The sequence below is a fragment of the Aegilops tauschii genome, chromosome 6 (assembly GCF_002575655.3).
Source record: "Aegilops tauschii subsp. strangulata cultivar AL8/78 chromosome 6, Aet v6.0, whole genome shotgun sequence".
NCBI classification, from domain to species: Eukaryota; Viridiplantae; Streptophyta; class Magnoliopsida; order Poales; family Poaceae; genus Aegilops; species Aegilops tauschii.
Window position 1 is genome coordinate 109,247,356 of NC_053040.3, and position 144,179 is coordinate 109,391,534.

A 144,179-nucleotide genomic window follows, 5' to 3' on the forward strand; every position below is an offset into this window, starting at 1 on the left:
CGATGAGGAGAGAGTAGTCCACCCTCGGGGCTGAGTGTTTGTACCAGTAGCTATGTGTTTAATCTCTCTCTCTCTCTCTCTCTCTCTCTCTCTTGTGTTCTTGAGATGTTACGATCTTGATGTATCGCGGGCTTTGTTAATATAGTCGGATCATATGGTGTTTTCCCCTCTCTATCTTGTTGTGATGAATTGAGTTTTCCCTTTGAGATTTCGTTGTTATCGGATTGAATACTTTTATGGATTTGAGAACACTTGATGTATGTCTTGCAATTGAATACTCGTGGTGACAATAGGGTATCGTATTGATTCACTTGATATATGTTTTGGCACTCAACTCGCAGATTCCCGAGGTGACATTGGGGTAATCTATGCATAGGGGTTTATGCACGTTCTTGTCTTTGTTTCTCCGGTAGAAATCTTGGGGCACTCTTTGAAGTTCTTTGTATTGGATTGAGTATTATGAATATGAATTTGCTTTGGTGTTATTTTAGTACGAAGTCTAGGATAGATTGAACGGAAAGAATAGCTTTGTGTTATTTTAGTACGAACTCTTGAATAGATCGAACGGAAAGAATAGCTTTGAGGTGGTATCGTACCCTACAAACAATTTATTCTTATGTTCTCCGCTAGATAAGAACTTTTGAGTGATTCTTCATTGCACGTTGAGGGATGGTTATGTGATCCAATTATATTAGCATTGTTGAGAGATTGCACTAGCGAAAGTACGGACCCTAGGCCTTGTTTTCAAGCATTGCAATACCGTTTGTGCTCCGTTTTATCAATTGCTACCTTGCTGTTTTTTATTTATTCAGATTATAAAAATATATTTCTACCATCCATATTACACTTTTATCACCATCTCTTCGCTGAACTAGTGCACCTATACAATTTTCCATTGTATTGGGTGTGTTTGGGACACAAGAGATTTCTTGTATTTGGTTGAGGGTTGTTTGAGAGAGACCATCTTAATCCTACACCTCCCACAAATTGATAAACCTTAGGTCATCCACTTGAGGGAAAATTGCTACTGTCCTACAAAACACTACTCTTGGAGGCCCAACACGAGTCTACAAGAATAAAGTTGCGTAGTAGACATCAAGGGAAACGAGGAAGAAATGCAGAGAAGAAGGGGATCGAACGAGGTGCACTGTACATTGCATCGGCTTCGACGCCTTTTATGGAGTTGCTTCCGAGTGGCTGACCTGTGGGCCCGAGAAATCTTATCATATCTCGCAACAGACGCTCGCCCGATTCGTGGCGAAAAAGGGGGCGCAGATATCGAGGTGCCCTTGTCTACTCGCTCCGTTTACTGCGGCACACCCCCCCGCGTGCTTCTCCAAACTTTCAAATCCCGTGAGATCCGGGAACTGCAGAACAATCAATAGCACCGAAGATTTCACACTCTAATTCACTCGAAGATGACCAGCATAATTCACTCGACGACCTTTGAATTGATCAAGGCGACTGAGACGAGGTTGAAGCTTTAGCGTGATTTCCAGACTCCAGTGAAATGCCTTCGAAGCATGGAATCGAGTCGGAACCAGCTTCAACCCTTCTTCACTCGGACCACAATCCATTCGGGGGCTAATGACGATGACATGTACCTAGGGTAGGGTCATAGGCTTGACCTAGAGGCCCTACCCAAGGACACTGCCCTAGAGTCAAGGACATTCAAAGTACAATAGAAGATACCGACTTAAATCACCTTGGAGTGCAATCCACTCGACCAACAGTCCCACTCGGATACCTCAATTCCACTCGACAAAGATAGAGTCACTCGACCATATGAAGAATCACTCAGAGTACAGAAGATCTAAAGCCACCCCAGGATGGCAACGGGCAGGCGTTCACTCCTTTGTCTTAAAGGCCATCAATAGTCATTTATAGCGGACGTTACCAGTAACGCCCCTGTCTTAACTTACATTGAACCCTGTGTAAGCAAGGGCTGGAGGGGCCTGGCGCACTTTATATAAGACACCCCCTCCTCTGGCACAAGGGTTCGCACCCCGTGTAACTCTCACGCATAATCCAGTCGACAAGCCTTCGGGCACCGAGACGTAGGGCTATTACTTCCTCCGAGAAGGGCCTGAACTCGTAAACCTTGCGTGCACAACCTCACCGTAGCTAGGGCCTTGCCTCCTCCTACGTACCCCCTATTCTTACTGTCAAACTTAGTACCACGACAGTATAATCATACAAACTATAGGCATTAAGAATAAATTAACACTGGTTACCGCTACAGATCAACCGGGTGATTTCCTACGAGAAACAGTCGGGTCAGCAGCCGTTGGTCCTCTCCCTTACATCCCTTGGATAGGTCAACACCTTCCTGCGTCATTTTGCTTACATTGCAACGTTGCCACCCAGCTCGCAGTCCATGCTCCGTAGTAGGAGCCACACACCCATCTCCTCTCCAGCCGTCGTCGCCGGCCACACAACATTGCTGTCGGCCACGCAACATCACATTAGCAGCTCCCGTGGCAGCAGCAACGACGCTTGACGGTGCTCCATTGTAGGTCTGACATCGCTTCAATGCAACCTCAACGAAGCTTCAACGGTTCCCGCGATGCTTCATTGCTCTCCGGCGGTGCTTCGTTGCAGCTCCGGCAGTGCTTGATTGCAACCTCGACGAAGCTTCAGCTTCAACAACCCCATGGCACTTCAATGCAGCTCCAGCAGTCCGGCGATGTTGCACTTCAACTACATGATAAGCTCCATGGCAGCACCGGCGTCGGCGGATGCTGCGACACAATGTGCGAAGTTGACGGAGGATGCAACGATAACATGCGGCGGCTGAGGGAGTCCTGGATTAGGGGGTCCTCGGGTGTCCGGGCTGTGTGATATGGGCCGGACTGATGGGCCGTGAAGATACAAGGCAGAAGACCTTTCCCCCGTGTCCGGATAGGACTCTCCTAGCGTGGATGGCAAGATTAGGTGTCCGGATATGTAATTTCCTTCCTCTACAAACCGACTCTGTACAACCCTAGGCCCCTCCGGTGTGTATATAAACCGGAGGGTTTAGTCCGTAGAGGCTATCAGAATTCCCATAGGCTAGATGGCTAGGGTTTAGCCATTACGATCTCGAGGTAGATCGACTCTTGTAACCCCTATACTCATCAAAGACAATCAAGCAGGAAGTAGGGTTTTACCTCCATCAAGAGGGCCCGAGCTTGGGTAAACATCGTGTCCCCTTTGTCTCCTGTTACCTTCGATCCTCAGACGCACAGTTCGGGATCCCCTACCCGAGATCGGCCGGTTTTGACACTGACATTGGTGCTTTCATTGAGAGTTCTGATGGGCCATCGATAGAAGGTTCGATGGCTCGTTCGATCATCAACAACGATGCAGTTTCCGGGGAAACTTTCCTCCCTGGTGAACTTTTTGTGTTTGGTGTCTTCGTTCTGCGTGCCGATTCAACTGGTCACCTTGAGCAGATCGACAGCTACGCCCCTGGTCATCAGATCAGGTTCGGAAGCCTGAACTATGTCGCTGATATCCGAGGAGACTTGATCTTCGAAGGGTTCACGACCTCGACCGCTATTCCTCATCTGCTAGAAGGAAACCCGTCGGATCCACCATCAGGCACCATTCAAGGATCAACTATCGTTCCTGCCCTGGCCCTAGATCCAGAGCAGACTGCCTTGTCTGAAGACGGGAGTTTTATCCCCACCGGACCCTCTCCCACTTCGGAGCTCCTTGCCGGAGACCTAGAGGCAGCCATATTATCGGCGGACCTGAACTCAAACAGGGTTCTCCCTTTCATCAGAAAGCCGAACTCACCTCTGGATGTTAACTCCGAACTCTTGAGGTCTGCATCCATTGGGCGTGGCCAAGCTGCGTTCATCAGGCCCAGCTCCACAGATCCTCAGCCACCCGTCCAGTTTTCACTTCTAAGTGAAGCTTCAGACTTAATGCGATCTCTCGCCATCACCGAAGTGTCGCTCCCAAACTACACCTAGCCTGAACTAGGGGCTGAGTGCGGGGAATTTTGCGTCCCACCCACCACCCACTTGGTAACCACTGTCGAGGACTTAACCGACATGCTAGACTATGCCTCCGAAGACATCGACGGTATGGACGATGATGCCGGAGCCAACCCAGGACAAAATCCGCCTATCACTGGGTGTTGGACGGCCACCTCCACATACGACGTGTACATGGTAGATACACCTAAAGAGGACGACGACGACAGGCAAGACCCAATCGAGGACAAACCAGTCGAAGTACCACCAAAGCGCCGACGACAGCGGCGCCGCCCACGATCGCGTCGGGAAAAGGATAGTAATATCGGCACCGGAGACAATAACACTCCGGATGACGCTGAGCACCCCGAAGACCGTGTTGAGCCTGCATCCGAGTAGGATGAATGGGAAGAGGGACAAGTTAACCCCGATGAGACAGTCGAGAATGAGGATTCGGAAGATAGTAACTATCACTACTGCAGGATGCTGCTAACGCGACACTACAATCAGAGACCCTTCGAAAAACTGTGTGCGATGCAATAATCGCAAACGGTGTTGTATGAAAACCGTCAGAAATGATGCAAAACGTTTGCGATGAATGATACATCAAACATGGTTCAGATTATAGTTGCGTGTGCGATGAGGGGCATACGGTTGATCCGTACGAACTGTTTGTGATGAGACAGAACAGCAGAAACGGGCAGCCAGATCAAGGTGTGTGCGATATACGTCATACAGTTCACTGCGATGAACCGTTTGCGATAAGTGAGGTGAACACAAACGATTCTGCGTAACAAGATGTGTGTGATACCCGGCAAACAGGTCGGTAATTAGAATTGTGTGCGATCATTATAGACAACCCATACGGTCTTTTTTTGTGAATTGTGTGCTCGTCAGGGCACACAGTTCAACAAACCAACTTGTTCGCGATAATGTAGAAGATCTCTGTCGAATACATATTACTAACTGTCTGCGATGAGATTGACAGGATAAACAGAGATATATACAGTCTGCTTAATTTAGTCCTTCTTCTTCTTGTTGTTCTTGTTGGATGGCCCCACGACATCGTCTTGGCGAGGACGCTTCTTGCTGCTGCTCGTTGGCTTTTCATCGCTGCCGCCATCGTCATTGTCGTTGCTGTCGTTGTCGTCCTCCTCCTCGTTGGACCATTCCTCCTCATCATCATCGTCGTCCTCTTCTCCATCCTCCGACGGCTCCTCGTCCGTCTGGTTGTCGTCTGACTACTCCGGAGGCGATGTCCCTTCCATGAACCGGATATAGTCGAGGTCTGGGCTCGACGCTGGACTCATGGAAGACGAGCGGGATGATTCCGATGTTGACCTATCATCGGGCGCCAGACTGCTGGCCGAACTGTCGTCCTCGCTATTGCTCGACATGGCCGCAGAGTGTGTGACAGTGTGTAGCGCGGCCTGCCGGGGACGATGAAGATGGTGGACACTTAAGCATGGTACGTAGAGAGGAGGAACTGCCAATTGAAGCGGGGATTGAAGCGGGGGTTGACGTATTATCTAACCGCTGATATAATCAACCACAATTATTTGTACCCAGTCGCTCCAAATTCCCGGGGTTGCGCAGGACTCCTATTGCTATTATGCTGGTTTCCTTTTTCAGGACAAAAATAAGGAACGAGTTTTGGGATTATGCACCGGTACTAGTACGAACGGAGTAGGACAGTTGGCAAGCAATACATTGAGCTCTTCTTATTGATAAAGCCAGTAATAATCAAACTAGAGAGGAAAAGAAAAAAGAAAAAGAAAAATATCTGCATGAATCTTCGCGTAACATCAATGGCATAGGACCTAGATGTGCATTACTTAGAGCACATCTAGATGTGCTTTAGCAATACTGTCAAACAAAACCCCTAATCATCATTGCAAATAGCGCATAGAACATGGCTAATGCGACAACCACAACTACACATGCTAGTTCCTTCTTGTCTCTTGCTTTCATCTGTTGCGTGTGATTGATTCTTTCTTGCTTCATCGTACTGATTGTACATTCCAGATCAGCCAGTTTCTTCTTCAGCTTTACGTTATCTTCTGCGAGCTTGGTGATAACACTCCGAGCCCTGCCATGCCATTCTTCATCCAGCCAGTTAACAAAGGCACAAGCCTCATATCCCTGCCAATGTTAAATAGTATTCTGGATGAGCGGTGGCATTAACTGAAGTAAAATGATGAACTTAATTAGCACTAACCTCTAAGGGGCAACTGAGAAACTGCCTGCCAATGTCGAATCCCTCCGTGCATACACGTCGAGCGGGAGTGTGCCCATGCACACAACTCAGCTTTTGGTACTTCTCGGCGGCGCAAAACTCGGAGTCGAAATCGTGTTGCGGGAGTCTGGAGTCAAGCTCCGGATCCGGCGGCAGATTGCTTTCTGGGGGGGGGGGGTCATTCAGGACGGATTCAGCAAGGATCTATACTTTGGACATGCTAAAAAATATCGGGATAGATGGCAACCTGACAGGACGATTCGGATCCGTAGTACACCTGCCTTCTGATGACATTAGGCAAGTGCTCGGCGGCGATACGAGCAGGAGCAGCCGCACCAAAACCATCAGCACCACTCGTCCGCATTCCCCCAATGTCAGCGCCAAGCGAGGGAATTTGGAGGCTATGTAGGGATTTGGGGGAAATGGGGAAACTGTGGAGATAATCTAACAGTCGGGAACTACTAATGGCACTATATATATGTTGTATACGGCACACTGTTTGTACATGTCGTTTGTGTTGGGTATTACAACGTCACACACGATTTCCGCACCAAACTGTGTGAGAAGACAATGTAGGTTAGACACGGTTGCCGTTACATAACCGTATGTGATGTACTACCCTGTCCACATAATTGAGTTACGGTGAGATACCGTGTAAACAGCCGCTCCGCGGATATCCGTAAAAAAAACAGCAGCTCTACATATAGAGATGGCGGTGGCGGCCTAGGCAGCGGCTACCGGAGAACAGGTCAATCCTCGGTCAGTGGGCGGTGGCCGCGTCATAGGAGGTCAATCCTCGGTCTGCGGCGGGAGATAGGAGGAGCTCAACCATCGAGGTCGGCGGCAGCGTGACTCGAGCACATCCATCGCGGTCGATGTCGGGATAGTGGAGGTCGAACTTCAGGCGGCAGCCGCACTAAGCTTTGCTCCTCGACCCTACTGTCTTGGCGTGCCGCCGCATCGCGCTTGTCTGTCTGCTGGGTGGAGGTCGCCGCGCGGCTAATTAATTAAGGTATTCTTTTCATGAGTGGCTTAATTAAGGTATTCAATTCCTAAGTGTAGTGTTGTACAGTATCTCTGCGTGTAAATTGACTGGCCATTAATTTTTGTCATTGCACGTCTAGATAACAACATGGAGCACCCTCAGTAATTATTAAAATAAAACCTTGTGATTTATGCATGCATCTCTGGGCAGCAGTTAATCCGTGTATTAATGTTGCTGTTTTGTTTTTAATTACCATTCGTTTACTGCAGATGGAACGATTTCGATGGATGAAGAATTGGAAAGCCGCAGATTTTATCAGTGGCATGACAGAGTTCATGAATTTGGCTGAAAGTACAAAGAGGAGAATTGGTGATGCGGATTACATCCCGTGTCCATGTACTGATTGTGCCAATACAGAGTCACATGAAGTTGTAGATGTCCAGATGCACTTAGTCTCTAGGGGATTCATGGATGGATATACACGTTGGACCAGACACGGTGAAGAGGAGGTCATGGATGAAGATACCCAGGGCAGCGAGATGCCAAACCTCGATCAGTGTCACATGGATGTTGAATCTAACATCGGGGCAGAGGCGTCAAGCTACCAATGGAACACCAAAAAGCCGAAACGCCCACTGGAAAACCAAGACGTCCACGCAGATGACGATGATCTTGATATGCCAGATTTTGCTGCTATGATTGCAGATTTCGAGAGCCCAGAAAAGGATATGATTGGGTACAAGGATCTGCCAACCATTGATGCGGACTCCAAGAAATAATTGTATCCAGGTTGCAAAAAGAAATATTCTAGGTTGAGTGCCACCCTGGTGCTTCTCAGATTTAAAGCAGCAAACGGTGTATCAAACAAGGGCTTCACATAGATGTCAGGTCTTTTGAAAGAAATTCTTCCGGAAGATAATGTGCTCCCCGGAAGCATGAATGAAGCGAAGAAAATTGTTTGCCCATTGGAACTTGAAGTACAGAAGATACACGCTTGTGTGAATGATTGTATATTGTACCGTGGTGAGTACAAAGATTATCATGCATGTCCCACATGCAAGCATGCACGATACAAACGCAGGAGAGCAAAGGACAAGTACAAATTGGACGACGAGATCAAGACATGAATCCCATTAAAGGTTGTTTGGTACTTGCCTTTAATTCCAAGGTTGAGGCGTTTGTTTGCAAACCCTAGAGAGGCAAAGAGGTTGCGGTGGCATCATGATGAGCGAATTGCGGATAGGTTTATGAGGCACCCGAAAGATGGGGCTTAGTGGGAATTAATCAACAACAAGTTTGAAAAATTTGCCAAGGATCCTAGAAGTATAAGGCTCGGGGAGTGTACTGACGGGATGAATCCTTTTGGCGATATGAGCACCAATCACAGCACATGGCCGGTGCTTCTGTGCATATATAACCTAGCTCCTTGGTTGTGTATGAAGAAAACATACATTATGATGTCAATGATTATCCAAGGCCCGAAGCAACCTGGAAATGACATCGACATTTACTTTCAGCTACTGGTAGAAGAACTGCTGACAGTGTGGATAGATGCGCCTGCTGTAAAATGTTATGATGCTTACAGAAAGGAGATTTTCGATCTACATGCGATGCTGGTACACACCATTCAAGATATGCCGGCATTAGGCAACACATCGGGGCAGAAAACAAGGGGAGATGTAGGGTGTGTCACATGCATGGATAGCACAGCTAGCAGAAGACTTCCCCACTCGCACAAAACAGTGTATTTGCGTCATCGTAGGTTCTTGCGGATGAATCACCCATACCGAAAGATGAAAGTTGAATTTGATGGTACGGCAGAGGCAGGTGTGGCCCCAAGACGCTATGAAGGGGAGGTGGTCCACAACATGGCTAAAAAAATTAATGTTGTGCTTGGCAAGAACCACCCTTTGACGGTGAAACTTACACCCAAGGATCAAGTGTTTAAGAAGAAATCGGTGTTCTGAAAATTACCTTACTGGGAGATTCTACGTGTACGTCACTGCATCGATGTCATGCACATAGAGAAGAACATATGAGAAAGCATCCTTGGTACTCTGCTCAAGATTAAAGGTAAAAGAAAGGATGGTGACGGTTCACGGCTCGATATGCTTGCTGATCAATCACAACGCAAGAGTGAAGCACAAGATGATGACAAATTCATTAAAGCTCGCTAGAGTTACAATTTCAGTACAAAGGAAGCAACATAGTTCTTCACCTATTTGTTGTCAGTTAAGACACCCTCTTCCTACTGCGCAAACATCAGAAGTCTCGTGGATGTGAGCTCAGGTAAAATGAAGTTGGGACACATGAAGTCACATGATTGCCACGTAATCTTGACACAAATCCTCCTGGTGGCCATCAGGAATCTGACGGACAAAGATATTAAAAACACACTCATTGACCTCTGTGATTTCTTCAACAAACTATGGCAGAAAGTTGTAGATCCTGAAGAGTTGGATAATATGCAACATGATATTGCAAGAATATTGTCCAACCTAGAGATGTTTTTCCCATCGTCATTCTTTGATGTCATGGTCCATCTCACTGTGCACCTTGTCGACGAGATAAAGTATTGTGGTCCTGTGTTTCTTCACAACATGTATCCCTTTGAGCGGTTCATGGGAATAATGAAGCGCTTTTGTCGGAACCAAAACCATCCAGAGGCAAGCATCCTACAAGGTTATACCACGGAGGAGGTGGTTGAGTTTTGCACCGAATACATGAAACAAAGACCTATAGGTTTCCCCCTCTCTCGCCACGAGGGAAGGCTGAAAGGTAAGCCGGTCCTTGCTGGCACGCAAATGGCTGCACCCAGAGAATTGGCAGAGAAAGCCCATTTGACGGTACTGCTTAACAGCCCAGTTCTCATCGCTTATGCCGAAGAACACTTGGCGGAGATACGCCAAAGCTTCTTACCAATGGTGCCTTCATCAGAAGTGGAGATGAAGGAGCACACTAAGAAGTACGCCGAATGGCTGAAGAATCGTTTGGCACAAGGATCCATCGATGACATTGCTACGTGGTTGGCACAAAAGCCATCACCTACGGTGTTGACGTACCAAGCATATGACATAAATGGATACACATTCTACACTGAGGAACGTGATAAGAAGACCTCGTATCAGAACAGCTCTGTTCGAATAGAATGCATGACTGTGAATGAAGCTGATAAAAGGGTATACTATGGAACCATCAAAGAGATTTGGGAGCTTGACTATGTGAAAGTTAAGGTGGCATTATTCAGGTGCGCATGGATCCCTCTTGGTCAGGTAAAGATTGATGAGTACAGGAAGACCTGTGTTAACAGGACAACGATGGCATATCACGCGGACCCATTCATTCTTGCCAGCGATGCTACCCAGATTTTCTTTGTGGAAGACCCCTTGCATAATAACGGCCATTTAGCGATGCATGGGAAGAGAAGGGTGCTGTGTGTCGACGATGTTGCCGATCAGGACAAGTACAATGAATTTGATGAGTTGCCAGCCAAGGGATCGCGCACCAGTGCAACAGAGAAGCGTAAAATCATCAAAAATCAACAGAGAAGCATAGTACATGGGAATTAAGCCGTAAGACTAGTATTTATGCCTACCCTACACCTTAATTCGTTCAATTTAGAACTGTCGCGTGTACTGAATTTGTGAGTTATGCCCGGTTTTCTATTGATGTAAGAACCGTTGATATGTTGACCTTGATATGCTGTCAGCTCAGGCAATGAATATGAACTGTTTTTTGTTATTATTAATATTATATCATAGAGGTAGCACACTCAATCGATCTCACTACAGTATGTGTGAACAAAAATATGCAATCTGGTTTGCGAATAGCACACGGTTCGTTGATGAAAGCCGTGTGCCGACCAAACCCCTCCACCCCGCCCACGATCTGAGTCATGCTTTCTGATTGGCCAGAACCCAAACCCCACGGATCGTACGTCTGCACTGTTGGATGCTCCCAGATCGAATGGCGAGCCTCATCCCTTTCGACATCACATGCACGTTAATCTCAAAAAATGTCTTAAATATAGCTAACGATACCTGAAATGCGCCAGAAAATCAAACCCGTGGTATAATGGTGATTGCGTACCGTGGAAATTTTTATGAGGCCAAATGATGAAGTAACCGACCACAGGAGTTTGAATTGACACGTCTCCTTTTGGAAAACCATGATCCTTCATGTGAGATGCTCCGGTTTGGAAGGAGCGGTCATCAAAACTTGTGCCAAACTTTACCAATTTATTTCCACGGGGTCGTGAGAGCATGCCACAGGCACACATCGATTTTGATGATGTCCGAACTCCATCTGAATTTTCTGTAATTGAAATACCAACTAGGCCTACGCCAGTGGCCGCACCTCGCAACCGAAATGTTTGAAACTTCTCCCGCTTCTCGAACAAACGAATGAAAACTCACAAAGCGACACACAAATGATCTGTACACCTTTGCTAGGCTGATAGTAAGGGGGTATCATAGCTAGTATTATGCATGCCAACTAGGCAATTTTGATGAGCTGTCATAGAATTAATTAAATGAAGAAAGAGAGGGTTAAGTATCATATCATGAAACCATATCATAATAAATGTTATGCTACTATGTGTCATGCATGACAATATAAATAAAGTACTACATTTGATACTAGCTACTCTATGATACTATGTATTAGAGCAAATAAGTACACAATAGAGTGACATAATTAAGACCAGCGACAATGGGTAGTAACATAGAATGTTACTAGTCTATGTTACTACCTATATAGTGGGGAGTAACATATGTGTAGTAACATGCAACACTTCATTTATTAGGCTATAGACTCATCTTGCCTTGAGATGTGTGATGTTACTCAGACTAGCCACAATGGGTAGTAACATAGACTAGTAACATGCCCATGTGTTACTAGTCTATGTTACTACCTCTATAGTGGGGAGTAACATATATGTGTGGTAACATGCAACACTTCATTTATTAGGCTATAGACACATCTTGCATTGATATGTACATGTGACGTTACTCATACTACTAGTAACTAGCTATGTTACTACTTTCCTCTCTTTCTTCATTTATTGCTTGCCACATCATCTACTTAATTTATCTAGATATGTGTGATGTTACTACCTATGTTACTCCCATTGTGGGTATAGTCTCATACTATAGTAATACTATACCCACAGTGGGAGTAACATAGGTAATAACTTTGTGAGGATGTAAGGTGGGCCAACTATTGATAAACTAGTATGTATATAAAACTTATTATTGTACATGCCCGCTAAGAGGTTGGCTGTATATGACATGGCAACTTCTTATAGCCGACCCTTGGCTGTATTATTAACCATGCTCTTACTGAGGTAGCTAGTATATCATAGACGACTAGCTAGTATCAGACTAGCCACAGTGGGAGTAACTTCAGCAGTAACACCGACTCCAACTCAGCAAACTTGCTTATGTGGCAATAAGTTAATGAGGAGAGAGATAGTTTTAGTAACTTAGCTAGTTACTGTAGCATCACATGTCCCAATGCAATATGAGTCTGTAACCTAAGAAATGAAGCTTTGCATGACACTACACTTATGTTACTACCCACTATGAAGGTGTAACATATATAGTCTAGGGATATGTGTATGTTACTAGTGTACTACTCTCCATTGTGGCTAGTCTCATACTCCCTCCTTTCCGGTTTAGGCTGGTTGTAATGGTATTATCATAAGCGGTATCATGCATGCCAACTAGACTTTCTGGATGGTGTGGCACACAAGAGAGGATGTGGTATCATATCATGATACCGTGTCATATTAAATGTTGTACTACTACTTTGTGTGATGCATGACAATTAGTAAGGCAACCTAAGATGTTAACTTATGACACTATGCATTACGGAAGTAGTATCCTAGCTACACTATCATATATATGCATGCATGATACTACTAGTATATATATATAATACTCCCCATTACAACCAGCCTTATAGGGCTCAATTCATAAATACAGTCATCTATGATATATACTCCCTCCATAAACTAATATAAGAGCGTTTAGGTCACTATTTAGTAATCTAAATGCTCTTATATTAGTTTACAGAGGGAGCTAGTACTACTCTATGATACTATATATGCACTATGAAGGTACGTACGTAGTATCATACACTAGTATCATATGCATGATACTATATATATAGTATATGATACTCCCCACTATATAAGGCTGGCCTTAGTGGTGGTATCATAGCCGACGATGTCATGCACTCGGAAATAGCAAGTATGCTGATGTGGCAAAAAAATAAATATATATAAAGAGGGTTAGAGTAACATATAGTAGGTAGATACCGTATCATGTTAAATGCGATGCTAGTTTGTGTCATGCATGGCAATAAATATGATCTATATATGATACTATACTCTATGTATTATACTATGCACTATAATTAATTAAAGGTAGTATCATATGTACTGTATATTCATGATACTAGTATATGACACTCTCCACTATACTCATGATTTCTTACCGTGGAAAAAAATTGGAGGCGAAACGATGAACTCATGTTTTCATTCGAACAAAAATATGATGTTAGGTAATGTAAATGTTTTCAAAGAGCACACGGTTCACTCACGAAAGCCATGTGTCACTAAACCGTGGCCGATGCACCCCCACACCTCTGCCACACGCGCGATCTGAGTCGTGCGTTCTGATTGGCCAGAACCCAAACCCCACAGATCATACGTCTGCACCGTTGGATTCTCCTTGATCGAACGGCGATCCTCATCCCTTTCGACAACACATGTACATGTTTTCAAATAGCCCCTCCCAAAAAAATGTTTTCAAATAGCACACGGTTCACACACGAAAGCCGTGTGCCTACCAAACCGTGGCCGATGCCCCCCTCGCTGCGTGCGCGATCTGAGTCGTGCGTTCTGATTGGCCAGAACCCAAACCCCATGGATCGTACGTCTGCACCATTGGATGCTCCCAGATCGAACGGCAATCCCCATCCCTTTCGACAGGAAATGCAATCCGGCTAGGAATTGATTTATATGCCAACATGCACGGTAAATGCCAAAAAATGTCTTACATATAGCACACGAGACCTGAAATGCGCCAGCAAATCAAATCCGTGGTAAAATTGTGATTGGTTTACGTGCGAAAAATTTAGAGGCGAAACGATGAACTCACGTCTTCATTTCAAAATTAGTACGCCTTCATTTCAAACGAAATTATTCTGTTTGTGCACACGAGCGCTTAGAGGCAACCGTTTGCATAGGCCTTTCCGCGCGCGCGGCTATCGAGGATATTTTTCACCCTTTTCACCTAGGCCGCCAACACCCCCCCACCGTCTGCCCGCGTTTCACTCAACTAGTCCACCCAATCTCCTTCGCCAGCTCCCCCCTCCCCCAGATCCACTGCAGAACCCTCTCCGGCACCGCCGTGCTCACCCCAGCCGTGTGCCTGCTCTTCGGCGTCAAGCCTACCTCCACTGCCGTTCCCAACATGCGGCGACCCGCACCTCGCCGTCTTTGTTTGCTCGCCAGCCACCCTCGAGCATATCGATGCAGTAACCCTCGCCTCTCCTGTGGTCTGGCGGGTTTGCATTAAGAAGCCTGTTAGTTACTGCTCTCCATCGCGGTGAGGCATATTTCCTCGCAACCCCTCTTCCAGTTTCATTCCGTATGTTCCCAAATTGGCTATAAAATAACGGAGAGCGTATATATGTTCATTATCTACCTTCCTTACTACATATAAGCTGTATTTGTTCCAATAAGTTACTGCCTATTTACAGATCGCGGGCGCCCGAGTCACACAAACTTAACAAATTAGCCATACATTTTCTAAATTATTGCATGGCATGTTTAGAAAGCTTGATACCAAGTTGTTAGTTTTATGCTTATCCTCCTTTCCTGAGTTTCCCATGTGTTCTCTGTAGATGCCGAGTAGCAGCGACATCACTCATTCAGGCCATGTATCTTCATCTGATTCGGACAACCCTAGGTCTTCAGCAGATTGTGAGGGATCAAGTAGTCTTGAACGGGATAGAGCTGCAGCAGTTACCCTTCCGGTCAGGACACGGAGGAACGCTCCAAGGAAGCCCACACACCAGCCTAAAGGTGTATATGAAGTGACCAAGATTGCTTTAAAGTCCTGGGCTCCAACTAAACCAGATAAAGCACGCATGAGGTTCATGAGTGTGTGTGGATTTGTTGGCAGGGCAAGGCTCAACATTAATCTGCCGGGGTTTTAGAAGGCTGACACAGAAACACGGCGAAGGATAGTCCGGGAGATCATGGATCACTTCAACGTTCCAGAGCAGTGGAGAATGCAGGTGGAACACGCTGCACTGAAGAAGGCTAGGGATGCTTGGAGAAACTGGAAGCACGTGCTGTACAAGAAGTACTTGAGTGAAGGCAAGGACCCAATCCCCGCATACCCCCAAATTACAAAGGCAGACTGGGCAGAATTCAAAAGGGTCAGGGCAACTCCAGAGTTTGTTGTGAAGAGTTTCAAGCAATCGGAACTTCAGAAGAAGAACATACACCCCCACCGTATGGGTGTGGCAGGATACTACCGCATGAAACAGATATGGGAACAGGAGGACAAAGAAGCAGTAGCGGCGGGTGGGGAACCGGCCTTTAGTGAAATCAAGGGCGAATGCGCCAGAGACTACTTGCGGGCACGTGCAAAGAGGGGTGATGATGGAACTTATTACTTTGAAAATGCACGTGACGCCAAACTGTATGAAGTGATGGTAGAGGCTTCCAAGATCCCTGGAAGGTTCTACAGGAACTCAGGGCAATGTGACATTCTGTCCATTGCTCTAGACACAAAAGAGCCCCCTGGCCGTGCAAGGGGTATAGGTGTTAATGTCCTGCACAAGAGGGCTTTCACACTCAGCAAAGAAGAGAGGCTCAACATGAAAAAAGCGAGGAGTGAAATGAAGCAGAATGCATTGTTTGAAAAGTTGAAGAAGGAGATTTATCCGGTTGTTCGAAAGGATGTTGAGGAGTCAATGATGATGCAGAAGACTCTAACACTGACAGATAGCCAGCAGATGGGAGGGGAGGCGGGCATGGATGATGCTGCTTATTGCGCGACAACACTGCACAAGAGTAGTTGTGCATCAGTTGACCCCAGCAACACTGAGACTGCAGCTGCTCATGATGATGCTATATCTGATCTATCTGGAATGAAAGACAGACTAAAGGGCGTGCTTACACATTATGAAGGTACATTAAAATGTGCAACAGCCTGGGTTTGCTCACCCTTCTTGGAAGATGGCCTCTTCTTGGACAATGTGCCATTGAAACCGGGCTGTGTGAAGTGCTACGTGACTGAAGTAAAGCCTGGATTCAATGAATTTGCCCTGAAGAATGTCCTAGGAGACTTCCATGAGCAAAGGACCTTGGGAGAAACACTTTTACATCACATCCAGTGGCCACGAAAGGAAATAGAGTTCATCGATGAGATTCCTGAAGCCTCGCCAAGAGCAACCACTGTCGCCCCTCAACCGGTGACACTCTCCTTGCCAGAGCAGCTCTCGCGGGCTGATGCATCAACCTGTGATCAGCCGGACCGACTTTGTGGCGTACAGGCCATGTCATCCTCCGCCCCAAAGCAGCTAGTGGCAAGGCCTACAACTGCTAATGATGCACCACCGGTTCAGATGCCGGCCGCTGAAGCAACGGGGGGAGACCCAGCTGTAGCACATGCTCAGCAGACCAACCTGGTGGAACAGACTGCTAAGCAGTATGATGCTTCGAAACTGCCTGCTAAGCAGTCTGTAGGTCCAGAACCGACTGCTCATTAGTCTGTCGGTCCACAGGCGCGTGATCAGCATACCAATGCGTCAGCACTTCCTGCTCAGCAAACCAACGCGTTGGAACGACTCCTTAGCACACCGACAAGTTGGCACCACCTTCGCAGAAACCCAACATAGCTTCAACGCATGGTCAGCAGTCCGATGCCTCTGCTCCTACAGCCCAGCAGTCGTCATAGCAGCACCACCAGCTCAGCGGTCCGGCATAGATAAACTGTCTGCTAAGCAGTCCGTCCAAGCTTCACCATCTGCTCATTAGTCTACCGTGCAGGCAACCAGACGTTCTGCCAGAAATGCTTCAAGTACCAAGAAGGAAGTGGCCAAAAAGGCTACACCCACGACCACGAGGAAGCGCACCGGGAGAGTGAAGAGGAAATAGAACGATTGCCTCTTACTTAAAGCACTCATCGCCCAGAACCTAATTAACAGCAGCTTATTCGAATCGGGGAGTAATATTATTTCTGACGCCATGGATGATGAAGAAGTAGAATTGTTACTTGCTAAAAGTAAAGCAGGCGTACTTCAAGCATGCTATTATGTCCATGGCCAGCCATTTCTTGTTGGCGAATACTTTGATGAGTGCAGCTCCAGTTGCCGCGAGTTACATGAATATTGCATGGATCAAATGTCAGCAGGTCATCATGCTTTGCTAGTCCACTACAGTAGAGATCATTTCCGACACGATGCTGGTTCCATCAATGTGAGTTTCGAGGACTTACATCTCTTCTTCAACTTCAACGTGCTCGATGCCACTCTTGTTAGATGCCTGATTTTGTAAGTACTTAACAAACTCTGATCAACTTCTCCATACAAGGCTGTAAATGATAAACAACTAACTGCATTTTATTCCTCTCAGGGGATTGAACGCGCAGAGAAGACAAAGTGAGAGTGTGTATTTTTCATAGATCCTGCATTAGCAAATGGCACAACATTACATGAAAAGGACCGACGGGACTGGGCCGTTAACACGGTCGTCCGTATCTTCGAAAACACGTCCGATGCAGAATCATTTCTCTGGCCATATCATGATCGATAAGTTAAGTAAACAACCACGCATACACTGATTGTCTTTCAGATTTCGACATCATTCGTAAGTTCATGGCTTTCTTAATATGTAGCAATCACTGGATATTTGTATTCATTGTTCCAAACAAGAACATAGTTTACTACATCGATTCTCTCAGAGAGTCAACAAACGCTCAGGATCTGACGCATCTTCAGCAATTCTTGGATAGGTATTGAATTCTATGATGTTGAAATTAATTTGCATTCATATCTGGTTCAATAATTGATGTTGTCAAAATTCATCATCATTTGCAGTGTGCTCGCATTGTGGGAAACTAAAACAGGGAACCTGTTCAAGAGGAAACTACCTCTGCAGCACGAGATCGTTTCTCTGGTAGCACACCGAAATCCATTATTTTCGGAAAATTTATCCAACAGTCTGCAAATACCTTTCCTCACACTAGTCAAATGTTCAAGCTTCTAAATAAACCTCTTTCTATTTTGTCCAAAGAAAAAATTAATACATATAACACCGGTTAGGTTGTTCCTAACAGGGCAAATACATGACTAATTTTGTACAAAAAGTTTCATTGTCCTCAGCAAGAAGCAGGGACCAACCTTTGTGGATACTATGTTTGCAAACACATGATCTCCATCTGCAAATCTGCTGATAGTCATGACGATCCTCGCGAATTAGTACCATTAAGTCTATCTTAATTAATATCTTCTACTCCACTCATATGGCACATTCTGATCTTAAAAATACTGCAGCTCATCTTAAAACCGAGGACCCCTGAACCGCTCCCGGCTGGTGAATTCTGACGGTTCGGAGATTTATCAGTGACTTCTTCCTCGATCACTACATCAATCCCACTGGTGATGATGAAGATTTCAGCATGGTTTCTCCTGAAACATTGAGTAAGAGTTAGCCGCTAAACATATAACGCATGGATCCATTGTTTTCCATCTGATGAGGTCTTCGTATTTCGTACACTATGATTAATTATGTAATGCATATATGTGTGGACAAATCATTGGAATTTAGCTACCATATGTTCAATTGCAATTGTTGGGAAATCTGATGAATGTTCTTCCTGTGGACACTATTTGTTCAATTGAATATTGTGGCGAATTTGCTTTTTGTGTGGCGATTCAAAACGGGATATTTTTGTTTATTTGTTCAATTGAATATTGTGGCGAATTTGATTTTTGCGTGCTGATTCAAAATGGGATATTTTTGTTTTAACCGCCAATTGCTCCGCACACGGTTCAACTAAATGAGTGTGTGCGATCCACATCGGAAAGCATACGTCAATCGTAGCGGAACCGTCGGTGATACACAGCAGATCGCAAACGATTTGCAGCGCTACTACGTGTGCGTAGGTTCTCCGGAACCGTTTGTGATATCGCGTTATCGCACACGAGAACTGGGAGTAAACCGTGCCCAATGCAAAATACAATCCTAGTCGTATTTTTTCAGGAAACGTGTGGGATCCCAAACGAAAAGCACACGTCACTCTTGCGGAAACCGTCGGTGATACCTAACAAATCACAAATGGTCTGCAGCACTTGTATTTGTGCGAAGGGGCTCCTGAACCGTTTGTGATAGAACATTATCAGAGACGGTAATTGTTGGAAAACGTGTGCGATGGAGTCTAGCATGGCAGACGGGTTACGCAGAAAACTCGTGTGCGATAGGGCACAAATCGCACACAGTTCATATGTTGGCCCATGTGCCTTACATACTGTTTCCCAAACGCTTCATTACGACAGACCGTATGGTTTCACTGCGTCATTACAACCGCTTAATCACCGATACCACACGTGCAAAAGAATTTAGTGTGTGCTGCATCGCACACAATTATATTTTGGAAGGCCTCTGGATCACTGTTCCATATCCCCGACGGTTTCTGCGTCATGTGGGAAGGACCCCCTATCGCACACACTCACTTGGCAACGGTTCCGAAGGCTATCGCAGAAAGGGGTTAAAAACCGTTTGTTTAGGACCGACATGCACCAGTGTATCTACCGGTCTCCGAGGAGGATGTCAGCCTCGGCAACGAAGATTTCATCATGCCAGAGGAACCCCTCGAGCAAGAGCGCTTCAAGTGACAGCTAATCGCCACTGCGAGGAGCCCTAGAAAGAAACATCAACAGCTTCAAGCCGAACAGGATACGGTCAATGACAGATGGACCAAGGTCCTGGTTGCCGAAGAATACGGCCTCGAGCACCCAACAAAGAGTTATCCGAAGCGTCGGCTACTACCACAATTTGACGATGAGGCCCTTGAGCCAATACCATCAAGATATAATCCTGCTGACGAACCAGACCGACCACCACGTGTACGGGACATAGCGGATACCTACGCTGAACACCAGCCCGCGCCACCTCGCCGTCGAGGCAAAGAGGTAGTAGCTCCGGGTTATACCTACGATTTACGTCAGGACCTGGACAATAGAGCCGGTCAGACTAGATCAATCTACGGATCAAGGGGACGCGCTCCAACACGAGACGACGACCATCAAGCTTGGCGCGATAAGCATAACCAAACTCGGGCCAAAAACCGAACACGGATGTCATCCGAACTCCGTCGTGACGTCGCCCGATACAGAGGCGCCGCACACCCCTAGTGCTTTACCGACGAGGTAATGCAACACTAGTTTCCAGAAGGGTTTAAACCTGTAAACATTGAAGCATACAATGGAATGACAGATCCCGCTGTCTGGATTGAAGATTTTCTTCTCCATATTCATATGGCTCATGGTGACGATCTCCACGCCATTAAATACCTCCCCCTAAAGCTAAAAGGACCAGCACAACACTGGTTGAATAGCCTCCCAGAGAACTCTATTGGCAGCTGGGAAGACTTGGAGGATGCCTTTCAAGAAAACTTCCACGGTACTTATGTCCGACCATCGTTCGCCGATGACCTTAGTCATATAGTCCAGCAACTCGGAGAGTCAGCCCGCAAACTCTGGACTCGGTTCTTAATTAAAAAGAACCAAATCATCGATTGTCCAGACGCCGAAGCCCTAGTGGCCGTTAAACATAGCGTCCGCGACGAATGGCTCGCCCGACACCTCGGTCAGGAAGAGCCGAAGTCTATGGCAGCTCTTACCGCACTCATGACCCGCTTTTGCGTGGGAGAGGATAGCTAGTTAGCTCGTAGAAGCAACAATACTAGCTACCCCGGCACCTCCGAAGCCAGGGATGGCAACGGCAGGCCACGACGCAACAAACATAAGCGTCAGAACAACAATGAAAAAACCAAGACACAACGGTCAACACCGGATTCAGTGGATCTAAACCTGGTCAGCGGAAGAAGCCATTCAAAGGAAATAAGGACGGTCCATCTAATTTGGACAAAATACTCGATCGGCCTTGCCAGATTCATGGCACCCTTGACAAGCCTGCCAATCATTCCAACAGAAACTGTTGGGTCTTTAAACAGGTAGGTAAGTTAAATACCGAACATAAGGGGAAAGGGGTGCCAAACGAGGACGATGATGAGCCCCGCCCACCGAACACAGGGGGGCAGAAGAAATTTCCCCCTAAGGTAAAAACTGTGAATATGATATATATATCACGCATATCCCCAAGAGGGAGCGCAAGCGCGCACTAAGGGACGTCTACGCTGTAGAGCCTGTCGCCCCAAAATTCAACCTGTGGTCGGCTTGTCCGATCACCTTCAATCGCAGGGACAACCCGACCGGTATCCGCCATGGAGGTTCGGCAGCCCTGGTCCTCGATCCAATCATCGATGGATACCATCTGACTCGAGTCCTTATGGATGGCGGTAGCAGTCTTAACCTGATCTATCAAGACACTGTTCGTAAAATGGGTATTGACCAATCAAGAATCAAGCCTAGTAACACCACCTTTAAAGGGGTGATACCTGGCGTAGAGGCCCACTGCGCGGGTTCATTAACATTGGAAGTAGTCTTCGGTTCACCAGATAACTTCCAAAGCGAAGACTTGATCTTTGACATTGTCCCCTTTCGTAGTGGTTATCACACACTGCTCAGACGAACTACCTTCGCTCGCTTCAACGCAGTCCCGCACTATGCTTACTTGAAGCTCAAAATGCCCGGACCGCGTGGCGTTATCACAGTCAATGGAAACACCGGCCCTCGCAGCCGAGGTGTAGAGCGGCCTCATCAAGCCGAACACTTCATCGGCTATCAAGACCCCGGACACTGTTAAGCGAGTCCGGCCTACCCTGCAGAATGACAGCTCGGTGGCTCCAGAGCTAGACTAGCAGCTTCGCCTCCGCCGATCGCCCCACACAACCGCATCATATGTACCACGTGTGCATAATTACGCACTTAAAATACCCTGGGCAACGACGGAGGCACACCGCGGACAAGGTCTATAGTGCGGCTTGACCCTATTGGACCTTAACTTTTTCTTCTTTGATCTTTTCTCCCTCATACTACAGGTTCATTAAAACCTAGCTACACTACGGTCGTGCAAGGGCTCTTTCCGGGCCCCTTTCGTATGAACGTCCGTCGACTGCTCCTCTCAAAGGACTTTCTACCAAGGAGAAACCACGCAGGCGTGCGGCAGGGCATCAATGGGCTCTTCAAGACTACCTTTCTTTTAAGCCCTGTATATAGTTTCCCCTGGTGTACAAATTCTCGGCATGTAAAATAGCCTTGATGTTTATGGCATTATCTGTAATAGCATGTCTTAACGTATTAATCAGAGTATAAAGGAAATAGTTTACCGCCCCTGTTCGGTATTGGTTTATTTTACCATCTGTATTCCCTCCTCGCTTCACATTGCTAGATATACTTTGACCCGGCCTAAATGCCGGGGGCTCTATTCGGCCACGTATATTTTCAAAAGTCCGAAAACCTCTAGGGTATACTTCGGCGTCCCGAATATTGCATTATATGCATCAGCTCCGAATCATGTCTTTGGTCAATTGGTTGCCCGGCTCCTGTGATTACCACCTTACGTCCGCTTGTTCAGCTAAGGTAGTAAAGGGAGAACTACTGCGATTGTGTTTCTGGTTCGTCCGGTCAAACACCTCAGTAGAGAAAGCCGAAAACTGACTGTCATGATATGGCGAGAGCTGGTCGGCAATTCGGCGACTTGCTACAAATCCTTTGCGATTTACTCCGTATTATACGAAGGGCTGGCCTTCGCTCAGTCATGTGCCTAAGGCATCCTAGTTCGGATGGCCGCATACGCATCAGGGGCTAGTACTTAGCCCCACCGTCAAACTCCTATGGCTAAGTGAAAGTAATAAAGCCGCATAGTCTGATTGCCTGGTTCGCTGCACAGACACCTCCTTTACGGACCAAGACGTTGGGTCCAGAGTGATCGCGTGCTATACCGAACACCCCCGTAGCATCTACGTGGGGGCTGAAGCCGACGACTGGCAAACTTTCAGAATTGATACGGCCGCACAGGAGGAAAATAATTCCAGATAAAGGCATAAATATATTACAAGCCTTGGTTCATAAAACAAAGCTTGGGCAGCGAGCATTGGCCCTCTACTATTTGGGCACCCGCTAGGACATCTTCAAAGTACCTCTCCGGCTTGCGATGGTCCTTGCCTTCAGGCGGGCCCACGGTGGCCACATCGGTGGCCTTCATCTTCGCCCGGTGCATCTTGACACGGGCAAAGGCCATCCGCGCACCCTCTATGCATGCGGAGCGCTTCACAGCTTCAACTCGGGGTAGCGCATCAATGAGTCACCTCACCAAGTCAAAATAGCTGCTAGGAATGGGTTCGGCTGGCCAAAGCCAGACTATGATATCCTTCATGGCCAAGCCGGACATCCTATGTAGCTCCGGCAGTTGCATCATCTGGTTGTTCAACAGCGCCGGACGCTCCGGCGCCAGGAACTGTGACCAGAACAGCTTCTCTGTCGTGTTCTCCTCCTGGGCTCGGAAGAACTGCGCGGTGTCGGTGATGTCTACTACACAACTTTATTCTTGTAGACTCATGTTGGGCCTCCAAGCGCGGAGTTTTGTAGGACAATAGCAATTTTCCCTCAAGTGGATGACCTAAGGTTTATCAATCCGTGGGAGGTGTAGGATGAAGATGGTCTCTCTCAAGCAACCCTGCAACCAAATAACAAAAAGTCTCTTGTGTCCCCAACACACCAAATACAATGGTAAATTGTATAGGTGCACTAGTTCAGCGAAGAGATGGTGATACAAGTGTAGTAATGATAGTAGATATTGGTTTTCGTAATAGTAACAATAAAAAACAGCAAGGTAGCAATTGATAAAACGGAGCACAAACGGTATTGCAATGCTTGAAAACAAGGCCTAGGGTCCGTACTTTCGCTAGTGCAATCTCTCAACAATGCTAATATAATTGGATCATATAACCATCCCTCGACGTGCAACTAAGAATCACTCCAAAGTTCTTATCTAGCGGAGAACATAAGAATAAATTGTTTGTAGGGTACGAAACCACCTCAAAGCTATTCTTTCCGTTCGATCTATTCAAGAGTTCATACTAAAATAACACAAAGCTATTCTTTCCATTCGATCTATCCTAGAGTTCATACTAAAATAAAACCAAAGCAAATTCATATTCATAGTACTCAATCCAACACAAAGAACTTCAAAGAGTGCCCCAAGATTTCTGCCGGAGAAACAAAGACAAGAACGTGCATCAACCCCTATGCATAGATTACCCCAATATCACCTCGGGAATCTACGAGTTGAGTGCCAAAACATATATCAAGTGAATCAATATGATACCCCATTGTCACCACGAGTATTCAATTGCAAGACATATATCAAGTGTTCTCAAATCCATTAAAGTATTCAATCCGATAACAACGAAATCTCAAAGGGAAAAACTCAATTCATCACAACAAGATAGAGAGGGGAAAACACCATATGATCCGACTATATTAACAAAGCCCGTGATACATCAAGATTGTGCATCTCAAGAACACGAGAGAGAGAGAGAAATTAAACACATAGCTACTGGTACAAACACTCAGGCCCGAGGGTGGACTACTCCCTCCTCATCATGGTGGCCGCCAGGATGATGAAGATAGCCACCGGTGATGATTCCCCCCTCCGGCAGGGTGCCGGAAAGAGTCCAGTTTGGTTTTCGGTGGCTACAGAGCCTTGCGGCGGCGGAACTTCTCATCTAAGGTTATTTCTAATGGTTTCTCTATTTATAGGATTTTTGGCGTCGGTTGCACGCTGATAGCCCACAAGTATAGGGGATCAATTGTAGCCTCTTTCGATAAGTAAGAGTGTCGAACCCAACGAGGAGCTAAAGGTAGAACAAATATTCCCTCAAGTTCTATCGACCACCGATACAACTCTACGCACACTTGACGTTCGCTTTACCGGAAACAAGTATGAAACTGGAGGTACTTTGTAGGTGTTTTTGGATAGGTTTGCAAGAATATAAAGAGAGCGTAAATAAAAGGTAGGGGATGTTTAGATAAAGACACAACTAAATTAGTTTTAGTAAAGAGCTTTTTGTCACGAGAAAGTTATTTGTCCCTAGGCAATCGATAACTAGACCGGTAATCATTATTGCAATTTTATTTGAGGGAGAGCCATAAGCTAACATAGTTTCTCTACTTGGATCATATGCACTTATGATTGGAACTCTAGCAAGCATCCGCAACTACTAAAGATCATTAAGGTAAAACCCAACCATAGCATTAAAGTATCAAGTCCTCTTTATCCCATACGCAAACAACCTACTTACTCGGGTCTGTGCTTCTGTCACTCATGCCACCCACCATCAGCAAATCATGAACATATTGCAAACCCTACAGCGGGAATCCCTCACGCTTGCGTGACACGGAGAGCACCATAGGACAGCACCAATAATAAAACATGCAACTCAAACCAATCTTGATCATCAAATAACCCATAGGACAAAACAGATCTACTCAAACATCATAGGATAGCCATACATCATTGGGAAATAATATATAGCGTTGAGCACCATGTTTAAGTAGAGATTACAGCGGGTAAGAGAGAGGTTACACCACTGCATAGAGGGGGGAAGAGTTGGTGATGATGGCGGTGAAGTTGTTGGTGAAGATTGCGTTGATGATGATGGCCATGGCAGCGTTCCGGCGCCACCAGAAGAGAAGGGGAGAGGGGGCCCCTTCGTCTTCTTCTTCCTTGACCTCCTCCCTAGATGGGAGAAGGGTTTCCCCTCTGGTCCTTGGCCTCCATGGCGTGGGAGGGGCGAGAGCCCCTCCGAGATTGGATCTGTCTCTTTGTCTCTCTCTGTTTCTGCGTTTTCTCTGCTGCCCCTTCACCATTTCTTTTATATTCGTAGATCCGTAACTCCGATTGGGTTGAATCTTTCGCCCAGATTTTTCTCATAAAATTAGCTTTCTTGCGGCAAAAGAAGAGCGTCAACCGCCTTACGGGGTGCCCACGAGGGTCCAGGGCGCGCCTGCCCCCCTAGGGCGCGCCCCCTGCCTCGTGGCCCCCTCGGGCACCGTCTCGCGTTGATTTTACTTCCCAAAAATCATAAATATTCGAAAATAATTCGCCGTCCGTTTTATCCCGTTTGGACTCCGTTTGATATTGGGTTTCTGCGAAACATAAACATGCAACAAACAGGAACTGGCATTGGGCACTTGATCAATATGTTAGTCCCAAAAATAGTATAAAAAGTTGCCAAAAGTATATGAAAGTTGTAGAATATTGGCATGGAACAATAAAAAATTATAGATACGACGGAGAAGTATTAGCATCCCCAAGCTTAATTCCTGCTCGTCCTCGAGTAGGTAAATGATAAAAAAGATAATTTTTGATGTGGAATGCTACCTAGCATAATCTTGATCATGTATCTAATCATGGCATGAATATTAAGATACGAGTGATTCAAAGCAATAGTCTATCATTTGACATAAAAACAATAATACTTCAAGCCTACTAATAAAGCAATCATGTCTTTTCAAAATAACATGGCCAAAGAAAGTTATCCCTACAAAATCATATAGTCTGGCTATGCTCCATCTTCACCACACAAAATATTCAAATCATGCACAACCCCGATGACAAGCCAAGCAATTGTTTCATACTTTTGACGTTCTCAAACCTTTTCAACTTTCACGCAATACATGAGCGTGAGCCATGGACATAGCACTATAGGTGGAATAGAATATGATGATGGAGGTTGTGTGGAGAAGACAAAAAGGGAGAAAGTCTCACATCGACGCGGCTAATCAACGAGCTATGGAGATGCCCATCAATTGATGTCAATGCGAGGAGTAGGGATTGCCATGCAACGGATGCACTAAGAGCTATAAGTGTATGAAAGCTCAAACTGGAAACTAAGTGGGTGTGCATCCAACTTGCTTGCTCATGAAGACCTCGGGCATTTGAGGAAGCCCATCATCGGAATATACAAGCCAAATTCTATAATGAAAATTCCCACTAGTATATGAAAGTGATAACTCAAGAGACTCTCTATATGAAGAACATGGTGCTACTCTGAAGCACAAGTGTGGTAAAAGGATAGTAGCATTTCCCCTTCTCTCTTTTTCTCTCATTTTTTTTATTTTTTTATTTTTGGTGGGCTCCTTTGGCCTCTTTTTTTTTATTTGGGCTTCTTTGGCCTCTTTTATTTTTTGCAAAGTCCAGAGTCTCATCCCGACTTGTGGGGGAATCATAGTCTCTATCATCCTTTCCTCACTGGGGCAATGCTTTAATAATGATGATCATCACACTTTTATTTACTTACAACTCAATATTACAACTCGATATCTGGAACAAAGATATGACTCTATATGAATGCCTCCAGCGGTGTACCGGGATGTGCAATGATCTAGCGTAGCAAAGATATCAAAAAAAGGACAAGCCATGAAAATATCATGCTAGCTATCTTACGATCATGCAAAGCAATATGACCATAAATGCTCAAGTCACGTATATGATGACGATGGAAGTTGCATGGCAATATATCTCGGAATGGCTATGGAAATGCCATGATAGGTAGGTATGGTGGCTGTTTTGAGGAAGATATAATGAGGCTTATGTGTGATTAGCGTATCGTATCACGGGGTTTGGATGCACTGGCGAAGTTTGCACCAACTCTCGAGGTGAGAAAGGGCAATGCACGGTACCGAAGAGGCTAGCAATGATGGAAGGGTGTGAGTGCGTATAATCCATGGACTCAACATTAGTCATAAAGAACTCACATACTTATTGTAAAAATCTATTAGTCATCGAAACAAAGTACTACGCGCATGCTCCCTGGGGGATAGATTGGTAGGAAAAGACCATCGCTCGTCCCCGACCGCCACTCATAAGGAAGACAATCAATAAATAAATCATGCTCTGACTTCATCACATAACGGTTCACCATACGTGCATGCTACGGGAATCACAAACCTCAACACAAGTATTTCTACAATCCACAACTACTCACTAGCATGACTCTAATATCACCATCTTTATATCGCAAAACTATTGCAAGGAATCAAACATATCGTATTCAGTGATCTACAAGTTTTATGTAGGATTTTATGACTAACCATGTGAATGACCAATTCCTGTCATCTCTCTAAATAGATATAAGTGAAGCAAGAGAGTTTAATTATTTCTACAAAATATATGCCCGCGCTCTAACAAATATAAGTGAAGCAAAAGAGCATTCTACAAATGGCGGTTTTCTATGTAAAGAGAAACAGGCAATCCAAACTTCAAATGATATAAGTGAAGCACATGAAGCATTCTATAAAGCCATACTCAAAAGATATAAGTGAAGTACATAGAGCATTCTATAAATAAACCAAGGACTATCTCATACCAGCATGGTGCATAAAAGGAAAGTGAAAACTAAATGCAAAAGACGCTCCAAGATTTGCACATATCACATGAATGAAACGAATCCGAAAACATACCGATACTTGTTGAAGAAAGAGGGGATGCCTTCCGGGGCATCCCCAAGCTTAGACGCTTGAGTCTCCTTGAATATTTACTTGGGGTGCCTCGGGCATCCCCAAGCTTGAGCTCTTGCCTCTCTTCCTTCTTCTCACATTGAGACCTTCTCGATCATCGAACACTTCATCCACACAAAACTTCAACAGAAAACTCGGTAAGATCCGTTAGTATAATAAAGCAAATCACCACTCTAAGTACTGCTGCAAACCAATTCATATTTTGTTTTGGCATTGTGTCTACTGTATTATAACTTTTTCATGGCTTAATCCACTGATATAAATCGATAGTTTCATCAAAACAAGCAAACTATGCATCAAAAACAGAATCTGTCTAAAACAGAACAGTCTGTAATAATCTGAACATTCACCACACTTCTGATACTTGAACAATTCTTCCAAAATTAGTAAAAATAAAAAATTTGTATATAAAGACAGTGCAAAAAGAATCAGAACCATTTGACGTTCCAGTAAAAAATGTAAAATCGCGCACTAGAGCCAAAGTTTCTGTCCTGCACCGTACAAACCAACAAGCATTGTAAACATCCTAAAGGCAAACCTTGGCACATTATTTTTATAATACAATGGAATTGTACAAGGGGATAATTATTCTTGTTGAAAAGTTTCTGTAATCAAGAGTCACAAAGTTTCCGTGAGCATGAACAAAGTTGAAGGCTAGCTCCCACTTTAACAATGCTCGTCTTTCTCACTTTCGCTTTTCTTTTTCAAAAAGTTTTAGGTTCCCCTCTTTATTTTTTTTGTTTTTAAACTATATAAAAGCACTCAACAGAAATAAATTACTCTCTAAAACTTCCGGGTTGTCTCCCTGGCAGCGCTTTCTTTAAAGCCATTAAGCTAGGCATATAGTGCTCAAGTAATGGATCCACCCGGATCCCAAGGTATATCAAAGCCAATTTTAATTAGCAATGATTTGGTATTTAGTAGTGAGCACAAAGCAGCATATATCAAGTAATGACGAACTCTAACTCTCTTCCTATGCATCGGCATGTCATACAAGAACAATTCATGCACACAAAGTAAAGGCCAATGCATAGTATAAGTTGTTTCTTGCAATTTTATCATGTGGGAAACATAGAGAGGTGGAGATATAGTTCCTCTCTCATAATAATTGCAAGTAGGAGCAGCAAGCACATGCATATTATATTCATCAAAATCATCACGTGCAACGGTAAAAGGAAACCCATCAATGTAATCCTTAATAAGGGCAAACTTCTCCGATATAGTATAATCGGGAGAATTCAAAAAGATAATAGGACTATCATGCGTGGGTGCAATAGCAACAATTTCATGTTTAACATAAGGAACTATAGCAAGTTCATCTCCATAAGCATAATTAATATTGGCATCTTGGCCACAAGCATAGCAAGCATCATCAAAAAGGGATATTTCAAGAGAATCAACGGGATCATAACAATCATCATAGCATTCATCCTTCGGTAAGCACGAAGGGAAATTAAACAATGTATGAGTTGAAGAGTTACTCTCATTAGAAGGTGGGCACAGGTAGCTAATCGGCTCTTCCTTCTTTTTGTTCCTCGCTCTCCTCATCATCTTTTTCATCCAATGAGCTCACAGTTTCATCAATTTCTTCTTCCATAGACTCCTGCAAAATATTAGTCTCTTCTTGGACAGCGGGGTAGTCCTCAATATATGGTTCAACATAGGCATTAGAAGCATAATTATCATAGCAATATTTAAGTATGGCAAAATTTTCAGATTTGTAAAGAGTAGCATCATACGTTTCAATCAAAGAAGCAATTTCATAAGCACCCTTAAAAGCAACAAATTCTTCAATTTGTTGAACATCATAGTAATTATAAACACCTTTAGCCGAAGAAGATAAGATTCCATTATCAATAAAATCACATTGGTAGGGAAGGTGTTTTTTAGGGTTTTCAGAACAACAAGTAACATCATATATTTCACATAAATTCCAAGCATAGCATTGCAAACGATGAATTTGACCCAGTAAAAGTTTCCCTTTTTCAGATATGCGGTGTCGCACATAACAAGCATGCTCATCTAAAGATTTGCCCTCAACTAAGCTAGTTGGGGTTTCAACACGAGCACATAGGGATCAAAGATGATCCAAGTAATAAGCTTCAGGAGTGTGATAGATTTTGAGTGGTTCTTCAACCATTGGTTCAGTAGGTACAACTAATTTTTTTTGGTATTTTGCGTTTCCTACCCATAACTAAAGATACAAAACAACTAACAGAAAATAAAAATTACTTAGTGATAAAGCAAATTAGCACACACGAGAATATTCACCCCACACTATGACTCCCCGGCAACAGCGCCAGAAAAAGGTCTTGATAACCCACAAGTATAGGGGATCAATTGTAGCCTCTTTCGATAAGTAAGAGTTTCGAACCCAACGAGGAGCTAAAGGTAGAACAAATATTCCCTCAAGTTCTATCGACCACCGATACAACTCTACGCACACTTGACCTTCGCTTTACCAAAAACAAGTATGAAACTAGAGGTACTTTGTAGGTGTTTTTGGATAGGTTTGCAAGAATATAAAGAGAGCGTAAATAAAAGGTAGGGGCTGTTTAGATAACGACACAACTAAATTAGTTTTAGTAAAGAGCTTTTTGTCACGAGAAAGTTATTTGTCCCTAGGCAATCGATAACTAGACCGGTAATCATTATTGTAGTTTTATTTGAGGGCGAGGCATAAGCTAACATACTTTCTCTACTTGGATCATATGCACTTATGATTGGAACTCTAGCAAGCATCCGCAACTACTAAAGATCACTAAGGTAAAACCCAACCATAGCATTAAAGTATCAAGTCTTCTTTATCCCATACGCAAACAACCTACTTACTTGGGTCTGTGCTTCTGTCACTCACGCCACCCACCATAAGAAAATCATGAACATATTGCAAACCCTACAACGGGAATCCCTCACACTTGCGCGACACGGAGAGCACCATAGGACAGCACCAATAATAAAAGATACAACTCAAACCAATCTTGATCATCAAATAACCCATAGGACAAAACGGATCTACTCAAACATCATAGGATAGCCATACATCATTGGGAAATAATATATAGCATTGAGCACCATGTTTAAGTAGAGATTACAGCGGGTAAGAGAGAGGTTACACGCTGCATAGAGGGGGGAAGAGTTGGTGATGATGGCGGTGAAGTTGTTGGTGAAGATTGCGGTGATGATGATGGCCACGGCAGCGTTCCGGCGCCACCGGAAGAGAAGGGGAGAGGGGGGCCCTTCGTCTTCTTCTTCCTTGACCTCCTCCCTAGATGGGAGAAGGGTTTCCCCTCTGGTCCTTGGACTCCATGGCGTGGGAGGGGCGAGAGCCCCTCCGAGATCGGATCTGTCTCTTTGTCTCTCTCTGTGCGTTTTCTCTGCTGCCCTTTCACCGTTTCTTTTATATCCGGAGATCCGTAACTCCGATTGGGTTGAATCTTTCGCCCAGATTTTTCTCATAAAATTAGCTTTATTGCAGCAAAAGAAGAGTGTCAACCGCCTTACGGGGTGCCCACGAGGGTCCAGGGCGCGCCTGCCCCGTGGAGCGCGTCCCCCTGCCTCGTGCCCCCCTCGGGTACCGTCTCGCGTTGATTTTACTTCCCAAAAATCATAAATATTCCAAAATAATTCTCCGTCCGTTTTTATCCCGTTTGGACTCTGTTTGATATTGGGTTTCTGCGAAACATAAACATGCAACAAACAGGAACTGGCACTGGGCACTGGATCAATATGTTAGTCCCAAAAATAGTATAAAAAGTTGCCAAAAGTATATGAAAGTTGTAGAATATTGGCATGGAACAATAAAAAATTATAGATACGACGGAGACGTATCACACGCTAAGATGAGCCTCGAGGTGAGCACAACCCACCGGGGCAAGCAAGGCCCACCAGGCGCGCCCTGGTGGGTCGTTCCCTCCTCGTGGCTCTTTTGGCCCTCCCACAAAGCTTCGGGGGTCTCTTTTGTTCCAAAAAAATCGTCAAAAAGTTTCAGCTCATTTGGAGAACTTCCATTTCTGCACAAAAAACAACACCACGGTAGTTCTACTGAAAACAGCGTCAGTCCGGGTTAGTTCCATGCAAATCATACCAAAACCATATAAAATTGTTGTACACATGGCATGAATACTTCATAAATTATAGATACGTTGGAGACGTATCAGTCGGCGACACTCCTCGGAAGATCCGCAAAGGCGTCTGGAGAACTCCACAGTCGAGTGAGCAAGGCATATCTTTGACCCCCAAATATACTCTGCAAAAGAAAGGGCTTACCAGCCGCTATCTGTTCGGCCTGCCGGATCTCTTCACGAGCACTCTGGGACTCGGTTCGTGCCTCCTTGGCCTCATGGAGGGCTTTGGCGAGTTTGGCCGCTTGGGCCGTAGTCTTCTCCTCCAAAGCCTCGCATTTGCCGATGGCGTCCTTCAGCTGTTGCTCCACTTCGGCCACCCTCTCTTCGTGCTAGTGGCGGATGACCTGTTCGGTCTTTAATTCCGCAGCCGCTTTGGCAGCGGCCGCTTTGCTCACCTTCGCCTCCTCCTTGGCTTGGGCAAGGACGCTCTTGAGGGTCTCGACCTCGGCCGCGCTACCTGCACTCATAATCACAGCAGCACCTAAGTTACACTCTAAATTTGCATATCACTTCAGATATATGATCAAACTCTTTTAAGTACACGCATACCTTGCGCCTCATCGAACAGCTAGTTAACGCGGTCGATCTCACCATCAGCCAGCTTCAGTTTCCGATTGAGTTCGGAAACTTCAGCGGCCTGGGCGGTTGCCGCCAACAGGGAAGCCTGTTATAACATAGACAAGTATGTCACCTCTTCCGAATACTATGTGATCCTCTGTTCGGCTTTTTTCAAAAACCGGACAGACTTTCAGGGGCTACTATCTATATGCAGGTATATTTCCTTCATATGAAAAGCGTCTAGTGCATTACGTTGCATACCTCGAAGCCTGTTAGTAGGCTGCACTACAAAAAAAAGACACATCCATGACATTTTGGGCCGAACGAGTTTTTTTCTGTCATGCTTATGACACTTCTATGATGATAATTGTGACAAAACCCGGTATCATCATAGATGTGGTGGGCTCCTACTTCTATGACAAAAAATCATGACAGAAAATGGGCTTTTCGTCCTGGGCGGGCCGGAGACGCAGCTGCATGACATTCTTTGGGCCATCCATGACGGAAAAAACCATGGTAGAAGCAAGGGCGAGGAAAATATCAGGGAGTTCCCGGTTATGGTGGGTGGTCGGGGGCCGAGCGATGCGCGTTCCTCTCGTACACGTACGCGCATGGGTGCGAGGCGTTGGGCTCTAACTGAACCCGAGCGAGGTGTTCGCCTACTGAACCTGAGCGATTGCACTGCAGACTATGCATTACTGAACCCGAGCGATTGATCGATGGCTGTTAACTGAACCCGATCGAGCGATTCCTTCGCTCCTGCTGCTAACTGAAGCCATCAATGCTCCCTCTGGATGAACAGTGAGCGTTGTTGAGGGGGTTTGGATGAACAGTTGCCGGTGGGGGTTGGATGATCAGGATCCCGTGGTAGTAGAGGTCGTAGCCGCTGGATGAACAGGACCCCGTGGAGGGCTGGATGAACAGAACCCCGTGCTGGGCTGGTTGAACAGTAGCCGGTGGAGGGCTGGATGAACAGTAGTCCGTGGAGGGGTGGTTGAACAGGACCCCGTGGAGAGGGCTGGTTCAACAGTAGCCGGTGGAGGAGCGGTGGAGGCTGGATGAACAAGAGCCCGTGGATGAACAGTCGCAGGTGGAGGCTGGAGGAGGTCGACGGTGGATGAACAGTAGCCCATGGAGGCTGGAGGAGGTCGACGGTGGAGATGAACAGTATCCCGTGGAGTCCCGTTTTGCGGTACGCCACACCCCTCTCGATGAACAGGACCCCTGTTTCGACCGTAGCGCTCCAACACAAGTCCGTTTCCTCCGTTTTGCGGTACGCCACACCCCTCCCGATTAACAGGACCCCATTTCGACCGTAGGAGGTCCAAGAGAAGTCTGTTTCCTCCGTTTTGCGGTACACCAGACCCCTCCCGATGAACAGGATCCCGTTTTGACCGTGGCCGATCGAACACAAGGCCGTTTCCTCCATTCTGCGGTATGATTAGCTGTTCCGTCCAAGCCGGTTGGCTCCCGATGAACACGACGACGACGCAATTTCTCTGTTCCGACCCTGCCATGTACACGAGCCCTGGCCATACGTACGCACGAGTAGGCGTTCGAGACCCCGCCCGTATGCACGTACGTGGCCGTATTTACTTTCTTGCACCCTGGCCGCTGTACGTACGTGTACACGATATTAACGGGACTGTGTGACATGCTACGTGCGTGCCTGTACTACGACACGTGTGCGCCTCTACTACGACACGTGCCCTTCCTTACACGGCCACGGTTCATTGCTGCAGCCTGCAAACGGACTGATCAACCAGTATGCACGTACACGTTCGCGACCAGCATGACAATGCTACGTACGCTTCGACCAGGTGGGTCCCGACTGTCAGGCACTTCCTTGCGTGCGAAGATGTAGCTGGTGGGTCCCAGCAGTCAGGGGGCGAATCATTTTTTTGCTCGTAATATGGACGCACTTCCTTGCATGCGAAGATGTAGCTGGTGGGTCCCAGCAGTCAGGGGGGAAACGTTTTTTCGCGAAATACGGTGGCCCGTCCGGTGGGTCCATGCTGTCAGGTGGAGGAATCATTATTTTCCGCGTAATACGGAGGCACTTCCTTGCTGTGGCCGTGGACCCAGTTGTCAGCCTCTCCATGTCCAGTACTCTTCCGATGGAAGTCGTTCCTTGACCATGTTGACCACGCCGTGCCGAGAGCACCAGGATGGTGGACGACGGCGAGGCCTAGGAAGGGGACGAAGCAGAGCCGGGGAAGACGCGGCAGTGGATGCCCACAAGGAGAGGAGTACGAGGGTTCACTGGTTCGGCTGCGGTGTGAGGCTGTCGTCGCCGCAGGGCCTGGCCAGTGGTGGGAATAGTAGGGGCGGTGAGGCCTCCGCGGCAGCACAGCCAACCACGGGAGGCAGGAGCATGCGACACGACCGGCGCTGGTTTGGGCGGCTGGAGCAAGAAGACCAGAGGTTGAAGAAGCACTACGGCCGTTGGATGGACATCGTACGGTCACTGGAGCTAGAATCGTTCATATTAACTAAGTTGACAAAGCCCTCCGTCCCCGTCAACTTAGTAGGCCCACAAGTCAGCCTCACACTATGGTGGGTCCCAGCTAGTAGGGGGAGTATTCATTTTTTTGTGCGTAATAAGGAGGCACTTCCTTGCGTGCGAAGATATAGCTGGCGGGTCCGAGCTGTCAGCGGGGGGAACGTTTTTTTTTGCGAAATACAGAGGCCCTTCCGGTGGGTCCCAGCTGTCAGGTGGACGAATCATTATTTTGCAAGTAATAAGGAGGCATTTCCTTGTGTGCGGCCGTGTACCCAGCTGTCAGCCTCTCCACGTACCGTCCACTTCCGATGGATGTCGTTCGTTGACCACGTTGACCACGCCGCGCCGAGAGCACCAAGGCGGTGGACGACGGCGAGGCCTAGGAAGGGAATGACACGGAGCCGGGGAAGACGCGGCAGTGGATGCCCATGCTGAGGGGAGTACGAGCGCTGACTGGTTGGCTGCGGGGTGAGGCTGACGTCGCTGGAAAATAACAGTATGTGCGGGTGGGTATAGGGATGGCCTAGCGGCAGCACAACCGGCCACGGGAGGAGGGAGCAGGCAGTCCCGCCGGCGCTGGTTTGGGCGGCTGGAGCAGGAATATCAGAGATTGAAGAAGCACGGCGGCCGTTGGATGGACATCCAACAGTCACTGCTCTGGGTTGACTAAGTTGACAAAGCCTTGCATACGCGTCAATTTTTTTAGGACACCGTCATCATGAACCTAGTAGGCCCAGAAGTCAGCCTCCAAATCTGTGGAAAACAGCATACAGCCCAGTAGCCATTATTTTCAATAATTTACAGCCCGTTTGCTAATTCTTAAGGATAATTTGAAGCCCATATTCTTTTTATTAGCATTACAGACCATATATTCTGGGCACTGCTAAAAAATTCAACAAAATTTTTCATATTTCGGTGGGGTCCGAACTCTTTTAATAACGAAATTTCAAGTCATATTAAAAATAATTTTACAAAAATTATATCAAAATAAAATTCAAAAAAAAACTCCACCAAAAAAGATTGAAATTTAAAATATTTACTAGCAAGATGCCCGTGCATCGCACGGAACATGAAGACGCATTTGTATGAGTAGTTTATCTTGTGGGAGAAAAGGATGAACGAGGGAAGGCCTTATCTACAAATGTGGAGAGGAGTGCGGGTAAATTGTCATAGTTTCCTTCCTATCCGTTAGATATAGATCGGACGGCCTATATTGCAGGATGGCAGGCACACCATCATCACAAACTCTACTTTTTATAAGAGTAGATAAATCCAGAAAAACGATATTTTAATGTAATTGCCGGTTGGCTTTGGTTTAAAAATTTACAGCCCATTTCTTACAACTTATAGACCATTTTCTGGGGAAGCCCATTTCTTACTACTTACATATCCCTCCTCGTCTTGAAAGATTTCTGCCCCAGCAGGGCTGAGAAAAGCAAGTAGGCCTCGATTGGGTATTCCCCCCCCCCCAAAAAAAAGAACTGGGCTAGCCATTTTCAAAAAGAAAAAAGATATCAACTGGGCTCGTCATGTGCTTAAAGAAAAGCGTAAGCGTGGGCTAGACGGGCCACAGCCCCCGCACAACACGCAGTTGAGCTCCGTCTCTAAAACTAAAAAACAACTGGGTGAGCTGCTGCGTCCCTTGTGTTATCCGCTCGTTGTGTAATTTTCTCGTTTATTGACTACATTGAAAATGGCGTGGGACCTACTGTAGTTGTCAAAGAATTAGGAGGAAGTATTTTTTTGGCTTGTAGGAGTAATAACGAGGCACCTGCTTGCGTAATGCAATGACCCTGGTGGGTCCCTACTATCAACGTCTCCACATACAGTCATCTCTTGATTCCTCTCGGTTGTTGACCATATTGACAACGCCAGACAGCGGCGGGCACAGCAAGCGAACGACGGCGAGGCCTTGGACGGGAACGAACCAGAGCAGTGGAAGGTGCGGTAGTGTAGTGGCAGGCGGAGGGTAGTACGAGGGCAACAACATGTAACTGAAGCTTACAAATAGTACAAAAGGCCCAAATATTAATTGGTCATCAAATTTAGACAAGACCCAGATTGAACATGGCAATAACATCTAACCCAACCACTCTTTTTCGCAGTCACAAACAAATGGATCGGTCTGATCCATAAAATCAACATCCTGTGCAAAAAAAAATATTGGAGGATGACTACAAGTTGTTGTAAATAGAAGTCGAGCACGTTCAGAAGCCCATTTGTCCACCTGAAACTTCCTTTTTTTGCTGTTCAACATGTCCGTCCGTGAGAAATCTCTTTACGGAAAACTTAAGCCTCATGGACAATAGTAACCTCGCATTCAATAGGAAGAATGTGACAAAGCTTTTGTTTGCCTGGTTGGATGCATATCCATCCATTCTTATTGTCCTCAAACAAATGTCATGAGACCTGAGAAAATCCTGGTGCTTATTACGCCACCGATTGGTTATACATTTTTCTCCATGTGGTAGTGGTGCCTAAGTAGACATGAAGATTGAAAACAGTTAAGGTATGAAAAAAGAGTATGTCGAAAGAGCGACAGCTGAACAGTTAATTATAGTACAATATATACGGGCTTTCAATGTGCATGGAATCATCACCTCTATATATAAATTCTCCAGAGATCGAAAGCATCGCAGCAAGCCAATAATTATGTTCAGATCAAAACTAACCATTCCGATATATAAGATCTTGACAGAATCCAGCAGCATGAATAGGCTATCCATGGACAAACTCTTCATTGAGCATATAACATAATATTAGTATCCAAAGTATACTCCTAGATGATATAAAACTTATGCGCACAAATGGAAAATGCAGCTTATGATTACAAATGTGTAGATGATAATATACGGTACCTGAAAAAGTGAGGAGCCAAACACCAACTTCCTGTGATTATTAAATGGATCACGAATTACACCCAAGGTCTCCAGTTTGGGTGAAGAGATGACAGTTATTTGCAAAGGTTTATAACAATCATCAAGGAGCAACCTTTGAAGTGAAGGGGCATCTTCGATGATGAGCTGCTGTCCTTCAGAACAAATTCCAATGCTTTTAAGGTGAGGCAAATTTATTTGGAGACAACTGATAGGGTTTTCTATTCCCAAAACAATCAGCAAGTGCTCTAGGGCAGGGCAACTGGAGTGGATGATGTTGTGTAGTGAGGCCTCGGACAGATAAACCACCACAAGCGAAAGTTTTTTTAGCAGTGGGAGTTGAAGCATTTGTACCAGATCATGTGGTAGATGGCACCGAGCGAAAGCGGCAGTGTGGAGAGAGGAGGAAAACCGCGAGATGGACAACGGTGGTGTGGGCACAAATTCTTGGTGTGTTCGTGGTACGAAACTTCCGTGGTAATGGTAGAACTCAAACTGCTAGAGTTTTCCGCATTCAGGGGATGTCAGCCAAGCGTCCACCGTGCAGGGTATGGATAGCAGGTAGCGTGTCGGGATGCAGAGGCGTTGAACATGGCCCTGCTGGTGAGAGGAGACGATGCCTCTGAGCAGATCAAATTCAAGAAGGACAGAAATCTGATGACAGTCGAGATTGAGGGGCGCGGTGCACCATATCGGGCGCCACCGAGTTGAGAGGACTTGTGTGCGGCAGCAATTCTTGGTGGGGAGAAGCGAGATGATCTCCTTGAGGATGACATCCAGGAGATCGCTGATGCAGTCCATAGGAGATTCTACCGGTTCCTCAGATCCGGGTGGGGGGGGGGGGCTCACTGCTTCTCCCCGCGCTGCCGGGTGCAGGATCTACAACCGGCGTCGCCGCTGGCGGGAGCCTCATCTTCTTGGCGCTGGGGCCTGCCGACTCCGTTTTCCTTGCGGGCGTCGTGCCGAGCTCATGGGTTTGAGCAGAGTAGCCAGAGACGAGCCTAGTGGCAATGCGAGTGGGGAAGAAGGAGGGCTGGGGGTTTTCTGTACGAGTGGAAGAAGAGGAGCATGCGTTTTCTGTACGAGTGAGGAAGAAGATGAGCGGGGGTTTTCTGGACGAGTGAGGAAGATGGGGAGTGGAGGGAATTGGGGGGAGACGGAAGCGGGAGAGCGAGCTACAGTATAAGTGGAAGCGAGGAGGAAGGAGGGTTTTTCTGGGATCGCCCCCTCTTCAAAAAATATGGGCTTCTCCTCGCAAAAAACAAAAACAAATGGGCTTTAAGATGGATGGGCTTTTATATCGGCCTAGTCGGCTGCCCGTGTTTCGTACTGGAGGGCCTTGTGCTAGAGGCAGCCCGAGACACTCTCCAGCTTATTGCCCATTCGAAAGAAAAAAAGAGACGCCTCCAGCTTATGGCTACTCATCGGTAACCTTTTTCAACTTGGCATCCACCAAATTAGAGGATGCGGTAGTAGATACAGACACTCACACTGGTCGCGTAGCATGACAAAGTGAGGTGTCAAATAACAGGCCTACAATGTACTTACTAGATTGTGAAGGTTCACAGGCTAGTCAACATTCACATTAAACTAAGCTTCAGAAGATACGGTATGCATACTAACATTCAGAAGAACAAAAGTTCAGCATGTTTATGCATCTCAATGATTCACCATACTATAACCAATACAAAGTTGTGAGAAGGTGTGGAAATAAAGAAAATCGGTCGATGCTTCTGTTAGCAAAGGGCCTCCCTGCACACGCATTAATTTCCTGGGCATGCTTGTTTCTTCTCAACGTTGCGAGCACTTTGAGCATGTTGGTAACTCCACAGCTAGCTAGCTGCCTCATCTTGCAATTGATGCTGACACATTTGCAACAAACACATGAGGCAATAGAGATGACTCAACGTGAGTCCATATTGTGCAGTTCCCCTAAAATCATCTTCATTGTCCTGAATATGAAAAGATAGGAAAACAATAGCTATACTTAAACGGTGTTGCAAAACAGTAGCACATATCAATAGCTCGGCATGACAAAACACGATCATCTGGACGAAGGGGATACTGACCTGCCTGAGGAAGATTATATATAATTTCAAAAGTCCTTAGTTGATTTCCACCTTTGGCTACACTGCTTGTTTGCTCCTCCACAAATGACAGGATCATTCCGCACTGCAATCAGCAAGTCAATGTACGAATAATCTTATTTCATCTTGCGGTGGTCATTGTACCTAGTTACGAATGTAGGAATACCTGGAGCACCATGAGGTTAGTTGACAGCAGGTAGATGCAGGCATATAATTTTGTGCGGTGCTACCAAAATTGAGGTTTGTATCCCATCCCGTTATGAGAATTCTTCTTGAAGTTGGTAGAATGTGACGGCTTGTTTTTTGCATCAAACTTGCCTTTCCCCTGAGATTTGTTCTTGTTGTTTTGGGGCTGGTTGGGCTGGAAATTCTTCTCGTGTACCATGTGGGCACTAGAAGCTCCTTCAGCGACCCGAGCACGTGTGTGTTTTGCTCTCGCCTTCTCTTCAAAATCAAGAGTGCTAATGAGATCCGAAACGAAAAACTCATGTCTCTTGTTTTTCAGAGAAGTAGCAAAATTGTTCCACGAAGGTGGAAGCTTGGCAATGATGGTCCCAGCAACAAATTTTTCCGGCAAAACACACTTAAAGTACTCAAGTTCCTTAGCGAGTGATTGTATCTCATGAGTCTGCTGAACAACAGAGCGCTCATCAGTCATCTTGTAGTCACAGAATTGCTCCATGACGTACAACACGTTGCTAGCGCTCGAGGCCCCAAATGTGGCCTCGAGCGCAGCCCACATGTCTTTGCTGCTGTCAAACGACATATATGAATCCACAATGGAATCGTCAAGAACACTCAGCAGGGCAGGTTTGAAGAGGGTATCCATGTTCTCAAAAGCTTCCTACTGTGTAGGATTAAGATCGCCCTCAGGCTTACCCTTAGTGGCGTCATAGCAGTACATGATCTGAAACCAATATACTACTTTTGTGCGCCACCTTTTATATTGCACCCCCTTAAAAGTAGGCGGCTTCAAAAGCGCAGCAAAACCACTCGGAGTAAATTGCCTATAATCAGGTTTTTAGATTGGATTGTTGAATATATATGAGCAATTTACTATGTGATTTAATCCGAATCAACAGTAAATAGATCATGACGATAATTGCAAAGATCAAAGTAATGATGTGGACTAAACCAGGAGGACAGAATCACATACTGTACAGCGGGAGCAGAACCGCTGTGGTTGATGTTGTCACTCATGTCGTTGATGAAGAGGTTACCGAGGTCAGGGAAGAAGGCTGTCGTTGAGGAAGTCGTCGCTGGCAGCAGTCACAAGAGTGTGCTCCCCAAAAACCTGATCTCCCCTCTCCCGTACAGGATCACGAAAGGCGGGGTTCGGAGGACCGTTGTCCCTTCTCGCGGTGCACGCCGGAAGGAGGGCTGGAGAAGAATTGCGTGGCTAAGATCTGGAATGGTGCGAAACCATATGATACAGTGGCGGCTAGGGTAGAGCCTGTCAGGTCGGTCATGCGAGTAAGACCAAGTATAATAGTAGGCCTTTGGCCCAAACCCCACGTCCAAGTCAATAATAGCCCCACTATCCAAAAGAATCAGAAACGACTGAGTAATTAAGGCGTCCGTTAATTATTAATTAATGACTTAATAAATTTTCCAACCAACAAAAATATAGACCACGTGCATAGCTTTTGTCCTTGGACAGGCTCATTCCCGAAGAGCGCGCGTGTAGGTTTCCTATTATCATGCTCATGCAAATGCTAGAATAGATCACATTATAAAGTGGTGCAACTCACACTCACCTAGTAGTATGGGACTAAACTTTAGTCCCACTCACACCACACTTAGAGCATGGTTAATAGTATAGCCAACATCCGACTATATGAAGTTGACACATCATCTAGAACCAACCTAATGGCCTGCTAGTACAATAGTTAGTCCCTTTAGTATAATACTATATCATTAATAATGGCCCCACCTTTTGTCTCACAAAGTATGTTGGAGCTCGTGCTACAACCGGCTACAAGTTTACAACCCGCTTCTCTTCTCTATCCTTCAACTAAGCACAAATACTATATTTAAATCTTTATAGCCTGCTTATGTCATCTAATTGTAGTACTTGCTCTAAAGTTACTCTCCATTGTGTAGTCTGAAATGCCGGGTGTGCAGCGGGCGATGCCCTCGGTCGGCGCGCCACTTCAACGGCGGAAGCAGTGAGAGGACGCGTCGCCTTGACTTGCCAACAATGGGGAGCGGCGGGCTCAGCTGGCGCCGGGCGGGAAGCGCGTGCGGGAGGGGGGAGGGGTTTTTGGTGGGCCAAGAAGGTGAGAAGCTAACTTGGGATCGGTCCGGACGGGGAAATATCATGTGCTCCCATACTCACTAGTTTCATGCATATGACACTAGTCTGTGTTACTACTCCCCTCCTTTCCGGTTTATAGGTCTCAATTCGAAAATCTCACCAACCAAGGTAGATGATGAGTGGTGGAATACTTTTTTTAATTTGCAAAAGCACCCAATTAATGCTATTGTTTTCCTCAAAAATTTATGTTTACCATTGTATTAATTGCAATGCATGCATGCATAAAGTACATGCATCGGTCAATTTTCTCTTAATACTTGCATGCAATTATTTAATGCACCTTGAAATCTAAACTTGTGATGGGGAACAACCAAATTGATCCTTATAAAATGGAAAAACTAAGATTTTGAGATAATCCCTATAAACTAGAAAGGAGGGAGTAACATACTAATGTAATGATGGCTTCATTTATTAGCTTGTAGACTCATCTTATCTTGGGAAACGCTATGTTACAGTAACATATTATGTTACCACTTCTCATTAACTACTTTCCACATAAGCAAAATTTTCTTGGAGTGCGCTAAGTTACTCCCACTATAACTAGCCGTACAAAGTGTGGGCTATGTAGAGGGCGTAGTAAGAAAGCTTCTCATCGTTCTGCGAGTTGACATGACACATCAAAGTAGTAGTTTTTTTTTCAGAATGTACATGAAAGTACCAGTGTAGTAGTCTCCAAAAAGGGCCGACCATGTCCATGGATACCATCCCATTCCGTGCTCCGTCATTGAGTATGTGCACAATTCACGTGCCATTCAAGAAAAGAACTGCGTACGTTCCATGAAGAAAAAAAATTTAAAAACAAACACGCCACCGTGTCATGGTCGAATTTTGATTCGTCAACGCGTGGTTCCCGACCCTCCACTAAGTGAAAAACTACCAAACGCGTCAAATTATCACGTGAGCTGCCTCTTCATCCAGAAATGAGCTCCACCGTGTACCCGCGCGTGTGTGTTAGGGCATGAGGCACAGAGTACGTGCGTCCGTGCGTGCAATTTTTCTCTTTGTGCACGTACTCCTTTTTTTGTGGGTAATTCGTGCACGTACTCGGCCAACGTTGGTGAGTCTCACTTATCTCTACATCTCAACATGTACATCTGCATCTACGTCTACACTACATCTACATCTACATCTACCTCTACTACAGTACAACAAGTTTTAAACATGAGACCAGCCATTTTCTTGCATGACACGACCAGCCCGTAATGCTTCTTGCTCCTCATCTCTCTCAAAGTGCGGCCGGCAGGCGATTTTGCCGTCGATTGAGGTCGGTTCGCTCACACTCGGTCCCACATGTTATAAATCTAAAAAGAATACTCTGACCAGCGGACCATTGAAAGAAGTATATTTTTCACCCTCAAATGTAAGTTAATGGACAAATAACCCCCAAAGTCAATTTTGGTACGATTTTTACCCTCAAATCTCTAAAACCGGGTATATCACCCCCTTGAGCGGTTTTAGTGTTCACATGTTAGAGTTTAGGCGGTTTTGATAGTTGACTAGGAATTGACTAAGTATTTACACTAATGAAATGGCAACGATGCCGTCGGAGATGTACCCAATGGACCCTGACCTTCCCTACGAGGAGAGGAGATCATGCGGGTGCCATTCAAGCTCAAGAGGTCGTCGGACTACCTCGTCGGCTCGTCGCCCGCCTACCTCTGGTCCTCCCAGAGCCTCTATCATTGTTGCACAGCTCACGGTGGCGATCATTTCACTACAAAAAAAATTACACTTCCGTGATGATACGTGTTTGTCACAGTTCGTCGCGTTTTTTGTCATGCATGTACATCCATGACAAATTTATGACAGAATCAAGATAGTCATACCTGTGCTGTCGTAGAAGTGTTCCATGACATTACCAAAATTATCATCACGGAAGTGTCCACTTCCATGACGATAAATCGCGCGTCACAGAAGTGCTTTCGTCAAGGGTGACCGACACGTGGCATCCACCGTAACGGAACGCCGTTAAGCTATCGGGTCGGGTTTTGGATCCGATAACCCGTTAACAGGCCCGACCAATGGGGATTTTCCACGTGTAAAATCATCATTGGCTGGAGGAAACACGTGCCGGCTCATCGTTGGGACAGATGCCATCCACTCATTGGACAGAAGGCGCCTATGATACATCGACACGTGGCACGGCCCAACAGAGGCCCATTCCTGTGAAAAGGCCGGCCCGTTTGACTTGGTCAAAAGGTGGCGGGCCGGCCCATGGAAAGCCTGTTAACGGCCTGTTCGCATATAGCCCATTTACAGCCCGCTAACCCAAGGCCCGTTACGCCCTATCCGAATTAGGCCCAGTAGCGTCATCTGGGCCATCCAATATGATTCCAGCCCGTTTTCACTTCTGGCCCATGTATGGACCATGACGTCTTTCGGCCCATATGAGGCTGTATGTAACTCTTGGCCTATTAACGGCCCGTGGTGAAACTGGCCCGTAATGAACAGTGTATCACTTTATACCCATTAACGGCCCGTTATTCCGTTGGGCCGTTTCCAGCCCATGTTATCTTTCGGCCTTCTCAGAGCCCATTTATTCTTGGGCTCATTTCCAGCATTCGTTTACTTACGGCACGTTACTGTCATTTTCTGCTTGTGGGCCAAATTTAGCCCGTGGTTACAGTCGGCCCGTTTGTGGTTCATTAATACGTTGGGCCGTTTTCATAGCGTCATCAAATACGGCCTATTAACGATGGCCCGTTATGGTCGACCCATGAACGGACGATTCCAACTCTAGCCCGTTTACGGCCATAATGCGGCCTGTTATTGGCCCATGTTTGGCCAATCGATCATACGGCCCGTATAAGGCCCATTGATGATACGGCCCATAGAAGGCCCATTGTTTCTATGGCCCATAGAAGGCCCATTGTTTCTACGGCCCGTAGAAGGCCTACTGTTTCTACGGCCCGTAGAAGGCCCACTGTTTCTACGGCCCGTAGGAGGCCCAGTGTCACTACAGTAAATATTAGCCCATGGTTATTGTGGCCTAGTTTTAAAAAATAGGTTACTGCAGCCACTAGCAAACCGCAGAAAAAGAACTGCACTGACTACAAGCAAACAAATAAACAAGACAACAAGGAAATAAATAAGCAAGCAACTTATGCTAGGCTATCACGGCTATTACACATATTACATCCACTGGGCATCAAAGTTCGCCACCAGTGCAAATATAGGGAACAAAGCAGCATATAAACGCCGCAGCAAAACAAGTCCAGAACTGAAACCACTTCAGAAGAGTTCAAGAAACAATATCCTGGGTACCCGTAATGCTGGCAAGATGCTTAGCAAGCTTATTAACTTTCTCTTGTTTGGCGCTTAAATCCTCCAGCGCTTGTTGTTGCACAAGAAAGTACGCATCTGAATTCTGCAGGGACTTCCTCAGTCCTTCGGCTTCTTGCCGCAGCACAGCTGACTGATGCCTTTCAGCTTGTAGCTGAGACTGAAGAAGCCGAAGTGATTCAGGCAGCGAGTTCGAAGAGCTTGTGCCAGCGGTGCTGGCCAGTAACTCGAACACTACATCAACGCGGGACTGTGGGGTTTTCTCACTATCTACAAGATCATTTTTATCACCTTTCTTGGAGACCAACAGGGTTGTCTCACTATCTTGAACCTTATCTACATTACTTTCTCTACCATTGCATAGTGGGGTGCTCTTCTCCAATATTCTGTTTGCATACTACAAGAGAAACAAGCAGACACATCACAGGTTTAGCTTGTAGTATACGAAACTCATTTTGGTAAACCGGTTCTGTAGTAAGGTGGACAGGATAACAGCATGAAACAAACATATATCTATGTACTATGGTCACTGTATTTTCCATATCATTCTAGTTTATGTTCCCTAATCAAGATAGAGACATAGTTCTACTCATATATTTTTAAGACACAGCAGCATAGACAGAATATAAGTGTGAGAAACTACACAGCATTGGCAGCACTTGTAATGTGCATCACATGAGAACATAACTGTTTATACAACTTAAACTGAAATCAACATAGAGCAACAAGTTAGAACAACAATCCAATTAAAGAAATAGGTTTAAAACATAGCTGTTGCGCCATTGGAGTTTCAGTTGGATCCTTCAAATTCGAAAGTAGTTGGTATGAGTAAATACAGTGATGCAACAGCAAAGGAGTATGGACCATAGCTACGGAATCTGACCTAAGAACAGTTGCTCTTCTGCTTTAAATGTGGAGTTTGGGTTAGCTGCGGTGGTCTTCGTGCTTTGGGCACTGCAGTAGCTTTACAAACTGCTCGTGTGGGGGTACTCTGTGGTGGACATGGTGCTTTGTCAACTATAAGTGGGTTACTATCCGTTGGGGTTGCGGTTAGATGGGTTGTAGCTGGTTCTCTGCCCAACGGTGTAAGTGTGCAATCTGGAAGAGTCTCGATTATGTGTGGTGGGGCTAGTTTGTGGGCCAGTACAACCATGGTTCTATCTGCATCGACGGGTAGCACTGTCTTTTGTGAAGAACGGGTTTTTGCTCCCTTAGATACTACCATCACCCCCTCCAATTCAAATGGCTGATAAACAAGAAAAGAAATTGAACGTACATACATTGTATGATAGACAGATGTGGTAATTCACATATATGTTGTCTAACCAAACATGACAGCATGACACAATTTCACATATATGATGCCTAACTAAACAGGATAGCATGACGCAGTTTCCGATATATGATGGATAACTTAACAGGATATAATGGCATAATTCAACATATGATGAGTACCTAAACAGGATGACATGACAAAACTATATGATGTCTTTCTAAAATAGGTTGGGATGAAATAATTCACATACATGTTGTCTAAGTATACAGGATGGCATGATATAATTGACATAATTGATTCATATACTAAGCAGCTGGCACTCACATGTATGATCTCTAAACTAAGCAGATAGAATTCAATATTGTGCATATGATGTCTAAACTAAGCAATGCAAGACACCATATGCATCATATGAGAAATATAAACATTGCAACTTAGAGCGTACACCTCAGGTGGGATATAGGACTGGTCATCTGTCTCTGAATCCTCCTCTGAGGAGATCCCTGTAACCATCGAGATATATGCTTCAACAGGTACCATTGCCTGCTCTGAAGACCTTGTTTTCACTCCAGATTTTTCCATAACCGGCTCAAATGGCTGATACACATGAAGAGTAGTTCGATATACACAGATTGTCGACAAATGGAATACGTAATGAAAAAAAAAGATGGCATGAGATAATTGACATATATGATGCCTGGCTCCATGGCGGTGCATAATTCACATATATGATAACTGACTGAAAAACATGGCATTGCATAATTCACATATCTGATATAGAAAGCAAACAAGAGGCATTCACACAAAGCATGTCTAATCTAAGCAGATGGCATGGCAATGCAAGACACCATATGCATGATATGAGCAATATAACCCAGCCAAGTTAGAGCATGCACCTCGGGGGGGGGATACGACTGGTCATCTCTCTCTGAATCCTCCTCTGAGGAGCTATCTGTAACCAGCAAGAAATCTGCATCGACAGGTAGCACTGACTGCTCAGAAGACCTTGTTTTCACTCCAGATTTCCCATGACCGACTCAAATGGCTGATGCACAGGAAGAGTAGATGAATGTATAAACATTGTTGACAAATGGAATACATTATGGAAAAAAAATATGGCACAATACAATTCACATATAGATGACTGGCTAAACAGGATGACATTGCATGATTCACGTATATGATGCCTGGCTAAAGAAGATGGCATTGCATAATTCCCATATACTCCCTCCGTTCCTAAATATTTGTCTTTTTAGAGATTTCAAATGGACTACCACATACGGATGTATATAGACATATTTTAGAGTGTAGATTCACTCATTTTGTTCCGTATGTAGTCACTTGTTGAAATCTCTAAAAAGACAAATATTTAGGAATGGTGGGAGTATGATATAGAAACTAAACAGGTGGCATTCACACAAAGCAAATCTAAACTAAGCTGATGACATATAAGATGTATAATGTAAGCAATGCAAGGCGCCATATGCATGATATGACCAACATCAGCATGCCAGGTTAGAGCAAACACCTCAGGTGGTAAACAGGCGTGGTCGGCTCCTTCTGAATCTCCATCTGAACAGTTATCTTCCTCTAGAATACAATCTGGAAATGCAGGAGGGAGGGCCACTTCGCCCACCATGGAGCGGCGTCTGCATGACATTATATTCGCACGCAACGGTCTTCTCTTTTTCTCTACATGTTCAGTACGATTGTGTACAATATCTGACATGCATAATAAAAAATAGTTAGATTTTGTAAGGCCTAAGGGGTGCATGCAAAAATCAAGACTAATGGTAGCAAACGAGTGGATGGATCCAAAACTAATGATAGCAGGTAGATTATAGCTTCAGTTTAAAAAGATAGACAATGGATCATCTATTGTTTGTTGCCCACCCAACATGAACCACATAGAAGACCCCAGATGAACCAGATAGTAGACAGATACTATTCGTTGCTGGCTCGATATGAGACCCATGGGCAATTCAAAACTCAAGATTGAACGATAAAGTAGCAGGTAATAATAACCGATGTATAACGTAAGCAAACACGAAAGACTGCGACCTCTCTTCCGGAACTGTGTAGTCCTCAGGTTCATCTGCTCAGTCGATGATGGTAATGCAATTGGCGTGGCTGCCGGAAACGGGGAAGATGATCTGAGGCGGCGAAAGGAAGTCTGCAGGGGGGATCTCTGCTGCAGTGAACGCTTCTGTCGATGGTCCACCTCAGGTGGGGTGGATGACGGCACGGCAGGAGCAGGACATAACACACAAAGTTTTCTTTGACGCCTATCCAAAAATGAAGTAAATCTATAAGGGCTCCTTAGAATTGGAGGATTCTATAAACGCAGGGACAGGAAAAACACATGAATAGGATAGGAATGCACGTGCAAAACAGAGCATTTGGAAACATAGGATTTCAGTCAACCTGCATGTTTGGTTCACATGAATTGGAAGAACAGAGGAATGGAGAAACAAAGTGATGCGACGAGCATACAACCTCTTTGGCATAGCCTTGTGGACCTCAGCATCATTGGGTTGGACGTGGAGGATGGTGATGATGCTGGTGTGACTGTCGGAGGCGGGGAAGAAGATCCGAGGCATCTTGAAACGGCGCCGAGGGTACTGCTCCGCTGTGATGGACGGTTCTGTCGTTGGAGTAGCTCCGCTAAGGTGTACGGTGACGAGGCTGAAGCATGACAAGACATACAACGTTAATCTGAAGTGGGACCCTAATATCATCTGCAATAGATGACGTAAAATACATCACCAAAAAGTGCTAGATGTAAAACGCATCAGCCGCGCCACGGCCGCTCCGACAGATGCTGTAAGTACTGTTCACTCTGAACTTAACTGAAGAAAATGAAGTTCACAGTCGAAACTGATTGAACTAGTAACAGAGCATTGCAATAGATGTTTAGGGCGTTCGAGCACTAGTAGCAGAGAAGCAGTGATCTAAATCAGCAGATGCTCGAGCAGGGAACGCACTAGCAGAGAGCAAGTCGTGCAGTAGCACCGCGAGCGAGTGCTAAAGCAGCAACTCTTGTAGCTGCCGGAGGTCATGCAGCAGCAGCAGCGCAAGGGAGAGCAAGAGCAGAGCAGCAGCACGACGAAAGCAGGAGCAGTGCAGCAGCGCGACCGACAGCAAGAACAGAGCCGCAGCGCGAGCGAGAGCTGGAGCAGCTGCAGCTAGTGCCATTGCGGAAGTCGCCGCCGAGGAAGCAACGACATGGGGGAGAGACGTCGTGGATGATGTGGCCGGCGACGGCGCCGTCGATGGAGACACGCCATGTCTGCTCGGTATCGAGCAGCGGCAGCCCCGTGAGATCGAATAAAAGATAAAATGCAGCAGTGAGTGCAGAACCTCCTTGGTGGCGCTGAGTTGGCCTCAGCTTCATCAGAGGAATTGGTGAGGGTGCTGCGGTTCCGGTGGGGCAGGTCAAGACGGCGCTGTGGGGATTGAGGTGGCGCGATAGACGAGGCGAACATCGGGGCAGCTCCTTGGAGGTGGAGGACGGGGCCTCGGTGTACGAATGGGGGGGGGGCGAATGGGGAGGGGGGAGCCAAGCTTAGGGACGCGCTTGTCCGAAATGTAGGGTAAGTTACCAGTGTACCCCCACCGGTTTTGACACCGCGACATGGAGCTTCATTTCCGGCTGAGGGGTAGAAGGTGGATTTCGCGTGTCTGGGTTGCGGGAGCGATTTAGGATGAGGAGGGAGTTCTCGCGCGCGTCCAAATTTCGGGATAACAAGGCGCGGCGCGGGTTGAAGAAGCGGGAGTTTCAAAGCAGGTGAGACAAAAGATACTCGAGCTTGAAAATTTTGGGATAACAAGGTGCAGATTCCTTGTTCGGCAGAACAAACTTAACGTGTAAAAAAAAATTCATACAAGACACAAGAGAGTCATGTCCCCTTTTACTATATTGCTATAGATGCCATTGAAAAAACTACAAGAAAAATGTAAAAAAAAATCGGGAGAACAAGATTACCCTGCACAGTACCAAATCGATTCGCACTTCCCTCAACAACAACAAAAAACAAATCAAATCCCACCAAAGAAAGAGTAATGTCCCTTTTTATATGATTACAGATGCCATGATCTCGAATTTCAATTTTTGAATCCATGTTATGTTGAATTCAAATATATCATTAGGTGACCTTGCGGTTTATAATTGATGTAGTCGTACATTTTGATCTTCCATCATATATGAACATTTTACTCCACCATGTGAACATATATATTGTCGTCTACCATATGGACTAAATTTGAATCAATTTTCCTTATTTGAATACGATTGTTGTCAAGTTATACAATAATTTAAATATTATCTTGATAACAAAAAACATACATATAGCAGTAATCATATTTCACTATGAACTACATGTACCATACGCTCTCCAATTCAAATATTTGCATCCATTTTATGTTGAATTCAAATCATAGTACATTATTGGTCTAGGTAGCGAGATGTTTGCGATAATCTAAACCATGTTTTCATACGTATAATTTTTGGCTGAATTGGGACAAGTTTTGGTATAAGCCTCTTGCAAAACCGGAGATTATCTCAACAAGCCTCGTGGTTCCGAGGGAACGTGTCACCTTTGTGTGCGAAACAATATACGCTGCCTCCCCCCTGATTTTATTTACAGAGGCAACATAGAACTATATGAGTGCCCTGTTAAATTTTGGAATTATTTCGGGTTCATTTGGCCTTTTTATACATTAATTGAGTTTCTGGACTTTTAATGTGCATAATCTAAATATGAATTGCATGCACATGCTCCGGTGCACCAAAGTGGGTTGAAAAATCACATGTGTGTCCTTGGTTGAATTTCTAGGTCCCATGGAAGAAATGAGAATGAAATTCAAACATCTGGGCGTCATGACTCGGCCGAGAACATCGAGAAACTTTGATTTTAAATTCATGTAAATCCAAAACTCGCCTGGAAATCATGAAACTTGGCATGGTGTCATGTCATGGCACTAACATGTTGTGGTAAAAAATTGGGCCGATTTGGAAGCTCGTGGTTCTAAGAGGGAACGTGCCACCTTTGAGTGTGAAACGATATACGCTGCCCCCCTTGAGTTTCTTAACAAAGGCAACATAGAACTACATTAGTGCCCTGTTAAATTTTGGAATTATTCCGGGTTCATTTGTCGTTTTTTATACATTAATTGAGTTTCTGGTCATTTAATGTGCATAAGTCAAATTTGAACTACAAGCACATGCTCTCGTGCACCAAAGTTGGTTCAAAATTCACATTTGTGTCCTCGGGTGAATTTCTAGGTCCCATGCAAGAAATGAGAATAAAATTAAAACATCTGGGCATCGTGGCTCGGCCGAGAACTTTGAGAAACTTGGTTTTAAAATTCTTGTAAATCCAAAACACGTCTGAAAATCATGAAACTTGGCATGGATGTCATGTCATGGTACTACCATGTTGTGGTAAAAAAATTGGCCGAATAGGAACAGATTTTGGTATAAGCTTCTTGCAAACCGAAGCTTCTCTCAAGAAGGCTCGTGATTCTGAGAGGGAACGTGCCACCTTTGAGTGCGAAACGATATGCGTTGTCCCCCTTGAGTTTATTTACAAAGGCAACATAGAACTACATGAGTGCCCTGTTAAATTTTGGAATTATTCCGGCTTCATTTGGCCTTATTTACACATTAATTGAGTTTTTGGTCATTTAATGTGCATAAGTCAAATTTGAACTACAAGCACATGCTCCCGTGCACCAAAGTTGGTTGAAAAATCACATTTGTGTCCTCGGGTGAATTTCTACTCCCTCCTTCCATCTATATAGGTCCTAATGCGTTTTTCGAGGCTAACTTTGACCAAACGTTAGAGCAATAATATATGACATGCAACTTACACAAAGCATACCTTCAAATTTGTATGTCAAAGGAGCTTCCAATAATATAATTTTCATAGTATACATCTCATGTGCTATTAATCTTGTCAATAGTCAAAGGCTGTCTTGAAAAACACATTAGGCCCTATATAGATGGAAGGAGGGAGTAGGTCCCATGCAAAAAATAAGAATAAAATTCAAACATCCGGGCATCGTGGCTCGGTCGAGAACATTGAGAAACTTGGTTTTAAAATCATGAAACTTGGCATGGTGTCATGTCATGGTAGTACCATGCCGTGGTAAAAAAAATTGGCCGAATAGGAACAAATTTTGGTATAAGCTTCTTGCAAATCGGAGCTTCTCTCAAGAAGGCTCGTGGTTCTGGGAGGGAACGTGTCACCTTTGTGTGCATAATTCAAATTTGAAATACAAGCACATGTTCCAATGCACCAAAGTTGGTTGAAAAATCACATGTGTGTCCTCGGGTAAATTTCTAGGTTCCATGCAAGAAATGGGAATGAAATTCAAAATTCTGGGCGTCGTGGCTGGGTTGGAAACATTGCGAAACTTAGTTTTTTAATTCCTGTAAATCCAAAACACTCATGAAAATAATGAAACTTGGCTTGGTGCCATGACATGGCACCAACATGCTGTGGTAAATTTGCAGTCCGATTTGCGAAGGCGCACACATTAACAATCAACAAAGTCATTTTGGAACAAGTGCTGTCACGTTACAATCGGAAACACAAGTATTATTGAAACCGTGGGCGTTCTACTTACTAGTACCATTTACGTGCCGCCATGCGTCCCCATTTTTTATTAGCTAGGAGGCGCCGTGCAGGGTAGCTATTTGAGTACGAGAGGCGTGCGATCAGACCCCTGCGCGTGCTTATCGGGAGGAGAGCCCTTTGACCTCCATCTGCTGTCCACCTCTCTCCCAAGGTCTCCATTAATGGCGCCCGAGCCTCTGTTTAATGGCGTGGCTATGTCTCACTCGAATGAGATTTAAGAGAGAAAAAAGAAAATCTGAAAGCACGGATCTTGATGTAAGATCCGACGGACCTATATAGCATCTACTGCGACTTATAGCAAGACTGATGAATATGTAAGGACGATTAATTTTTTTTGATCAAAGAAGGGCTTGCCCCTTTCCGATTTTCATTATTGAAAACCACCACAATTCACAAGAAGTTCAGCACAACTCGTTGAGAAACCACAATTCAAGGGGCGGAGGCACAAGGGGCAGTGGAGCATGGTGAGGTCCATCGAGACCTTAGAGAGCTCCATCGTCGGGTCCTGTTCGGTCTACATGATCTCGCCCTCCTCGTGCACAACCATCTCTCGACTTGGGCCGGGGTATTACAAAGCTTTACCGTCACATATTTTATACTACTTCAAGGTGCATTAAATCAACACATGCAAGTATCAAAAGGAGAGTCACGACATGCATGCATGCGTTGTAATTAATGCATTGGTAAACGCAAATTATTGAATTATATCGAGTGCAGTGCTTTGATGTGTCGCGTCAACTCGTACATCAACGAGAAGTTTGATTATCCTCTCCCTCGTGGACTTAACTGCACCTGCCTTTGGCTGTATGACAGGTTGGCCACACACCTGTCGGGCCCACCTGTCATACACGCAAAGGCAGGAGCGTCCCTCCCTCGCCCATGAGCGTGGTGGCTGGCAAGACTAGGAGAAGCTTTCGCTACATGCTCTCCCTCCCGCATGTGATGGACATGCAGCAGTTCAATCGGTGTCAGATGGCCAGAAGCGTACTGTAGTACTCCTCCAGTGCAGTAGTACTCCATCATTGTTCGACTTCCCAAAGAGGCGAAGTGCCAAGTGCAGCTCGGACGCTCGTGTGGCAGTTTCATGTGTAGAGTAGTCTAGGATAGCGTGTACCGTGCCTGTAAGCTTAAAACCGTTGGGGTCGGCTCCATGCTATGTGGCCGTCTCGAAGTTTAAAAAAAAATAGTCTTCTGGCCCTACCTGACACCCTGGTGATTGTAGTTTGCATGCTCATCTGGTGAAGACAGGAATATATATTTTAATTTGTTTTTTTTTGAAAAGGGGGGACTCCCCGGCCTCTGCATAAAAACGATGCATACGGCCACATATATTTTAATTTGTGGTGGGTAAATGTTAGAGGTTGCAGCAAATATATTGTACACTGCGGGTCTTTCAGCCAAGTTTAGAGGCAAGCATGTGGGGCCAGTGCTATGATGTGTTGCGTCAACTCGTACAATGAGGAGAAGCTTGATTTTACTACACGCCTTCTCCCTCACCCATGCGCGCGGTTGCTCGCAAACGAGGACAGGCTTTTGCTTAGTAGTACTTCTACAACAAGCTATCCGTCCCGCTCGCGGTGAACGGACATGCAGCAGTGGATTCGACACTGTAGAAGCAGTAGTAGTAACATCATTGTTCGTCTTCTCGAAGAGGCGAAGAGCCAAGCGCAAACCGAACATTGCAGTTGCGAACATTGGAGCACGCATATAGCCAGGCTTGCTTTGAACCACAAGTGATTCTCTGGGAAGGGCCAGCTATTGTAAATCTCGAGGCCAACGCAGGACTGATCATCTAGGCTGAAGCGGCCTACTATATCACGACCAGGGTACGTAACCACCGAAATGTCCGATGTATAGATACAGTTGCTTCTCATAAATGGTAGTAACATTGTGTCAACAGTAGCTGGATCGGCTTTCACCATCATTGGATAGTTTTGTCCAAGGAAGAGCGAGTTTACTCCAAGAGCGAGTTTACTCCAAGAGTACTAATAAATAACTTTGATGTGCCCCGTCAACTCGCAGAATGACAAGAAGCTTGCTTACTACGCCTTCTCCCTCGCCAACGCGTGCGCGGTGGCTCGCAGCACGAGGAGAAACTTTTGCTTACAAGCGGTGGACGTGCAGCAGTTCATTTGGTGTCAGATTGCCAGAAGTACTACTGTAGTACCATCATTATTGTTCGACTTCCGGAAGAGGAGAAGAGTCAAGCGCAAGGTCACCTACTAACCTAGTACAGTACTACTATAGCCAAAGTGGTCCACCTCTTTAGAGCATGGTTAATAAATATAGGCGGCTCTTGCAGCGGCACATCATTTAGAGCAAGTACTCTCTTCGTAGGAACAAAGGAAGTGAAACAAAAGTTGGAGTGGATGCTAGATTGCCAATTAAAAGATGATTACATAGGAAAAAAAATCCTATAGCATTCTATCCTATGAATCAAACGACCAATGTAGGAAAATTATGAGGGGGGTCTCTCCAACAGTGTTCCTGGGCTCGCAGCTAACATCTCGGTGGTCGAACTTGGAGTCATTCATCTGGTACATGTGGCATCTCAGATCTGGACACAAGGTGACGCGACCTCTCACTTCCTCCGCCATTTGAAGCGGCGCGCCGGTGGAGGGCTAGCATACTCCAATATTAGGTTGGCTCTATGTGATGTGGCAACTTCATATACTGACTGGATCGCCTTTCACCATCATTGGATAGTTTGGTCCAAGGAAGAGCGAGTTTGTTCCAAGACTATCAATACTGAACTAGGGAGAAGGTGTTTGCGCTAGCACACTAGTATCCGTCCTGAATACCATGCAACGGGTGTTGGAATAGGTCAGGAGAGGCAACCATGGGAGACAACACCTGCTTCCTCAGTAGTAACAGTCTGAGTGCACTGTATACAGACAAGAAGAGGTGATCCATCGGAATTAGTTGCCAGGCGCCACTGAGTATATAAGATCTGCTCCTCCTCATGCTCGTGATCATCACCATCGTCATCTCCCCCTTGCTTATAAATTTTTTCAAGTATAGGTGGTGGAATGTTCATAGGACCTTGGAAACACAAGAAGAAGGTTAATTAGTAAAGGGAAACTTGCTAACCCGCATGCATGTGGATGAAACAATTATAATTACGGTGGAAGACAAACGTACCAAAACTATGAGGATCCCATGCAAAAACAGTGCCACGAGTGGTGGCAGCAAACACAAGATCCTCGTATTCAATTGCATCACAGTACACATCCGTGTATTGAAACTGATTTTTGAGCAATATCCATCCAGTCAAACCACGAAGGACGGCAACAAGCTTGTCGAAGATAGCAACAACTTGATAGTTCTTGTAATTCCAAGAGCGGTTGGGAACTCGACAAATTGCTATCTTCAGTAGACGACAGTCACCATGATCGTATTTGAACGTACGTAGATCATCTGTGTGCTCAACCTCAGGGCACTCGGAGATTTTTGCAACTGGAATCCGCTGACGAGTGTACACATTCACAAGTTCCCACTCGCAATTGTACCCAATATAAACAACCCAATCTCCATTTGTGCCAGCCCAGGACTTACCCTTAAGTGATGGCATCTTGACATCACACGTATCATTATCAAGCGGCATCAACTTGCACAAGGCGAGGCCTCCGTCTTCCGCGCCCATGCGAACAGGCTTATAGCGAAGAAGATAAGGGAGATCAAACCGCTCCTGGACCCTTGGGTTCCTTGTAATGATGTTATTAGTTGAGTCTAGAATGGGCTTGAACGAACCTGCCATGCTAGCCGAGGTGATGACGTCGCACCGATCAATGAGTTCCCCCACGACGTCATCTTTCAGATCGGGGCAAGAATAACGGGGTCGTTTCCGGCTTGTTCCCTCCATGGAGAAGACGATCGAACAATGGCAGAAGGAAGGGTGAAGGCAAATGGAGGAGGGAGGAAGAGCGTGCGACAGCAGTTCCAAATCAAGAGGGAAAGGTGAAGAGTCGGTGGACGGTTGCCAGTTTGCCACGGTACACGAAGAGGCGCCCCGGCCTACACGTCCTTTCGAAAATTGTACAAAAGGACTCGCCGTCATCTCACTGACATGTTGGAACGGGATCACCTGTCAACGAAACATCGTGTGTAATTTCTCGTGCAAAATGCGATCTGGCCGCGTTGGCCCGAGGTGCCGCATTATTTCTTGACTTTATTTTTTTAATGACGCGCCATTCAGTTTTGAAGCACGACTAACTGGTACTGTTTGCAGAGAAAATATAAACTACCCTACCACTACTCCACCTCTAGTACTAGTAGTATAAAAAAAGATATATAGGCTGGAGCTTCAGAGCTTTCTTGCTAAGGGCTGCCCACTTGGTTCTCACACTATCACCCTCTCTCCAGATCTAAAAAAGACGGCCTCTCTCTCCCTCCTCACCGGTGGTCACAAATCCGCCGGGGAAGAAAAGGACGTGCAGTGTTGACGCACTCGTCATCGGTGAGCGAGGTCACGCACTGACGACAAGGCTGTCCTCTCAGACCTAGCGCCCGCGCGGTGTGACACCCCAAAATTTTGACCTTGTTTTATAAATTAAAATTTTACCAGGAAATAAAACTTTTTCATTTGTCTAGATTTTATCTTTTGATATTATGGGTTTTTACCTCAAGTGGAACTTTCCAAAAGTATTATTGGATTTTTGTATGCTCTCTCTATCAAACAATTCTCTATCAGTGGATTTAATTGCAAGATTTGTTTTTCCCTGAGCTTTATTCTTTTAAAAAGATTTTTCATGAATTTGGAGCCTGTTTTGCATTGCAACCATTTGACAAGTGCATTTAAAATTTCCACCAAAATTTGGGGATGTCATGTGATATTTCCACATCACTTTTATGCAAAAATATCTTTTGGTTATTGGAGATTTTGAGCTCTGCATCAACTTTTCAAATCTGGTCCAGTAGGCATTTTTGCACTACAACCTATTTAAATATTTCTTTAAAAATTCTTCCAAGTGTTTGGAGATGTCAGTAGATGCATATAATTCAACTTCATGCAAAAAACCAGTGTTGTTCTTTGAAAAATTTGAGTGAATCAACCTCTTTTTCATTCTGGTCCAGTTTGGCAATTTGTACTGCAACCCTATTTTATTTTGCTCTAGTGACCTTGAGCTTTTTCTTGCTGGTAGCCCTCCCTACAAAACCCTTAAGTCCAGGAGAATGGACCCATTGGAGGATTTTAAGTGCATGCAATGAGCCCTGTTTATTTCTGTCCAAAACTGTAGTTTTGCAAAACTTGCACTAACAAGTTTCTGGTTTTGCCCAAATGATCTTGCCATCATCTCCTACTTCTAGAGAGACCCTGATCTGGAGATTTTGACCACTCGAAGAGTTGCCTAGATGCACTTGGCATTCTGTCAAACACTTGGTGTGCACAGTCAGTTTTGGGCATGTTTCCTAGTTTGCACTATGATCTTGTTCCACTGACCCAGCAACCTTGTCCACTAAGCTCCTAGCCATCCCTACCCTAGTCCTGTTGATTGCCAGCCTCCCCCTCGCGCTCCAGGCTGCCCTGGCTTTTCGTCGAGCATGTCCTGTGCGTGCTCTTGGCGCGCCCAGAGCGCACGTTTTGCACGCGCGCGCACTAAGCCGCCGCGTCGCACTGCCACCCTCGTCGCGTCCCGTCCCTGGCCCCTGCTCACCTACAGAACCACGCACTACCCTCGCCCACTCTCCACGCCACCCCTGGCACCCTACAGCACCGCTGGCAGAGCTCTTGGCGGCACGCCGGCGTCGGCAGCGAGCTCCTGCCGTGGTCGGCGCCGCCCAAGCCACCCGCGCGCGCCAGCTGCCCCTGTGAACAGCCCGAGCTCATCCACTTGCTCGTCGGCACGCGCTCGTCGTCGCCACGACGCCCTGCAGCTACAGAATGGCGACTCGTCGTCGTTCTTATCCACCATCGCAGGAGCCGGCCTCGAGCGCCTATATAAGGAGGCCCCGAGCTCCTCCGAGCACTCAAGCAACCCCAGGCCACCCCCATAGCTTCCCCTTAGCCAGCAATCGACGGGGAAGGGCCTTCTTCCTCGTCTCCGGCCAGTTCGGCCGCCGCCGAGCTCCGGTGCAATACGTCACAGCCAGGCCCTCCCCCGTCCATCCAACGCCACCAGACGTCTCCCCATAGCCTTGCGGAGCGGCCCAGCACCTCAGCCTCGACCAAGGTCCACCATAGCCCGAAACCCACTTTGCTCCCGAACCGCCGTCCGCCGCGGAGCTCGCCGCCGGTGACTTCTTCCATCCCCACCTGCCCAACGACCACCGGGAGGACCGCCTCGGTCTGGCGGGTCCATCTCTGCCCTCTGGTGCCCTCGAAGAGCCGCCATTCGTCGACGGCGATCGCCAGAGGCCCGCCACCGTTCGGGCAGAGAGAGAGGAGGGAGGGAAGACCAGTCAAACCTGACCAGTGGGCCCTCTGGACCCACTGTCAGTGACCCTCGTGCCGTCCGCTCTGGTTAAGTGAAGGCGCATTAGTCCCGAGTACGTCTCCTCTGCTTCGAAAGCGTATTTTCCCCGAAGCGTTTTCCTTTTTCTGATTTTATTAAAACAGAACTTTGACTGGCTATATCTTTTAAAATAAAACTCCAAATGAGTCAATTCTTTTTCCTACCTCTTCCAAATTTCATCTAGTTTATTTTAAGATTTATTTGAAAAATATTTGAGGCAATTTTTTGTACTGTGTTTGAAATATTTGTTATTTGCATATTTTTCAAAATAGGAAAATGGAGAGAAGAGAAAGCTTTCAAAAAGTGCATCCTTTGCATACTCCTGAAGGCAAGCATTCTGAACTCTGGCATAATATTTTTTTGGTGGTGTCTTGATGCGGTTACAACACCACTTTAACTTGGAGCATACGTTATTTTTTATGTGACGATGAAGTCACACACCTGAGTGCATTTTGGAGATGATTTGTTGTTATTAATGGATATGTTGGTGGTAGTGACCATCCTCGTGAGCTCCTTATGCATACCGGAAGGAAGCCGGGAAAGTCATAGTCTTGGGTAGACACGAGCTTGTCCCTAGTTCCTCGTCGAGACGAGTATGTCCGGTATGGCATAGTGAGGCTTGATGAGTGGTGAGTTATCTGTTGATGGAAATATTTCGGGTTATGCTAATCTTTCGGAGAATACTTGGACCTTTTGAGTCGGTCGTAGGTCGAGTCTTAATTGGTAACTCCCCCTACTTGTTTTGTACTACCACTTGTCCCTGTCACAAACAGGGTATGGTTCAGTAAGTTGTCAACCCCTTACCAAAGCACACACCATACAGAGAGGCCATGGTGGAAGATACCGGGTGCATCCGGTAGGCATGCCACCTGGTCCGGGGGCATGGGTGTTTCCGGTTGGGACCGAGAGGGGGGGCACCCCTTAGAGCGCGCGTATATAAATTTGATCCCATGCTACGTCGAGGTTGTAGCCTCCCCACTTAGAGTTTTGCTTGGCAGGTGTCGTGGGTGATTCCAGACACCGGTAAGTTAAGCTGGTGTGTGCAGGTCAGGCGTGTTTTCAATTAAAAGGCCATAGGCAGTATTAGTCCTGATGGACTAAGTAAATCCATTACTCGTGGGTAAAGAGTACACCCTCTGCAGAGGTCATATCAATTTGGATAGCCATGTTCTTTGGTAAGGACCTTAGTCTGAGATGGATCATAGTAACGGTTTTTTCGGATGGAGACACGGTTAAACTGGATCATAGCAACGGTATTTGGATGGAAAACGGCTACACTAGAATCTAGTGACGGTCATCGGTTGGAGAAACGGCTAGACTAGATTTTGTTTATGACCTGTGACATGTGAGGATTATGTTTATTATTATTATGGACTAACCCTTTACATTATTTGAATTATTGAGTATCCCTGGGACGGTTCTACCTCCTGGATATTCACTTTGATCATTTTGTATAAGCCCTTTATGTGGTGTCGCTCAGACGCCCACTGCGGCATACTTGTTATTACTTCTTCTTTATAAGCCCTTTATGTGGTGTCGCTCAGACGCCCGACTGTGGCATGCTTGTTATTACTTATTCTTTATAAGCCCTTTATGTGGTGTCGCTCAGACGCCCGACTGTGGCATGCTTGTTATTTACTTATTCTTTATAAGCCCTTTATGTGGTGTCGCTCAGACGCCCGACTGCGGCATTGTTAAATTTGTTTACCCCCTTTCGAGGAGTCATTTCAGACACTCGATCAGTACCTTCTATTCCTACTCCCGTATTGCATGTTCATATTTTTCCCGCATGCGTGCATCACGGTTTACGTCTATTTTGTGACAGACGTTACCATCATAAAATATTTCGGAGCATGTTTGATATATTATACCCGTGTTTTTAATGTTTGCGAGTACATTCAAACGTACTCACTGGCTTGTCCCTGGCTATTGTCTTGGCCAAATTTCGCGCATGGAGATAGCGTTGCGATGACAACCCCGGAACCCATGTAAAGGTGATAGCAGCCTCGCGAAGATAGGAGTTATCCTGGATAGCTGTTCTTGTGGGAAATGGAGTCCCATAGACGCAGATGAACCGCAAACCGCTTCCGCCATCAATCGCTAGAAACCAAGTGTTGTACTCCTAGGCCACAATGGTCTTGTACTACATATTTTGTACTTGCTTGGAATTCTTGTATCAAGTTGGTGCCTCATCAGCTAACAGTAATCCTGGGGCTGGTGAGCACAAAGGCCGTTTTCTGGGAAATTAATATCCCGAAAATCCGGTCGTGACACGAGGGATGCCCTCCGTCCCCAAGCTCGCTGTCGTAGTGCGTGTGGAGGACGATGACCACGAGTGAAGCCACTTCCCGCCGACCCTCAGGTATGCTACCTCTTTTCGAACCATACCCTTGTTCTATTGCCCCATCTGCCATGTCGCTGCATGTGGATCTTTTTCCACTCCACCATCTTTCCAATTTGCTATCCTCTCCTCTGCTGGTCACGCAGACGAAAACCTTAATTTGCACTATTAAAGGAAACCCTACTTCATGCAGACTAATCCATGTCTGGGTTGAATAAGGAAAGGAAGGGAGAGTGTACTGTCCAAGAGAGTAGGCACCGAACCTGCATCTAGGTTGAGAAGGGGAAAATCAGTAGCTAAGGAACGAGTCTCGTGTCTCTTGGTTGAAGAAGGGTAGAAAGGCATGACAACGCAATAGAGAATGACCAGGTCGATCGGTTTGTTGTCCTCACATAGGAAAAAGGTGGCTAAACATAACAAAAATGGGACGTAATCCACATATGCTGCCTGGATATTTGTTGCTCTGGGAAACCATACCTCCCTCACCACTCTATGTGTTCGTGGAGGTACATCATACTGGTGCGCCCACTGTCCGAATGGGCCTCGCATGCTCTTAGTCTAATTTTTTTGCTGTTAGTATAACGCCAGCAGTCAAGTCAAGCAATGCTACTGCTAAAGTGATGCCACATTTAACTAATGCCGCACTCAGTCTAATGCCACCGATAAATTTAAGCAATGCCATTTAATGTCACTGGATTATTTCAGGGTTAGCTGTTGATTGTGGATGTATTAAAGATTTTTCAACTAAGGCATTCTAATGATGTTGCACAGCCAGTATACCAACGATGAAACTTGTTACTACCTTCAGATTTTTGCACTGTTAATGCTTATAGATTACATACCTCACTTTCATGAGATAAGTTAATTTTTTTGTACAGTGTCACCAAAATGCCAAGGCGCTGATGTCATTTTATTTTGGTTAAACTGCACAAAACATTATGAAGACAAGAGGAAAGGTTAAGAGTGGGCACCTCCTCCTCCGGCCGTTCTCTTGATTCGTTCGATCAAGTTTTTATGTTTGATCGATTATCAAGATTGGGATAGCAATTTTTAAGGTCCCCCCGAGTTCGAAATGATATTTACCTTGGAGGTACATGGTTTGCAATTTTTTTATACTGTCATTTGTTAATAATGCTAGTTACCTTCAGACTTTTGTATTTGGTTTAATGCTCATGCACAGCTAGTACACCAATGCTGAAACGTGTTACCTTTACATTTTGTATTGTTAATTCTTATAGAAATCTTCCAGTGCCAGAGTTTATTGAAATCTGTTCAGTAAAACCATTGTACTGTACCCTGTAATAAAATAACTACTCTACTGTTGCACTAGCCACTGGATTAGTGTATATTTGTAGTATTCAAAATTTCGAATGGTGTTGCATTAGCGCATGGACATAAATAAAGGGTGGCAAGCTTTCCCAGATATGTGCTCAAGAAAACTACTACCTGTTTTTCTAAATACTAGTAGACGTTTGGGTACTTTAAACTGAACCGCAAAAACCTCTTATATTAAGGAACAGAGGGTGTAGAGTTCACTCAAATTATCCCGATAAAGCTAGTCACACCTTTGTTAAAATTAATGTTCATTATGTTATCGGAGGAGGTCTGTAAGTTTGTCTCTAATGCGTGTCGACTACATACCTGACATCATGATGTAATGTTAAGTCATTTCCTTTTGTACAGTGTCACTGAATTGTCAAGGCAGTGATGGCATTTTATTTTAGTTGAACTGCACAAAATATGCTTAAAAGAAGAGGAAAGGTCAGGAATCGATCATTCTTTCAGAAAGAACTATATATGCCTTTCTGACATCAGAATCTGTTGCCTTATTTATTCCTTCAAAAAGGTGGTTAGAAACAGTCTTGCTACCTTTTCCCATTAAGAAATTGGAATGCTTATATTTGTGAGTCCATGCTTCAACTAGTGCCACTTTTATAGTAATCACACTTTCAATATCTATGCAAACAGGGATGCTCGAGTTTAGTGGAACTGCACAAAAAGTCCAACTGGTTCAACATTAGGAGCATGTTTTCTCCCAAACCTTTATATCCAATTGGTGGCACTATGAGCTGTTCATTAAGAAGGTACATGGTTTGCTACTATCTTGCTACTCTTTTTGTACTGTCATTAGATAGTAATACTAGTGGTTTGCATGTGAATTTATTGGCAGGGTGGACCTACATTGGAGGTGCAGGACATGATTCAATGACTGGATGCTCAATTTCGATTGTATCAATTTCACCTCTTCCATCACTGCGAACATGGATATCCTTGGTCTGATGAAGAATAGGCGCTATATTTCTGCTCTGAACAAGCAAATCAATTCAGTATGAAATTGTCCAGGGCAAAACATGACTGTATCAAATTGTCCAGTGCAAAACATGACAGATCTAAGCGGAAGAGACATGTTTAAACCGAAAATACAAGGTGGGGTATATGTTTACTAACTGCTTGATATTTGTGCATACAGAGATGTCTGCCCGTTGCTATTTAGCAAACACACAAAGTGGCCGCAATTTTGGTTGAACTGCACAGGAGAATAGTATTGTAGCGACCCGACCCGAATGGATCAAGTCTCTGTGCTTAAGTGTCATCCCTGGATCGGTATGCTGACACACACAGTACTCGAGGATTTATAACAGAGGTAAATCACATGCATAAAGTAACGTAAATACTATTACCTCAATCCAAATAGCGGAAGTAACAAGGTTGTGGATTCCCATCAACACCAACGGCAAAGTTGAGTGTAGAAATCGTAACCCTGACGAATCACTTACTCGTCGTAAGATATCCTGCAACATGAAACGTTGCAGCCCGAAAACGGGTCAGCACATGGAATATGCTGGCAAAATTCACACCATAGGGAAATGATGACAAGGGCTATCACTACATGCATATATGGCTGGTGGAAAAGCTCTATGGTTATAATGTTTTTGCGAAAAGCCAATTTTTCCCTACTGCAAAGGAATAAATTTTATTTAACTATCATGGTGGTTGTGAAACATTGAGATGGTTGACAGCATCTCAATCCCAATTAAGTATCATCATTAACCCAACAAGATTAATTAAAGTAACATGATGAGATCAACGGGATAATCCAAGAACTAGATACTCAAGATGTCCATAACCGGGGACACGGCTAATCATGATTAGTTTATACACTCTGCAGAGGTTTGCGCACTTTTCCCCACAAGACTCGGTCTCCTCCGTTGGATTTCTCGCACTACATGGTGTTTGAGAAACGGATGACCGAGACACAGTCTTTCAGAAGCGTTAGCACCTTACGATGGGTAGACCGGTACACCTACACCCCCTACATCTGCTAGTCTACCACTGTAAGAGTTCACACAACTTAATCAACTATGCTAGAGCCCATAATAGCTTGTGGCTGCACACGGAAGTTTCTAGCATGAATAATCTCATGATCCCTTTGAGCCTGGGTGGCGGTCCAAAAGAAAAACAGGCAATCCTGGAATACCCAGGTACCTCAATCCACCCAGATGTGAGTTTTAGTTGCCACCTTAAGTAAACCATTAATTAACAATCTCACATCTGTCATGGATACACTCACCCAATCCACGTCTACTAGCATAGCATAGCAATATGAGCAAACGTAGAAGTAACTCCCAAAGGTTTGATAATAAACAGGGCAATAGGTTCCTACCTCATCCACTACTTCCCAATACCCACATGTTATCAATTCTACTCATGCAATGTTTGAGGGTTGAATCTAATGCATAAAAACTGGGTATGAAAGGGATATGATCAAAGTGTGAACTTGCCTACAATGTTGATGAAGATGATTCGCACTCAAAACTCTTGATAGATCTACTCGTCACACTCCGGTCAATCTATCGTAAGCAAACAATAGTAACCACACATAAGCAATCACTCAAAAGATCGAGAAGAACGAAGAAGACAGTTCGGAAAACATCAAAACCAAGCAAATAACTTTTGCAACATAAAACAATTTCTAACAGTACCAAAATTATGTGAATTTGGCCTTATTAGAAAGTTTAGGTCAAAAGCTTCGAATTGCAAAAAGAATCAACTCAAACGGAGTTATAAAACTCAAGTTATGTTCAAAAGAAGATTCAAATACAAATCTGTTTGAAATCAAATTTTAAAACTTTTAAAAACATGTTTAAGTTGTTTAACTGGATAGAGGGGATCGTAACGAAAAAGTGGGCGTTGGTTTCATCGAAAACGAAGATACGGATAAAAAGATATGATCAAAAGAAATTTGACTATCAAACAAAATTTCGAAATTTGAAAATTTCAAAAAGTTAACGTGATAGGTTAACTGGATAGGTGAAAACAAGACGAAACTATAGGCGCTGGTTTCATCTAATTTGAATGAACGAGTAAAAAGTTATGGCTATTTGAAAAATCAGGACCAAGCTGTTTTGCAGAAGAAAAAAATAGCTACGGATAAAAGAATTCTAGATCTAACTTATAAATACAGAGAACGAATAAATATACCTTTATAAGGTATAGAAAAGACGACTTCGGAGTGTGGAGACAACTTCCAAAAGTCCCGCCGGAGAGGAGAAATATATTTTTAGCTAGTCAAACCAAAATATTGATTTAACCCGCAATGGATAATTTTTGGAGTCTCTATGGGTCTATATTTATAGGTGGAAAAGAGGTTTAGGGGTTAAAGGCTAGGCAATGTGGGACTAAACGTAGACGAACAAATAAAATAAGCGGGGAATGCATGGGCTAAAAGCACCACGGGCCGCGCACGCGTATACTGCAGTTTTTTTTTAACAAAAATCGGCCTAAGTAAAAAAAAAAAAGGATGGCTGGGCCTGGCCCATTTAAGAGAAAAAAAAACAATGCGGCGCCAAAAGCTACTATACCGCGCATGAGGGCGACATATAGTCACAGAGTACGCGCATGTAGTTTTTTTTATAAATAGAGACAGGAAAGGAAAAACTGAATAAAGAAAATAAAAGTAAAACTTTATATAGGCATATTATATACCAAAATGTGCAGAAAACGATTTCCTACAGAATGAACATTTTTTTAAATTCAAATAAAGTCTACACAAATTTTAATAAATCAAACAGTTCTACTGCCTTAATAAAATCCAATAAAAATCATTTTAAAAATACCAAATGATTTCAAATTTATTTCTCTCCAATTTTCTGTTGTAGGGAATCATGTTATCCTAATTTCTTTATATTTTATTTTTGGAGAAAAATAATTTGAATAAAACCCAAATAACTCCAAATTAAAATAATTTCCAAAAGGACTTGAATTTGATCCTTTGAAACTCCCAACTCATATTTCATATGTTTTGAAGAAGTCATTTTATCTTCGCTCGTGAAAATCATTGAGTTGCATAAAGTTTCAAAATTGGAAATATTCTCAGATGAAATTCAATTATTTTCAATACCCCTTGTCATTTAAATAAATGGAAGAAGTCATGTCATCTTCTCTCCAGGGTTTTGTGGTGAAAAGAATTTGAATTCATGGAGATCATAACAGCAAAATGAAAGTTTGGGAAAGTCCTTTTATTCCCTCTCATTTAACTTTCAAAAAGTTTCGAATTCCACTCAATTTCACTCAATCAATCAAACAATCAATCCAATCTATCTGTTTATTATAACATTCCAAAATTTAGAATTTTGGGATGTTACAAGTATAGTCACTGCATGCAGTGCCATTTAAAAATAGACACAGAAAGATTGGATAGTCACTTCATGGACTGCAGAAAAGTAGTACTGTACTATTTATTGGCCAACACTAGGTGCTTCATTGCTTTGGTCTGGTTATACAATGGGCATCATTTTGCCTAAGTTAAAGTTTGTATTCCGAAAATAGTCTCGCCGTGTGATCAAGAGAACACCAAATCATATTGCAGTGGATGTTCCTCCATCATGTGTGGTTCATTCCCATGGTTCCAGCTGTTGGTGAAACCACTTACATTTGCAAGAGGAATTGTAGACTTCACAAACAAATTTGTCATTCAGTCTGTACTGAATGTTGGCCAAGAGAAGCATCCATGTTAGTAGGAAGAACATATGTTTTTTCTAGATCTTTGCTTTTGGAGCTACATATTTGTATATGATCTGTGAATCATTGAGATGCATTAACATGTTGATCTCATGTATGGGAATCGTACTAGTTGGTTTTAGTTGTGGCTGATCTTTGCTTTTGGAGCTACATATTTGTATATGATCTGTGAATCATTGAGATGCATTAACAGTTCCTTATATCTGTTCGCTCAGTGTTTACAAGTTACCGATCGATCACTAGCTAGCCTACTAATGCGCTCCTGGCTGTTTTAGTTGCGACGCAAGATCCAAAGTGGCAGTTTTTCGAATAGAAATGCCTACCTCTGAAGAAACTAACAAGCTGCTCTGAAGAAAATGCCATGCGAATCTGAAGAAACTGCTAGCAAAAATGTTCGCAAATGCCTTATCTCCTAGCTAAAGTTCATCAATTAATGCCCTCGGCTGCGACTCGTTGCATGCTGCTCCGCGTACTGGCTGCGAGCGATTTTGAGTGCCCGCATGCAGCCGGCCGTAATTAAGGCAGCTAACTGATGCGAAAAAAGATGCGCTTTAATTGTTGCGGGCCTTTTAAATCCGTGGAATCATTATTGACAAGGAGGGAGATGATTCAAGTGCACTCGTTTGACCGTAAGGCCAGCGTGCGACCCAGCACGGACGGGACGGGACGGCACAGTCAGAATTTTAGTTTCTCTAGTTTTCCACGGCAAGCTGGCGCGCTAAGCCATGCCTGCTTCATTATGCATTGAATTCCGATGACCGTCGCGCTACCTTCAGCTTATAAGTACTGTTTCTCGGCCTTCTATGGTGGCACCATGACCCAACTCACCCTATCCTCATAAGCCCCCACCGGCCCGACGTTGCTCGCCACTTATCCTCGCTCTCGCCACGTCCGCCATGCCCCCGCCCGTCCGCGATAGGCGTGGCCGGAGGTGGTCACCGCCGGAACTAGTGTTCGGTTTTTTTACCGGAAGGCAGACGGAGGGAGGAGGCATTCTATCGGTCTTTATATGGCAATGCGGAGATCGAGGACTTGTTGGAGCGCGACCGCCTGGCGGAGGAGCAGGAGTTGTTGGAGCGCGACCGTTTGGCGGATGAGCAGCGTATCGCCGATTTGCGCCGCCAGCGGGACATGGAGCAGCAGCGCACCGACGCTCTGAGTCGCGAGCAGAGCGCCCGCACGTGGGCCGACTACGTGGAGGCCGGCGCCCGGCAAATAGCCCTGGAGGCTGTCGGGCACGCACACGTTCGCGACGCCGATTTTTACTACCAGCTTGTGAAGTGGGTTTCCCGCTTAGAAGCCGAAGCTTCGGTGGACCACGCCGGCATGGAAAGGGCCAACGCGCGCGAGCAACACGCCCTATCGCACCTCTGGCAAGTCCGAGGCGAGGCGGAGGACGCCGGTGCCGGCGTTTAGCGTGTACCGCAGATGGCGGCCGGCATCTTCTAGTTAGCTAAGAGTAAGTTAGTACTTGTACGCTACTAGAGTATTAGTGGAAGTAGATAGTTAACTTGGCTATGATGGTTGTCAACGTGGAAGTTCAGTACTCTATATGTGGATCAGACCTGTTACTTTGCTCTGAATGTTGAACTTTCCGTTTGAACATATGGAATGGGCTGTTATTTTTTTAAATGGGTTGTATTTGTCCTCCACGGGTTTAGAGGCTGACTTGTGGGCCTACCAAGTTGACGCGTACACAACCAGGAGATGATTGTAAGTGGAGAGGATGACAGCAGGGACCCGCCAAGGTCATGGCAGTACGCAAGCAAAGTGCCTCCTTATTTCAATCCAATAAAAAAATGGCTCCTCGTAATGGATTTCTGACATCTGGGTCCCATGCCATTGTCAACGTAGTCAATAAACGAGAGAGTTGCACAACGAGCGGCTGACATCAGGGACCCAGCAGCTCGCCCAGTTATTTTTGTTTTGGGTTAATTTGATAAATGCCACTCCAAATCTGGTGTTTCTAAGAAATGCCATTGCAATTTCCAAACTTTGAAAAATGCCATTTCATGCCATCCCCAGTGGCATTTTTCGAAGTCTGGAGTGGCGTTTTTCAAAGTTTGCAAATTGCAGTGGCGTTTTCCAAAGTTTGCAAAAATTGCAGTGGCATTTTTCAAAGTTTGGAAATTGCAGTGGTATTTTTATGAATCGCCATATTTGTTGTGGCATTTATCTAATTTGTTTTTGAGACGGAAGCAGGGTGTCAACTGGGCTCTGCGGGGCACTCTGCCATGTCTAGACAACCTTCTCTTTAATGTTTACCACAGACCAGCCCACTAGTTTTTTTTTCTTTCTGAAAATGGCTAGCCCAGTTTTTTTGTGATTTGCCAAGTAAGTTGCTTTGTCAGGCCTATTGGGCTGCAAATCTTTCAAGACGAGGAGAGCTTCATTTGGCTGGACGAGAAAATGGCCTATCAGTAATGAGAAATGGGCTGTACATTTTTAAAACACATCAAACCGTCAATTACTTTCAAATTTCTATTTTTCATTTCAAGATTTTAAATTGCATTAATTTTTATGCGTGGACAATTTGTTGGATTTATATTGATATACATTTATTTTTAAAACCAGTTTGAATGTGACTTGAAATTTCGGGATTAAATACAGTTCAGACCGCACCGAAATATGCAACATTTCGTATAATTTTTTAACCGTGGCCACAATATGGGCTGTAATGCTAACAAAAAGAATATGGGCTCCAAAAAAAACCTTCAGAATTAGCAAATGGGCTGTAAATTATTAGAAATAATGACAGATGGGTTGTATGCTGTTTTCCACAGATTTGAGGCTTTCCTAAAAAAAAGGTTGACGCACAAGCAGTGACTATTGGATGTCCATCCAACGGCCGTCGTGCTTCTTCAATCTCTGCTCTTCCTGCTCCAGCCGCTCAAACAAGCGCCGGCGGGACTGCCTGCTCCCTCCTCCCCGCGGCCGGCTGTGCTGCCGCGCAGGCTTCACCGCCCCACCGTACTCCCATCGCTGGCCTAACCATCCCACTACTCACCCACACCTGTTGTTATTCTCCGGCGACGGCAGACGAACCAGTAAACCCTCGTATAGTCGTACTCCCCTCCGCGTGGGAAACAACTGCCGAGTCTTCCCTGCCTCCGTGTCGTTCCCTTCGTCAACGTGGTCAACGACCGACATGCATCTGAAGTGGACTGTACGTGGAGAGGCTGACAGCTGGGTCCACAGCCGCACGCAAGGAAATGCCTCCTTATTACGCGCAAAATAATGATTCCTCCACCTGACATCTGGGACCCATCGAAAGGGCCTCTGTATTTCGCGAAAAAATGTTACCGCCGCTGACAGCTCGGACCCACCAGCTATATCTTCGCACGCAAGGAAGTGCGTCCTTATTACGCACAAAAAAATGAATACTCCCCCTGCTAGCTGGGACCCAGTATAGTGGCAGGCTGACTTGTGGGCCTACTAAGTTGACGGGGACGGAGGGCTTTGTCAACTTAGTCAATATGCACGATTCTAGCTCCAGTGACCGTATGATGTCCATCCAACGGCCGTAGTGCTTCTTCAACCTTTGGTCTTTTTGCTCCAGCCGCCCAAAGCAGCGCCGGTCGTGCCGCATGCTCCTGCCTCCCGTGGCCGGCTGTGCTGCCGCGGTGAACTCACCGCCCCCTACTATTCCCACCGCTGGCCAGGCCCTGCGGCGACGGCAGCCTCACACCGCAGCCGAACAAGTGAACCCTCGTACTCCTCTCCGCGCGGGCTTCCACTGCCGCGTATTCCCCGGCTCTACGTCATCCCCTTCCTAGGCCTCACCGTCGTCCAACGCCCTGGTGCTCTCTGCGCGGCGTGGTCAACATGGTCAAGGAACGGCTTCCATCGGACGTGGACTGTACATGGAGAGGCTGACAGCTGGGTCCACAGCCGCAGCAAGGAAGTGCCTCCTTATTACGCGGAAAATAATTATTCCTCGACCTGACAGCGGGGACCCACCGGACGGGCCACCGTATTTCACGAAAAAAACATTTCCCCCTGACTGCGGGGACCCACCAGCTACATCTTCGCACGCAAGGAAGTGCATCCGGGCAAAAAAAACGATTCGCCCCCCTGACTGCTGGGACCCACCAGCTACATCTTCGCAGGCAAGGAAGTGCCTGACAGTCGGGACCCACCTGGTCGAAGCGTACGTAGCATTGTCATTCTGGTCGCGAACGTGTACGTACATACTGGTCGATGTAGAGGCGCGCACGTGTCGTATTAGAGGCGCGCACGTAGCATGTACACGTACGTACAGCGGCCAGTGTGCAAGAAAGAAAATACGGCCACGTACGTACATACGGGCAGGGTCTCGAACGCCTACTCGCGCATACGTACGGCCAGGGCTCGTGTACATGGCTGGGTCAGAACGGAGAAACAGCGTCGTCATCGTGTTCATGGGGAGCCAACCGGCTGGGTCGGAACGGAATGCGTCGTCGTGTTCATCGGGAGGGCTTGGACGGAACAGCCGATGGAAACAAGGCCTGGCGTACCGCAGAACGGAGGAAACGGCCTTGTGTTCGACAGGCCACGTTTCAAACGGGATCATGTTCATCGGGAGGGGTCTGGCGTACCGCAAAACGGAGGAAACGGACCTCCTACGGTCGAAACGGGGGTCCTGTTGATCGAGAGGGGTGTGGCGTACCGCAAAACGGGACTCCACGAGATACTGTTCATCTCCACCGTCGACCCCCTCCAGCCTCCACGGGCTACTGTTCATCCACCGTCGACCTCCTCCAGCCTCCACCTGCGACTGTTCATCCACGGGGTCCTGTTCATCCAGCCTCGACCACGCGCTACTCCACCGGCTACTGTTCAACCAGCCCTCTCCACGGGCTCCTGTTCAACCACCCCTCCACGGGCTACTGTTCATCTAGCCCTCCACCGTCTCCTGTTCATCCTGCCCTCCACGGGGTGGTCCTGTTCATCCTGCCCTCCACGGGGTCCTGTTCATCCAGCCCCAACCGGCTCGATCGAGCGGGGTCCTATTCATCCAGAGGCAACACCACGGGGTCCTGTTCATCCACCCCCACCGGGAACTGTTCATCCAAACCCCCCCAGCAACGCTCACTGTTCATCCAGAGGCAGCATCGATCGGCTTCAGTTAGCAGCAGTAGCGAAGGAATCGCTCGATCGAGTTCAGTTAACAGCCATCGATCGATCGCTCGGGTTCAGTAACGCGTAGCCTACAGTGCAATCACTCGGGTTCAGTTAGAGCCCAACGCCTCGCTCGGGTTCAGTTAGAGCCAACGCCTCGCACACACGCGCGTACATGTATGAGAGAAACGCGCATCGCTCGGCCCACGGCCTCCCACCGTAACCAGGAACTCCCTGAAATTTTCCTCGCCCTCGCTTCTACCATGGGTTTTTCCGTCATGGAAGGCACAAAGAATGTCATGCAGTTGCGTCTCCGGCCCGCCCAGGACGAAAAGCCAATTTTCTGTCATGATTTTTTGTCATAGAAGTAGGAGCCCACCACATCTATGATGATACCGGGTTTTGTCACAATTATCGTCATAGAAGTGTCATATGTATGACAGAAAAAATTTCGTTCGGCCCAAAATGTCACGGATGTGTCTTTTTTTGTAGTGTTTGCAGGTGGGCGCTGCTAGCTAGGAGACATAGTTGAGTTAATCGAGCCCTACTTGAAAATCAATTGTGTCCTTGGCCTAAGCTCCGCCACTACTTGAAGAAAACTCCTGCAGAGGAGCTCGATGAGAGGCAGCACCGTGCTACCTACATTGGTCGTTTGATTCATAGGATAGAATGCTATAAGATTTTTCCCTTGTAATCATGTGTTAATTGGCAATCTAACATCCACCCAACTTTTTTTCACTTCCTTTGTTTTTCCTGTGTCAAACACTCTGGTTTTTTTAGGGGAACACTGTGTTAATGCTATGGGATTCAAGTGGACATGCCACTCCAATCCTTTATTTTTTTACGAAGAGAGTACTTGCTGCTGCAAGAGCACTGCGTTAATGATGTGCCGCTGCAAGAGCCGCCTATATTAATTAACCGTGCAGCAGTTCATTTAGTTGTACTAGGTTAGTAGGTGACCATGCGCTTGGCTCTTCTCCTCTTCCGGAAGTCGAACAATAATGATGGTACTAAAGTAGTACTTCTGGCAATCTGACACCAAATGAACTGTTGCACGTCCACCGCTTGTAAGCAAAAGTTTCCCCTCGTGCTGCGAGCCACCGCGCAGGCGTTGGCGAGGGAGCTCATCGTTATGTGAGTTGATGGGACACATCAAAGTTATTTAGTACTCTCCAAAAAGGGCCAACCATGTCCATGGCTACCATCCCATGCTCCGTCATTGAGTACATGCACTATTCACATGCCATCGAGGAGAAAAAATATTGCGTAGTACTGTACTAGGTGCCATCAAAGTGCACGACTCACTTACGCACTGCTTATCTCCATTTTCTTGCATGACACGTGCACCTTGATGCTAGATGCCCCGCGTGTTGGCAAAAGGATGAACAAAGCTCACGTAAAAAAAGTGGAAGAACATAGGGCATGTTTGGTTCCTAGCCTAAGGTTGCCACGTCTAACCTTAGTCATGCCACAACATCTTAGACATGTGTTTGCTTCATTGCCACACTTGTGGCTTGCCACACTTCTCTAGTTATATGGTCCACATGTCATAGGCTCAATTTTTTGCCAAATCTTGCCACACTTGTGATGGCTACAGCCACACTTTTTGTGGCAGCCACACTTTGCCTAAGGTTAGTTGTGGCAAAGGGGCTGTTTGGTTCTAGGCCTAGCATTGCCACACTTTGCCACACATTTTTGCCAAGCTTGCCTAAAGTTAGTTCATCAAATGAGAGCCACAAGTTGGCAAGCCTAAGGGAATCTTGCCTTATTTTGTGTGTGTATGCCATGTGGGGTCCAAGTGTGGCTTGACTAAGGTGTGGCTTGAACCAAACACTCACCTCATAGATTCTATCCTCATAGATTCCCAACGACCGAGAAGGAGCAAGGAACCTCATGGTAGAGCGTTTGCACTCATAATATTTTATATTACTCCCTCCGTCCAGGTGAATAAGTCATCTTTGGTTGTGCACCGTGACCAAGAAGGAGGGAAAAACAAGAGAACTTAATGTTTATTTGCTAATTAATAGCATTGCATGCAATGAACTAACCATTGCATGTCGTGTTTGGTAGTCTCGAGTCACTGAAAACATGCACGCCCACATCTCTTATTGGTTGATATGTCAAGAAACAAGAATGTTTATTTGCTAATTAATAGCATTACATGCACGCCCAATGACCGAGAAGGAGCAAGGAACCTCATGGTGGAGCATCTGCACTCATAATATTTTATATTATTCAGCGATATAAAATCAACCAATCATCTCCACAGTAGACCGGAAGAGTACGAAACACGGCGGCCCAGTGTAGTTACATCATACTGTACATGGCCAACCCATGCTATTGCTGACCCACAAGTATAGGGGATCTATCGTAGTCCTTTCGATAAGTAAGAGTGTCAAACCCAACGAGGAGCAGAAGGGAATGATAAGCGGTTTTCAGCAAGGTATTCTCTGCAAGCACTGAAATTATAAGTAACAGATAGTTTTGTGATAAGATAATTTGTAACGAGCAACAAGTAACAAAAGTACATACAGTGCAGCAAGGTGGCCCAATCCTTTTTGTAGAAAAGGACAAGCCTGGACAAATTCTTATATAGAGAAAAACGCTCCCGAGGACACATGGGAACTATCGTCAAGCTAGTTTTCACCACGTTCATATGATTCGCGTTCGGTACTTTGATAATTTGATATGTGGGTGGACCGGTGCTTGGGTGCTGTCCTTACTTGGACAAGCATCCCACTTATGATTAACTCCTATTGCAAGCATCCGCAACTACAAAAGAAGTATTAAGGTAAACCTAACCATAGCATGAAACATATGGATCCAAATTAGCCCCTTACGAAGCAACGCATAAACTAGGGTTTAAGCTTCTGTCACTCTAGCAACCCATCATCTACTTATTACTTCCCAATGCCTTCCTCTAGGCCCAAATAATGATGAAGTGTCATGTAGTCGACGTTCACATAACACCACTAGAGGAAAGACAACATACATCTCATCAAAATATCGAACGAATACCAAATTCACATGACTACTAATAGCAAGACTTCTCCCATGTCCTCAGGAACAAACGTAACTACTCACAAAGCATCTTCATGTTCATAATCAGAGGAGTATTAATATGCATAAAGGATCTGAACATATGATCTTCCACCAAATAAACCAACTAGCATCAACTACAAGGAGTAATCAACACTACTAGCAACCTACAGGTACCAATCCCAGACTTGGAGACAAGAATTGGATACAAGAGATGAACTAGGGTTTGAGAGGAGATTGTGCTGGTGAAGATATTGATGGAGATTAGCCCTCTCCCGATGAGAGGAGCGTTGGTGATGACGATGGCGATGATTTCCCCCTCCCGGAGGGACGTATCCCCGGCAGAACAGCTCTGCGGGAGCCCTAGATTGGTTCCGCCTCGTGGCGGCGGAGTCTCGTCCCGAAAGCTTGCTTATGATTTTTCTTCGGACTAAAGACTTCATATAGCAGAAGATGGGCACCGGAGGGCCAATAGGGGGCCCACGAGGCAGGGGGCGCGCCCAGGGGGTAGGGCGCACCCCCCACCCTCGTCGCCAGGGTGTGGGCCCCTCTGGTATTTCTTCCGCTCAGTATTTTTTATTATTTCCAAAAACAACTTTCGTGGAGTTTCAGGACTTTTGGAGTTGTGCAGAATAGGTCTCTAATATTTGCTCCTTTTCCAGCCCAGAATTCCAGCTGCCGGCATTTTCCCTCCTTATGTAAACCTTGTAAAATAAGAGAGAATAGGCATAAGTATTGTGACATAATGTGTGATAACAGCCCATAATGCAATAAATATCGATATAAAAGCATGATGCAAAATGGACGTATCAACTCCCCCAAGCTTAGACATCGCTTGTCCTCAAGCGGAAGCCAATAACGATTAATATGTCCACGTGTTTAGAGGTAGAGGTGTCGATAAAATAAAATACGGACATGAGGGCATCATGGTTAATCTTATAACAACAACATATATGGATATTGTCATATGATTTCTTATGCTCAAGTAATAATCTATTCACAATGCAAAGTATGAATCAGAAACTTTATTGAGAACTAACAAACTATAATCTCAGTCATTGAAGCAATTGCAATTTATCATAACATCAGAAAGAGTCTATGTCAGAGCTTTTTAGCAAGTCCACATACTCAACTATCATTTAGTCTTTCACAATTGCTAACACTCACGCAATACTTGTGGTTACGGAGTTTTAATTAGACACAGAGAAAGATAGGGGCTTATAGTTTCGCCTCCCAACCTCTTACCTCAAGGGTAATGTCAACAATAGTAGTTCATGCTAACCTACATCCAATTAGATATATATCAGGATCTTTCCAACATCCTGTGCTTGCCAAAGGATAAAATGTAAAAAGGAAAGGCGAAGATCAACATGACTCTTGCATAAGGTAGAAGATAATAATAAAAGATAGGCCCTTCGCAGAGGGAAGCAGAGGTTGCCATGCGCTTTCAGGGTTGGATGCACAAAATCTTAATGCGAAAGAACACCACTTTATATTGCCACTTGTGATATAGACCTTTATTATGCAGTTTGTCGCTTTTATTTCTTCCGCATCACAAGATCATATAAAGCTTATTTCCTCCACACCAATCAATCATACATATTTAGAGAACAATTTTTATTGCTTGCACCGATGACAACTTACTTAAAGGATCTTACTCAATCCATAGGTAGATATGGTGGACTCTCATGGCAAAACTGGTTTAAGGGTATTTGGAAGCACAAGTAGTATCTCTACTTGGTGCAAAGAATTTGGCTAGCATGAGGGGGAAAGGCAAGCTCAACATGTTGGATGATCCATGACAATATACTTATCTCAGATATAAGAAAACATAACCCATAACGTTGTCTTCCTTGTCCAACATCAACTCTTTAGCATGTCATATTTTAATGAGTGCTCCCAATCATAAAAGATGTCCAAGATAGTATATTTATATATGAAAGCTCTCTTTCGTTATTACTTCCTATTAATTGCAACGATGACCAAAACTATGTTTGTCAACTCTCAACAACTTTTAATCATCATACTCTTTCTATGTGAAGTCATTATTCTCCATAAGATCAATATGATCTCTTTGTTTCTTTTTATTCTTTTTCTCTTTTCTTTTATTCCCTCAAGATCATAGCAAAATAATCAAGCCCTTGACTCAACACTAATATTTATTATATAGCTCACGGACTCGATTACATAGAGGGATCATAAAGCAAAACTCAAAACTAGATCATACTTAAACTTTATTCTACTAGATCAAAATACTACTAAAAGGATCGAACTAAGAAAAAGGTAAAGATAGGAGTGTGATGGTGATACGATACCGGGGCACCTCCCCAAGCTTGGCAGTTGCCAAGGGGAGTGCCCATACCCATGTGATTATATCTCCTTTGTTGGTGAGGAAGGTGGTGGAGTTGTTGATGATGGGTAATCGCACATCGAGCGTAAGAGATCCTCCAACTTGCGGATAATGCCCTTGAGTGCGACGATATGCTCCTTCAACAAAATATTTTCATGTGTGAGATACTTGTTTTGTATACGAGCTAACTCAATCGTCTTGAAAGCTTCGATCTCAGTTGGGGTAAGAAGATTGTGATCAAGTTGAAGGGTGTCTTCTGCTGCCGGAACTTGGTCCTCCGTGGCCTTCTTGATCCCTTCATCCTTGTTGATCTCCACGGGTTCTTCCCTCTTCAGCTCTATCTTCATTAGTCAAGCATCGTTGTCACCATTGTTGGAGGAGGGGGGCGACATGATGCCTGGCCTTGACAACCCTGACAGAAAACAGCTCGAAACAAGAACCGAGGACAATTGCGTGATACGGGAGTCAAAACCTTGGGGAGATTATATAATGAATTTTTACCGACCAAAATACGTATCGTGCAAGAAAACGGAGTCCGGAGAGCGCACGAGGTGCCCACGAGGCAGGGGGCGCGCCCAGGGGGGAAGGGCGCGCCCTCCACCCTCGTGTCCTTCCCGGACTGCTTCTTATTTTTTATTTTTCTAAATATTCCAAAACGGAGAAAAATTGCCATTAGAACTGTTTTGAAGTCCGTTTACTTACCGTACCACATACCTATTCCTTTTCGGAGTCTGAAACATTCCGGAAAGTGTCCCTTATGTATTCCTCCGGGGTTAGGGTTTCAATAACATTGGTTTCAACATTTATGGGATTACCTGAGATATAATGTTTGATTCTTTGACCGTTCAACACCTTCGGATTTGTGCCTTCGAAGATGTTGATTTTTATGGCATCGGAACGATAGACCTCCTCGATAACGTAAGGACCTTCCCATTTAGAGAGAAGTTTCCCTGCAAAAAATCTTAAACGAGAGTTGTATAGCAATACATAATCACCTACATTAAACTCACGCTTTTGTATCCTTTTGTCATGCCATCTTTTAACTTTTTCTTTAAATAACTTGGCATTCTCATAGGCTTGGGTTCTCCATTCATCAAGTGAGCTAATGTCAAATAACCTCTTCTCACCGGCAAGTTTGAAATCATAGTTGAGCTCTTTAATGGCCCAATATGCCTTATGTTCTAGTTCGAGAGGTAAGTGACATGCTTTTCCATAAACCATTTTATACGGAGACATACCCATAGGATTTTTATATGCAGTTCTATAGGCCCATAATGCATCATCAAGTTTCTTGGACCAATTCTTTCTAGATCTATTAACAGTCTTTTGCAAAATTAATTTGAGCTCTCTATTGCTCAATTCTACTTGACCACTAGACTGCGGGTGATATGGAGATGCAATTCTATGATTAACATCATACTTGGCAAGCATTTTACGGAAAGCACCATGAATAAATTGTGAACAACCATCAGTCATTAAATATCTAGGGACTCCAAACCTCGGAAAAATAACTTCTTTAAGCATCTTAATAGAAGTGTTATGATCAGCACTACTAGTTGGAATAGCTTCTACCCACTTAGTAACATAATCAACAACAACTAAAATATGTGTATATCCATTAGAGGCAGGAAACGGTCCCATATAATCAAAGCCCCAAACATCAAATGGTTCAATAATAAGTGAATAATTCATAGGCATTTCTTGACGTCTACTAATATTACCAATTCTTTGACATTCATCACAAGATAGGACAAACTTACGGGCATCCTTGAAGAGAGTAGGCCAATAAAAACCGGATTGCAATACCTTATGTGCAGTTCTATCTCCAGCGTGGTGTCCTCCATAAGCCTCGGAATGACACTTGCGTAGGATCTGTTCCTGTTCATGCTCAGGTACACAATGTCTAATAACACCATCTACTCCTTTATAAAGATGTGGGTCATCCCAAAATTAATGTCTCAAATCATAGAAAAACTTTTTCTTTTTCTCGTATGTGAAACTAGGTGGTATAAATTTAGCAACAATGTAATTAGCATAATCAGGATACCATGGAGCAGTATGAGCAGCATTTATGACATTTAATTGTCCATCAGGAAAGCTATCATCAATAGGTAGTGGGTCATCAAGCACGTTTTCTAACCTAGACAAGTTATCTGCAACGGGGTTCTCAGCTCCCTTTCTATCAATAATATGCAAATCAAATTCTTGTAGCAAGAGAACCCATCTAATAAGTCTAGGTTTAGCATCTTTCTTTTCCATAAGATATTTAATAGCAGTATGATCAGTGTGAATAGTTACTTTAGAATCAACAATATAAGGTCTGAACTTATCACAAGCAAATACAACTGCTAAGAATTCTTTTTCAGTAGTAGCATAATTTCTCTGGGCATTGTCTAGAGTTTTACTAGCATATTGAATAACATTTAATTTCTTATCATCTCTTTGCCCTAGAACAGCACCTACAACATAATCACTAGCATCACACATAATTTCAAAGGGTAAATTCCAATCAGGTGGCTGAACGATAGGTGTAGAAATCAATGCTTTCTTAAGTATTTCAAATGCTTCTACACAATCATCATCAAAGACAAATGGTATATCTTTTTGTAATAGATTAGTCAAAGGCCGAGAAATTTTTGAGAAGTCCTTAATGAACCTCCTATAAAAACCGGCATGACCAAGGAAACTTCTTATACCTTTGATGTCCTTGGGACATGGCATCTTTTCAATAGCATCAACTTTAGCTTTATCAACTTCAATGCTCCTTTTAGAAATTTTATGCCCCAAGACAATGCCTTCATTAACCATAAAGTGGCACTTCTCCCAATTCAAGACAAGATTAGTTTCTTCACATCTCTGCAAAACTCGATCAAGGTTGCTCAAGCAATAATCAAAAGAGGATCCATAAACGGAGAAATCGTCCATGAAAACCTCACAAATCTTTTCACAAAAGTCAGAGAATATAGCCATCATGCATGTTTGAAAGGTAGCAGGTGCATTACATAAACCAAAAGGCATACGTCTATAAGCAAAAGTACCAAAAGGGCAAGTAAATGTGGTCTTTGCTTGATCATCAGCTGACACTGGTATTTGAGAGAAACCAGAATAACCATCTAGAAAGCAAAAATGTGTATGTTTGGTTAATCTTTCTAGCATTTGATCAATAAAAGGTAAGGGGTAATGGTCTTTTCTAGTAGCTTTATTTAATTTGAGGAAATCAATTACCATCCTATAACCTGTAATAATTCTTTGCGGAATCAATTCATCTTTATCATTAGGAACGACAGTAATACCTCCCTTCTTAGGGACACAATGGACAAGACTTACCCACTGACTATCAGCAACGGGATAGATTATACCTGCCTTAAGGAGCTTTAGTATTTCCTTTCTTACCACTTCTTTCATTTTAGGATTCAGCCGTCGTTGATGATCAATAACTGGTTTGGCATCTTTCTCCAAATTTATTTTGTGTTGACATAGAGTGGGACTAATGCCCTTAAGATCATCAAGAGTATATCCAATAGCAGCACGGTGCTTCTTCAGATTTTTCAATAATTTTTCTTCCTCCTTCCCTGAAAGGTTAGCACTAATAATAATAGGATTCTTTTCATGAAGGTAAGCATATTTAAGAGTATCAGGCAATGGTTTAAGCTCAAACACGGGATCACCCTTGGGTGGCGGAGGATCCCCTAAGATTTCAACAGGCAAGTTGTGTTTCAGAATAGGACCCTGTTTAAAGAACACTTCATCTATTTCCCTTCTTTCATTCATAAACATATCATTTTCATGGTCTAGCAAATATTGTCTAAAGGATCATTAGGAGGTACGGCAATAGAAGCAAGACCAATAATTTCATCTTTACTAGGCAATTCCTCTTCACGGTGTTGTCTACGAAATTTAGAGAAATTAAACTCATGAGACATATCACCTAGACCAATAGTAACAACATCCTTTTCGCAGTCTATCTTAGCATTAACAGTGTTTAAGAAGGGTCTACCAAATATAATGGGACAAAAGCTATCTTGTGGGGAACCAAGAACAAGAAAATCAGCAGGATATTTAGTTTTCCCACACAGGACTTCAACATCTCTAACAATTCCAATTGGTGAAATAGTATCTCTATTGGCAAGTTTAATTGTGACATCAATATCTTCTAACTCAGCGGGTGCAATATCATGCATATTTTCTTTGTATAAGTCAATAGGTATTGCACTAGCACTAGCACCCATGTCACATAAGCCATGATAACAATGATCTCATATTTTAACAGAAATAACAGGCATGCCTACCACAGGTCTATGTTTATCTTTAGCACAAGGTTTAGCAATTCTAGCAGTTTCATCACAGAAATAAATAACATGCCCATCAATATTATCAGCCAAGAAATCTTTAACCATAGCAATATTAGGTTCAACTTTAACTTGCTCAGGAGGTGTTTAAGTTCTAATATTGCTTTTATGAACCACAGTTGAAGCTTTAGCATGATCCTTTATCCTAACAGGAAAAGGTGGTTTCTCAACATAAGCAGTAGGAACAATAGGATCATTATAAGTGATAGTCTTTTCTTCAACTTTAATAGGTGCAGCTACTTTTACTTCTATGGGAGAATGATATTTAAACCACTTCTCCTTAGGGAGATCAACATGAGTAGCAAAAGATTCACAAAAGGAAGCTACTATCTCACAGTCAAGTCCATATTTAGTGCTAAATTTACGGAAAACATCGGTATCCATAAATGATTTAACACAATCAAACTTAGGTGTCATACCTGACTCCTTACCTTCGTCGAGATCCCAATCTTCAGAGTTGCGTTTAATTCTTTCCAATAAATCCCATTTGAATTCAATAGTCTTCATCATAAACGAGCCAGCACAAGAAGTATCGAGCATGGTGCGATTGTTATCAGAAAGCCGAGCATAAAATTTTTGAATAATCATTTCTCTTGAGAGCTCATGATTGGGGCATGAATATAACATTGATTTAAGACTCCCTCAAGCTTGAGAGATGCTTTCTCCTTCGCGAGGCCAAAAATTATATATATAATTGCGATCACGATGAACAAGATGCATAGGATAAAACTTCTGATGAACTTCCAATTTCAATCGTTTGTAGTTCCATGACCCGATATCATCACATAGCCTTTACCATGTCAATGCATCTCCCTTCAAAGATAAAGGGAAGACCTTCTTCTTGAGAACATCATCGGGCATACCTGCAAGCTTAAATAATCCACAAACTTTATCCACAGATATTAGGTGCTCATCAGGATGTAATGTTCCATCTCCTGCAAAAGGATCAGCTAGCAGTTTTTCTACCATACCCGAAGGAATTTCAAAGTAGACATTTTCATTTTCAGTAGGTTCAGTAGGTTGAAGAGCAACTCTTTGCTCTACTGGTCGGGGTGAAGATACCCCGAACAAGCCCCTCAGAGGATTACTTTCCATAGTAACAAGTGACAGTAAATTTCAGCACACTATATAAAATTTTCCTTACCAAATTACACCTACCAAAGGCGCTTCACTCCCCGGCAACGGCGCCAGAAAAGAGTCTTGATGACCCACAAGTATAGGGGATCTATCGTAGTCCTTTGGATAAGTAAGAGTGTCGAACCCAACGAGGAGCAGAAGGAAATGATAAGCGGTTTTCAGCAAGGTATTCTCTGCAAGCACTGAAATTATAGGTAACAGATAGTTTTGTGATAAGATAATTTGTGACGAGCAACAAGTAACAAAAGTACATACAGTGCAGCAAGGTGGCCCAATCCTTTTTGTAGAAAAGGACAAGCCTGGACAAACTCTTATATAGAGAAAAACGCTCCCGAGGACACATGGGAACTATCGTCAAGCTAGTTTTCACCACGTTCATATGATTCGCGTTCGGTACTTTGATAATTTGATATGTGGGTGGACTGGTGCTTGGGTGCTGTCCTTACTTGGACAAGCATCCCACTTATGATTAACTCCTATTGCAAGCATCCGCAACTACAAAATAAGTATTAAGGTAAACCTAACCATAGCATGAAACATATGGATCCAAATCAGCCCCTTACGAAGCAACGCATAAACTAGGGTTTAAGCTTCTGTCACTCTAGCAACCCATCATCTACTTATTACTTCCCAATGCCTTCCTCTAGGCCCAAATAATGGTGAAGTGTCATGTAGTCGACGTTCACATAACACCACTAGAGGAAAGACAACATACATCTCATCAAAATATCAAACGAATACCAAATTCACATGACTATTAATAGCAAGACTTCTCCCATGTCCTTAGGAACAAACGTAACTACTCACAAAGCATCTTCATGTTCATAATCAGGGGAGTATTAATATGCATAAAGGATCTGAACATATGATCTTCCACCAAATAAACCAACTAGCATCAACTACAAGGAGTAATCAACACTACTAGCAACCTACAGGTACCAATCCCAGACTTGGAGACAAGAATTGGATACAAGAGATGAACTAGGGTTTGAGAGGAGATGGTGTTGGTGAAGATGTTGACGGAGATTAGCCCTCTCCCGATGAGAGGAGCGTTGGTGATGACGATGGCGATGATTTCCCCCTCCCGGAGGGAAGTGTCCCCGGCAGAACAGCTTTGCCGGAGCCCTAGATTGGTTCCGCCAAGGTTCCGCCTCGTGGCGGCGGAGTCTCGTCCCGAAAGCTTGCTTATGATTTTTCTTCGGATGAAAGACTTCATATAGCTGAAGATGGGCACCGGAGGGCCAACAGGGGGCCCACGAGGCAGGGGGCACGCCCAGGGGGGTAGGGCGCGCCCCCACCCTCGTGGCCAGGGTGTGGGCCCCCTCTGTTATTTCTTCCGCTCAGTATTTTTTATTATTTCCAAAAACAACTTTCGTGGAGTTTCGGGACTTTTGGAGCTGTGTAGAATAGGTCTCTAATATTTGCTCGTTTTCCAGCCAAGAATTCCAGCTGCCGACATTCTCCCTCCTTATGTAAACCTTGTAAAATAAGAGAGAATATGCATAAGTATTGTGACATAATGTGTGATAACAGCCCATAATGCAATAAATATCGATATAAAAGCATGATACGAAATGGACGTATCAGCTATCACCATATTTCTTGGCCTCCGTGCGACACCTAGCTCTAGTAATCCAGCAGCCCATATCACTTCTCGCTCCTCGTCTCTCTCAAAGTGCGGTGGGCTGGCGTTTTTGCCGTCTATTGAGGTCGGTTAACTCATCACATGTTAGCAACATGCCAAGTGCATTCTAAAAAAAATATTGTACTCTATTGTTATGCCAAGAATAGGAAGCGCTTTGACCGACGGACCAAACAAGACAGGTGTGTCGTGCCGTGAGTGGGTCCAGTTTCTCGTTTTGAACTTGTTTGGTGTAGTAGTAACACTTGGTTTTGACTATTGATAAGATTTTATATAGGGCCTAATGTATTCTTCGAGGATGCCTTTAACTATTGATAAGATTTTATATAATTTGAAAATTATATCATTCGAAGATCCTTTCACGTTCCGTTTTCAAAAAAAAAATTCCTTTCACATACGAATTTGACTGTATGCTTTGAGCAACTTGCATGTCCTATACTGCTCTTGTTTGCGTACTCTAACTTAGCTAGAGGTTAGACTAACTCATGACTAACCCTGAACTAATTGTAGCCAAAGAGGTGTTTGGGTGACAGGGTTAGATTGACAATAAATGCACTTGATGGAGAGAGAAAAGTGATTTTTCAGTGGGCCCAATGAGAACTATCTCCAATTAGCACCTCTTGTAGTTTTTTTGGTGGGTTCGGTGCAACTTGCTCCAATTTAACCCTCATGCTTGGATACTTTAGGGCTATTTGAGCCCCAACTAGCTCAAACTAACTCTAACCCATGGATCCAAATAGGGCCAAAGTTAGTCTCGGAAAACGCATTAAGCCCTATATACATGGACAGACGGAGTACATGATACTAGCAAACGCTCACCATTAGTAGTAGTTCATTGGTTGGTTTTGATTTTTGATTCAGTTGTTGTGCTGCTACCGTCCAATATTCGCGTGTGGTTGTTTCTAGAGTAAAAAAAGGAGGTACTAGTACTTACTGTGGGAAAGGTGAAGTGATGGTTGCTTCGCCCGAGCAACTTATTACTCTAGGAATATGGGAGTACCAGCGGATTCAACGAACAGAGAAATGATGGTTGCTTTGTTCGAGCAACTTACTGTGGCGAAGGTGGGGCTCTGTGATTTGACTGCTCACTAGTCATTACTACTGCGGCGCAACAACCGGGGTGAATCTTTCCCTAAAGTTGTGCACTCAATATTGCTGCATGGCAGGTGGAGCCGGATGAAGGATGTCCCACATGTTGGCGAAACGAAGTTGAATTGTTTCTGGCATTGCTATCAATCCTTCAGGATTTGTTTATATGTACGCATAATTTTAATGAAATTGTACTGTGATGCTATGAAGGTTTCAACTTTGGTTCCCGCAGGAAAAAAAGGTTTCAACTTAGGATTCATGTGTCCTCTTGCCTCAAGATTATCTCGTTACAACATTCCATCAAATACAAATGAAACTACCATGGCTGCAAATGCATCTCAATGGTTCGCAGATCAGCGCCAATATTCACATCACAACTGAAGACAAAGTTGTGGAAGGTGTACAAATAAAGAAAATTATATAATTGATCGATGTTGTTCGTAGGCATGGCTCCATTTCCTGGGCACAGTGTTCATTGGTTGGCAGCTAGTTTCACCTAGCTCTGTAGCCAAAAAAGAGGTGTATGGAGGACACCACAATCCGATCATTTTGTGCAGCTCCACTAAAATCGAGCTGACCATCCCTGTTTGCAAAGATATCCAGACAGTGTGATTACAATAATAATGGAACTAGATGATGAAACATAACACACACAAATAGAAGCCGATCACCTCTGCGATCTCTCTTTAGGACTAACTACTTGTTGGAGAAGATTAGGCACGGAGTTGGATGAGGAGGATAGCAAAAACAATCTCCCTTTCTGCAGTCCCACAGAAATGTAAAAACGTTGCCCGTGTGACATTTTGGCGGAACTGCACAAAACACTCTTAAGGAAAAAGTGATTTGTGTAGTTCACCAAAAGGTCGCAATACCAATGAGGTGAAATGGACAACCCTGTTTGCAAAAGGAGGTAGAAAGGAAACAATTACTGCCCAATAACACGAGTTGAAGACACATACGCTGACAAAAAAGAAGCATATTCCATGTAATAAGGGAAAGATAGCAGCATGGTGGTTTATCAAAAATGGTTTGAGGACGAGATTGCAATATGGAAAGTACGCTGGCCGAGATACGTTTTAAGCAAACAACTAAAGAAGATCCACATGCAGGATTTTCCACATGCAGCAACGTGGGAAGATGGGCAGTGGAGCAAGGCTAGAGGAAGCTGTACCTAAGGGTCATCGGGATGAAACTAGGAGGGCGCCGGCGGCCCAGATCTACCCATACTACGGCAGTGAGGAAGTGGCGAAGGCCCTGTGTCGCCGGAGCTTGGTCAGAGAGAATGGCGGGTACGACAGATCAGGATGCGCTGCCTCAACGCCATCGAACAGAGAAACGATGCACATCCTCCCTTTCCGCCGGCGGACGGGATGCAGCCGGATCACTGACCAACGGTGAGAGAGAGGCCACCGCCGCCTTGTGTGAGATGGTGTGATGAGAGACAAACCCCGGCAGGCACGCTCCATTATATATAGTGGAGCGGATGTTTCCATTTTCCCCAGGAATATCGTTTTATATTCTGTACGTGCCATTGAGGAATATATAACTTTATTTAATACTAACACGTCAAGTCAAACTTTGTTCCGTCTACGCGTGGTACACGACCCTCCTTCGAGTAAACAACCGCTAGACGCGTCAAATTATCACGTGGGCTGCCTTTTTGTACAGAAACGAACTCCACCGTGTACCCGCGCGGGTGTGGCCAGGGACGAGACGTGAGTACGTGCATCCTGCGTGCACCTCTTCTTTAGGTGTAGGTACGTACGTGATTGGGTGTGAGAGAGATGGTTTGTGTGAAACAAAGGCAATGTGTCGATGATATCTCAAACAAAAAAAGTAACATATGCAATGTGTGTGAAACAGAGTCATGGATATATCCTATATAGAGGGAGCGATCCACGAGAAGAGAGTGAAGGGATCATCAGCGTGAGATATCAATAGAATCGAAAACAGGGATGAAGTGTGTGGCTGCGCGATCGATAAAGAGTGCCATCGAATTTATGCTTGCCCACGTCAAAGATATAGGGCGGCTGTCCTACTGGAATTTGAGAGGGCAGAGGTGTAGTTTTTCTCTGTGGCATGGATACCTACCTACAATGTTCGAATATCGGTGTGTGTGGGGGGGGGAGGGGGCAGAGACCTAACTATAGAGAGGTAGATCGACTAGTATATGTGTGGAGAAGGAGAGAGACCTAGCTATGTATTGAGGGAGATCAATCGACATCCATGCATATGTGTAGCAGAGGAATAAGGTTGGGAGAAAGACAAAGGTAGAGTGTCGGAGGGTTGGTGGTGGAGTGGCTTCTCACAAATGGTGGCAGAGGCCTGCTAGCCAAACGGAGGGTACGAGTGCAATATCAATAAGAGAGGGCCGGGGATGTTTGTCTATCTATGCACGTGCGTGTGAGAGACGGGTCGGGAGGTATGCAAGGATGATGAGGGGAGACGATATGGTTGTGGTAAGCATACGTAACTACATAGGAAGATCAATCGTCGTGTGTCCGAGAAAGGGAGAGACATAACTAGTGAGGTAAGTCTATCGGTGCATGGGGAAAAAGAATTATAGTCGACCTAGCTATATGTAGGGAGATCGGTACGTATACATGCATGCATGTGTTAGAAGCAAATTAGGTCCGGAGAGACAGACAGGGGGAGAGGGGTGCGGCTAGGAGGTGGTGCGAGAGGCCTACTATGTCGATGGGGAGGAGTGTACGAGTATGAGATCGATGAAAAGAGGGGTGGGAGTGTGCACTTGCGTGGAACCGTATTGAACATAGGGGGGCATGGATGGTGAGAAGAGAAGAGGGGAAGTATGTGTTTGTGGTAGGCACACCTGGCTAGAGAGTTATATCGACTAGTGTGTGCCACAAAGAAGGATCCGGGGGGCCTACACACACCGCGGGTGAATGACCTAAAGAGAAATAACGAACATGCGCGATGGAGGGGACGCTTAGGGAGGGTGAGAGGGGGGAGGGCATGTGCATGCACGATAGAAAGTTGGCGCTAGCTAGCTTCAAAGAGAAGAGGATCGTGAAGGTGTAAAAGATGAACAAAGATCACAATTCATTATAAAAAAGTGGATACAGATACTTGAAGAAGATATCATAATGTAGAACATTGATTATAATTTGGGCTAATGTGTGGCTTTTGCAGCTCAGGGCTAAATACTTGTCATAATGTAGGGGGCGGGGTACTATACTTTGTGTGATAAACACGGTGTACGTATGGAACATGGTTTAGATTATGAATATCTAGTTAGTACATCAAATGTACTATTATTTGGAATCAACATCAATTGTATTCAAAAAAATAAATTTGAGTTCATATAGTACACATAGTTCATATCTATCTCTATAGTAATCATGTGGTGTGTTGTTAAGATAATACACAATGATGGTTGAAGTTGGCAACAATCATGTTTGCAGATTCTTATTGAAATAGAGAAACGAATTCAAATTTAGTTGGAATTGCAGCGGTAGTGTAGACATTTGGAATGCACTAAAATGTTGGTATGAGTAGGTTACATGCATTAGGCTGGCCATAGTGGGAGTAACATAACTGGTAACATGCACTTGGGACTAGCAAACATGCTCATGTGGCACATAATTAAAGAAGAGAGACAAGATTAGAGTAACATAGGTAGATACCGTATCATGTTAAATGCTATGCTACTTTGTGTCATGCATGGCAATAAATATGATCATCTATGATACTACTTTATGATACTATGCACTATGGAGGTAGTATCATACACTAGTATCATATGCATGATACTAGTATATGATACTCCCCACTATGCCTTATACAGCCAGTGAAAAAAATTTAATTGGACATAACATAGATTCATAGCTTTGAATAGCATTTGTATAGTAAAACGGGACAAGAATCTCTCTTTGTGTGGTGTGAATAGTTTTGTTGTTGTTGAGGGAAGTGCGAATTGATTTGGTACGTACAAGTACAATATTACACGTTAGGCTTGTCCCTAAAATTCAACCCGTGCCTTGTTATATCCCGAAAATTTAGATATTGTGCTCCCAAAACTGGCGCCTCCACAACCCGCGCCTTGCTATCCCGAAATTACAACGTGCGCGAAAACTCCCTCCAGCCGCCAAATCCCGATACGCGAAATCCCCCTTCTAACCCTGAGTGGAAAGGGCCGCTAGTTCAAATCGGTGGGGGTACTTTTGTAACACACCCTACATTTTGGACAAGCGCGTCCCTAAGTCATGCTCCCCCCTCCCATCGCCTCCTTTTCGGCATTCGAAATCCCAGGCCGCCATAACCTCTCTGCTCTAGCCGCGAAACCCCACCCTCCTCCATCCGCCACCTCACCGCTGCCCAGCCGGAGCCTCTTCCCCACTGACGTCGCCCACTGCAACAGCTCGACATCCCTCATCCACCTCCCCGGATGAGGATCCGTCGTCCATCTCGTCGTCCCGCCGGTTCAGCCGCCCCATCCTCCTCCTCCAAGGAGCTGCTTCGACGATCACCTCGTCTATCGCGGCTGCTCCATCCCCACAGCGCCGCCTTAACCTGCTCCACCGGAACCATACCATCCTCACCGACTCCTCAGACGAAGCCGAGGCCTGCTCGGCGCCACCAAAGAGGTTGTACACTCATCGCATCGCACCTTCCCCTTAACTCGACCTCCCGGCGCCGACGGTGCTCCATCCCGCACCCCCATGGAGTGGCTACCTCGAAGCCGGCGCCGCGGGCGACATCTCCACGGCGGCTCTCCCCTAGTACGAGGCCTCCTTGGCGGCGGCGGCCATACCAGCCGGACCTGCTGCTGCTGCTCCGGCTCTCGCTCGCTCGCGCAGCTGCTGCTGCTCCGGCTCTCACTCCTTGCTTGCGCTGCTGCTACTGCTCTCCCCCTTGCTCGTGTTGCTGCTCTGCTCTGATTTAGCTACACTTCAGTCGACTGAATTGACTTTTGGGTCAGTCAATTTTCAGGGGGTGGGGGGCTCGCCGGAGTTAAGGAAGAACCACCCGCAGCGGGGAGGGGGGCTCGCCAGAGAGGTACCCCACTATCTATCTTAGGGTTCATGGTGGGGGCGGTGGTCGCCAGCGGTGGGGGGCGCGGTGGTGGGGCGGTGGCGTGGGGATTGCCGGAGAAAAAGGTCGGCACGGGGGGGGGGCTAGATGGCTGGCCGAGGCGGCTGCGGACCGGTGGTGGGGAGTTGTATCAGGGCGGAGAGGCGGCGGTGGACCGACGATGGGGAGTTGTTTCGGGGTGGCGAGGCGGTGCGGGGACCGGCAGTTCGGCCGCTGGTGGCTGGCGGCTCAGGGGGGTGCAGGTTGAAGATGAACTGCAGGCCCTCCCTAAACTACATGTGAAGTGCCTCTCTCCTATCATTGCGTTCAGTTTCGACAGTAACATTCAGATTCCACAGTAAATTTTAGTTTAAGTTAAGTTCGGAGTCAACAGTTTTTACCTCATCTGTTGTAGTCAGGTGGTTTTTGGTGCTGTAAATTTTACGAGCATAATTGGTTTGGTGCCAAAATAGGCATGTCAATGTTTGGCATTGTGCCAAATATTCGCTACTACTTGTTTGGTTACCGAGCTGTCTTGTCTATCTCACATAAAGTTGCCAATATTTGGCAAGTCTTGGTATTGCCAGTATTTGGCAATTCCAACATTTGGCTAGCCAAATATTGGCAGCAAACCAATCATGCTCGTAAATCTATCACCTTTTGGTAATGTATTTTACATCATCTATAGGAGATGCTATTAGAATCCCACTTGAGATTAATGATGGCTGTCTTGTGCTGCTTCAGCCTCGATGTCTTACGGCCCACCGGAGCTGCTCCAATGATGGAACGATCCATCACAACAGAGCAGTGCCCTGGACGCCATCTACAGATTCCTCAGATCTTCCTCCACACCTCCGACAACAACCTCCGCCTCAACTTCTTCAGCGACCAACCCAATGATGCTGAGGTCGACATGGCTACGGCAAAGAGGTTGTACACTTGTCTCATCACTTATTACTCTACATTCATGACGATCCATTAGGGCTATTTTGGTTCAACGGAAAAACATAGCAATAGGAAATTTTCCTATGGCACTCTACTATTCAATTATTCATGCATTTTGTTGAAAGGAATGGAGCAAAACATCCACCTGGACCTACTTTTCAAAATCCTATGCATGAAAATAAGACCAAGTGCATTAGTGGCAGAATAACATTCTAACTGTACACGCTTTCATATGGTTTCACTTTATTCTGGCCATGTTTCTTTGCATTCCTCTGCTCCTCCAATTCCTGTGAACCAAACACCCAAGTTGACAGAAATCCGGTGTTCACAAATGCTCTGTTTCCCATGTGCATTCCTATCCTATTCCGGTGTTTTTCCTATCCCTGCGTTTTTAGAATCATGCAAGCCAAATGAGCCCTTACAGAATTACTTCAGTTACAGGTAGGTGTGGAAGAAAACTTTGTGTGGTTTGTCCTGCTCCTGCCGCGACGTCGTCCACCTCACCTGAGCTGCTCCATCGACAGAAGCATCCACCAAACATGTAGAGAAAAAGAGAAGAGTTTTGCGCGGCAATAGAATGTCATGCAGACATCGCTCCATGGTGGGTTTAATGGCAAACCCTCCCCCCCCCCCTCTCCAGATTGTAATCCAGAGGAAGATATCTGTTCTGAGGCGGATTCAGACGCAACTGACCACTCCTATTTACCCCCAAGGTGTTTGCTCTAACTTGGCATGATGATATTAGCCATATCATGCATATGTTGCCTTGTAGTGCCTAGTTTAGACATCATATATGTCATCTGCTTAGTTTAGATATGTTTTGTAATGCCACCTGTTTAGTTTCAATATCATATATGGGGATTATGCAGTCTCATGTCTTTTAGCCAGCCATAATATATGTGAAATGTGCAATTCCATCCTGTTTAGCCAGGCATCATATATTTGAATGATATCTTGCCCGTCCTTTTCTTCATTACATTTCCATTTGTCGACAATGTTTGTACATTAAACTACTCTTCCTGTGAATCAGCCATTTGAGTGGGTGATGGAAAAATCTGGAGTGAAAACAAGGCCTTCAGAGCAGACAGTGCTAACTGTCGAAGTAGATCTCTTGCTGGGTCCCGATAGGTCCTCAGAGATGGATTCAGAGACAGATGACCAGTCCTATTCCCCCACCGAGGTGTATGCTCTAACTTCACGGTTATACTGCTCATATCATGCATATGGTGTCTTGCATTGCATAGTTTAGACATCATATACACAATATTCAACACCATGTTCTTAGTTCAGACATCATATATGTGAATACCCTCTACTTAGCATATAAATGACATATGTGAATTAAATCATGCGATCCTGGTTACTTAGATAACATGTATGTGAATTATGTCATGCGATCGTGTTTATTTAGTCATCATATCTTTGAATTATGTTATGCTATGCTATCCAGTTTAGATAGACATCATATATGTGAAATTATGTCATGCTATCCATTTTAGTTAAACAATATACATGTCAACTATTTCATGCCCTCTTTTTTCCACACTATCTATTGCATCTGTCTCTCATACAATGTGTGTACATTCAACTAAGTTTCCTGTTTATCAGCCATTTGAATTGGAGCGGGTGATGGCAGTATCTAGCGGAGTAAAAACAAAGTCTTCAAATAAAATAGTGCTACCTCTTGGTGGAGATAGCACCCCGGTTGTACAAGCACGAGAACGAGCCCTACCACACATAACCCAGACTCTCGCAGATTTTACCCCTACTGTGATGGACAGAGAACCAGTTTCACCCAATCTAACCCCAACCCCAGCATATAGTAACCCAGTTCCTATTGACACAGCACCATCTCCACCACAGAGCTACCAAATAAGAGTAGTTAGTAAGGCATCTCCAGTGCCCAAAGCGCCAGTACTACCACGGCGAATCCCAACTCCACCAGTTAGTACACCTATTCCTATGGAGGAAGCACAACCATCCATTCATAGTTTAGCATCTATCGCATTTGATTTTGTTAAATCCTATGTGCCTATCTTCCCATCATGGAAATATAATACTGAAGATGAAGGAAAATTCCAGTTGCAGGTGTTTGTCCAGGAGTTATGTGTAAGTAATGTTATTCATGGCAATTACTTTGCTTTGTCCCATATATTCTACCTCCATGATGGTTATAATACAACAAATTTTCCCATTTTTCTCTATAGAGAAGGACAGATTTGGAAACTCAGGATGAGGTAACCTGTGCTAATACCTCTGCTATCTTCAAGAATGCTTGGTGGCAGTATCATAATTACCTGAAGAAAACGTACTTCACTGGCAAAGAAACTCAACAAATTCCCTTACGTTCTCCTGAGACACATTTACTGGACGATGACTGGGAACGCCTTGTTCTGTACTGGTCCCGAACCAAGAATGTGGTAAGGTCTATGAGATCATTTTATTTTAAGTACTATATGCTTGCATCTTACTGTACTCTGTTCATGTAGAACAAGTGCTTAAACCTGAAGAACAATTGTTCTCATTTAAGATTCCATTGCTATCGTGCATACTGCTTTGCTCTTGTATCACTGTATTTACTCATACAAACTTATTTTTATCAATGGCACAACAGGTATGTGTACGCATGTTTCTTTAACAGGTTTGCTCTTATAAATAGCTCTGTTGATTTCAATTTCAATTGTGTATATAGTTTACTTCTCATATCATGCACATTACTAGCATCACAACAGGGCCAATAGTGTTGGTGTACATGTAGACCCGTGGTACCCATCTGAAATCTTGTTTTGTCGTGTAGTTTCCCACGCTTTGTATTCTTTCAGTGCTGCTTTCTCTTGAACTGATATGATTTGAACCGTGTCTCTATTTTGATTTGGCAAGACAATGCAGTGACCATAGGACATTGGTATATGTTTGTTTGATGCTTTTATAATGTACTACTTGGCAATAGAAGACTTGGTAGTTTAATCTTGTCCACCTTACTAATGAACTGGTTCACCGAAATGAGTTTCATATACTAGTACATGATAAACCTGTTATGTGTCTGCTTGTTTCTTCTTTTAGAATGCTGACAGAATATTGGGGAAGAGTGCCTTATTAAGAAATGGAGGAAGTAATGCAGATAAGGTTCAGGATCATGAGACATCCTTGTTGGTCTCCAACAAAGCTGATAAAACAGCTAAGGAAAACTATCTTGAAGACAGTGAGACAACCCCAAAGTCCTGTCTTGGTTTACTGTTCGAGTTACTAGCCACTACCGCTTGCACAAGCTATTCAGACTCACTGTCTGAATCAGTTCGGTTTCTTGAGTCTCAACTACAAGCTGAAAGATATCGATCAGCTGTGCTGCGACAAGAAGCAGAAGGACTGTGGAAGTCCCTGGAGCATTCAGATGCATACTTTCTGGTGCAACAGCACGCGTTGGGGATTTTAGCGCCAAACAGGACAAAGCTAATAAGCTTGCTAAGCTTATTGCCAGCATGGTGGATACCCAGGATAACGTTTCTTGAGCTCTTCTGAAGTTGTTTCAGTTGTGGACTTGTTTTGCTGCCACGTTTATTTGCACTGGTGGCCAATTTTGATGGCTAGTGTATGTAATATGCTGCTTTGTTCCCTATATTTGCACTGGTGGCGAACTTTGATGACCAGTGGATGTAATATGTGTAATAGCTGTAATACGCTAGCGTTAGTTGCTTGCTTATTTATTTCCTCATTGTCTTGTTTAGTTGTTTCCTTGTAGTCACTGCAGTTCTTTTTCCGCGTTTTTCTAGTGGCCACAATAACCTATTTTTGGTAACTAGGCCACAATAATCATGGCAACACACGGACTGTTGTAACCATGGGCCTCCTGCGGGCCGTAGGATCCATGGGCCTCATGCGGGCCGTAGGATCCATGGGCCTTCTACGGGCCATTGGATCCATGGGCCTTCTACGGGCCATAGGATCCATGGACTTTCTATGGGCCGTATGATCCATGGGCCTTCTACGGGCCGTAGGATCCATTGGTCTTCTACGGGTCGTAGGATCCATGGGCCTTCTACGGGGCGTATAATCATTTCGCCAAACATGGGCCATACTATTCGTGGACCATAACGGGCCGTTAATAGGCCGTATTTGATAACGCTATGAAAACAGCCCAACGGGTTAACGGGCCACAAGCGGGCCGAATGTAACCACGGGCTGAATTTGGCCCACAAACGGAACAGGCCAGTAACGGACCGTAACTAACCAAATTCTAGAAATGAGCCCAAGAATAAATGGGCCCTTAGAAGGCCGAAAGTTAACACGAGCTGGAAACGGTCGACGGAATAATGGGCCATTAATGGGTATAAAGCGATACACTGTTCATTATGGGCTAGTTTCATCTGGGGCCTTTAATGGGCCTAGAGTTACAAAGGGCCTCATATGGGCCGAAAGACATCATGGGCCATACATGGGCTGGAAGGTACAACGGGATGGAATCATATTGGACGGCCTAGATGAAGCTACTTGGCTTAATTCCGATAGGCCGTAATGGGCCGGGAGTTAGCAGGCCGTAAATGGGCTATATACGAATAGGCTGTTAACAGGCTTTCCGTGGGTCAGCACGTTCCCTTTTGACCAAGTCAAACGGTTCGGCCTTTTCACTGGAATGGGCCTCTGTTGGGCCGTGCCATGTGTCAACGTATCATAGGCGCCTCCGGTCCAATGAGTGGATGACATCTGTCCCAACGGTGAGCCAACACGTGTTTCCTCTAGCCAATGAGAATTTTACACGTGGAAAATCCCCATTGGTCCGGGCTGTTAACGGGTTATTGGATCTAAAACCGGATCCGATAGCTTAACGGCGACCTGCTACAGTGGATGCCACGTGTTGGTTACCCTTGACAAAAACACTTCCATGACATGCCATTTATCGTCATGGAAGTGGACACTTTCGTGATGATAATTTTGGTAATGTCATGGAACACTTCTACGACAGCACATGTATGACTATCTTGATTCTGTCATAAAATCGTCATGGATGTACATGCATGACAGAAAAGGTGACCTACTGTGACAAACACGTATCATCACGGAAGTGTATTTTTTTGTAGTGCTGGTGAAGGCCTCGTTCAGCCCGCTCTTGGCGGACTGAACCTTCTCATCCACCACACCCATCAGGGTGTGGTGCCCCTCCATGATGGAAGCATGTCATAGTGTTTCCACCAGAGCATTCGGCGCCTCCGGATTAGTGGAGGTCACCGTCGGAGCTGATGCTCCCCCCACCTTCAAAGGGGGCTGCTCGCCCGATCCCAGGGCCGTATGGGTCTCCGAAATGATGTCCGGCTGGGGGCCGGACTGGTCAGGGCCCCCGCCGTCGGCCGTCATGGGGATTGCACCCCCCATGTCTTCGGCAACCGAGGTATTACCCTCGGGCGCCGTTTCGGCAGTCTCGCCCACCCCTCCGCGACCTGGAGAGGTCCTTCGGGACAACACCTCGGTGTCATCCGCGATGATTGGCGGAGAGGCTCGTGGAGGCGTCTTGCTCTAGGCCATCTCAAGCGGCAGAGAACTCCCCTCAGATAGTGAAGGGTTGGGGAGGTCGCGAGTAGGACTGAAAGGCATACAATGTAATATGTTATACTATCAAAACATAAACGGCCCAAGGCATACAATAAATCCTTTGATGCTTACGAGGAGGCCAGGGGCTTCTTCCGGGGAAGCCTCTTGGGGATAGGTTCGGCCTTCGAATCCAAACCATCTGAGAGGGCCATCTTCCCCCTCTTGGGTGCCTCCTCCTCCGGATCTGTGGAGGCTGCCCTCTTCTTCTTCCTCCCCTTAAGAGGGGAGTCGCTTTCTGCCTCCTCTTCCTCTTCGTCTTCATCTCCCTCGTGGGAGGAATGGGCTTCGGTCTCTCCGGACAGTGCGTCTGAAAGAGCTTTGTGGCGGAGGCCGCCCTTGGCCTCCTTGCCCTTCTTCTTGGCCATCTTCTCCGGCGCCTGATAGGGTGCTGGGACCAGCATCTTCGTCAGCTTGGGTGTAGCTGGGTCTTCAGGCAGTGGGGCCGGACACTTAATCTGCTCCGCCTTTGCTATCCATCCCTGTACAAGGGACAGAAAACTCATCATGATTAAAGAATTTATTGACCGAATACATGTTCGGGAAAATCACACTTACCGGTGTGGCCGGATTCTCGCTGTCCAGGCCGACGTCTTCTGTCTTTTTCGGCCACGCTTTTTGGGCCTTGAATAGCAGCTTCCGGATATCTTCGTGCGCTGTGCCGAAGAAGTGCTTCAGGGTCCCTCGATCTTCCGGATTGAACTCCCACATGTGGGAGGGCCGGAGTTGGCAGGGAAGAATCCGGCGGAAGAGCATCACCTGAATCACGTTAGTGAGACTGTGTTCTTGCCTATCATGTTTGTGATGCGCTTTTGCAGCATCAACACTTCCGCTGAGGATCCCTAGTCCAGACCCTTAGCGGTCCATGAGGTAAGCCGCATAGGGGGTCCGGATCTGAACTCAGGAGTGGCCGCCCACTTAGCATTGCGGGGCTCCGTGATATAGAATCACTCCTACTGCCACACCTTGACAGTCTCCACGAAGGCCCCCTTAGGCCAAACGGCGTTGGGAAGCTTGCTCACCATGGCGCCGCCGCAGTCCGCATGTTGCCCGTCGACCACCTTCGGCTTCAGATTGAAGACCTTGAGCCATAGGCCGAAGTGTGGGGGATGCGAAGCAGCGCCTTGCACACGACGATGAACACCGAGATGTGGAGGAAAGAATTTGGGGCCAGATCAAGGAAATCTAGCCCGTAGTAGAACATGAGTCCCCGGACAAAGGGGTGGAGGGGAAACCCTAGCCCACGGAGGAAGTGGGGGATGAATACAACACTTTCGCCGGGCTCTGGGGTGGGAATGAGTTGATCCTTGGCAGGGAGCCTGTGTGCGATGTCCGCGGACAGATATCCCGCTCCTCGGAGCTCCTTGACGTCCCTCTCGGTGACGGAGGAGGCCTCCCACTTGCCCTTTGAGCCGGATCCAGACATGGCTGGAGAGGCTAGTGGCGGTGGAAAAGATTGAAGCTTGGGCGCTGGAGCTCGAAGATGGGAAAACTGGAGAAGGAAGAAGGCGTGGGGAAAAGAGGGAATCTGTATCCTCTTATATAGGCAATGAATATCAAACGTCCCCTCTCAAGCCTTAAAACTCGCCTATTCCCAAGGGATCGTGAGAATGGCACGGTTGGATTAACCAAAACCGTATTGATGAGGATCCCGTAAAGGGCGGGCACGATCTCTGTTTTGACAAGACGTGTCAATGGAGGCTGTGCCTCGAAACGCAAAGCGGGAGGCATAAAAACGGTTCAAAATGTTAAGAGGCCAGACGCGATGTCTCACCGAAAAAAGTTGTCAGTTGACAGACACTATTTTGATTGAATATCTTGCCTTCATGGCTAAGGGCTGTGACTATTATACAGAGCCGGATATAATTCTTTTGTTCAGAAGATTGCTTTGAAGTACTCAGGAGGAGGAACCCGCCTTGCAATGCCGAAGACAACCCGCATGCCGAATATATCGTCATTGAAGACTAGTTCAGGGGCTACTGAGGGAGTCCTGGATTAGGGGGTCCTCGGGTGTCCGGGCTGTGTGATATGGGCTGGACTAATGGGTTGTGAAGGAACAAGGCAGAAGACCTTTCCCCCATGTCCGGATAGGACTCTCCTATGCGTGGATGGCAAGATTAGGTGTCCGGATATGTAATTTCCTTCCTCTACAAACCGACTATGTACAACCCTAGGCCCCTCCGGTGTGTATATAAACTGGAGGGTTTAGTCCATAGAGGCTATCAGAATTCCCATAGGCTAGACAGCTAGGGTTTAGCCATTACGATCTCGAGGTAGATTGACTCTTGTAACCCCTATACTCATCAAGGACAATCAAGCACGAAGTAGGGTTTTACCCCCATCAAGAGGGCCTGAACCTAGGTAAACATCGTGTCCCCTTTGTCTCCTGTTACCTTTGATCCTCAGACGCACAGTTCGGGACCCCCCACCCGAGATCGTCCGGTCTTGACACCGACAGCGGCGCCGATGGATGCTTCAATGTAGCACAGCAACGGCAGCACGCGGCCGGGCCGCGAGAGCTTGTACCATGGCGCGGTTGTGTGATGAGAGCTTGCAGTAAGGTGCAGCCGGGCACATCGCCTCCGGCGTCTCGATACGCACGGGTGCGTTGGCTGGCAGCTGGCTTGCTGCGGTTATGAGGTAGACGAAGAATAATTATGCGGATGGATAGAAAGAGATGAAGGGGAAGAAAGAAGGAGGGGATAAGGTTGTAGCAGTTGGGAGACGGTGTGCGGGTGGCTGGGCCCAAGAGGGACACGCATCAATCGAGCGAGGTGGTTTACGAAGCTGCACAATCGGTCGGTCAATTTTAATTGTTTTCCAATGCCTTGAGCAAGATAACATGATGTAGACAAGATAAACTCACGCATGAATAAACCCCATCTTTTTACCCTTAATAGCAACAATACATATGTGTCATGTCCCTTTCTGTCACTGGGATTGAGCACCGCAAGATCAAACCCATTACAAACACCTCTTCCGATGGCAAGATAAATCAACCTAGTTGGCCAAACCAAATCAATAGATGGGAGAAGAAATACGAAGCTATAACAATCATGCATAAAAGAGTTCAGAGAAAACTCAAATAATAATCATAGATAGATCTGATCATAAACTCACAATTCATCGGATCCCAACAAACACACCGCAAAAAAGAATTACATCGGATAGAACTCCAAGAACATCAAGGGGAACATTGTATTAAAGAAGATCGAGAGAGAAAAAGCCATTAAGCTACTAACTCCGGACCCATAGGTCTGTGATAAACTACTCTCGCATCATCAGAGGGGAGGAGAGGTTGATGTAGAGCCCCTCCGTGATTGATTCCCCTCCGGTAGAGTGCCAGAAAGGGTCCCTGGATGGGATCTCTCGAGAACAAAGGCTTGTGGCAGTGGAAAAAGTATTTTGTGGACTCACTGGTAGGTTTTCTTCTTTTTGGGAATTTATAGAGGTAGAGTTAGGATGGAGACTCATGGGCCCCACTATGTACCAGGGCGCGCCCTGGTGCCTAGTGGGCCACTGTTTCGTCTTCTCATCCTCCCGAAGCTTCCAAGGTCTCTTATCGCCAGAAAAAAATCTCCAAAAAGTTTCGTGGTAATTGGATTTCGTTTGGTATTGATTTTCTGCAAAGTACAAAAGTAAGAAAAAAATGGCAACTGGCACTCGGCACTAAGTTAGTAGGTTAGTCCCAAAAAATGATATAAAGTTGCTTGTAAATGTATATACAACATCCAAGATTGATACTATAATAGCATGGAATAATAAAAAATTATAGATACGTTGGAGACGCAATAGAGATTGCTAGGGAACCAATTGATGATGAAATTCATGTTATATATATATATATATGAATTTGTTTATGGTGATGATTCGGAATTTGAAGTAATGAATGTTAAAATTACCAAACAAAGTCCTTTTAGTAGTTTAAGCTCTCCCACTAGAAAAGAAGAACATGAGAAGAGAGATTTGCTAAGAAAAGTTTGGGAAGATTTGATGAAAAAGGACTTAGGAATTAAAGATGACAACACTTGAAACTATGCATTACACCTAGCTAAGGGCGTAAAACAATAGCACTTGTTGGGAGGCAACCCAATAGTTATTATTATTTTTCTTGTTTATTTTATGTTTTTATGTGTGCACACAATTATTCTACTTTTATGGTTGTGTTTTTGTTTAAATTAGTGTTTGTGCCAAGTAAAGCTTTTGGGATGATTTGGTTGATAGTTGATTTGATCCTATGAAAAAATAGAAACTTTTGCGCCCAGTCCAGAAAAATCTACAAATCATTGAAACATGTTTGTTATCTTAATTTTTTATGCATGATTTATATACAAATTTCCCATGTTTTCCTAATTTTTCATAATTTTTGGAGTTACAGAAGTATGTTTATTGTTCGAATCTTTACAGACTGTTTTGTTTTTGACAGATTCTATTTTTGTTGCATAGTTTTCTTATTTTGATGAATTTATGGATTGTATCAGGGGTATAAGTCATGGTGAAGTTAGAATACATTAGTTATTATTCAATAATAAAATATGAATGGGTTTACAACAGTACCTAAAGTTTAATATTTGCTTGTTATACTAACGGATCTCACAAATTTTCTGTAGAGTTTTGTGTGTTGAAGTTTTAAATTTTGGAGTGAGATCGCGATGGTTGAAGGAATAAGCAGTGGCAAGACCCTAAGCTTGGGATGCCCAAGGCACCACAAGGTAATATTCAAGGACACCCAAGACTCTAAGCTTGGGGATGCCCTGGATGCATGGCATCCCCTCTTTCTTCAACCAACCATTGGTAAATTACTTGAAGCTATATTTTTATTCACCACATGATATGAATTTTTCTTGGAGCGTCGTGTATTATACGAGTCTTTGCTTTGTTTGCTTTTTAGTTTGCCACAATCATGTTTCCTGGACACACCTTTTTAGAGGGACACACATTATTCGTGATTTGTTAGATTACTCTTTATAATTCACTTATGTATTTTCAGCTAGGCAGTTGCTCTAGTCCTTCAGTTATATCTTTTAGAGCATGGAGTGGTTATATTTTGAAGAAATAGTTGCACTCTCATGCTTCACTTATATCATTTTGAGAGTTCGATAGTAGTAATGGCAATATGCATAAGTTATGAAATTGGTCCTAATATGACAGGTATTCAAGAGGGATTTAAATAGAACTTTCATGTAGACCACTGAATATGATAAGTTTGATTAAATCCAATAGTTATACGATATAAAGATGGTAATATGTGGGCGGTACTAGTGAATGATTGTGGTTTAGTAATAATATTGGTGTTAAGGTTTGTGTTTTCCAAAGCATGCACGTATAGTGTCTCATTATGCTAAGAAGTTGGAGCACGATTTATTATTGAGTGTCTTCTTTTCATGAAGGTCGGGGGCGTGCGATGGTTAACTCCTACCAACCCCCCCTAGGATCATGCATAGTAGTACTTTGCTTCGAGGGCTAATAAACTTTTGCAATAAGTATGTGAGTTCTTTATGACTAATGTGAGTCCATGGATTATACGCACTCTCACCTTTCCGCCATTTGCTAGCTTCTCCGGTACTATGCATTTCCCTTTCTCACATTGATATGTGGTGCAAACTTCGTTGGTGCATCCAAACCTCGTGATATGATACACTCTATCACACATAAACCTCCTTATATCTTCCTCAAAACAGGCATCATACATACCTATTATGGCATTTCCATAGCCACACTACTACAGGATGCTGCTAACGCGACACTACGATCAGAGACCCTTCAACGAAACTATGTGTGATGCACTAATCGCAAACGGTGGTGTAAAAAAACCGTCAAAAAATGCAAAACGTTTGCGATGACGGATGCATCAAACACGGTTCAGATTTTGGTTGCGTGTGCGATGCAGGGCATACGGTTCAGTTCAATTAACTATTTACGATGAGGAGGAACAAAAGAAACGGGCTACCAGATGAAGGCATGTGTGATGTAGAGCATACGGTTCACTCGGATGAACTGTTTGTTATGAGGCGGAACAACAGAAACGGGCAGCCAGATGAAGGTGTGTGCGATATATGGCATACAGTTTACTCGGATGAACTGTTTGCGTTGAGCCAAGAGAACAGAAACGGTTCAACTTAACAAGATGTGTGTGATACGCGGCAAACAGGCCTGTAATCAGAAATGTGTGGGAAGACCGATAACAACATAGACGATTCCTGTTAACAAGTCATGTGTGTTGTGAGCAAACGATTGCTGGTATACAATTGTCGGTGATTGATGAAATCATCACCGACGGGTTTCATTGTTTAGTCTGTGTGCGATGTGATTTGCTCTGTCTACAGAGCATCAACATATATACTTAAAAAGACAGCATTGCATAACCAAATTAAGCATACAATTACACAAGTGACTACACACACCAAAGTAAGCAATTACATGCATACTAAACTAGGAGAAACGAGGATCTAATCATCTAGTTCTTGTTGCGACGACGCTTGCCATTGCTCTGCTTCCGGCTGGATCCCTGGCCATTTTGGAGAAGGAGGCACTTCCTCATGTCAACGATCCTCCTATACATGTCATAGCTCGTGTACGCCTCCTTGGCCGCGTACACGACGTGAGCTTCGTCGAGTTTCTCCATCAAGGCCGAGTGCCAGGCACGCTTGTCCTTGTTGCAGGAATCCTTCATGTCTTTGTAGTAGGGGTCGATGATGGCCTCGGCGAGGTGAACCAGTGAGTCCTTCTCATGCTCCTTGCTGCCCAGATCTTGTATTGGCCCTGGATGTCGACAATATTCTGTCAGGCAATGCCCGAATTCTTGAGCACCTTGACATCATTGGTGATGTCCACCGTAGGGAACATGTAGTGGGGGTTGTTGACAAACCTGGCAAAACGCTTGCAAGGCCTTGTGGCCAGGCAGTAGTGGTAGACGAGGACATGGTTGCGCATGCACATATGGGTGACGACGACCTTGGGACGAGACCCGGCACGAGTGCGGGTGTACTCGATGTCGAACCCGACCACCTTGTACTTCTCCTCAGCAAGCAACAGCTCCATGATGTGGATGGAGTGCTCCACCCAGACCGGGTTGTTGGTGTACACCACTGAGAGCTCCGTGAACCTTCGGTGGGTGTCCACCACGGCATGCATGGTGAACTGCTGCTCGTCGTCGGCCGCCGCTCGGAGCGCCATTGGAGCCACAGGATACCCTCTAAGAACTTGTCGTGGTGGGTGTGCTTCTTGCAATAGTGGGGCGCGGTCGAAAGGTTGAAGAGACACAAGAGGCTTAAATGGCCACTGTAACAAATGGGGGCCATCCGGCCTGTAATCATCACGTCTTGTCACGGCATTCATAGCGGAGGATTCCAGTGCATGCTTGACAACACCGCACTGCACGCGTTTTGTTTGACTGCACCTGGGCTCGAAGAGGCGGCAAATGTATCGTCGGTGAGCCTGTTCCCGCGCTACCGCGCAATTTACGGCGCAAGCTTCCCGCCCGGCTAGTTTGGCCACGCGTCGGCTAGAAGAGGGACAAATCGTGGGCGTTTATTGGCAAAATGTGACGCCCCCGATTCAATCGTACACTAATCATACACGCAAATGTGTACGATCAAGATCGAGGACTCGCGGGAAGATATCACAACACAACTCTAGACACAAATTAAAATAAAACAGGCTTTATATTACAAGCGAGGGGCCTCGAAGGCTCAAATACATAAGCTCGAAAACACAAGAGTCAGCGAAAGCAATAATATCTGAGTACAGACATAAGTTAAACAAGATTCCCTTAAGAAGGCTAGCACAAAAGTAGCAACGATCGAAAAGGCAAGGCCTCCTGCCTGGGACCTCCTAACTACTCCTCGAAGCCGAACTCCACGTAGAATCATCCTCGGGACCTCTAGCTCCTGGACTCCAGCATCTGGTTGCTGTTGGGAATCGTAGCAGAATTTTAAAATTTTCTACGCATCACCAAGATCCATCTATGGAGTTAACTAGCAACGAGAGGGAAGGAGTGCATCTACATACCCTTGTAGATCGCGAGCGGAAGCGTTCAAGTGAACAGGGTTGATGGAGTCGTACTCGTCGTGATCCAAATCACCGATCACCGAGCGCCGAACGGACGGCACCTCCGCGTTCAACACACGTACGGTTGGGGAAGACGTCTCCTCCTTCTTGATCCAGCAAGGGGAAGGAGAGGTTGATGGAGATCCAGCAGCACGACGGCGTGGTGGTGGAAATAGCGGGGATCCCGGCAGGGCTTCGCCAAGCACAAGCGGGAGGGAGAGGTGTCACGGGAGGGAGAGGGAGGCGCCAGGGGCTAGGGTCCTGCTGCCCTCCCTCCCCCCACTATTTATAGGCCCCCTGGGGGGGCGCCGGCCCTGGGATCCCATCTACATGGGGGGGCGGCGGCCAAGGGGGGAAACTTGCCCCCCAAGCCAGGTGGGGCGCCCCCCACCCCCAGGGTTTCCAACCCTAGGCGCAGGGGGAGGCCCATGGGGGGGGGCGCCCCAGCCCACTAGGGGCTGGTTCCCCTCCCACTTCAGCCCATGGGGCCCTCCGGGACAGGTGGCCCCACCCGGTGGACCCCCGGGACCCTTCCGGTGGTCCCGGTACAATACCGATAACCCCCGAAACTTTCCCGGTGGCCGAAACTGGACTTCCTATATATAATTCTTTACCTCCGGACCATTACGGAACTCCGCGTGACGTCCGGGATCTCATCCGGGACTCCGAACAACTTTCGGGTTTCCGCATACTAATATCTCTACAACCCTAGCGTCACCGAACCTTAAGTGTGTAGACCCTACGGGTTCGGGAGACATGCAGACATGACCGAGACGACTCTCCGGTCAATAACTAACAGCGGGATCTGGATACCCATGTTGGCTCCCACATGTTCCACAATGATCTCATCGGATGAACCACGATGTCGAGGATTCAATCAATCCCGTATGCAATTCCCTTTGTCAATCGGTACGTTACTTGCCCGAGATTCGATCGTCGGTATCCCAATACCTCGTTCAATCTCGTTACCGGCAAGTCATTTTACTCGTACCATAATGCATGATCCCGTGACCAACCACTTGGTCACTTTGAGCTCATTATGATGATGCATTACTGAGTGGGCCCAGAGATACCTCTCCGTCATACGGAGTGACAAATCCCAGTCTCGATCCGTGTCAACACAACAGACACTTTTAGAGATACCTGTAGTGTACCTTTATAGTCACCCAGTTACGTTGTGACGTTTGGTACACCCAAAGCACTCCTACGGCATCCGGGAGTTACACGATCTCATGGTCTAAGGAAAAGATACTTGACATTGGAAAAGCTCTAGCAAACGAACTACACGATCTTTGTGCTATGCTTAGGATTGGGTCTTGTCCATCACATCGTTCTCCTAATGATGTGATCCCGTTATCAATGACATCCAATGTCCATAGTCAGGAAACCATGACTATCTGTTGATCAACGAGCTAGTCAACTAGAGGCTTACTAGGGACATGTTGTGGTCTATGTATTCACACATGCATTACGATTTCCGGATAAAACAATTATAGCATGAACAATAGACAATTATCATGAACAAAGAAATATAATAATAACCATTTTATTATTGCCTCTAGGGCATATTTCCAACAGTCTCCCACTTGCACTAGAGTCAATAATCTAGTTACATTGTGATGAATCGTACACCCATAGAGTTCTGGTGTTGATCATGTTTTGCTCTAGGGAGAGGTTTAGTCAACGGATCTGCTACATTCAGGTCCGTATGTACTTTACAAATATCTATGTCTCCATTTTGAACACTTTCACGAATGGAGTTGAAGCGACGCTTGATATGCCTGGTCTTCCTGTGAAACCTGGGCTCCTTGGCAAGGGCAATAGCTCCAGTGTTGTCACAGAAGAGAGTCATTGGGCCCGACGCATTGGGAATCACCCCTAGGTCGGTAATGAACTCCTTCATCCAGACTGCTTCTTGTGCTGCCTCTGAGGCCGCCATGTACTCCGCTTCACATGTAGATCCTGCCACGACGCTTTGCTTGCAACTGCACCAGCTTACTGCCCCTCCATTCAAAATATACACGTATTCGGTTTGTGACTTAGAGTCATCCAGATCTGTGTCGAAGCTAGCATCGACGTAACCCTTTACGACGAGCTCTTCGTCACCTCCATAAACGAGAAACATATCCTTAGTCCTTTTCAGGTACTTCAGGATATTCTTGACCGCTATCCAGTGTTCCATGCCGGGATTACTTTGGTACCTTCCTACCAAACTTACGGCAAGGTTTAAATCAGGTCTGGTACACAGCATGGCATACATAATAGACCCTATGGCCGAGGCATAGGGGACGACACTCATCTTTTCTCTATCTTCTGCCGTGGTCGGGCATTGAGCCGTGCTCAATTGTACACCTTGCAATACAGGCAAGAACCCCTTCTTGGACTGATCCATATTGAACTTCTTCAATATCTTGTCAAGGTATGTACTCTGTGAAAGACCAATGAGGCGTCTTGATCTATCTCTATAGATCTTGATGCCTAATATATAAGCAGCTTCTCCAAGGTCCTTCATTGAAAAACACTTATTCAAATAGGCCTTTATACTTTCCAAGAATTCTATATCATTTCCCATCAATAGTATGTCATCCACATATAATAAGAGAAATGCTACAGAGCTCCCACTCACTTTCTTGTAAACATAGGCTTCTCCATAAGTCTGTGTAAACCCAAACGCTTTGATCATCTCATCAAAACGAATGTTCCAACTCCGAGATGCTTGCACCAGCCCATAGATGGAGCGCTGGAGCTTGCATACCTTGTTAGCATTCTTAAGATCGACAAAACCTTCCGGCTGCATCATATACAATTCTTCCTTAAGAAAGCCATTAAGGAATGCCGTTTTGACGTCCATTTGCCATATCTCATAATCATAGAATGCGGCAATTGCTAACATGATTCGGACGGACTTCAGCTTCGCTACGGGTGAGAAAGTCTCATCGTAGTCAACCCCTTGAACTTGTCGATAACCCTTAGCGACAAGTCGAGCCTTATAGATGGTAACATTACCATCCGCGTCCGTCTTCTTCTTAAAGATCCATTTATTTTCTATGGCCCGCCGATCATCGGGCAAGTCAGTCAAAGTCCATACTTCGTTTTCATACATGGATCCTATCTCGGATTGCATGGCTTCAAGCCATTTGTTGGAATCCGGGCCCGCCATCGCTTCTTCATAGTTCGAAGGTTCACCGTTGTCTAACAACATGATTTCCATGACAGGGTTGCCGTACCACTCTGGTGCGGAACGTGTCCTGGTGGACCTACGAAGTTCAGCAGTAACTTGATCTGAAGCTTCATGACCATCATCATTAACTTCCTCTCTAGTCAGTGCAGGCACCACAGGAACATCTTCCTGAGCTGCGCTACTTTCCGGTTCAAGAGGTAGTACCTCATCAAGTTCCACTTTCCTCCCACTTACTTCTTTCGAGAGAAACTCTTTCTCCAGAAAGGACCCGTTCTTGGCAACAAAGATCTTGCCTTCGGATCTGAGGTAGAAGGTATACCCAATGGTTTCCTTGGGGTATCCTATGAAGACGCATTTTTCCGACTTGGGTTCGAGCTTTTCAGGTTGAAGTTTCTTGACATAAGCATCGCATCCCCAAACTTTGAGAAACGACAGCTTAGGTTTCTTCCCAGACCATAATTCATACGGTGTCGTCTCAACGGATTTCGACGGAGCCCTATTTAAAGTGAATGCGGCAGTCTCTAAAGCATAGCCCCAAAATGAGAGCGGTAGATCGGTAAGAGACATCATAGATCGCACCATATCCAATAGAGTGCGATTACGACGTTCGGACACACCATTTCACTAAGGTGTTCCAGGCGGCGTGAGTTGTGAAACTATTCCACATGTCCTTAAGTGTGTTCCAAATTCGTGACTTAAATATTCTCCTCCACGATCTGATCGTAAGAACTTTATTTTCCTGTCACGTTGATTCTCAACCTCACTCTGAAATTCCTTGAACTTTTCAAAGGTCTCAGACTTGTGTTTCATTAGGTAGACATACCCATATCTACTCAAGTCATCAGTGAGAGTGAGAACATAACGATAGCCTCCGCGAGCCTCAACACTCATTGGACCGCACACATCGGTATGTATGATTTCCAATAAGTTGGTTGCTCGCTCCATTGTTCCGGAGAACGGAGTCTTGGTCATCTTACCCATGAGGCATGGTTCGCACGTGTCAAATGATTCGTAATCAAGAGACTCCAAAAGTCCATCTGCATGGAGCTTCTTCATGCGCTTGACACCAATGTGACCAAGGCGGCAGTGCCACAAGTATATGGGACTATCGTTATCAACTTTACATCTTTTGGTATTCACACTATGAATATGTGTAACATCACGTTCGAGATTCATTAAGAATAAACCATTGACCAGCGGGACATGACCATAAAACATATCTCTCATATAAATAGAACAACCATTATTCTCGGATTTAAATGAGTAGCCATCTCGCATTAAACGAGATCCAGATACAATGTTCATGCTCAAAGCTGGCACTAAATAACAATTATTGAGGTTTAAAACTAATCCCGTAGGTAAATGTAGAAGTAGCGTGCCGACGGCAATCACATCGACCTTGGAACCATTCCCGACGCGCATCGTCACCTCGTCCTTCGCCAGTCTCCGCTTATTCCGCAGCTCCTGTTTTGAGTTACAAATATGAGCAACCGCACCGGTATCAAATACCCAGGAGCTACTACGAGTACTGGTAAGGTACACATCAATTACATGTATATCACATATACCTTTGGTGTTGCCGGCCTTCTTGTCCGCTAAGTACTTGGGGCAGTTCCGCTTCCAGTGACCACTTCCCTTGCAATAAAAGCACTCAGTCTCAGGCTTGGGTCCATTCTTTGGCTTCCTCCCGGCAACTGGCTTACCGGGCGCGGCAACTCCCTTGCCTTCCTTCTTGAAGTTCTTCTTACCCTTGCCTTTCTTGAACTTAGTGGTTTTATTCACCATCAACACTTGATGTTCCTTTCTGATCTCCACCTCCGCTGATTTCAGCATTGAATATACCTCAGGAATGGTCTTTTCCATCCCCTGCATATTGAAGTTCATCACAAAGCTCTTGTAGCTTGGTGGAAGCGACTGAAGGATTCTGTCAATGACCGCGTCATCCGGGAGATTAACTCCCAGCTGAGTCAAGCGGTTGTGTAACCCAGACATTCTGAGTATGTGCTCACTGATAGAACTGTTATCCTCCATCTTACAACTAAAGAACTTGTCGGAGACTTCATATCTCTCGACCCGGGCATGAGCTTGGAAAACCATTTTCAGCTCTTCGAACATCTCATATGCTCCGTGTTGCTCAAAACGCTTTTGGAGCCCCGGTTCTAAGTTGTAAAGCATGCCGCACTGAACGAGGGAGTAATCATCAGCACGTGACTGCCAAGCGTTCATAACGTCTTGGTTCTCTGGGATGGGTGCATCACCTAGCGGTGCTTCTAGGACATAATCTTTCTTGGCAGCTATGAGGATGATCCTCAGGTTCCGGACCCAGTCCGTATAGTTTCTGCCATCATCTTTCAGCTTGGTTTTCTCTAGGAACGCGTTGAAGTTGAGGGCAACGTGGGCCATTTGATCTACAAGACATATTGTAAAGATTTTAGACTAAGTTCATGATAATTAAGTTCATCTAATCAAATTATTCAATGAACTCCCACTCAGATAGACATCCCTCTAGTCATCTAAGTGAAACATGATCCGAGTCAACTAGGCCGTGTCTGATCATCACGTGAGACAGACTAGTCAAAATCGGTGAACATCTTCATGTTGATCGTATCTTCTATACGACTCATGCTCGACCTTTCGGTCTTCCGTGTTCCGAGGCCATGTCTGTACATGCTAGGCTCGTCAAGTCAACCTAAGTGTATTGCGTGTGTTCCGAGGCCATGTCTGTACATGCTAGGCTCGTCAACACCCGTTGTATGCGAACGTCAGAATCTATCACACTCGATCATCACGTGGTGCTTCGAAACAATGAACCTTCGCAACGGTGCACAGTTAGGGGGAACACTTTCTTGAAATTAGTATAAGGGATCATCTTACTTACTACCGTCATTCTACGCAAATAAGATGTAAAACATGATAAACATCACATGCAATCAAATAGTGACATGATATGGCCAATATCATTTTGCTCCTTTGATCTCCATCTTCGGGGCGCCATGATCATCTTCGTCACCGACATGACACCATGATCTCCATCATCATGATCTCCATCATCGTGTCTTCATGAAGTTGTCACGCCAACGATTACTTCTACTTCTATGGCTAACGTGTTTAGCAATAAAGTAAAGTAATTTACATGGCGTTATTCAATGACACGCAGGTCATACAAAAAATAAAGACAACTCCTATGGCTCCTGCCAGTTGTCATACTCATCGACATGCAAGTCGTGATTCCTATTACAAGAACATGATCAATCTCATACATCACATATATCATTCATCACATCTTCTGGCCATATCACATCACATGACACTTGCTGCAAAAACAAGTTAGACGTCCTCTAATTGTTGTTGCATGTTTTTACGTGGCTTCTATAGGTTTCTAGCAAGAACGTTTCTTACCTACGTAAAACCACAACGTGATATGCCAATTACTATTTACCCTTCATAAGGACCCTTTTCATCGAATCCGATCCGACTAAAGTGGGAGAGACAGACACTCGCTAGCCAACTTATGCAACTACATGTCAGTCGGTGGAACCAGTCTCACGTAAGCGTACGTGTAAGGTCGGTCCGGGCCGCTTCATCCCACGATGCCACCGAATCAAGATAAGACTAGTAGCGGCAAGTAAATTGACATGATCTACGCCCACAACAATCTTGTGTTCTACTCGTGCATAGTAACTACGCATAAACCTGGCTCTGATACCACTGTTGGGAATCGTAGCAGAATTTTAAAATTTTCTACGCATCACCAAGATCCATCTATGGAGTTAACTAGCAATGAGAGGGAAGGAGTGCATCTACATACCCTTGTAGATCGCGAGCGGAAGCGTTCAAGTGAACGGGGTTGATGGAGTCGTACTCGTCGTGATCCAAATCACCGATGACCGAGCGCCGAACGGACGGCACCCCCGCGTTCAACACACATATGGTTGGGGAAGATGTCTCCTTCTTCTTGATCCAGCAAGGGGGAAGGAGAGGTTGATGGAGATCCAGCAGCACGACGGCGTGGTGGTGGAAATAGCGGGGATCCCGGCAGGGCTTCGCCAAGCACAAGCGGGAGGGAGAGGTGTCACGGGAGGGAGAGGGAGGCGCCAGGGGCTAGTGTCCTGCTGCCCTCCCGCCCCCCACTATTTATAGGCCCCCTGGGGGGCGCCAGCCCTGGGATCCCATCTACATGGGGGGGGGGGCGGCCAAGGGGGGAAACTTGCCCCCCAAGCCAGGTGGGGCGCCCCCACCCCCAGGGTTTCCAACCCTAGGCGCAGGGGGAGGCCCATGGGGGGTGCCCCAGCCCACTAGGGGCTGGTTCCCCTCCCACTTCAGCCCATGGGGCCCTCCGGGACAGGTGGCCCCACCCGGTGGACCCCCGGGACCCTTCCGGTGGTCCCGGTACAATACCGATAACCCCCGAAACTTTCCCGGTGGCCGAAACTGGACTTCCTATATATAATTCTTTACCTCCGGACCATTCCGGAACTCCTCGTGACGTCCGGGATCTCATCCGGGACTCCGAACAACTTTCGGGTTTCCGCATACTAATATCTCTACAACCCTAGCGTCACCGAACCTTAAGTGTGTAGACCCTACGGGTTCGGGAGACATGCAGACATGACCGAGACGACTCTCCGGTCAATAACCAACAGCGGGATCTGGATACCCATGTTGGTTCCCACATGTTCCACGATGATCTCATGGGATGAACCACGGTGTCGAGGATTCAATCAATCCCATATGCAATTCCCTTTGTCAATCGGTACGTTACTTGCCCGAGATTCGATCATCGGTATCCCAATACCTCATTCAATCTCGTTACCGGCAAGTCACTTTACTCATACCGTAATGCATGATCCCGTGACCAACCACTTGGTCACTTTGAGCTCATTATGATGATGCATTACTGAGTGGGCCCAGAGATACCTCTCCGTCATACGGAGTGACAAATCCCAGTCTCGATCCGTGTCAACCCAACAGACACTTTCAGAGATACCTGTAGTGTACCTTTATAGTCACCCAGTTACGTTGTGACGTTTGGTACACCCAAAGCACTCCTACGGCATCCGGGAGTTACACGATCTCATGGTCTAAGGAAAAGATACTTGACATTGGAAAAGCTCTAGCAAACGAACTACACGATCTTTGTGCTATGCTTAGGATTGGGTCTTGTCCATCACATCATTCTCCTAATGATGTGATCCCGTTATCAATGACATCCAATGTCCATAGTTAGGAAACCATAACTATCTGTTGATCAACGAGCTAGTCAACTAGAGGCTTACTAGGGACATGTTGTGGTCTATGTATTCACACATGCATTACGATTTCCGGATAACACAATTATAGCATGAACAATAGACAATTATCATGAACAAAGAAATATAATCATAACCATCTTATTATTGCCTCTAGGGCATATTTCCAATAGTTGCGACAACCAGGTATAGAAAGGGGAAAAGAGGGAGAAAAGCAACCGTGAGTACTCATCCAAAGTACTCGCAAGCAAGGAGGTACACTACATATGCATGGGTATATGTGTAAAGGGCCATATCGGTGGACGAACTGCAGAATGCCAGAATAAGAGAGGGATAGCTAATCCTGTCGAAGACTACGCTTCTGGCCACCTCCATCTTGCAGCATGTAGAAGAGAGTAGATGGTAAGTTCACCAAGTAGCATCGCACAGCATAATCCTACCCGGCGATCCCCTCCTCGTCGCCCTATTAGAGAGCGATCACCGGGTTGTATCTGGCACTTGGAAAGGAGTGTTTTATTAAGTATCCGGTTCTAGTTGTCATAAGGTCAAGGTACAACTCCGGGTCGTCCTTTTACCGAGGGACACGGCTATTCGAATAGATAAACTTCCCTGCAGGGGTGCACCACATAACCCAACACGCTTGATCCCATTTGGCCGGACACACTTTCCTGGGTCATGCCCGGCCTCGGAAGATCAACACGTCACAGCCCCACCTAGGCACAACAGAGAGGTCAGCACGCCGGTCTAAATCCTGTGGCGCAGGGGTCTGGGCCCATCGCCCATTACACACCTGCACGTTGCGAGGGCGGCCGGAAGCAGACCTAGCCTAGCAGGCGTTCTAGTCCAATCCGGCGCGCGCCGCTCCGTCACTGACGTCACGAAGGCTTCGGCTGATACCACGACGTCGAGTGCCCATAACTGTTCCCGCGTAGTTGGTTAGTGCGTATAGGCCAGTGGCCAGACTCAGATCAAATACCAAGATCTCGTTAAGCGTGTTATTTTTAAGTATCCGCGAACGCCGACCAGGGCCAGGCCCACCTCTCTCCTAGGTGGTCTCAACCTGCCCTGTCGCTCCGCCACAAAGTAACAGTCGGGGGCCGTCAGGAACCCAGGCCCACCTCTACCGGGATGGAGCCACCTGTCCTTTCAGCCCCCTCATCAGAATCACTTGCGGGTACTCAACGAGCTGACCCGACTTTAGTCACCACATGTGTCATGTATATAAAGTATAAAGTATATACCCGTGATCACCTCCCTAGTGATCACGACCCGATAGTATAGCATGGCAGACGGACAAGAGTGTAGGGCCACTGATGGAAGACTAGCATTCTATACTAAGCAGTATGATAGCAGGTAAGGGTAACAACTGTAGCAACAATGACAGGCTATGCAGCAGAATAGGATTAACCGAAAGCAGTAACATGCTACACTCTTCTAATGCAAGCAGTATAGAGAAGAATAGGCGATATCTGGTGATCAAGGGGGGGGGGCTCGCCTGGTTGCTCAGACAAGAAGGAGGGGTCGTCGGTGACGTAGTCGACCACAGGGGCATCAGCATCGTCACGGGGTCTACCGAAGAGAAGAGGGGGAGAAACAGTAAATACATAGCAAGCAAGTGCATAATAGGACAACAGGCAGAGCTAGACGTGTTCTAACGCGGTATGAGGTGATACTGGTGAAGAGGGGAAACATCCGGGAAAATATCCCCAGTGTTTCGCGTTTTTGGACAGATGAATCAGAGGAGAAAAGTTGCGTGTTCGCTATGCTAGGGATGCGTGGCGGACGAACGGGCTGCGTATCCGGATTCGTCTCGTCGTTCTGAGCAACTTTCATGTAGAAAGTATTTTCATCTGAGCTACGGTTTATTTTATATGATTTTCTAAAGTTTTAAATCATTTTTAGAATTTATTTAATTAATTTAATTCAACATTATCCAGAATAGTGCACACTGACGTCAGCATGACGTCAGCAGTCAACAGGGGAGTTGACTGGTCAACTGACGTGTGGGTCCCGTTTGTCATTGTCTGTTTAGCCTAATTAGGGTTTAACTAATCTAATTACTATTTAATTAAACTAACTAGTTAATTAGATTAATTAAATATGATTAATTAACTTAATTCATTCATTAATTAATTAGATAATTATTTATTTATTTATTTATTTATATTTTTATAATTCGTTCCAGGGGTGGGCCCCGGCTGTCATTGGGCCAGGGGCCTTAACGGGCACCGGGCGATGGATCGGGCACGGGGCGCAGGGGCGCAACCCGGCCGGCGGCTGTAGGCATGGTGACGCGAGACGGTCGTTGGCCGGTGCGGAGGCCGTCGGGGCACCGGCTGGGGCCGGAGGGGGCGCGGCCAGAGCGGCGTAGAGCAGGTCCAACGCGAGCGGGGCGAGCCGGGCGGCAACAGACGCGGCGGGACTGTAGCGGAGCAAAAGCAGCAGCAGCAAGGGGTGGACGCCATCAGGGGCGGCGGTGCGCGCCGCGAGCGGGCGTGGAGGCCAGGGAGCGCCGGGCGGGGCGCTCGTGGGGTGCGCCGGGCGCGAGCTGGGTGGTGGGCGCGGCGGCAGTAGCCAGAGGGAGCCAGGGCAAGGCGGCACGGGAGGCGAGCGGCGGAGTGCGTGTGTGCTGTGGACGGCGCCGGTGACAGAGGGGAAGGAAGGGAGCTCACGGGGGGACTGTAGGGTTCGGGGCGGCGGGGCGTGAGGAGGAAGACGGGGAAGCACGTTGACGGGGAGGCAGTCCGTCGTGGTGGCTTCGGGTGGCGATGGACGGCGACGGGCCGTCGGGGGCGACGCGGCAGGCGCGGTGAGGGGCGCCACTGAGGGAGAGGGGACGGGAGCGCGAGGATGAGGGCGGGGGCCGGCGAGACGGCTTCGGGTGATGGCCACGGGGTCAGCCCCGATCCGATCTGGATCGGGGGGAGGGGAACCGAGGAGTGTGGGGGAGTGGGGCGACGGGGTGGTTAGGGTTAGGGTTACGAGGCCATATAGGCCAGGGGAGGTTAGGCGGGCCAGTTGGGCTGGCCAGCTGGGCCGATTGGCCCAGTGGGTGGGGATTTGTTTTATTCCTTTTTTTACCTTTTCATATTTTTATTTTCTGTTTTATTTTAGTTACACATTAATTTTAATTTAGTAAATATATCTATAGCCCCTAAAATAATGTTTCAGAACAATACACTACTATAAAAAGTTTTACCCTGATATAAAATAGTTTAGTATTTTATAAAATACCAAAGTCGTTTAAATAGTTGTTTTGCTATTGTTTAAATCATTTTAGTGCTTTCAATATATTTTACAAAAATGTGGTTCCTCCACCATTATGACTTATGCATTATTTGACACAACCCGAACAATTTAGTTTTAATATTTGAAAACTTTTGTTGTTTGCCTATTTTTGAATTTGAATTTCGAATGAGTTTTGAACTAACGCGAGATTAACAACAGTAACCGTGGTGATGTGGCATCGTTAACGTGGGATTACTGTAGCCTAATTATCCGGGCGTCACACAAAAAGCTTTGTAAAAACAAAGTGTGTGGAATGACTTCGATCATAAGTTTACCCGTGGGTGATGAGGTCAAAGTTACACAGAAGGATGATGATGGACACTCGAGTGCGATAATTAATTCTGTGCTCTACAGGGCACACGGTGGAAGAAACCAACTGTGTGCAATAATGTCGAAGATCACAGTCGAGTTAGCTATACAGATCGTGTGCTGTGAGATCGACAAGGTAAACAGATTCAAGAATGGTTAATAAAATCTAAGACCGTTGCATATTAAGGTCAAAATAGTGCTACCAATATACAAGTCTCATACGATGCCATTTCAATGATTGTACCACCAAAGCTCGAAATATTACAAGGTTCAAATTCCAGAGTTATATGGCTCAAATTCGAAGATTACAAGGTTCAAACTGATATTAGAAATGAAATTCAGCTCATCAGCTGCAAACGCTCGCGCTGATCCGCTGGACATGGATATCAGAGAGGTTCAAAATAATACTACCACTTCTAACTCTGGTTTCAAAACCTCACAATTTTTGCAAAGGGGTCAGCCACTGAGAAGTCATGTATGGGGTTGACACGATGACTTCTGATTACTCTGTCATCTGAAGTTCCAAAATGAAATTCAGCATTTTTGGAGCCTATTCTATTCTGCCGCAGGCGCCGGCGCTGATCAACAAACCATTCATTTTTGTGAAATAAATGTAGGACAAACCTCATTACCTTCAGCACCCTTGCTCTGACAACAAAGAACCTGGTGAATATAATCTCCGGTAAGGTCCCTCGGTAGGAGTTCAAAGTAATTTCTGAGAGATGCAGATCTAGGCATTCGACGTGGTTGTTATATTGTATCACATTATCCACCACTGGGCCTAATCTTATCTGCAAAAGAATAAAATGTGTTAGTGCCTACATGCAGTTTTGAATTGCCTAAAAAAATGCAGTTTTGAACACTACTATAGGCCTATTTGGTTTGCAGGATTTGTAAAATGCACTAACATGCCATCTTCGATCTGACATGATTAACATGGGCATTAACATGCCATCTTCGATCTTCACAAGAGGTTGGAGTGGATGAAAAGTACCCTAAGAAAACTAGTACAGATGAATCCAAAGGAGAAATGCATATGGATTGTAACCATATGGATCAAGCAACCAATATGGGGGGGGGGGCATGTATGTACCGAAATCCTCCAAAAGAATTCTTCAGAATTCGTAGTACACTGTCATTGTAAACTTGGAAAAAGGTGTCACAAATTGAACTCCCTTATGGTTAATATTTAACAGGAAAGGAACATCACCTTGATATATAGCTTCTCCAGGCACGGAAAGCATCTCAGGAAACTAACAACTTGCTCCAGGTTGGGGCCGATAGATTCTAGTGCCAAGACCTTCAGTGTGCGCAGTTTTGGGGTCAAGCTTGTCAAAATCATTTTCTGAATGACAGACGAACAAACATCTTCAATATTAGAAATAATGTTAATTTGTAGAAGGAGAGGTAGAAGGCGGCTGTTGTACCTAAATGGGTGTGGATCCAAAGTAGCCCAGCACTGTCAATTTCGGCGCAGAAATGACATTGATTCTTGTTGGACCTACTTGATCAAGTACAAGTAATCTCTCAAGTGCAGGTTTGTCCTCAATGACCATACCGTGGTACACATCTTGTGATGTCTTCCTGCCGAACCAGCAACACACATAAATATCCGGAGAGTCATGGAGGTGATGTGGAATGTACTCAACCCATTGAGCGCCTGAAGATGAAGGTACTCGAGTGCAGTATAGCCATGGAGCAGACGCTCCATGTCACCGTTTGAGAGGCAGACGGCGACGAGCTCGAGGTGCTTCACTCGTGGTAGAATAAGAGCGGGCGTGTCATTAAGGGGGGGGGGAATGGCAGTTCCTGAACTTGGCGACGCGCAGCATTGGCGCGAGGCAGAGCGCGGACGTTGGCAGCGAGCGCATATGCCCATCATCAAAAGTGAGGTCCTCGAGCTGATCTAGGGCGAGGGATCGGAACCAGTCATCAAGCTTGGCTCGGTCCCTGCCGTTGGAACGAAACTTGCCCATTCTAAGGCCTCTGGTTGGGCCAAGGTGACTGCCGAGGATCTTGGAGAACGCATCCCAGCTTTTGCGATAGCCATGGCAGAGCTAGTGGGTGTCGATGAGGCCGAGAGGGGTGGAGTTCCATAGGGGGCACCACCGCCGGGAAAGGACGGTTGTCCGCGCCCCATATTTGATTGGGAGGAGGGAGATGATGACTGTCAACATATCATCGGGGAGGCTGCTGATGAAGTCTAGGCCTACTGGAGTCGCTTGCGGTTCTAGCTCGCCCCGCCTCCGCTTGTTGGCAGCCCCGTTCTCCACCTCCGGAGTCTCCTTGTCAGCGGCGCTTTCTGATAGAAACGGGAGTACAGGGAATATTTAGTTAAAACAGGGCAATATGAAAGTGTATTGGTAACTAGAAGTTATTAGGTAGGAATATAGTAAGAAAAGGGAATAACAATTGGTTGCTTAAATACTACACAATTCATTTGACATTGCTGGGTAAGTCAACATGCAGATAGTTGAAAAGAAAACTTACTTCGAACAAAGTCTGGACGGATGATTTTGTCAGGGAAGTTAGCATATATCTCATGACTAGGCCCTTTTATGTGTTGTGCAATTTTAGTGCCAGCTTTCAGTACATAAAACTTAATTTCTTTCCAAAAGCCAGTGCCAAAATAGGAGTCACCATGTTCATCAAGTCTTACAGTAGCAACGATTGTAAATCCATGGTTTGTGTGCAGTATGACATCCGTGCAGTCTTGATGTAAAGGGAAAGATTGCGCACTACATAATCTGTTGCATAGCAAGGGATGCGCTGCAGAAAATGGTAGGATTGTTAATGAAAATATGGTAACATGCAAATATGGGCCCAAATTGAAAGAACTATACAGCAGTTGAAATCGAAGGACAAAAATCTATAATTAAGCAGATGGGGTAAACATGATGTCATGGAAATATGAGAGTAATCGAAAGAACAATACGTCATTAATTTGCCTAATATAGAAAGAAGAGGGGAAATCCCCTTTGACGTATATGGTGCATGTGGCACCTTTTATCCAAATGTAGCAATATTTAGAATATGTTCAGGAAAGTAGGCCATGCCAACCGATTTAGCGTGAGATTGAACATACCGCGCGCATCCTCAAGTCATCTGGTACGGTGAGATGGAATCTCTAACGGAGGCCGCAAAGTCTTGATGTGTCGGCGCACTGTACATTCTATGAATGAAAGAAAACCCACAAATCAGCTCGAATAAAAATGAATTCATGGCAATTTCCGCCGGGTGATTAAAGGAGGTAGATGAACTGGGATAAGAGATGAGATAATATCTCATTAAATTAGTTACCTTGTCGTCCATGAGAAAGAACCCTCAGTACGGCGGATTCCCCAACCGAGCGGAGCTGGGTCGACCGCGAGCAGCATCGAGAAAGTCGATGGCGATAGGCGGCGGCAAGTGGAAGTGGCGAAATGCGGTGGGGTTTGTCGGCAGCCTGGCGGTGGCGGCAGGCGCCGAGCTAAGTGGTTACCGCCGCGATAGGTGGTGCCATGCATAGATGCAGAGGAGCTTGTGCAGGTGTGAATGGGGACCGGAGGCAGGGGTGGCGGGCGGGAGTGAGGGTTTTGTGACGTGGGGATGGCGAGGGTTTTCTTTTTTCTTTTTTGAATTGGGTGGTGAGGGTCTTCTGTCCCACAAAGAATTCCGGAGGCAACGGTTTGCTAGAGCCAACCGTGTGTGATTGACGCAACAGGCAAAATGAAAGTCATTACACACGGTTCCAATTTTGGGAACCATGTGTGATTGACGTACTACCTTCGTCCTGGTTTATTGGTCCCCTTTGTAATTTTTACCAAATTTTGACCAAATATTTAACTAAGAAATGTTTATGCATGTCACCAAAAATTATATCATTGAACACTATGCTCAAATACCCATCCAACGATATAATTTTTTACTGACCTGCACTAACATTTTGTCAGTTAAACCTTTGGTCAAAATTTAACACAAATTACAAAGGGAACCAATAAACCAAGACGGAGGTAGATTCCATCAACCGAACTGATTGCATCCATATCCCATGGTTAGACATAAGTAAACATAGATTAAACATACTCAGACATAGATAATAAGCGTACACGTACACAAGCATAGTTCAATCATAAGTACATAGTTCAACCATCATTAAGCATACTCAAGCGTACATAGTTTGATCCCACATCTCATCTCACATGCCGGCATGATCCTGAAGCTTCTCCAGGTACTCGGCGTACGCGCCGTGCGCCACCCTGCGAGAATACTTCTGCTTGAAGGAGCCAACGGCCCGTCATCTTGCATGTGCCAGAACACTTAGATACGCGTCATGAAGCTTGTGGCTGCAAAATGGGCATCGATAGCCGTCGTTCCAGGTCCTAATACGCCTCTTATGCTTTCCTGCAGAAAGCTCACTCAGGATTTGCCTCTTGTACCTCCTCTGGCCATCTTCATCCTCGTTGTCCACATCGTCAGACAACACCTATACAAATAGTAAAACAAATTTGGCATCAAATCAATGTTTACATGCCGTGTAGTAGGATTAGGAATTTATGGCTATTTATTTATACATATCCAGAGATTATGGTTCGATTTTTAAGCACAGTCGTCCATGTACAGACAAATCTTAAAGAAAATAATGACACAAACATATGTAGGTCATTCAAAATCAATTGTCAAGTCCTGGCTAGGAATTATTAGCACGAACACAAACCCTAGTCGGATTACTAACAGAGATCGTTTCCATAGATGAAACAACTAATCACTTATCACTTGTACCATTCAAACAATCAATACACTACACGGATCTAGCAAAACTTACTCAGATTTCATGGACTGGGAGAACATAACCATAGGATTTCTATTCCAAAAAGGGGGAGTCAGGAGTAACCAAAGAAACCATATGATCTATTTGACACATAAATGGGTATAGATGACTAACTAGCTATCCGTCGTTGTCGGAGTCGTCGCCGGAGTGGTCGTCGGAGTCGTCGCCCGGGTCGTCCCCAGAGTTGGTGTGGAACTCCGTGTCCGGCTGTGGAAGCTCGACGCCATCGGCTACGTTAGGGTGCAGCAATGACTCGCCGGCGGTGATGGCAACCTCTGTCTCCATCTCCACGCCGTGCTCCGGTGCTTTAGCAGCCCCGGCGTCGCCACTCCCTCCGATGGGGCACTTCGGTGGCATCCTCATACACTGATGGCTTTGAGGACTGAGAGCGGCGTCGAGGATGCAAGCGGGGAGAGAGGATTGTGTGTGTGGTGAGGATGGGGGGTGCGGCCGCTCGGGCGCACCATTAATATGGAGTAGTGGGAGTTGTGGGAGAGAGGCAAGCGGCGGTCAAACCGATGGCTTGCCTCCTGGTGAGCTTGCACACTGGACTGCTCGCATCCGTACCAAAGTTTCACACAGCTACTCGCACGCCTCTCGATGACACTGCGCAGCGAGCACGCCTCTGTCAATTCACACACCTGCACGCACGCCTCCCGGTTTGCCTGCACGACAGATTGCTCGCATACGTCTCGTCAACTCACGCCTGCTCGCACGGCACACGGGTCGCGCGGCGACACGTATATTATTTTTCTATTTGGATGATTAATGCTGTCATTTTATTGCTTAACCGAAGCATGGCATGTATCCATTGTTGGTCTAACGCTCACGGTTTCGAATAAATAATTTGTTTGGGATATTGGTTCCCAATTATTAATAATCTCCCGTTTGTAATTAGATAAAGGTTATACATCAAAACTGGTCTCAAATTTGACAAAACAAAGTACAATGCCACTTTGTATTGGTGTCCATATGACAACACGATAAGTTTCATGAACTTCAAATAAGTTTGGATGTACTAGAATTTAAAAATCAAGATTCTCAATGTTTGAAATTTGTTGCACGGGGAGTAAACATGCACCCAATGAGACACATGTGTTTTTGCAATCCATTTAGGTGCACTGTCACGTGTGCATGTAGCTCAAATTTGATTTTTGCACATTATACCCATAGAAAATCAATCAATTAATGTACTAAAACGTCTTAATGATCTCTGTTCTTTTTTGAAATTAAAACGTCCCTCCTTTCGTAACATATGTTCACCGCCGGATAATTAATTTAACATGCATCGTAGTTGCGGTGGATTCGCGGTGTGTGTGTGGGTGTGTGCGTCTGGGGGTGGCGGGTGGCTCGCAGTACACTACGAGTTGTGAGCCACCGTGTGGGTTGGCCATTTTGTTAGGCAGGCCAGTGCCACATCGGAGTCATGAATTCATTATTTAAAACATTACACAACCCTTTCATACATACATGTTTTGGCCACATGCAGTCGATGGTTGTCCTACACGACACTCGATACTCGCGTGTGATGCTTTCTGTGGGCCCGCAAGGTTGTCGTCCGTCACTTTGACGAACAGCCGGTAGTGAGGTTAATTTGACCAGCAAGGTAGAATCTTTTTTGTTTGTGTTATGGTGGTATATATAGTATGCGTCGAAGAGGTGGGAGGGGACTAGCATATATACTATACGTATGCATCCGTGAACAAGTACACCTCACTCAGTGTCGGAACTTTTCGGTTTCCGAGGCACGTGCCACATCAAAATTGTGAAATTGGCTATTCAAACATCACACAACACCTCTTTGGGCCACATGCATGCACGCGGTGGTTATCCTAGCTAGGACACTCACGTGTGACGCTTCCATCTGTGGGCCCACGAGGCCATCGTCGATGCATGCATGCATCACTTTGACCTAGCTACATCGGAAGAGGTTAATTAATTTCACCATCGACGAGGATTCTTTTTGGGTTGTACGTATTACGGTAGGAGCATATAGTATGCGTCGAAGAGGGGGGAAGGGGACCATCATATGTAGCACACTTCATGAACCTCGCTCTGTGTGGGTGCATGGTTTACGATTTTTTAGGCATGTGGCACATCAAAGTTGTGCATTTTGGGTATTCAACATATATATGTTTGGCCCACATGCAAAGCGATGGTGGTTGTCCTCTCGCACCCACTTAAGCGGTTATCAGCGATATTGATGCTTTCCATCTGTGGGCCTGCTTGGTCCATCACTACTTTTTGCCTGACAATGAGAGAGGTTAATTTGACTTAGGAGGGGATTATCTTTTTTGCTTGTAATACGGTATATATATAGGTCATGCTCTAGGATGACATGCATATGATACAGTTTGAGCACACACACATGCATGTGTATGCATGAATCCCTCCCATCGAGTCGAAGTGGCTAGTACAACGACACGTCATGAACCGATCTCGCTCTGTGTGGGGAGTGTACGATTTTCGACGCACGCGCCACGTCAATGTTGTGAAATGGTATTCAAACATGCATGCACGCATCACCTCCATACATATGCATGTAGTGGTTGCCTTCGAACGGTACACTCCCTCACGTGGTTATCGGCGACAAGCCTATATATTCGTGGGCCGCGTGGACATCCATGCATGATCACCTTGACCGACAACAAGATAGGTTACCATGGCGGATTCTTCATTTGGTTCGTGTTATCGTAGTATAGGTCATGGTGAGATTCAGACCTAATTAAGTTTGAGCGCATATACTATGCACGCATGCATGCATGAATCCCCGTCGTTGGCTTGAAGTGTGGTGTAACATACATATGCATCGTCAACCTAACCCTCACTCAGTGTGGGGATTTCTAGTTCGAAATCACAATGCCACATCAAAGTTGTTCCATTGTGTACTAAAAAACACACCTCTCCATACATATGTTTGGGCCACACGCATGCAGTGGTTGTCTTCGGGGACTAGCTACTTGCGTGATTATTGGCGAGCTAGCCCATCTCCGGGGTCGCATGGACGGCCATCACTTTGACCAACAACAAGGGAGAGGTTGTACGACCAAGGTGGATTATTCTTGGTCCGTTTTACGATCCATCTTGGTGAGATATGCCTCTCTGGCCCGCCGACTGAAAGTGTGTGGGGGGAGGCTCCTACTTCGCACTTTGCTAGGTGAACCTTGGTTGGGGGGCATGCATTCATAGCTTAGGATTCCCTTCGTGCCGACACAAGGGGGGCTGCTAGCTACTTCACACTTTGCTAGGTGAACCTCGGTTGGGGGGTGCATGCATTCATAGCTTAGGATTCCCTTCGTGCCGACACGAGGGGGGTGCTACTTCGCACTTTGCTAGGTGAACTGCGGTTGGGGGCATGCATTCATAGCTTAGGATTTTGTGCCGACACGAGGGAGGAGGGGGGCTGCTAGCTACGTGATGACACAAGTATAGGGGATCTATCATAGTCCTTTCGATAAGTAAGAGTGTCGAACCCAACGAGGAGCAGAAGGAAATGGTAAGCGGTTTTCAGCAAGGTATTCTCTGCAAGCACTGAAATTATCGGTAACAGATAGTTTTCTGATAAGGTAATTTGTAACGGGTAACAAGTAATGAAAGTAAACAAGGTGCAGAAAGATGGCCCAATCCTTTTTGTAGCAAAGGACAAGCCTGGACAAACTCTTATATAGAGAAAAGCGCTCCCGAGGACACATGGGAATTATCGTCAAGCTAGTTTTCATCACACTCATATGATTCGCGTTCGGTACTTTGATAATTTGGTATGTGGGTGGACCGGTGCTTGGGTGCTTTCCTTTCTAGGACAAGCATCCCACTTATGATTAACCCTATTGCAAGCATCCACAACTACAAAACAAGTATTAAGGTAAACCTAACCATAGCATGAAACATATGGATCCAAATCAGCCCCTTACGAAGCAACTCATAAACTAGGGTTTAAGCTTCTGTCACTCTAGCAACCCATCATCTACTTATTACTTCCCAATGCCTTCCTCTAGGCCCAAATAATGGTGAAGTGTCATGTAGTCGACGTTCACATAACACCACTAGAGGAAAGACAACATACATCTCATCAAAATATCGAACGAATACCAAATTCACATGACTACTAATAGCAAGACTTCTCCCATGTGCTCGGGAACAAACGTAACTACTCACAAATCATATTCATGTTCATAATCAGAGGGGTATTAATATGCATAATGGATCTGAACATATGATCTTCCACCAAATAAACCAACTAGCATCAACTACAAGGAGTAATCAACACTACTAGCAACCCACATGTACCAATTTGAGGCTTCGGGACAAAGATTCGATACAAGAGATGAACTAGGGTTTCAGAGGAGATGGTGCTGGTGAAGTTGTTGATGGAGATTGACCCCCTCCCAATGAGAGGATTGTTGGTGATGATGATGGCGATGATTTTCCCCTCCTGGAGGCAAGTTCCCCCGGCAGAACAGCTCTGCCGGAGCCCTAGATTGGTTCCGCCAAGGTTCCGCCTCGTGGCGGCGGAGTTTCTTCCGGAATGCTTGCTTATGATTTTTCCCAGGGTAAATGACTTCATATAGCAGAAGATGGGCACCGGAGGCCTGCCAGGGGGCCCACGAGGCAAGGGGCGCGCCCAGGGGGTAGGGCGCGCCCCCACCCTCGTGGCCAGGGTGTGGGCCCCCTCTGGTACTTTCTTTCGCCAATATTTTTTATTAATTCCAAGAATGACTTCCGTGAAGTTTCAGGACTTTTGGAGCTGTGCAGAATAGGTCTCTAATATTTGCTCCTTTTCCACCTCAGAATTCCAGCTGCCGACATTCTCCCTCTTCATGTAGACCTTGTAAAATAAGAGAGAATAGGCATAAGTATTGTGACATAACGTGTAATAACAGCCCATAATGCGATAAATATCGATATAAAAGCATGATGCAAAATGGACATATCACTACTTCACACTTTGCTAGGTGAACCTCGGTTGGGGGGAGGGGGCATGCATTCATAGCTTAGGATTCCCTTCGTGCCGACACAAGGGGGGTGGGGGCAAGCAATATCATGCGCTTTGTGAGAGAGGTGCCACATCGAAGTTGCATTTGGTATTTGAAAATCAAACCACCCTTTTCATAAATAAATTTGGTCCACATGCAAGTGTGTTCGTGTTCCGACCCTCTCCCGCGTCATTTTTCGCCAAATTTATGAACATTAGTCAAGTCGGATTATGCAACAGACACGGTTCACTCAAACTAACCATGTGCCACGCCAGTGCCCCTGTCACGCACACATCCGCACAGTACATTGGGCTCCACGAGGCTCCCCCTCTCTGCCCGCCTCGAGGGTTTTTCTCTTTCATAACACACGGTTGTTATCTCCGGACTGTGTGCGATGTTTCTTGTTCCCAATCCCGCCTGCATCCCTAGAAAAATATCTGCCCGCCTCGAGGGTTTTTCTGTTTCATAACACATGGTTGTTATCTCTGGACCGTGTGCGATGCACCATCATCAAAATTTTCAATAGCCCCGGCATTTCACTCCCGCGTTTGACTCCCGCGTAGTAAAATTTTCAGTACTAGCGTCATTTCCTCAAACACCCCCCCCTCCACACACACACACCAAAACCTCCTCGGGCGTGCACACACACACACACACACCCTCCCTTGCTCGAAACCCTAGCAAGGTCCCCACCCCCCGCCGCCGCCGCAAGGCCTCCATTGTCAACATCTGCCGGTTTGCCCGTGCAGCTTACCCACCGATCTCCATACCCAGGCCGCCCTGAGTTTCTTAGATGACGCCTGCCAAACGCCCCCTTTCCCACAGATCCCCATCCCCCACTCTAGAGCGTCGCAGCCTAAGCCCGGCTACACTTCCCGTGGAGCTCGATGAGCGACTGGCCCAAAAGAGGTGTATCGCGGTCTCTTTGCCCGATGTCATCGAGGAAGCTGATGACCATTACTTGTGGCAGGCACTCAAGCAGCGGGCTAGAGTATGTGGGCACGTCTCGGCCATCGGCTATGACATCGAGGTCATCGACAGCGACAGCTTGAGGCGGGCTATGTCACAGGTTAAGTGGCCCACCCCCAACCCCTCGGGTTCAATCGCCGTCGACCTCATCCATGGCCCCGCCGCTGATCTCCTCTGGCTCGCTGTCAACAATTTGCCATCCTACATCGCCATCGAGCCCCTTTTGTCATTTCTGAAGGACACGTTCTGTGATGCTGGCTTGGGATCCACAGCTTCCAAGTCAGACCTCATCGATGGCGACCACGAGGAGGGCACCCTCCCCGGCTCTTCCAAGGGGAAAGAGCCCATCTGCTCTTCCAAGGGGAAAGCGCCCGTCTGCGACATCAGGGAGAGCACCCTACAGCCGTGCTCTTCCAAGGGGAAGGAGCCCATCTGCGACAACATGGAGCGCATCCAGGGTCCGTGCTCTTCCCACGGGAAGGAGCCCATCTGTGACAAGTGAGGAAACCCATGATTTGTTTTGCCGTGCCTCTTCACAGGGGGAAACCCATGATTTGTTTTGTCGAGTCCCTTTTGTAGTGTAGTGAGAATATGTCCAGTTTTAATTGCTATATCTGGTTGTTTGTAGTATGCCTTGTTTATTTCAGTTGTTCACAATGTGATGCTCTATATGTGCAATTATTTACTGTGCAGTACATTTCATCAATCTAGTTTTAAACATACTGATAGCAATGCATATATTTGCTTGCTGTTAAGCCTGTTATAGCTAACATATGCCTCTTTTAAAGTTTTTTGATTGTTCGGTTGTTTGTAGTTAGCATATGTCTAGTTTCAAATGCTATCTTTGGATGTTCGTAATATGCATTGTTTATTCCAGTTATTCACAATGTGATGTTCTATATGTGCAAGTATGAACTGTGCAGTTCAATTTCATCAGTACCAGTTTCAACAATACCACTATGAATGACTACATTTGGTTGCTGCATTTTGTAGTTAACACGCCTTTCCATTTTTATTTAACAATAACCAGTGTACTTAGATCGGCACAATACTAGTTTGAATGACTATGTTTGCTTGTTGGTAAATGTTAGGCCTGTTGCAGTTAACACACCTTTCCACTTCTTTTGGTTTACTAGCGTGCTTAAACCTGCACACTGAAGCTATATTTTGGAGATTATTTTGTCTACCATGGATAATTTTGGTTGATGTTTAGCCTGTTGTGCTTAACATGCTTCTCGATGTACCTACACAGGACAATTTTGGGAACGACTGTTGTTTTCCGTCGAGGTTAGTTTCATCCCAAGGCTCATATATGCTCACTGTTCAGGATATCGGTAGCTGGTACGATATAGGCCGGGGGCTGATAAGGGACTAATCGGTTAATCGGACTTTTAACTAAATATATCTGCAACCCATTTATTATTAGGTTAACTCACTACAGGAAACAGCTACTTTGCTGTCTGCCATGGCGGACGGCAAAGGCTTGAAAGGCGGACGGCAAAGACCTTTGCCGTCAGCCGCGGACGGCAAAAGGCTCCGGCAAAGAAGGCTACGGTAAACAGCTGCTTTGCCGTCTGCTTCCTGGCGGCGGACGGCAAAGGCTCTTTGCCGTCTGCGGCGGACGGCAAAGAGGGCGGACGGCAATAATTGCGCTGTGAGTCCGTTAAGTGGCTAACGGCAGACCTTTGCCGTCCGCCGCAGACGGCAAAGAGCCTTTGGTCTTTGCCGTCCGCCTTATGATGTCATCTACACGTCACTAGATGGCAGGTTCTTTGCCGTCTGCCACTGATGGCAAAGTGCAGGTTCTTTGCCGTCTGCCACGGACGGCAAAGTCTTTGCCGTTTGCCACTGTAGGCAAACTGACCAAATGGGTCAGCTCCCAGGAAGCACAGTTGGCTGCCACGTGGCTTCTTTGCCGTCCGCGGCAGACGGCAAAGAGCTCTTTGCCGTCGGTGGCAGACGGCAAAGAGCCTGCATATTGTCTGTTTTTTCTGTTTTTTATTAAATCCCACAATTTGCAGCACATATCACATATATAAGTTTCATATCCAGCACATATCCAACACATATCTAGCACATAAGTTTCATATCACATATCACATCAGTTTCATCCATACACATTGTTCATACATAAGGAAGTTCCATCCATACACATTGTTCCATCCATATATATATTACAATGCAAAGTGTCATGAAGATAGCAAGCTAGATACAATGCAAAGTTTCATCAAAGGAAAAGCAAGCACTCCATCATAGCAAGCTAGCTTCCATCAAGTGAATGAAATCTGCAAAATGGTAAATAAGAAAGTTAGAAATAGGTGACTAGAACAAGAAGAAGACTAGAACAAGAAGAAGACTAGAACAAGAAGTATATGTCATTTATGAGCTAACTTAGGTGAAATGGATCATATATGAGCTAACTAAGTTGAAATGGGTTGTTTATGAGCTAACTTAGTTGAAATGGATCATTTATGAGCTAACTTAGTTGAAATGGGTCGTTTATGAGCTAACTAAGGTGAAGGGCATCGTTTTTGAGCTAAGTAAGGTGAAATAGGTCATTTTGGAGCTAACCTAGGTGAAATGGGTCATTTTGGAGCTAACCTAGGTGAAATGGGTCATTTTAAAGCTAACGTAGGTAAAATGGATCATTTAGGAGCTCATCTACGTAAAATGGGTCATTTTAGAGCTAATTTAGTTGAAATGGATCTTTTTGAGCTAACTTAGGTGAAATGGATCATTTAAGAGCTAATTTAGGTGAAATGGATCATTTAAGAGCTAATTTAGTTGACAACTCTACCTCTGATGAAGTTCTTCTTGTCTTTCCTGAACTTATGGCGAGGATTCAGGAACTCTCTATGCATGTCGAAGCAAGAAAACTTGCGACCGGCCTGAAGCCAACGAAACTCAAGAGCTCCCTTGCATGTGGGGCACGGGAACCTTCCATGCACACACCAGCCAACGAATAACGCATACGCCGGCAAGTCATGCGTCGAGTACATGTACCAGACACGCATTATGAAGTTCCGTTTGCTATAGGCATCGTATGTCTTGAACCCATTATCCCAGGCTTCTTGCAATTCGTCCTTAAGCGGTTGCATGTACACATTCATATTTTTCCCCGGATAGTTGGGCCCTGGAATTATCAACGTCAGGAAAATGTTCTTTCTTTGCATAATCTGTCCGGGGGGGAGATTGAGTGGAAAGACAAATACGGGCCAACAACTGTATTGGGCTGTCGTCATACCAAACACACTGAACCCATCCGTGCTGATGCCGACTCGAGGATGCCTCGGATCTGCCGCTTTGTCACCATGTAATTCATCAAACTTTTTCCACGCAACACCATCCGATGTGTGTACAATCATCAGATTCCCATCTGCATCTAGTTCGGTTCTTTTGCCCGTTTTGTGCCATGTCATCTGTCTGGCCTCTCTTCGACCATGAAAAGACGTTGAAGTCTTGGTACGATTGGCATATACCGAAGAACACTAACGGGGATTTTGGTCTGTGTCTTCTCACCCATACCGTTGTCTACCACAACATACCTGGAAGACTTGCAAATGGGACAATAGTTCAAGTCCGCATAGTCAAGCCTAAACAAGACACATCCTTTCTCACAGGCATGTATCTTATCATAGGGCATCTTCAGTGCACGGAGGATTTTGTCCGACTGGTATAGGTTTGCAGGCATTACATGGCCTTTGGGTAGAAAGCGTCCAAATACTGTCATCATTGCATCGTAGCATTCTCTGCCCAAGTTGAACTGAGCCTTCAGAGCCATTACTTGTGAGATGGCATCCAACTGACAAAGCTCAGTGTGCTCATGGAGCGGACGTTTTGAAGACTCCAACATTTCATTGAAGGCCTTTGCAGATTCCTCCATCTCCTCGTCCGAATCCCGAGCATCATCAAAGTCTTGCACCATGTTTTCCATCCCGGTACCATGCTCGTCGGTGCGACGACGATCCACCTCAGCTCGGTCACGTTGGGCAGACTCACCATGAAATGTCCACACCGTATAATCGGGCGTAAAACCACTCTTCTGCAGGTGTTTGCCCATTTCAGCCTCTGTCCTCTTTTCCCAATTGCCGCACCGTAAACAGGGGCACCAGGTTTTCCTCTGGCCATTTGCAAATGCGGCTCGCACAAACCCCTTGGTTTTTGTGAACCATTCAGTGCTCCATTTGTTCTGACCAGTGTGACCGGTGTACATCCACGCACGATCACTCATCTTGACTTTCAGAGCTACTAGACACACAACAAATATATATATATATAATTCACCATGTATGTATTCATCAGTTGATCTACTTTGTCAATTTTATTACGTCCATGCAACCTACGCTCTAATAGGTAATGATAGGTCCTAATCCCACCCGAGTATGTTTAGATTGGGTTCATTTTCCCATGCTATGCTCCGGATCCTACGCAAAATTTCGGCAGCACCTCCCCGCTGTTCTCCTGATACACGTCTCTGCAATAAACAGAGAGGATGTGTACCCGGAGAACAACAGGGGAGGCACTGACGAAATTTATGCGTCGGATCCGGAGCAAAGCATATGGGAAAACGAACCCAATCTAAACATACTCGGGCTGTCCATGGATAGCGTTGGACAATTCGAAAGAATCAAGGTTATAAATATGCAAATGCATGCATATTTATAACTATGACGCTTTCGAACGGGAGACACATATTGGTTACGCATACTGATGATTCAAGACACATATGTAGCTAGCTATCAAGTTTCATCGGAATAGATCAAATAATTAATGGGGGAGGAGGACATGTCATTTGTGCTCACCCACGAACGAAGGGGCAGAGCTCGTCAAACGCACGGCAAGGTCATCGAACACCAAACCTCGCAGCGATGAAACAACTGCACATTTAAAACTACCCGATCAACACAATTATATATGATGTTTTTCATAACAAAATCGAAAGATATATGACCTAACTAATAATTCACAAATATATGACCCCGTCGGCTTCTGGAAGGCCAAAGAACACCTTTTCGGGAGGTGTCGGGGGTCGGGGTGTCGTGTCGGTCTCGGGGTGCCGTGTCGGGGTCGGGGTCTCGGGGTCGGGGTGTCGGGTCGGGGTGTCGGGTCGGGGTGCCGGGTCGGGGTCGGTGTGCCGTGTCGGTGTCGGGGTCGGGGTGTCGGGTCAGGCTCGGGGTCGGGGTGTCGGGGTCGGAGTCCGGGTCGGGGTATCGTGGTCAGGGTCTCGGGGTCGGCGTGCCGGGTCGGGGTCGGGGTGCCGTGTCGGTGTCGGGGTCGGGGTGTCGGGTCAGGCTCGGGGTCGAGGTGTCTTGTCGGGGTGCTGGGTCGGGGTCGGGGTGCCGTGTCGGTGTCGGGGTCGGGGTGTCGGGTCAGGCTCGGGGTCGGGGTCTCGGGGTCGGGGTGTCGGGTCGGGGTGCCGGGTCGGGGTGTCGGGTCGGGGTGTCGGGTCGGGGTCCCGTCTCGGGGTCGGGGTGTCGGGTCGGGGTGCCGGGTCGGGGTGCCGGGTCGGGGTCGGGGTGCCGTGTCGGTGTCGGGGTAAGGGTGGGTGTGGTGTCAGGGTGTCGGTGTCGGGGTGTCGTGTCGGTGTCGGGGTCGGGGTCTCGGGGTCGGGGTGTCCGGTCGGGGTGCCGTGTCGGTGTCGGGGTAAGGGTGGGTGTGGTGTCAGGGTGTCGGTGTCGGGGTGTCGTGTCGGTGTCGGGGTCGGGTCTCGGGGTCGGGGTGTCGGGTCGGGGTGCCGGGTCGGGGTCGGTGTGCCGTGTCGGTGTCGGGGTCGGGGTGTCGGGTCAGGCTCGGGGTCGGGGTGTCGGGGTCGGAGTCCGGGTCGGGGTATCGTGGTCAGGGTCTCGGGGTCGGGGTGCCGGGTCGGGGTCGGGGAGCCGTGTCGGTGTCGGGGTCGGGGTGTCGGGTCAGGCTCGGGGTCGGGGTGTCTTGTCGGGGTGCCGGGTCGGGGTCGGGGTGCCGTGTCGGTGTCGGGGTCGGGGTGTCGGGTCAGGCTCGGGGTCGGGGTCTCGGGATCGGGGTGTCGGGTCGGGGTGCCGGGTCGGGGTGTCGGGTCGGGGTGTCGGGTCGGGGTGTCGTCTCGGGGTCGGGGTGTCGGGTCGGGGTGCCGGGTCGGGGTGCCGGGTCGGGGTCGGGGTGCCGTGTCGGTGTCGGGGTAAGGGTGGGTGTGGTGTCAGGGTGTCGGTGTCGTGTCGGTGTCGGGGTCGGGGTCTCGGGGTCGGGGTGTCGGGTCGGGGTGCCGGGTCGGGGTCGGGGTGCCGTGTCGGTGTCAGGGTCGGGGTGTCGGGTCAGGCTCGGGGTCGGGGTGTCGGGGTCGGGGTCGGGGTGCCGTGTCGGTGTCGGGGTCAGGGTGTCGGGTCAGGCTCGGGGTCGGGATCTCGGGGTCGGGGTGTCGGGTCGGGGTGCCGGGTCGGGGTGTCGGGTCGGGGTGTCGGGTCGGGGTGCCGTCTCGGGGTCGGGGTGTCGGGTCGGGGTGCCGGGTCGGGGTCGGGGTGCCGTGTCGGTGTCGGGGTAAGGGTGGGTGTGGTGTCAGGGTGTCGGTGTCGGGGTGTCGTGTCGGTGTCGGGGTCGGGGTCTCGGGGTCGGGGTGTCGGGTCGGGGTGTCGGGTCGGGGTGCCGGGTCGGGGTCGGGGTGCCGTGTCGGTGTCAGGGTCGGGGTGTCGGGTCAGGCTCGGGGTCGGGGTGTCGGGGTCGGGGTCGAGGTGTCGGGGTCGGGGTCGGGGTCGGGGTGCCGTGTCGGGGTCGGGGTGTCGGGTCAGGCTCGGGGTCGGGGTGTCGGGGTCGGGGTCTAGGGGTCGGGGTGTCGTGTCGGGGTGCCGGGTCGGGGTCGGGGTGCCGTGTCGGGTCGGGGTTTTTTCCTCTTTTTTCCTTTTCTTCTTCTTCCTATTCTTCCTTTTCTTCCTCTTCTTCTTTTTTCTTCTCCTCCTCTTCTTCTTCTTCCTTTCCTTTTTCCTCTTCTTCTTCTCCTCCTCTCCTCTTTTTTCTTCTTCTTCTTCCTCTTCTTCTTTTTTCTTCTCCTCCTCCTCTTCTTCTTCTTCCTTTCCTTTTTCCTCTTCTTCTTCTCCTCCTCTCCTCTTTTTTCTTCTTCTTCTTCCTCTTCTTCCTTTTTCTTCTCCTCCTCCTCTTCTTCTTCTTCCTTTCCTTTTTCCTCTTCTTCTTCTCCTCCTCTCCTCTTTTTCTCTTCTTCTTCTTCTTCTTCCTCTTCTTCTTTTTTCTTCTCCTCCTCCTCTTCTTCTTCTTCCTTTCCTTTTTCCTCTTCTTCTTCTCCTCCTCTCCTCTTTTTCTCTTCTTCTTCTTCTTTCCTCAAACTAAACAAAGCCTACAACTAAACCTAAACCTAAAACTAAACCTAAAACTACAACTAAAACTAAATCTAAACTAAAACTAAAACTAAAAAGGAAAAAAAGAAAAAAAACAGAAAAAAAAACTGAAAAATGGGGGGCTCACCTGGGGGGTGGAGGAGGCCGGTGGAGGAGGGGGCGGGGCGGTGGAGGAGGTGGCCTGGGGCGGCAGGGGGCCGGCCTGGGGCGGCGGGGGGCCGGGCCCGGGCGGTGGGGCGCGGGGCGGCGGGGGGCCGGGGCGGTGAGGGCGACGGGGCCCCGGGGCGGCGGCGAGCCGGGGCGGCGGGGGCGACGGGGCGGCGGGGGGCCGGGGCGGTGAGGGCGACGGGGCCCCGGGGCGGCGGCGAGCCAGGGCGGCGGGGGCGACGGGGCGGCGGCGGCGCGCGGCGCGCGGCGGCGTGGGATGAGAGAAACGGCGAGGGAGAGGGAAGAAGTGAGTAACGGGCGGGGGTACGGGCCGTTAGGTAGTAGGCTCTTTGCCGTCCGCCCCCCTTTGCCGTCCGCTTTTTTGCCTCTTTGCCGTCTGCTAGCGGACGGCAAAGAGGTGGCCCGTTAAGTTTTTCAAAAACGGGCGGGGGGTGGGGGCCACCTCACTCTTTGCCGTCCGCCAGCGGACGGCAAAGATTCTTTGCCGTCCGCTGGCCGACGTCAAAGAGCTGGCAGACGGCAAAGAGCTTCTTTGTCGTCTGCCCTTTCTTTGTCGTCTGCTTCTGGGTAGCTGATGGCAAAGAGCTTCTTTGCCGTCAGCTAGCAGACGGCAAAGAGCTGGCAGATGGCAAATTAGCTGATTCCAGTAGTGACTAGGGCCATATGTAATATATCTGAGGCTACATAGCAACATGCACTGTACTTAATGTCTAAATATGCAATCCTAGGCTACATTGCAACAAGGAAGAGTGTTACATTAATGTTCTGATGATGTCTAGATATACGTAGAAGAGCAACAACAACAACAATAACAACAACAACAACAACAACAACAACAACAACAACAACCACAACAACAACAACAACAACAACAACAACAACAACAACAACAACAACACAACCCTTTTTGGATACTCAACTTAGCTAGAGGTTAGAGTTAGTTTCTAGCTCGTGACTAACCCTGAACTAACTCCATCCAAAGAGTTGTTTGGATGGCAGGGTTAGATTGACAATAAATGCACTAGGAGAACTAGCTCCAATTAGCACCTCTTTGGTTGGATCGTTTTTTGGGGTGGGTTATAGATGCAACTAGCTCAAACTAGCCCTCATGTTTAGATATACTTTAGGGCTATTTGAGCCCGAACTAGCTCAAACTAACTGTAACCCATGGATACAACAGCAGTTAATCAGCCGATAATTTATAAGAATGCAATAAACTCCTTCCAGCCCATAATATAAGATGTTAATTCATCTAATATGTGAGTATATTGGATGTTATAAGATATTATAAAAGAGTGTTGTACTACATCATTGTGCAATTGTTTTTTAGCTTCTAATATTAACTTGGTGCTTTTAGGTACATATGTCATTGGTAAAGATCCATGCTTCGACCCTTTATGCGTATGGGGCAATGAGATATCGATGAACCAGCATCAAGTGAGGAAGCTGATAAAGATTGTTAGTAAAATGGGTCAAAAGATGGCAATTAAACTATTTGTTTGCACTTTATCCAAGACAACAGCGAACTGCAGGATGATAAGTAAGAACTCTGCAGCCTTCTTTTTACTGCCCATAATGAGTTGTGTTAGATGACAATGTCTGAATCTTTTTCCTTTGCAGTGGTTGCCAAAGCAGTTTACTCAAGATTACCTCTCAAACTACATGATTTGTGGGCATGCAAAGGTTAAAGTATTTCTACCAGAACACGATGATTATCTAGATGTTTTCATGAAGACCGTGAAGGATGGGCGGTCGGCCATCATAAGGGGTTGGACTAGAGTCGTGTGTGCCTTTTGCATGGAGGAGGGCACAATATGGCATTCCCCTTCACCTTGTTCAGCAACCAGAATGTATTTCGCCTCTTTCTTTACCGTCTTTAATAGTACAAGTATGCAACTGTGGTTTATCATTCTTTATTTGGTTCTTATGTAATTCTTGAACATATGTACCTATTAACCGAATAACGCATTGGTTGTTTGAACCTGATGGATATGAATAAAGCTATAGCATACATTCAAATTCAAATTCAAATCCGGTACAATTTAAATAGCAGCAATTAAATTACGGTGAAATTATGCTCTCCAAGTCGTTACGGCACACACGGTTGGTAAAACACAAACGTTTGCGATATACACCATAATCCAAGACGGTTCACAAAGAGGAAACGTGTGCAAGCATCCACACAGTTGTCGTTTGCAAAGCGTGTGCGATGTTAGACAATATCACAAATGGTGCGGGAAAACTAAATGTTTGTGATAGTTGCCTTATCGTACACGATTCGCAACTGTGAACTGTTTCTGATGAAGTATGCATCATAAACGTTGCACCACAGAATAGCGTGTGCTATAGTTATTGTGTACAACAATGTTACGACGGTCTGACGTTTCGTAATCCTATCCGACACTCGTACGACGATTAGCTAATCTTCTTAATTAGTTATCGCATACGGTTTGGGACAAGCGAATGTGTGTGATTGTATGCTTATCATACACATTCAATAATAGTGAACCGTTTGTGATGGGTCGCGCATCCTAAACGTAGCACCACAGAATACCGGCTGCGATGGCAATGCGAGCAGAAATGAGTAGGAGTACTGTATATGCATCTTGGCTCCCTATCCCCGACGGTTTTTGGGTCGTGTGGGAAGGACCCCCTATCACCGTCACTCACTTCGCAAAGGTTCCGAACGCCGTCGCGGAAAGGGGTTAAAAACCGTTTGTATAGCAGCGACGCGTACCAGTGCCATTCTGAGGTACTATCACAAACCAGAGAAGTTCCATGCACGAGATCAAGGCCCTTTGGAGAGTTTTCTGATTTTACATTTATCAAAGTGTCCAAGATGAAGATCCAATGCCACAAACGCGTCGTATTTTTCGCTAGTAGTCCAACGAGCCCAAGAACGTCAAAATTGGAGTTCGTATGAAGAAATGGTGACCAAAACACGAAGTAGCTCCGAAAATCCAGAGTAAAATACGACCTTTCACACGACCGGAGCCGTCCGTTTGAGCGGTCGTTTGAGCTCGAGACAGCCACGAAATTTGGCCAGAACCTTCCAAATGTTGCTCCAATTTTTTCCCCATTTTTTCCTACGAGATTCTTGACGACTAAGGCTCCTATTGGACATGGATTTGGCTCCCCTTGATCCCTTGAATGAAAGGGAGGAGGCTAGATCAATGGAGGAGACCCGACGAGGACTCCTATATGAAGACCTCCAACCCTAGCCGCCGGCACATACCATCTCCATCCTCCACAAGTTCCATCAGCCACCACCACACCTCCATGACACCAACTCCACCATATAGAGAGGGACAAGACATGAAGAAGGAGGAGAGGAGGCGCCCGCAACACCCAGCGCCGGTTGGAGAGCCGGTGCCCTCTCCATCGCCGCCGCCACCATGCTCTTCTTCATCTCCAACATCATGTTGGCTTGTAACTTGTCTCAATCCCCTATGTACTCTATCTACATGTTTGAGTGAATTACTAGTTCTTAGGGAATAGGATGGACTCTAATATGTACTAGCAGTGAATGATTTTGCGCGATATGAAATAACCTTTTCATGTATTGTTAATGTTCTTCATTATGTTGGGTGTAGTGCACCATCCAACATTTGCCAATTTTGTACACAAGGATATTACTATTGGATGAAGTAGAGAGCGGAGAAAGCAAGTGATAGTGCAATCTTTAGGGAAGTGGGGGGAGAAAAGGTGACAATAGTATCTTCTACCTATCCCGTCTCTACCAATTCAATTGGGGAATAACCGAGACCGCCCTTTGGCTACGTCCATGGGGTAAAACCATAATTATGATGAGTTGTAACCCTCTGGGGGAGACTATGCTGGTGGCATGCGTGGCACAAAGTTTACCACAAGTAGAATGTGTTCTGTACCAGGCTCCGCCCACAAATAACTACATGAAAAGTGGCGTAAGTATCTGTAGGACATGCGGGTAGTAATGATTGCGAACGCCTTTTAATCAAGCGTCGCCCTCCTTGCCTAGGTTCTCGGCAGCGTCGGGGACGGCACTGTTATCGGCGGCGCCTGTCTTGTTGGTAACACTTCTGCTTCCATTGTTGCCCTTCGATCACCTCTTAGGGCGGCGACACTTTGGGTTATCCTTGGGATTCTCCTTAGAATTATCCTTAGCAGTATCAAGCATGTAGACATCGTAAGTGGACGTCGCGGCCTAGTTGCGTGTATGGACGTCACAGACATCTTCGTCCATGTCGGTGGCTTTGTGAGAGCCATAGTCAAGCGCATCGGTCAAGTCCTAGACCGAGGTGACTAGGTGGGTGGTGGGTGCGATGAAAATTTCCCAATCATCTTTTTTGCATCTGCTATGATCATAGACGGCGGATGAGATCGGCGGTTTTTGGATTCGATCCAGCACCTCTTTTATAAGCGAGAGCTCCTCGGTGTCCAGGACGTGGCTGTAAGCCGGGCTAACCTGGAATAGTTTGTTTGGGATGCTTGATGCAACACCGTCCTCTTGCTCGTCTGGGGCTGATCCTAATCGACGCGAGTAGCAAGTACACCGGTCATTGATGACGCGAACGCTGCTGCCGGGTCCGAAGACGAGCTCGGCTCAAGGCCAATGTTTGAGGGCCCAATGTTTTAGCCGGATGTGGCGATCACCTGATCTATCTCCGTGGGTTGGCTCTAGGGAGAGGGCGGATCCGAGCATCCCATCGTAAGCCGGCTCTGGGACCATGAAGTTGGAGAGGTCTTCAAACTAATATAGGGTCCATCCTGAAAGGACCAGGTCAGCTCGGGCATCTGCGGTGTACTCCAGGCTTTTGAACATGGCGATTTGATTTGGAGCGAAGTTCTCGACACGGCCTAGATCGTCGGTCGGATCGGAATGTAGCACAATGCTGCCAAAGGAGAAAAGTTGGCCATGGACGAAGAAGTCGCCACAGCCAATACTGCTATTGATATGCAGATGAGTCGTCGACCTTTGGTGACCAAATATTGAGCTCTCAATGAAAGCACTAATGTCGGTGTCAAGACCGGCAGACCTCGGGTAGGGGGGGTCGAGTTGTATGATAGGATCGATGGGTAACAAGAAATAGGAGACACGAAGCTTTTACCTAGGTTCGGGCCCTCCCTAAGGAGGTAAAACCCTACGTCCTGCTCTTGCTTATATTTTGAGTGTATCAAAGTACATAATTGAACTACCTTGAGATCGGAAGTTATGGTCTAAATTGTAGGGGTAATGGCAAGGATGATGAATGTATGATCGCCTCTATGGACTAAACCCTCTAGCTTATATAGGTACCAGGGGTATCTAGGGTTACACATGGCCGGTTTCCATTCCAGGGATTACATGTCGAATCTAATAGCTATACTGGGAGTACACGCTAAGTCCTCAGTGAAGCCCGATATGCTCATGCCACAAATCAGAGGCCTCTGGGATCCTTCCTCATTAACGGGCTGTCAATTCAGCCCATGGACTAGGCTAGCTAGGCTGAGACCCCCTAGTCCAATACACCTCACCCACTAACGATGCTAGACGCACCACCAGGACAGGGGCTAGGCGAGGAGAATTTTATTCCATCTTCAAGGAGTTACCATCGTCCCGCCTTCCTATGCATGACACAAACGCTAACAAACCTCGAAGAAACATCTAAAAAAATCAAAGTGACTATTTAATACTAAGACCTAAATTCAAAATTTCGGGAGTTACAATGGCGAGTATTAGTAGTGTATATCAATTTCTCATAAAAAGTATATTATAAATAAATACTACATAAATGCCTCGAATTTACAAAATCGCATATTATTACCCCCTCGATTCGAAATATATTGTTCTTCTTTATGGTAGGCATACAAATATTAATTACATTAATGTGCTTCAATTGGCACAATGATCTATCACACCTCCATGTATATTGTTTCCCTTCATTTTGATCTACTCAAATAATATACTACATTAGTGCCTTTTAATACCCATTCAAATATAATAGGAGAGCAGAGGGGAAAATCTGTTTATTTATGGAAGTTAATTAAAGCACGTGATTTGGGGGAAATATATTATGGCAGGTACTAAATGACAGATATTCATTACAAATTAAGATAGGTATACTGTTTGCAACTAGGGAAATTGGGTTATGTTTACCTACCACTTCTTTCTGTTCCATTACTAAAGAAATGGTTCAGTGGTATAAATAGGCACCTAGGCCCTTCTATCTTCCTTGCCCAACGAAATTCAG

The 144,179-nt window shown here is 45.9% G+C and overlaps 1 protein-coding gene across 17 annotated transcripts in view; it reads left to right on the forward strand.

The window, feature by feature from the left end:
• The first annotated feature begins 144,151 nt into the window (after positions 1–144,151).
• LOC109753394 (uncharacterized) overlaps positions 144,152–144,179 on the forward strand; it is a 3,845-nt gene continuing 3,817 nt past the window's right edge. For 9 of the 17 annotated variants that reach the window (XM_040392064.3, XM_040392077.3, XM_040392073.3 and 6 more), the window contains exon 1: positions 144,153–144,179. This exon is cut by the window's right edge and continues 105 nt beyond it. The gene's annotated coding sequence lies outside the window, so the exon portion shown is untranslated. The other 8 variants (XM_040392071.3, XM_040392079.3, XM_040392082.3 and 5 more) reach the window with 2 other exon arrangements.